This window comes from Haemaphysalis longicornis, unplaced genomic scaffold (genome assembly GCF_048455015.1).
Source record: "Haemaphysalis longicornis isolate Haplotype H1 unplaced genomic scaffold, Haemaphysalis longicornis Haplotype H1 scaffold_2, whole genome shotgun sequence".
Lineage (NCBI taxonomy): Eukaryota > Metazoa > Arthropoda > Arachnida > Ixodida > Ixodidae > Haemaphysalis > Haemaphysalis longicornis.
Genome location: NW_027526295.1, coordinates 254,474,501 through 254,618,679, shown reverse-complemented (window position 1 = coordinate 254,618,679; position 144,179 = coordinate 254,474,501). Strand labels below are relative to the sequence as shown.

At 47.3% G+C, this 144,179-nt stretch overlaps 1 protein-coding gene across 1 annotated transcript; it reads left to right on the top strand.

Moving 5' to 3' along the window:
- Positions 1 to 41,623: 41,623 nt before the first annotated feature.
- Positions 41,624 to 125,212, top strand: LOC144167748 (chitinase-3-like protein 1). The gene is made up of 8 exons (XM_077696931.1): positions 41,624 to 41,679; positions 91,969 to 92,269; positions 93,812 to 93,956; positions 101,791 to 101,918; positions 104,245 to 104,404; positions 105,988 to 106,161; positions 116,837 to 116,959; positions 125,002 to 125,212. The coding sequence occupies exons 1-8, from the start codon at positions 41,649 to 41,651 to the stop codon at positions 125,155 to 125,157; spliced, it is 1,218 nt and encodes a 405-aa protein (XP_077553057.1). The 5' UTR covers positions 41,624 to 41,648; the 3' UTR covers positions 125,158 to 125,212.
- Positions 125,213 to 144,179: the final 18,967 nt, after the last annotated feature.

Here is a 144,179-nt window from a genome sequence, read left to right as displayed (position 1 = left end):
GGTGTAAGAGTTCATGCCCTCTATGTACTTCTCCCAGCTCTCAGTTTTCGCTATCCGTCTCACTCTTCTCGATTGGAATTTGATGCCTTTGAAGTTTATGTAGTTTTCAGCCGTGGGAGAGTTCCGGAAAAGGCGCCGTGCTATATTTTGTTTCTTCCTAGCACTTTGGCAGTCCTCATTCCACCAAGGAATCGGCTTTCTTTTTGGGTTACCAGAACTTCGTGCGATACATTCACTAGCGGCTTCAATTATGTGATTTTTGATAAAGGAAAGTGCACTGTCGATGTCCAGCGAATCTAAATAGTCACGTGGAAGAGAGGTGAGCTGTCGAAACTTTTCCCATTCAGCATACCCGATCTTCCATTGTGGTACACTGTTCTGGCCATGTGTCGACACTACCTTTTCTTTTTTGCACGTTGGGAAAGTGGTCGCTTCCATAAGGGTCATCCAGGACGTGCCAGTCCAATAGTTGGAAGAGAGTAGCAGTGCAGAGAGCTAAGTCAACAGATGAGGATGTTTTGTACGTGGGACTGAAGTATGTGGGCTTCTTTTTGTTCATTATGCAAGCTCCAGTGCAGACTAGTAATTTTTCTATAATCGCCCTCTTGAATCGTAGTTTTCGCAGTCCCAGAGAGGATGATGGGTATTGTAGTCTCCTGCTATTATGTACGGCTCTGGGAGCTGTTCCATTAGATTTTCAAACTCAGATTTCTGTAGTCGCTTGTCTGGAGGAATGTAAATGGAGCATATTGTTATTAGTCGCTGCAACCATATAACTCTCACAGCTACAGCCTCTAGTTCAGTCCTGAGTTTAGCTTCCTTAACTGTGGTTGACCTTTAAAGGATAATAGCCACACCACCCGATGGTTGGTTGGTGTTTTGCCTGTCCTTTCTGTATGTGATGTACTGGGGTAAAACGTCTGTGTGTTTGCTGCTTAAGTGGGTTTCTTGGAGACACACTGCCAGAGGTGCATGCTCCCAGAGCAACTCCTTAAAGGGGCACTGACACAAAAATTTTGCATCTTGTTTTTTTTTTTTTTTGTTGCGATAAGTAGCTAGTGACCTACTTATAACCTGTAGAAACCTCATTTGCTTCAGCGTGCGACGGTGGTTTAATTAGAGGCATTTTCAATGCGGCCCTCGCAGTTTCGGTTTCAGTGAGTGCCGCGAAACGATGGATTTTGTGGATTTTGTGTGAACAAAGCTGACTACGTGACCGTCGGAGGGATATCACAGTCACAGAGCAGAGCCGCCGTAGCACTGTCGAATCCGCATCGACGGCAGTTTCTGCGAATGCCCCCACGTACTGATCTTGTGAGGCGCTTAATTAAAAAATTCCCCCGCATTTCCCCGAGGGGGAGAATGTGAAAGTGCGAATGCACGGTTGTCGGCCCGCTTGCGGCGCTTGCGCTCGGCCCCCGCAGCCCACCGCGCCGCCGCCTTCTCTTCCATCTCTTCCATCGGGTTTGTAGTATCACGTGTACACCACGCAGTTATCAAGCCGCTATAACGCCGCTGAGTCGCCAACGCACGCCGCTGACGACGTAGTTTGAATGCGTTAAAGATATAAGGCGCGTTACTAACACTGATATCAGCGTCGCGTCCGTGGCTTAGTTGGTAGAGCGTCGCGCTGCGGCCGCAAAGTCCTCGGATCGAAACCTGGCGCCGGATGCTGTTTTTTTTTTTATATATAGAGAGGAGGACTGCGGACGCCGCCGCCGCCGCCGCCGGCGGTGGAAGGTTTGGGGTCGCTTATAAAGTACATTCGCACTTAAAAGCGACCGTGGATGTGACGCAGGCGCTGCGAGTGCAAATGCTACCGCGGCTAAAGAACGACGCGCGACGTTCGAGACGGTGGTTGGCAAGACGCGCGCTAGGAGCAGCCGGCCGGTCTGCCTACAGGTCCGCCTACAGATGTGTTCGGCTTAGCACTGCGGCGGATATTCGAGTGCCGCTCTCGTAAGCGGTGCAGATGACAATTTTTAATGCAACCCGCCATCGCATCATTAACTCCTTTCTCATGTAAGCCACCATGGTCGGGACTTGGGGACAATTTCGTGCAGCGGTAACAAGCTATCGCTCGAGCTACCTGCGCCGGCCTGGGCCACTTCACGGCCGTGGCCGCCGCCTGCACAGCGACCATGCGGCTAGCTCAGTGGGCTTTTCGTGCCTCCGGCGCGTTTTCGCATCCAATGGTAATGAACAGTAATAGAAACAGAGTGCCTGGAATCGCTGTAGAACTTTGGTCGCGGCCAGCTGCCCGATGAGCTGACGAAATCACGGCGCCTCCGCCGCCAACGATCGGGTCGTTCGTTCTCGAGAGCAGAAGCTCCGCCCTCCGGCCCTCCGATTGGAGCGGTGAGCCGGGCGAGCCGGCGAAAAACGCCGACAGTCCGGAAGCGGCAGACACAAACTCGTGACGTGTTGGATGTTGTTTATTTACACAATAACCTCGGGATGTCGATTGCGCGTGGTCCCCTGCTGGCTGCTCGGTTGCGTTTCGCACACTTTAAAATCGATTTTAAATATGTTCTAGGCTGTATTCGCCGCTGATATTTTCAAGATGATGTATATGTGTACCCACCAATCTATCTCCGAAGTTATCTCGCCTTCAAAATTTTGTGTCAGTGCCCCTTTAACATTATCCAAGTTTTTTAGTTGCCCTCTGCAGTTCCACTGCACTAGAATACAAAAAGTCATTGCTAGTATTTAGACGTTTGCTACTAAAGACAGGCTCAGCTTGTAAGCTGCCAGAGCCTTTTCCAGCAGGAGACACCTTAAAGGAGCCATGTAGAGAAAACACAAGTTTGGTTCATTCAAAAGATTGTCTCGTTAGAACCATACTGACACCACTTTTAACGTAAACTTCGCTCAAATAAGCTACATAATTAGGAAAAACGGGATTGGTCATGCGACCCACCAGCTCATTTCCCGCAACAGAACCTATGTCGTCACATGAGCTAAGCTCTGCGATTGGCGGAGGCTGGCAGAAGCAGACACAAATTTGGTAGAGCTTACAAACTAGACGAACGAGCGATTTGCGCTTAAATTTAGGGCACATCCTTCACAAAGCAATAAGAATGATGGGACAAACAGTGGAAGTTACGAGAGCACATGTAAACATAGAAGTACTGATGCGTTCTGCTGTTCGTACTGCGCACAGCATGCTTGGTTAAGCTGCACAGCGCTACGGGGCTTGGGGTTGTCTCAGACGACACTGGCCGATTGACGCAAACAACGGTGTCTTGACGCAAGCAACGGTGTCTTACGTGACCCCATTTGTCGAGCGAGCACTGTTTCAGGGAACGAATATTTTCTCCCAGAACAAAAACAAACCAGGTTTAAATGCGAGCAAAAACAAACCAAACGCTTGCCAGGGTATGGTGGCGCCATCTAGGTTACGGAACGTAAAGAAACGCGGGAACAAACCAACACCGCTGCACAGGGTGGAGACAACCTTTGAACGGTCCCGTGCCGCCGCAATTGGGCCAACGAGCTCAACGTGTTAGTCTTTTCGTTTCCCACGAGACCGAGCAACGCGAAACAGACAATATGATTCAAACTTCTTCAGTAAACTGCGTTGCGGCGATAATTTTAGCGCGGTTTTGACACAATGACTTGCTTCGGCGGCGAGCGAGCAACCGAAAATAGCGGCGCCAGCGTATACGTGTCTCTACCCTGTACGGGGGATGCGTGAATGAAGGTATTCTAGGCTGCAGAGCGGTCGGTTCCAGTGATGTCACTTGGGACCACGAAAACGCACGATTGAGCGGGAAAATCAAAATTTTAACCGAAATTGTTTAATTTCTCAGTGAATAAAGCACCGTTTGTATCCGGACAAGCGCTGGGGGCACTATAAAACACGAAATCTTTCGAATAAAACCAACTTGCATTTTCTCTTCATGGCTCCTTTAAGGAGCTCTGCTTTTTTATCAGTTCCGGAGAGTTCGTACGCTGCACGGGTTTGTGGCTATCCTTCGGCGTGATTGACGCAGAGGATGGCTCACTTGTGTTCATTGCCTCCGCAGAAGGCTTCTTTGTCGACGGTTTGAGACTTGGGGCCTTGGCAGGCCTCTGGTTCTCCTGCGAGGTTACGACCGTCTCAGTGATGTTAGTCAGATGTGCAGGCCACGAGGCTGCAGCTGACACGTTGGCCGTTTTCAGGCCATCATTTCCTTGAGGTGCAGCAGGTGGCGCTGTTTGCACCTGGGGTGCTGAAGATGTCTCCTCAGGTCCTCTCAACGAGGTCCCTGATTGGACAGTTGCCACACGTGGCGCCGCCCCCTGACACGCCACATCGGCGTATGCTATCTTATGCGTGATAGCAAGACGCTTGCGTGCTTCGGGGTAAGAGATGTTTTTTTTTTACTTTCAGCGCAATGATTTCTTTTTCTTTTTCCATTGCTAGCATGAGCGTGAGTATGCAGCAGGGTCACCGCTGCAGTTGACGCAGTGTGGTGGGGCAGCGCAGCTTTCCGACGCATGGTTGGTTTTGCTGCATCTTGCACACGTCTGCTTACCCCTGCAGCTGTGTGATCCGTGGCCGACCTTCTAACATGTATATCACTGGCGCGGGTTGGGGATGTAAGGTCTGACTCAGATTTTCACGTAACCAGCTTCTACGACCTCCGGGAGAACGATTGTGCCAAGGGTGAGAACAATGTACGCGGTGGGGATTTCCTTGTTTTTCCGGAGGATGACTACCCGCTGAACTTTGATGACATTTTGCCCGTGGAAGCCTTCAAGGAGTTCATTTTCAGTGAGGTCTAGGAGGTCTGATTCACTGATAACACCACGCACGATGTTCACGGAGCGGTGAGGACTAACAGTAACAGCGTTGTCACTAATTTTGTCAACTTTGAGGAGCTTGTCACATTAGCCCCGTTTACATTGACCCGACAAGGGCACGTTGAGTTGAAATAAACAGGTTTTTTGGACTCGACGCGCTCATGTATAAGCGGACGCGGTGAGTCGAAAAGCCGTCGGGGCGAGTCCGGTCGACTCGCAGGCGGGGGGCGGGTTGACGCGCTCGTCGGGCTGAGTCGGCGGGCCGTGGGGAGCTGAAAACCGTATTTTCACGATTATAACGCGCCACCGATTGTGCCGCACGGGTAGGTTTGCGCAGGAAAATCTGAAAAAATAATTGGACGTTGGCTTTACCGCGCAGATGTAAAATACATGACACGACTTACCTAGAAGACGGATATTTTATTTTGCGCGTGCAACTGTGGCAGCTAAAAATAAATTGTGCTTCGTAAACATGCTTATCCAGCTTTCGCAGAGAATAAAACTCTTGTGTGAAACATTGAAGCTGTTTGCCATTTCAAGTGTCTTGACCTTCATAATTCTACGTGTGACGGGGTAATTGCAATAGTAGAAAAATGTGTAACAGCTGACCAAGGTATGTCATTTAGGAATGAGTGCCCGGAAATTCACTCGCATGATATTGACGGATTTTTTATTGAAATGAGTTGGAGTTTTGGAGGACCTCGTGCCTATGGCAATGTTGCTGGCCGATTTAAAACCTGTTTCAGTTTTGAGCCCCAATGTAAAGCGCACAAAAAATTTAAAGGCTAGCTTTTAGCAAGAGAAGGTGCGCGCTAGAATCGTGAAAATACGGGACCACCTCTGCAGAGCGAAATAAAAGGTTCTATACGTGGTGTGGCAGCGGCGATGGGAACGCCGTAACTCCGAAGAACAGCGAAAGCAAGCACACGAATCAGGCTCGTTTCCACGCCTTGGACGCTCCCGCTCACGTAGTGCTTCCCGTAGCGATCACGCAGCGCGTCGTGCTTTGTCTCACACCGCGCTTGCCGTCGTGCATTGCGCAGAGCATCCCGCGGCCGTGACTCATCTGACAGTCAGCTGGGCGGACACCGCAAAGGGTAAAGTTAAAAGCAGCAGCGTCAGCTCCAACAGCGCCACTAGTGGCCGAAGCACTCCGGACAGCTGGCAGGCGTGGATGAACAGCCCCTACTACGAGAACAACTCCGCGCAACCAACGCGACGCTGGTAAAACCCAATTCCAATTCCAATTCCATGCCCCCCCCCCTTCCCTATCTGAAGAAAAAAAGAAAAAAGAATGTGGGGAGCGAGACCTGCTCGAGCTAGGCTATGGCAGGTTTAAAGCCAATATAAAATAAACAAACAGGGCCAAAAGCCAACCAAACAGTTTTAAGAAAAGCCAAGTTGATGATTTTTGATCATTGAAAACCACGCGTCGGCTTCCCCAAGAACTAGCCGAGGTCAAGAAACAACTCCAAGCACAGCAAGCCCAGGCAACCACTGTCCCAGGTCAGTCACCCGAGACATCTATACCCGCCACTACCCCCGAGCAGAGTATTGACACGCCATCACACCAAGGCGCACAATCAATGGACACAGCCCAAGACACGCCCCAGGAAAAGAAGACCACTGATCCAACCCCGAAGAAACGAGCACGCACGTTATCACAAAACCACATGGAACTGACCCAATTGGAAAGTAAGCTCGAAGCGAAAATTGAAGCGCTCACCAACACATACGAAAGCACGGCTGCCATCACCGACCAACGTCTGGGGCGGCTGGAGGAGTTGATCACCACGTTCTTCAGCAACATGCAGAAGCGGTTCGAATTCATTGAACAGACCCTCGAGCCAATAGTCTGCAGCCCCATCTTTGCGGCGCGATTCACCAACCAGCCTTACCTGCCAGAACAGACGCAAGCCCCAACTCCGCTACAACCATGTCCCGGCCCCAAGCCACAATAGGGTCGCTGCCAGGCCTTACGGTCTAGCAGTGGAACTGCCACAGTTACAACAAGATAGAAGTTCTAGAACCTCAGGACCCAAAAAACCCGACATGATCCTGCTGCAAGACACGGCGATGGCGACCCCCACCCTCCCTGGGCACCGCGCTCACGTTAGTCCGGCGGAGGGACGAGGCGTCTACACGTTCGTCCGCAAAGGGCTCACGTTCGTCGAGCACCAAATCAAACACGGCCGCAGCAGGATGGAATACACCTTCACAGAAATCCTTTCAAGCAAACAACGGAAACGCAGCCTGTTCATCGCCAACATCTACAGTAACCCCGAGCACCACACACAGAAATTCAAGACTCTACTACACACAGCCAGCACCCAAGCCAAAGGCAACACTTTGCTTATCGGAGAGAACTTCAACGCCGCCCATTGAGAGTGGGGTTACGTGAATGACATGGCCAAGGGACGGGACCTGTTACAGGATGCTCTGGACCACAACTGTGCCCTGTGCTCTGGACCACAACTGTGCCTCTGGACCACAACTGTACCCCGCTCATCGCACCCGCATCAGCAACTCCGTAGCACGAGACACCACACCAGACCTTACATTTGTCAAGAACGACCATGCGGGAAACGTAAAATGGCACAACACCGGCGTCGACCTGGGCAGCGATCACTATATCCTCAAAACTACGGTATCCAACCTACTCCGGGGCAACATCATTGCTCACAAGTGGACGGACTGGGACGGTTTCTGTAAGGGACGTCCCACCACAGCACAAGACATCACAGACATCCAAACCTGGACGGCAGAGCTCCGCGATGTAGTGAAGTCAGCCACCAAGACCATTGAAACGGACGAGGACGTCGTTGACATGGACAGCCGCCTGGCCCATCTGGTCGATGCCAAACGTTTGATACAGACGCGTTGGAAGCGGCAACGGCTGAACCGCAAATTGAGAAAGACGGTGGCTAACTTAAACAGGGCCATTGAGCACCACTGCGAGGTCCTGTGTGATCACCAGTGGAACGAAATCTGCAGCCGAGCTGACGGGCAAATGCACCGCGATTGCACCTGGAATCTAATTCGACACCTCCTAGACGAAACCAAGACCAAGCCACACCAGCGGGACCGCCTGACCCGCCTCATGCACACCACCACACAATATCAAGGAAAATACGCCGTTCTCAAGAGCCTGGAAGCCACGTGTCGGCCGGACACGCCAACGGAAACCCACCCGCCGTACGGGGGGCTGCCCAACGCGTGGCTGGACCAAGACATTACCATCTCAGAGGTGCGGGTAGCGCTGCACGAGCTCAATACCCGCTCAGCAGCCGGCCCTGATCTCGTTACCAACAACATGCTACAGAACCTCGATGATGCATCGATCGAGTCCCTAACCCGTTACTTTAACGAATGCTGGCGTTCGGGTAAGCTCCCCATACAGTGGAAAACGGCCAGAACGATCCTGATCCCGAAACCGGGCAGACCACCGGATATTGGCAACCTGCGGCCCATCTCGCTCACGTCCTGCGTGGGCAGGTGCTGGAGCCCGTGGTAACCACCCAATGGCAGGAATACTTGGAGAAGGAAGGCCTCTATCCAGACACGATTCATAAATAAAGGTCTTGGGGCCTGCATATTTTGATATCAGACGACTTATATTGCTCTGAAAAATGACTTCCCAGGAAAGCAACATTGTTTAGTGGTGAAGCCGACTTTAAATGAATTGGTGTAAGCTCGGTGTTTGTAAGCTGGCTTTCCCACATTATGGCTTGCACAGTGAAGCATCGACATCTACAGAAGTAGCATGGTTAACGCCGCACTTGATAGGCCTCGAGCTTCGCGACCGCTGCGCCGCCTGGTGCTGCATTTCCGCGGCGACTACGGGGTGTGCGCTGCGGAACTGGTAGGGGCTGATGCAGTGTTTTGGTTCTCTTTCGCTTCTTTTAGGGGCGAAGCTCCTTAAGGCGTGGGTCTTTCCATCCTCGACGTATGTATGTAGCCACCTCTACTTTAGTTCTTGGATTGTTTACTAGATGGCGTGGCTACCTCTAGTTTAGTTCTTGGATTGTTTACTAGATGGCGGGGAGCGTTGTAATAAACTCCGTTCGCTGTTGGCGCGCGCTCGGAGTCGCCCGATGGATAAGGCTGCAGATGTGCGAGCCCGCGAGGCAGAAGCGCTCCGTGAAGCTGCGCGACGCCGCCGCCAAGATCCTGCCGTACGAGAGCGGGAGGCCGAAGCGTGTCGTCTGGCTGCGCGACGCCGCCGCCAAGATCCCAGCGTTCGAGAACGAGAGGCCCAAACGTCACGGGAACGGCGCGAGGACCCTGCCGTACGCGAAGCGGCACGGCTGGGGGCGAAGAGGATCTCCAAAACGTCAGAGAACGGGAAGCGGCGAGAAAGCGCGCGTATCGGCAGGCAGACCCCGATGCAGTGAGAGCTCGTGAGGCGTCTGCAAAACGCATCAGGCGAGCTCAGCCCCAAGGTGCCGACGCGTGGTTTAAGCGAGACTTTCTAAACGTTACGTTCGGACACAGATGTAGTGGGCGAACTTTCACTGAAGAGTCACGGTTTTACCGATGATTTCCCCTCAGGAGCTTCGCCCACTCATCATCATTCACCCCGTGGATATGCAGGGAATTTTTTCGCATCTCCCCGTATTAAAAAACTTGTTTTTCTCAGGTCTATAAGCAAATAGTACGTTTCGGCCATTTCAAAAGCAGATGAGGCTTGGTCGAGTGCTCAAACGCCAACAAAAACTGTCTGCGGATGCGGTTCTGCGCTGTTCCTGATCGCTGTTGCGGGCGTCAGCTACGGCAGCAACATATTACCAATATCCCCACTGTGACCACTGAATACTTCAGAAACAGGTGAATTTATATGCCGCCTCGTTTTGGGCGTGATATCGGCACATCGAGAGATTGGTTTCGCCTTGAAGCTTCGTTTCGAATATGTACGTCGCAGAAATATACGTTTCGGGAATGTGATTGCCCAATACCTGACAACCACTTGTGCCTTTCATGGGAATATCAGCGAAGCCAAAATGTTAAGCAGAGTGCGAGGCTCTGCGTCGTTAAATATGTGCACACCCACGCCTTATAGCAAGAACCAAGGGACGTTAACAAAACCACGGAATAATAAGTGGTCTGCACGTCTGGAAAAAACGTAAAACCTCGTACGACAATGAAAATACCCTGTGCAGCTTCGATACGCTAAAGACGTTCGTCGAAGCTTAAGCCAAGTAGGACTCGCAATAGATGCGAAATGCACTGCTATTTCGCAGGACATAGCGCCCTGGGGGTGGAGGGGTTCACTATTGTGTTCGAATTTGGAACGAAATCAAGGAATCATCGTTTTAGTAATCACACACACAGGCTGCGCGTTCACTTTTGTTTTTCCACTTCAACAGACAGCTGATGACTCGGCGGACGCATTTCTTGAAGGACAGGGTACACAGTTCACGAGCGATAAAAGGTGCCGTTGGAAGCGTGTAGTATCTGATAAAGACCTTCTTATTTTAGTTTGTGCTAGTTTCTGCAGGCCCCCTGTATCATATGGAGATGTTTGCAGGAAGCGTTTAGTCTCGGACGCTGCTTTCTCCATAAGGCCGTCGCCGCGCTGCTCGCGGAGGATATATTGTGGGTGCTCACCTCAGGACAAGATGACTCAGCCTTTAATTATTTGTCTTATGCTGATACCGAGTATAATTTTGTATTATACCCTATACCATCAGGTGTAGCAGTGCCAAAAAACACCGGACCTGCAACTAATCCACAACCCCTCCATACAACAGGGGACGGCGCAGTTGACCAGCAAGGACCCTACGCTCCAGCTTGACCTCGTGCAAAGGGCCCGCGCAGCCAGCCAGACTAGGGATCCCCTCCACCAGGCGGGCGCCCTAACAACTGCACTTGTTGTCGATAAAGATTTCATTCATTCGTTCATTCGTGCATTCATTCATCCCTCGTACTTCTTTTGTAGAATGTTCGTGGCATTTATGCCGCATGGGCTTTTCCAGTGTAGTCATCAATATTTGAGTTATGATATCGCCAAGCGTAGCTTGCGTTCAGTCAGGTATTAGTACTCCGTTAGTTCACGTAAGCGCACAAAACCAAATTCCAACATAGTGTATAGCAGTAGCATGACCATCTAAGGAAAGGCTGCTTACGGGGACACTGTTAGTAAATTTCAGGGCCGTGGAAATACAGCCAGTTACGTGCATATGCCGGCTTTGCGACTCCCGCCTGTGACACACGCCTGACGCTTATAGAGACAGAATGTACCACAGAGAGATCGCGTCAGAAACATTTACACTCGTACATACACCACACTTGCAAGCACAGTCACCTCCTCGAGATAAACATGTATTGCCAACGCATGCAAACGGTAAAACTCAGTCGTGAACGTACCGCAAAGGCAGCGGCGACAGTGGGGAGCCGACCTGAGCGACCCTAGGCCGCTTTCGAAACGGGCCGTAAGGGGATCTCAGTGGCGCCCCTACAAACCCCTAAATAAGGTACCTGTATTTTAGGGGTCTTACCCCTAAAGGCAGCGCTTATGCCGCATATTCCTCTCCACCACCACTGCGTATTTCATAAGTCGTCTGGTGGTTCTGTGCAGCCGCCGAATTTTTTAATAATATCGTGGGAGCGTCGACCGGGGGGTGGGTAAGCGATTGATCACGATAGAAAGCGGCCAAACGAGTAAGGGTAGTTCGTATGCGCGGAACGATCCCGCCATTGCAACCGTCGTCTGCGTGGCTGTTCCAGCAACCACGACACAACTTTTTTTTTTTTTTTGTAATCAGCTGTCTATCTTCAATACTGGGCGGTGACCGCAATTTCGCGTGCGCCTTGTTACTCTCCGAATCCGCTTAAAATAAACTTGGGTCTCTCCCGCTCTCACTCCCTTTTTCTCTCTCCCTCTCTCTATCTTCCTCCCTTCCGCCCCGATTTTGGTAACTCCATATGTAAAGCATTCGTCTGGCTGTTGACGAGTGAGCCTGTCAATCAATCATAGTTTATTTATGCTGCTATAAATATTTCTGCTATGTGACAATTAGGTGGTGACATTATAAACCAAAATAAGCAACGTCCAGGCGTTTGCACATGACGTAGACTTTGTCGTTTGGGAGTGCTTTCTTCCACGCTTAGAGGTTAACTTGGAGCGACCCCAACCTGTACAAACAACGCAGTGAATTCTTGCCATGTTGAACGCTGGTTTTCTTCGAGTTTACGTACACATGCTACTCTGGAGTTTCGTCCGTGTCGCATTCATTTACGCGATCCTGTTGGAGAAAGTAAAAAACGGTGATGTCAACATTTCGGGTAAGCCTGCACCTCGATCGAGATTTTTGCTTTAATTGCCATTTGGAGAAAATAACCGCCTTGGTCTTTCAAACAAATTTCTAGTGTTTGGGTGAGATGGGGTGCAAGATGCTAATTGCAAGTGCTTTAACCGGCAATGCCACACCCGATTACTTGATTTCTGTGATTCAGCTGTTAACAAACATTCGCAATAAGGATACAGGAGAATCTCCTCGACAAATCAATGGTAGTTCCCGCAGTTTGTTCAGGTATGTTCTTGCGCTATGTCTCACATGTTTATTCAATAAATTAGCTCTACAAGAGTGTTGTTGTTAATTACCCTTGCGAATTTGACCAGCACTTGATGCACCTCAACGTTTTCATAATCCAGTAGGTAAAAACTTCACGCTCTTTGCATACGATTCCTTCTCCATGTCCGGTAGTTTATTTATTTTTATTTAAGGATATACTGCAGGACATAGACCCAAGCAGAAGAGGCACAAAGAGCCGGGGCATAGTGCAAAGAACAATCAAATCGCACAAAACATAATGGTACAGGCGGCAGTATCATCCGTTGCAGGGGCATAGTGCTAAGGACTAGCAAAGGGCACAAAGCGTAATACTACATGCGGCACTATCCTCAGTTGCAGAGGCATAGTGCAAAGGACTAGCAAATGGCACAAAACGTAATACCACTTGCGGCAGTATCCTGAGTAAGCTTCAATGCAATTGTGATACTACCCGTTTCTCCTACATTGAACTATTCGCGTACACAGCCGGCGTACAGAGTGGAAACGCAAATCTTTCTGCTGCAATTTGTCTGAACGTTTTCCCGTTAGGTGCCATATCGACGCCGTCAAAGAGAAGATTTAGAATGTATTCACTTAACATTGCAGGCCACGTACAACGATGAAGGAGCCCAACAAACCTTGTTCAGTCAGGCTCTGGTATAAGATCGATGGCTTTTGCAGTCTACAGAGGAATAAGGCCGCTGCACGAGTTAACAGTCTTGCTTCGCCGGACTAGACAGGAAATACCGACGGAGCAACGAATGCTCAAATGGCAAAACTACGGTTAGACGGTGAAACAACGCCATTTGTGAAAACTGTCCGCCCTCTTGTTCGACTTCAGTCCCCCCGGGTGACCGAATGATGTGAGATGACTGAGCCCGCAACTGTCTAATTGCATCAATGACGTTCTTCGTGAATTTATCCGTGTTACCTGTTAAATAGGCTGGACGGCAAACTTTAATTATCAAAGGCCCCAATAGCTTGTGCCAGGGGCAGAAATAGAATATCAACCGCTTGTGCAATGACTGCAGCCTCACTTAAGGAACCAGGTACCAGGTGGTTACCTGGTACCTGGTACCTTAAGGGAGACTGTGGTAATCACACCCTGCTACCTGGTTCCTTAAGTGAGGCTGCAGTCATTGCACAAGCGGTTGATATTCTATTTCTGCCCCTGGCACAAGCTATTGGGGCCTTTGACAATTAAAGTCTGCCTTCCAGTTGGGCGAGTTGGTGTACCACATGGTGAGAATAGTGCGAGAAAACGGGCACTAGGAAAGCCGATACGAAATCAACGGTACAACCCAGGAATTTCGACTCCATGGAGTAGGAAAGCGCGTTACTCTAATAGCGAACATATAGGAACAAGCGCTAGTACCCGCGATGCCCCGGTCCCATGGGTACAACCCATTGAGTTATGCGTTACTTGCCCTAATTATTTCACCTTTGTGCACAATCAGGAAGTGCCGCCTTCTGCAAATATAAAGGGTTACAACCGGAGGCTTGTGGTTAAAAACACGACGACTGGAAACGGCCTTTCTATTAGAACTATACCGAAACAAATTGTACGACAGCCGTGTGCTGAAACCACTGCATACGCATTGGAAGTCTTATCCCAATAGGTGTTATTGATAACTACCCGTCCAAGTTTTATAACAAATAATATTGGCTCCTGCAAGAGGCGCGTGGTTACAGACAAGGCCACGCGCTGTCCCGAAAGATGGAATTAAAGAGGCCTGCAGTGTAATCATCATTTGAATGTCGAGAGCTGAGGGGCAGAGCGTAAGGAGTGGGAGATACAGGGGGGGGGAATAGAGGTAGTAACTGTTTCAAAACAGTGCTAAATCGTAGAACTATGGTGTTATGCTTCTAGAACACGTTTGGCGGGAGCGACGGGAGGAAAGAGAAGGGAGAAAGAAAATGGCCGCGTGTATGCTCCCTTCGCGGGAAATGTCGAAAGATGATTGTCTTTTCCGGACCCTACCACTTAAATGCCTTTCTTCTGTCCGCCACCCGACTCTCACGACCTCTCCCCCCCCCCCCCCCCCCCTTTTCCTCGCTCGTTTTACGATAAACATGGCTGAAGTTTGCACAAGTCAATTCAATTTTCTGGCGTTCCTCTGCTTGCGCGCCATCTATTGGAGCCTTTTGTTACTGCTGGACAGGGAACTCCGCCACGGGATAGGCTCTGGGAAGAGTCCCTTTTATATTTCAGGGTGAAACCGTGACTTTCAATGCGTATTTTTATTTGATATCGGAAACGCCAAGTACACATTAATTTTTATTAAAAGAACACTACCGGTGCAGTTATGTATTGATGTTATGCCTCAAATATGCGGTGTATTTTTTTTTCTTGCTCGACAATGTTGACATGTATGTAGTATATTTCCCAATTTAATGGTTCTGAAAGGTTTTGCCTACATATGCTTCTCGTTAAAGAATTCTGTGTCCGGGTCGGTAAATAGAGGGAGGAACGGAGGGAGAGACAGGCAGACGCAGACAGACAGACAGACAGACAGACAGACAGACAGACAGACAGACAGACAGACAGAAAGAGACAGACAGACAGACAGACAGACAGACAGACAGACAGACAGACAGACAGACAGACAGACAGACAGACCAAAATTTACGGGTTTAGGTAGCCTAAGAAACAGTATCGTCTTTAGAAAGCATTAAACCAAGATGACCATTGGCAGGGGGAGAGGAGAGCGGTAGTTATGTGGCAGGAACGGCTGAGGCCTCATCGTTGTGCGACATTTTCAGCGAAACGAACTGACACTTGAATAAAATGGACAGTTGGGTTTATTTGGTTTATTACAGCTAAAAAATTGGGTGCTTAAAACAGGACACAAATAGAAGGAACGACGACGCACAGTACTCTACTCAATTATTTATTTCGAAGAAAAGACGTTTGTTTAAATTGGGTTTCTTTTTGTTAGTTTATGGAAATAACTTTCTAAACCGCACTCTTTTCTTTGGGATAAAGCTGTGAATATGGCATCTGTGACGTACTTGTTTTTATTTGTGTCCAGTTTTCAACTTTTTTTCTTTTATAGGCAAACGGAAACGTGCCTAATTGTTTTCATTTCCCTAGAGGTATACAAAAAAAATAGAACTGAACTGACCTCCCCGACCGTAATAAAAATGTACACAGAATTTTCGAATATGGAGGTCCAGCATTTTGTGTTATGTGTTGATTTGACATCATAGCCAGTTTCTCTTCGTGAAGGTGCAATTTCAAAAATTCTGCCGATCTCTTTGCATTTAAGTTGGACAAATACTGAAATTGATTTTTGGGGGCATTGTGTCCATAACAATCGTAAGAAAAAAACCAATTGGGCAAAGCAAGCGGCTGGACACTTACTAAGAAATACTAAAGACGCGTAATTTACTCAAATCCAAAATTGTCGTATTAGGGCATGGTTAGGCAAAACACCATAAAGCAGTCTTTAGACTTTCGGATGGGTTACTTATACCAAGAAAAATATATTTCGATATCTCAGCGGGCTTGCGAGAGTTCATGAACAAATACTTTACCTTTTTTCCCCCTCTCATGGGGTAAGCTTTTAAAACCCGAGCTATACTGGTAATCTATAGCATGCTAGCAATGTTTTTCTGATATTTCAAGCCTCTAGAGCCAGCCATTTGGCTGGGTGTTGATGTTACCTGTTAGGCCTTTTCTTTCTGTAACCTTAAATATCTTTCTCACCCTTGAAGCAACTTCTTACAGCAAAATTCTTCAAATAGTTTTTGCGTATTCGTACGAGTAACATTTACCAAGAAAAATCAATTCTATCTATCAATCGATCAAACATATATTGGGAAATCTTTATGAACACTCAATATACTCCGAAATGCAGCATCAAATTTCAAGTGTTCGTTAGGGCGAAGGTCTAAAATTGCTTTCTAGACATTTTCATGGACGTGTATATATCGACAAAAACTACTCCCTCATCACAACAGAAGGGCGCGATTACCACAAATTCGCGAAAACAGAATTTTCCTCGTTTCCTTCAGTAGGGACGTAATTTTTAAAAATTCAGCCTTAGTACGCCCCGACGCCATGATAGAAACTGAAGTCTCTAGTCCCTAGATCTGGCTGGGCAATGGTGAGTGAGTGAGTGAGTGAGTGAGTGAGTGAGTGAGTGAGTGAGTGAGTGAGTGAGTGAGTGAGTGAGTGAGTGAGTGAGTGAGTGAGTGAGTGAGTGAGTGAGTGAGTGAGTGAGTGAGTGAGTGAGTGAGTGAGTGAGTGAGTGAGTGAGTGATGGTGAAGTAACGGAAAGAGTAAGGGAATTGTCGCAAAGAAAAGAACGATAATTTCATTCAGAAGACATATGCGCGCCACCGGACGCGAGCAACCTTAGGGGATACGTCATTGTCATAATAAAAGATCGCGCTGTCCTCCACGCGACCCTTGTTACAAAAATATAATCGCTGCCGTGCATACCGCGATGAACCATCTGAACCAGTAGCAAGCGTAACGCATGGCGGCGGCCGCAGTACGAAGATACCCGTTCAAAAATTCAACATTAATGCTTTCGCCCAATATGTTATCAGGAGTGATAAGGTGCCCTGGGTTTTTTTTTAATTCCTTAAAAGAAAAAACGCTATCAACAATAATTTTTTAACGTTCCAAGGGTTGCTATTACATTACCAGGTGATTTCCCGAGCACGGCCTGTAAACCACATGACGACCGCGCTTCAACACGGCTGTAAATTCGCTACTGGAATGTTTAGAGCGTTCTGAAACTTTTCCTGGCCTACATTAAACCATCATGTCTCAGTCTGTGGAGCTGGGAAGCCATACTTTAGTTCCTGGCTAAAGATGGTAGCACTGGACAAGCTGCTCTTTATTCACATTTGCCGTAAGAGATGCACGAAGCCAGTTGGAATCCAGCACGAAACCCTCAAGAACTTTCTACACACTCTGAGTGCAGGGGATGAGTTCAGCATACGTTTTTCCCTGGTTTTAGAGCTAGAACCGAACGGGTACTTTTCCAGGAACTGAACCTGAACAGTTATTTTCTAGCACGCTGAAAGCGAACTAGAAGGGAAATTACAAAACAAACAACGGGTACTGGTTAGCAGTTACCGATCCGCCTTTTTTTACGGCAAAGTATACACGGTTTTCTTTAAAGCGAAGCTTTCTATGTCCGGCTTGCGGAAATGTAGGAAAAACTGACTTCAGGAAAGCCAACTTTACAAAATGGGTTTCCACCAATGGTGACGATGATGATGACAAAACGCGATGTTCTCTCCGATAGGAATGCACTACAGGAAAGCCAACTTTACACAATGAGCTTCTACAAAGGTACGTGGGGATGGCGGTTATGATAATGATGATGATGATGATGGTGATGTTGCTGGCGATGGTGATGAGACACGAAGCTTTCCTTGATACAAATGCAAAGTCTTCAATACAATCAGCCTAAATCCAAATAAACGCAACTGTGACCTCACCGAATCCTCACATTCAAATGACCCAATCACAAACTAATAGGTAGGAAATTATCACATCGCATTCGGTTAGCTCATCGTTGTCGTAGGTTACTACTGTGGCTGATTAGATTGTGGACTTTGCATTTGTATCGTAGAAAGCTTCGTGCTTCAACCATCTTTCTTCCAAAAAGGGGTGTTAGATTTTCGTGTCCGTTCCTGTGAAAACTGCCCAGCACAAAACTTTCAAACCACGTCCCATTCATTAGCTCGACTTTTATCTAGGTTCACGGCGTAACGGTTCGGTTCGTCCATCCGTCGCCGTTAATGCGCGGTGAATGGCAATCACGGCTTTTCTTTTTGACCTTCCATCTTCGCGAAATTCCGTGGTCCGTGCTATTCCTTCTGATGCGTCTCTTACCACGCTAGACTTGTGACAATGATGACAAAATACAATATTGCGTTATTTGATAGAACTATCTTCTGGTAACTCGCTTAACTCCATTCTGGCCGGCAAATACGTTGTTGTAAAGACAAAAATATAAATGCCGGAAGACGTCCAAACTTTACGCTGCACAACGTCAGCGTGCGACGGAATAGGTGAACATTAAAATCCATGTTATCAATGTTTTAATTCCTTTTTCGCGTTTTGGCAATACAAACTATTCATGAGAATTCAACTGTTAGGATCGAACGAAAATAAAGGAACCACTAGGACACAGTCCCGTTTCCGTGCGTGGCATTGATCGCCGGCCGCCAGTTGTATGAGCCAGCCTCTATGACGAAATAACTGTTGAGCGAAAGTCACTTGTGTTTTTTTCCTAACGTCTAGCCAAATTGTTTAAAAGGTAATTTAAAGTTTCATCACTTTTAACAGCGGAGCTGTTGTAGCTAGCGGTAACGTATGGAGCGTGACACGTTAAAAACTGTGGTTGATTCCTCTGTCATAGGAATCGGGAAAACACGAAAATGAAATGAGCAGGAAATGCGCATGATTTGCGGGTCGGCGGCTGTCTTGTGGGTGTGCTTCGTGAGCAACGTTCTGCTGTCGGGTCGCTTCGGGAAAGGTGTACTGACGTCATTTCCGTGACGGATATGACTTAAGTGAAATCTTCTTGTATCCCTGCATTAAACACTTTCACTTTACAAATCAATACCCGAACACTTTAGCACAAAAGGTTGCTTCCCCGCAAGAAGACCCGGTGTGCAGGCGTTCACCCTCTACAGGCCGCTTGCTTCGTTGTACTGGCGTCATTTCCGTGACGGATATGACGTCAATAAAATCTTCGTATATCCAGGCATAAAACACTTTCATGTTAAAATGCCTAGAAACTGTCGAGCTCTCGCGAGCGCGTGCCTCGCGGCGACCGCAAAGCGTCCTCGGCGCGCGCAGTGGCCTTACCGAAAAATGGCGCAAATCCTGAGAAGCGAGAAAATGGCGAGCGCTTGTGACATCGTGCCTCGCGGTGACTACCGAGCGTCCCCGGCTCGCGCAGTGGCTTAAGCAAAAAAAAAAAAAAGAACAGGCGAGAACTTAGAGGAGCGCCTCGCGTTGCCTAGCTACCAAAAACCCCACAGCTGGCGCAACCCCTGCTTCATGGAACCTCGACGCTACTGCAGGAACGCCGCGCAGGTGTCGTCACGCATGCGCCGCCGCAACGCCCCAGCTGTCGTCAAGCGCTACCGCGCATGTAATGCTTGGCATTAGGAACCGGGCGATATCGATGCATATATCGATGACTGCCACTAGCACACTGCAAAGCGATGACGGAACATGTAAATAAACGATTTCAAGCTTGTAAAAACGCGTGGTGATGTGTCCGTCAGTGTTCACGTTGAAAGAAGCCCTGCAGCTTCGCTAAAGTTCAAGCATTGAGCGATTTAGTGCGAGCTTTCCGAGTTTAAGGGGCGAAGCCCCTTCGGGGCTGTGCTGTTCGCGTCTCCTGTCGTCGGTGTCGTTTATTTATTTATTCATGCTGTTAGCCCAGGGGCCGGTATAGGGTGGATGTACACCCTGTCGTAATAGTCGTTTGTCTGATGCAGTCGCGGTACTAAAACACCGGGAAACACGTGTACTACTCGCGCTGCGCGTAAGCGGAGCTCCGACAACGCGTACTAAAAAATTGGCCGCGTATCTGCTCCTTTCGTTGCAAATGTCATCGAAAGACGATAGTCTTTATCGACCTTTGCCAAGTTGATGCCTCCCATTGCTTTCCAGCTCACCTCTCATGTTGTTCCTCATGCGTCGCGCTCCTCCCAAGGTAAACACGCCAAAGCTTTGCTTAAATCATTTTAAATTTACCAGGCAGGGTGTCTCGATGCCAACGCTTCCGAACGGCGGAGACGCGCGTGAATCGAGGCGCCGCACTTCAGCGTTTCTAGAACCACGTTTCCCCCTTCCAGGTGCGTTCCAAGCACAACGTGGAACCTACCTAGTGGAACCTTTCGTAACTGTTCCCGGTTGATTTCTTAAAATGGCGCCAGAAGCAGACCGTTTCAATATGATCCCTAGAAAGTTTCAACGAGGGCGCCGCCATCTTGCGTGCGCAGCGCCGTCTGGTAGCTGGTTTAAGTGATCTGGCTTAAATTTGCGGATATTTGGGCCGCGGTGGAGCTGAAATTCGCTTCGAGGTAGCGTGATCCACGGTGGGTAAACGATGACATGTCGAACATATGTTTACAATACTTCGTCACAATTTTTTTTGTTTGCGTGTGTGTGTCCGGGATCGCGTATAGCTGGTATTTTGATCTCTTGATGATGTTTGTGAAAAATGATGTTTGTTAAAACGATCTAACCGTGATACGCTTGGCGCCCATGGGCAACAAGCAGAAGCGCGTGTCAGTGTAACAAACCTCTGGCTTCATAGCCCTGCAGGGGTTAATAGAGGTAGTTTAGGGTAAACTTCGTAAGTATTTGGCACATTACATAGTTTGTATTAAATCTTATCGATATATAAACACCTTAGCCGCAGCCACCACTGCCGCCAACTACAAACAAAACTTCCTCTCTCTAGAATTTCGAGCTGCTCTGCAGCACAATTTAGCCGTGCCACTAATGTACAACATAAATAAAATAATTAACACAGCTCCTGGAGAGCGCCATATACGGATTTATTAAGCGTCCGCCGTTGGGCAACCAGACAAGCATTCGCTTTTGCGTTGCTTATTTTGATGTTGCCGACAAAGAGACATCACATTTGGGTAAAAGACTGAACTGCTGGCTGCAGTGAGTGAGTGAAGGACTTTATTTTGCCCGAATCGGAGATGGTGAAAGAAGGGAGGTAGAATCCCCTTCAGTAGCCCCCCTTCCGCTCAGATTTGCTGTAGAAAGGGGCAACAGGGAGGTGGTAGTCACTGTGAAAATAATACTTGGAGCTGGGTTTGCCGCAGTGTGACCGCTGCAACGGTGGAGGTGGAACTAATACCATCTGCGACAGAGGCAAGTTTCAGTGACCTAGTTTAGTTTCGAAAGAAGGTAGAAGAATTTTCTGCAACTACTCCAAAGTAGTGTACAGAAAGAGCTCAGCAGAACAAAATTGCCAGAAATCTTGCGGGTTAAAGCACACAAGCAACTCAAAAGCCTAGTCTGGCTGATTTATTAACATTTCATTACAATATAGCGTAAATTAGTGGTAAACACGCACGCGCGATGCCTCCAGAACGTAGTCAAGGCAAAGAACCAGCCGCGCCATGCCCGCCGTGATCGGCGCGCACACTCCAGAAAGGGGGAAAGGCGGCCCGCGCTCCGTGACCGCTGCGTGCGAGAGTACATTTCCCCCTCGCCCGATGGAACGGTCAGGGGCGACAGCAGGCGACGGCAGAGTAAATTCTTTTTCTGCAGTTGATGAAGTATTTATATTCGCAAAAATCAAACATGTATGATTTTTTTTATAAGGGAACACTGCAAATATCACTTTTGTATTAACTTGTTGTCTTATATTTGCGTAATGTCTTGTTCTTCAACAATGTTGACGAGTGTGAACACTACAACGGACTTACACGGGTAGATTTAGCTGTGACTATATAAGACTATTGCGCAGGCCTTGTTTTACTTTGGCCGGGTGGCTGAATCGAGTCACAGACAGACAGACAGACAGACAGACAGACAGACAGACAGACAGACAGACATGGATATTGTGAGGCGAGTTAAAAGAACTTAAAATAATAAGTGCCTCAGCCTGCGCCACTAGGTATAGCAGGCAGACAAACAGAGAGACCAAAATTTCTGGGTTTAAGTAGCCCAAGAAAGACTATCGTCTTTAAAAAACGCGTTTACGCCTCGCGCTAGAGAGCTTCGTGCTTCAAAGAGAAGAGACTTACAGCAAAGCTGTGTACCTGTACCCCTAAACGGTTTCATCTCCGTTGGCAAAAAACGCAAAGGTGCCAAGAATACACTTGTACACTGCATGCTTTCCCTGAACGTTTCACGTTTCTGGAGATGGGCCGTGATTTTTTTATTCCGAAAGGGCTGTATTTTGGGCGAACCAAACCTGTATTTTGTCTTCATGATCGCTTTGAACAATTTGAACAACTAAATTTATGACTCTTTTTTTGAATGGGTAATAATTATTTTCAGTGAACCGGTTCGCGAACCAGTTCGTTACGTGTTTTAGCCGAACAGTAACTGAACCGGAATAAAATTAATTCAACCGAACCCGAACCGTAACAGCCCCGTATTTTCTTACTTTTTTTTTTCATCGACACGCGAGCATAGTTTTGCAGGTTTCTTCAAAGGAAATAAGATAAACCGCTGGACTAACTCTGACGCTGGTAAATTATTGACCTGGCTTCATTCGCTTTGCCGGAAGTGCTAATATCTTAACGTGGTTAGAAGAACTTTGGCGTTCCCAAAACCCGAGGTACCCGTTGTAACGAAAAAAAGTTGCTCACCATGTCGGAGATTGGTTCAGTCACACCATTTTCTTTTTAATTCCACTTTGAAAGGTGGCGTAAGGTTTATATTTTCCTTACGTTATGAATTAGGATACTAAAATTTGGCCGCGATGGGTGCCATGTTCGGCAGTATTAGATATTGTCCAATAACGCCGTTCTTGAATACCTCTCGAACATTGGACGAATTGACGGCCCTCATTTGAAAGCATAAGCAAGCGGTGCTGGCAGAAATAAGTCTCCAATCCTATTGAAATATAATTAGCGCCATGAAATCCCACGTACATTGTGTACGTAGGTTTCGATTATTTCGTCTCCTTCCGCCTATGTGAGCTTCCTGTCAGGTGCCCCAACGTAAAACAAAGTCACATGAGGCACATCTGGGTGGAAAGAGCACTTACCGTAATGATCAAGGTGAAGAGATGCCCTATAAATGGTTGCTGACGTACAACACCTACCAAAAAAGCTCTATGACGCGAAAGTTCGGAATGCTCGCATGACGAACTTAGTTGTGGGGGAATTGAAACATCAGCGAAAGATCAGCGAACTTCAAACGTCACCCCGATTATTAGTCAAGGCATTTCCGTGCTCCCTGTTTATGCATAGGTACCAGAATAACACAGAGATAGAGAGAGGGAGAGATGGAAAGGGAGAGGAAGAGGGACTCTTTAATGTGAACTGGTGAGGTCAGCATTGCTAGTAACAAGGCTTGCAACGCCAGACGGCGCCTGGATACAATGATGAGTAGTGAATATTAGACGTTAGGGATACGGCAGGAAAAAGACAAAGAAGGCCCTTAAAAAGAGATCAGGCAACCGAAAACAACATTAATCTTCTACGCCAATAATTTAATGAAATGCATGCAAGTGAGCCTGTGTTGACGTCGTATTTATGTGCAAAACATGGATATAAAAAAAAAAGAAGAGATTTCTACCAAGTTTCCTCAGGGGTTGCGACTCCTATAATTTATTTACCGCTTAAAGCAACTTACCTAGACAGTTTATTGGTTTCTTCCGGGGCTGGGTGCAAGCGAGCGTTTCTTCCGTCGAAAGGGTATGGCTAATAGTCAAATTTTTTTATGTTGTAATGACAATATGAACACTAATTGCTGGCGGTTTTTACTGAGAAAGGTATACAAACACTGCAGTTATTTTTAGTATTCAACCATTCATATATCATTCATATATATTCCAGTTCCTCCCCCATGTTCATCATTTCTGGTTAGTCAGTTTTAGAAAAAAAAAGGCCATCCGTAAACTCATTGTCTCGGAAGGCAAATGATAAATACGTCATGAAGGGAGTCATCTTTGAAATGAAATATTATGCAAGCGTCAGAAATGTGAAAACAGTGCCAGGAAACCAGTGTATGTGTTCACTTTTCACTCTGCAGCCACTTATGAAACAGCTACTCCCAAACGCTGCGTCAAACGTGTGTTCAATGAATATCGATAATATAACATGACAGGAGCAGGCTATGCTTGATATAAGGTCATTTCTGGTGAAGAAAAGGATAATAATGACAGGGTATAGACTGACATAAACACTACCCTACTAGCTCATGTTTCCACAATTACTTAAACATGAGTGGCAGCACTGAGTGATATGTACACCTAGAGTCTATTTCTGACTTTTATAGTATTAAGTTAAGGTTTACGGGGCATACGTCGATGATGATGAGCTTAAGCCAGCATGGGTATCAGTTTTGGTGAAACGTGTAAGCTTATCCGGACCTTCCCCTACTCGCTAATTATTGTTTTATACGTATAATACAGTTTTGTTATGAAGCGAGACTTTTGTACATAAGCGTCCCTAACATTGCCAAACTGCTTCTACTTGTGGTTTGCTCTTCACAAGTATAGGTTTTCTGTGCCCAACCACATGCCTGGTCTGCTCTGTATTTCCCAATTATAAGAAGGTATCTGAAAACTTTTTGCAGTAAAATGCATTTGTCTTTAAACTGGGTTTTTAATGCTCATTGGTGAAAATGATTGAATCAAATGAATCAAATTTTGTTATTAGCTATGCGTGTATCTCGTCTTACTTACGACGCCCTAACAGAGTATGCCATGTAAAAACCCAAAAGTAAAAGCATTTGCCAATTACTTGGATCCACGTAAAGGAAAAATTATGTCAGAGCGGTGAACAAACTCAGTTAACAAAAATGTTGCCGCAGTGGGTGTTAGCTCCCTAACAACTTCACACCTTTGATACCCACAGATAAACGCAGCGAAATAAAGCTTCTAAATAACCGTGTTAAGCTAGCAATGAAGAAAAATGTGTAATATTGAGTTTAGAGATTTTTACTACCCCCAGTCTTTACGCAACACAATTTAGGGGATACAAAACACATTGTGCTTACCCCAAGCATGGTGGTAACGTTTTTTCTTTTTCTTTTTCTTTCTTTTTTGCTGTCTTGACTGGTTGAAATTGTGGGATGGCCATTTTTTCACGAATAAACACCCCAAATTTCGCTCTTGTTCGCCTTAGCAATCTGGCAACCTTTTCGGGGTACAGCAGTTAGACACGCAGAGTGAGAAGACTGGCGTATTCTACAAAGCCGAACAACAGCTTCAAATTTTATCTTTAAATACGTACTTAACATTTATAGAAGCCGTCACTCCGCCTTCCGGAAACTTCCTGTTTGGGAAAGCGAGAAGTGCAAATGCCGAGTTTTGGAGATCACATCAATTACTCTAACGTCACTTGCCCAAACAGTCCGTATTTGTTGACAAAGCTCGCACCCAGGTCTGCCGCAGCGTGGCTTGTCTCATGACAGCATTGGTCTGGAGACGCGCATGCACCTTCGTGGCGTCAATTTTATGATGATTCGTTCCATGCAAAGGAGAACGGGGCACATCAATATCTCCCTGCATTACCAGCTGCGCAGAGATTCCAGATTGCATAGTACAGCGAGGCTATTAAAATTTATTTATGATACCCTCAAGGCCAAAGGCATTACAGAGGGGAGTGGGGGTAGAATACAGGTAAACAAACAAGGAAAAAATGAAGTACAATATAAGCTAATTATACAATATTAGCTAGATCAACGAGAAAAAAAAACAGCAACTCACAGTCATAACAAGAGAAGAGAAGTTACAGATTCATACTATTTTTACAGATTATACAGATCTATAGACTTTATACTATTTATACAATTCGAGCAATAAAATTTCGGAACTGTTAGTTATCAGTAATAGATACAGCACTAGAAGGAAGGTGATTCCATTCCCTACTAGTCTTGGGCAAGAAAGAGTGAAAGAAATGCTGGGTGTTGCAAATGCCAATTCCAACTTTGTGGCTGTGGTCGATACGATCAGATCGATAATGGGGTGCAGCGATAAACTGGTCATGCAGAACATGGTGGTGATACAGTTTGTGAAAAAGAGTTAGTCGGGAAATTTGACGGCGTGATGACAGAGACGGGAGGGCAAGGTTAGATTTCATGGCAGTAATAAAATGTTCCGAATTTCTTTGTGTGTCTTTCCACAGTAATGTTATCAGTGACGACCGTGCTGCACAGTTCAGTGAAACAGCTAGCAGTTGATAAAAAATAACTGATTTGGAACCTGATGATAACCAAATTCAAACGTTCTTGTGTTTGTGCTCCGAAGCGACACCTGTGCTGTTAGGTGCACCGTGGAGGAAGGCTACGGATTTATTTTCAAGGGGCATCTTTAACGGGCGGCGAAATATCATGACATGTATGCGCGTTATCGTATTGCACCTCCCTAAACGGGGACCGCAAACCCGCTTGCTTCAGTGCCCATTTTCTCAAATTTTCTCAATTTTCTGTGCTGTCCCTGCTACTTAACGCCAAACCCCTCTTTCAATAACTTACCATTGACGTTATCCCCTCTCTTCTGGTTGCTCCCATGATGACTTGTTCGCTTCAGTTCAATTCCCTTGCGTAACACTGCTTGCGTTCTACCTTCCGGCACCTCCTGTTTCTCCTTTGCGCGGGAGAAGCTCAAGCAGACACCTTTTGCTTTAGTGTTTGTTTAGTCGACACCGTTTTAGCGTGTTGTTTGTTTTTTATTTGCTCTGTCAAGATGTGTATTGGTAATTTAAAGCGCGCTCCTACTCTGGGTAATGCATCTAAATTTCCCTTAAAGCATGCCTGATGTTTCCTTTCCACTGAATAATGTACACGTGTATGAACAACGGCAGCAGTTTTAGTCCTTTGGGACAGCCTCGCCTGTATATACTTCATCGTCAAGCATTCGGTAACCAAAGTTTGGCCGAGTGGCTTAAGCGATTGGGCGGGACAGACAGAAGTGGACAGACAGACAAATATGCGGACGAACGGACAGGCAAAGGCGCGCAATAGACAGACAACAGACAGAGAAACGGACAGGCAAAATACAGGTGACAGGGGTGACAAAAAAATTACACCATCTTCCCCTAGGGGAACACTTAGTGGTATGCGTAGCAGCCATGGGGTCGATTCAAGTGCGCATTTGTTTTCAGTTCCTCGTTTCCGTGAGGTTGAGATACGTAGCTACCGTTACATTTACCATTTGGTTGCCATGGTAACTGCCACACTTTTCAGTTACCGGAACTACGAAATGGGAAATTGCGTTGAGCCCATGCCTGTTTCGCATACTACTCAGGGTTCCCCTACGGGAAGATGGTGTAATTTTATTGGAGAGGGGGGGGGGGGGTGTTAGATTGGAGAGGCATTAAAGAGAGAGAGAGAGAGACGTTGTACGTGGTATGACTTTGTCTTTATTTAGGCATTATCATCATCATGTTCAACGTAGGTGACGTCGAGCTGTGGTTGGCGTTTCGCTTTGATTATGACCCCCTTATGGTCTGTGAAATGTAAAGTCAAAGGCTGTTGTAGTGGATAAAACCATAAGGTTGCAGAAGATGAGGTCGATGCACGTTCCCCGGATGGTTGCGGGTTGCTTGTAATCATGGCCCGCCGAGACTCGCCGACGCACGCCGCCGCCGACGACGATGAAACGTCGAAGGCGCCTGAAGCGAGCTCGTCTCGAGCCGGCTCAGGAAGACACCGGCAACACTGTCGCTCCAGGAGCCCTTAAAGGGAAGCGTGCACGTCTCGTGCCGGCCCAGGAAGACACGGGCAACACTGTCGCTCCAGGAGCCCTTAAAGGGTAAGACACCACCGGGGGTTCAGCAAGCCGAGCATGCGCAGTGGGGGTGTGGACGCCGCACGGCGGAGGGAGGGACATAGCCCCGACCATGAGATGCTTCGCATCTAAAACGCTGTAGTCTGTTGTGTTATTTGCACCGAAGCAGCGGATACCTCGGGTGGGGGTAGGGTGGGGAAATGGCCTGGTCAGATATCAGGACATTGCGCTATATTGCGCTACATTGCGCTATAAAAAATACTACGATATATATACTATTAGACTCAGTATACTAATTTGCATGTTACATAAAACGCTACACAACTTGCCCCAGAAAACCAAACGCCCATGAATTTAAGATACACTAAGACAAAACCACAGTGAACTCCCGTTCAGACGAACTCGGTTAAGAAAAATTCTCGCTTATTCCAAACAACGTGGGGATGTTTGTTTCGTTTCGTTTTACATAGGCCCAATGCACAAAGAAGAATCCGCTTTAGATGAACAGCCTTGCACGTAATCTTCGGTTAAGACGAACAACTTTCGGGGTGACAACCACTGCTGGCGATTCTGGATAGCGAAAACAACAGTCTTGGTGGGATGCGGCGGGGAATTAACGTGGTCAGAGGGAAGAAAAGAAAAATAAAACCACAGCGCCAAGCGAATTTGCGCTACGAAGGAAGGGAGGAAGCGAGAAAAAAATACATGTGGGTAAAGCTACCACTTCTCCCACTATTCAACCCGCGGGGCCAGCGGCAAAGCAAGGAAAAAAAAGCAGTGAGGGCGAGTTTTGTGGCCGGTTGGTTCTGGGGGAGAGAGGCGCAAAACTAGGAGGATAAAAAAAGTAAAAAAAGCGGCGATGGAGACTTCCTGTTCGCGAACGTAGCAGCTCTCCGGACCATTGCCGTTTCTCAGCGGGAAATGTGAGTCCGCGTCGCGAGTCCCACCATGCGACCGCCGAGATAGCGAGGAGTTCTCTCTCTGTCTCTGCTGCGTTGTCGCTTGAGGTAGTGGGTGTACGCTCTCCGTCGGCGCTTGGACTGGATAAAACCATTAAAGAGCACTTGAAGACAGTCTTCTATCAAGTTTCGCACTCAAATAAATTATTTGTTGCCTTTTTTCTCCGTTGTATGTCTACTTCAATAACTATCTTGAACCAAGATATTTGCATGCACTTGGGCGTGTTGCAGATTCTATTTTTTTTGGGGGGGGGGGCCTTCTGATAAGACGAACAAATTATCATGGTCCCTTCGAGTTAGTCTTAACGGGAGCTCACTGTATGTTTCTGACATTTTTATCTTGCGAATAAAACCGCTTTTTGTCCTTCTCTCGCCAAGTTCTCTCGCGCTGTTCCATGAATGAATGCATACCAACTCGCGCAGTTCTCGAACTTGAAACTTAATTTAAGTCGCCAACATTTCTCGAATAACCAGTGGACGATTGAACGTACTATTGCCACTCAATGCGTGTTACGCGTAAATTGGAAACGTAAAAGTTGTAGAATAGTGTGAGTCGCGCGACACCTGAACGTGATGGCACGTGAGTAGAACCGGTGTACACCAGTTACGCATAACCATGATTCCGGTGAAGCTGTGGCGTGTGACAGTCTGCTTGCTGGCACAGTCATAGAAAGACGAATAAAACAACGGCAAATACAGACGCACACGCTGTGTAGCAGGAAAGAAGCCATTGGGAGTGATTCGCACCAAAAGACAAAGAAACAAAAGGACGAAGCACGTAGCGGAAAAGAAGTCGCAGTATGTAATACGAGGTTTTCACCTTCACAGAATATGATCAGACTTAAGTATCCCAAAAAACTTTTTTTTCACTTTCATTTTTATCATCACACGTATCAGCGTGTTGACTCCAAGAGGAAAGGCAGTCGTCGACGTTTGCGGTCGTCTGTGCCACCAAATGTCGCCGGGTCACGCAACGAATCGTCCCGCAGCAGGTGAGAGATCATGGTCTATTTGCGACGGTGGTTTTTTCGCGTCCCCAAGCATGCCTGGAGCAGTGAGGAACGAGTTGCGAACCCTTTGTCATTTTATTCACTGGAAAAGCACAACCTACTGCAGACAGCAGCACGGGCCCAGGACTGTGCAAAACGAGGCCGAACGGGATATCTCCAAAGGCTAACCCCCCCACACCCCTGCCCCCCACGAACCTAGGGACCACCCACCTTTTCACAGTCACATGCATCGCTACCTCTTCAGCAAACTGAACAATCCACCTCATCCTATCGCATCCCTTATCCCAGAATTCCACACCCATATGGGAGGTGCCCCTTATGTCTGTGCTACACGGAGACTTATTGTCAGTTGAACGCTTACTTACAAATACACCTAATAGATTATTCAACGCGCCACTCAATAGATTATTGGTTCCAAGGCCTTCGGAAGGCTTTTGAAACTTCCGGGTAGCACAGGTATCACTCACTTTACCCTCCACCCTGGTCCGCATCAATCCATTATGGGAGGGGAGACCTTGCCGCAGAAGCATCCACCGTTCCCGTGGCAGCGCACCGCAGAGACTAGCCACCAAGGCACACACGGCCGTTGAAATGAGCCGTTGGGATTAAGGCGCGCATACAATTCCACAACAAAAAAGTTTGACCTCTCTCTCTCTCTCTCTCTCTCTCTCTCTCTCTCTCTCTCTCTCTCTCTCTCTCTCTCTCTCTCTCTCTCTCTCTCTCTCTCTCTCTCTCTGCTGCCGTCAGGCTCGACTCGCCTCATCCGCACACTGAATGACTGGCTGAGTGTCTGGGTTCTTGCGAAGAAGGGAATTCTGTACAATAAGTAATTTATTACCGCCAGCAGTGATATTGTACAAAGTTACAAAGTTACAGTGACAAAGCTATGATATTGTAAATGACAAGTTGAACGAAATCTGCCACATCTGACTCCTTTCAATGCGATAAAAACTACATAAAAATGAAGGTTTAATCGGAGGTACATAGAACAACAAGTAAAGCAGTTGCAGGAGACAGATTGCAGCAGTCGTCAAATGCTCGAGCTCCGGACGTTACTCAGCTAGCCGCTAGTATTGCGCGGTTTGCCGGTTGCGCTTCAACTCAAGTTATTAACACTCTGAACAGACGCATTTGACTTTTCTAACGGACTTTGTCGAAAGCGAGCGATAAATGAAATTGCAGTGCCGTTTACTGATAAAAAAAAAAAAAGCAGCGGCCTTCGAAGCTCGCGCGTGCGTGTACGCGTCAGTTACACCGCACGGCTGGCGTGGACGAAATGCAAATCGGCAGTACTTTTTGGAAACGCCCTCTATCAGAATTCCCACATTTGGCCATCAACAGCCAAGCTTGGCGACGTACGGATTCGTTGAGGCGTGTCTCTGCGGCTATTTTTCGGCTGAATAGAGCTTCTGCGTCCATTTTCTCACACCGACCGTTGTCTACGAACGGATTTTCGACCCAATCGCTGCATGCATCCACATCCTTTGGATCTAAGGGGCGCAACTGCATTCTGTAACGCTTTTAAAATTTATACTCATATTGTATTTGTTGCAAAAGCTGGCCGAATAATTCAAAAACGGGTGTTAGCAAACAAAAAAAGAAAGCAGACTATTCGAGGGCTCGAAGCCGAAATTTGGTGCTACATTAAAAAACCATTGCTTGAAACTCCTGTTTCCCAAGGACTCTACCTTTATTTAGCGTGGTTGGGGATGCCAGTTGGGGGCTTTATGTATCACTTCAGTTATGCATTACTTCAAACTGCTGCACGTATCTCATTTTATGCAACAGTTACCTCTGTATACTATCTCCACCGCAGTAAAAAGAAGTCATTCGAGGGCCCAGGGCCTTCCTGAGGGGCCGGGCGCAATGGTGTGGAGTAATAGCCCTTGCCTAGGGAAACAGAAATCTGATAAATTTATTTTGTTTCTTTTTTAAGGGTATTATGAATGGTAATTACAGGCTACTTTTTACCGAGAAATACATGAGAATGACAGCAACTTTTTAAAGGGGCCCTGAAAGGCGTTTTGAGCACACTAAATGAAGTAGCGCAATCGTTAGATTGGGTCGTCAACGTCATCTGTACGAAGTATTACTCTTTTACGCGCAGCGGAAAGCTCACACTTTTGTTGGAAAGTTTGTCGCTTTTGTCTCACCCTTCCCTTCGTGTTTTTGGACGCCGCCATCTTCGCATGTCTACATCATCGATTCCCAGATGTTCGTCATGAGCTAGACATCCTGCTATTGGGCGGCTTTTTCACGCACTTCCGGCAAAGAGATGAGTCGTCTGCTCAGCGTCGGCTCGCCGGCTGATCTGCCAGCGGAGTGCCGGAGTGCTTGGACATTTTACGACAAACGAAACAAGTGTAAACAAACGCTTAACCATTTGTATTGAATGCAACACGGCCATAACACGACATGGATATTCTCCTACCTGAGTACGTTCCATAAAGAAAGCGTTGAAGCACCGTGGCACTTCTTTCGTGCAATCGCAGAGAACGCCCTGAGCCGAATGCCCGGGTTTGACGCATACATTTTATTCAACTTCAAAACAATCCAGAGATGCGTTTCGAACGAACACAACGTCACAACATGCGTTGCAAGTCTGAACCGCGATTTACAGACGATGGGTTTCCTCCTCCTGCCCGTCGTAAATTCGGCACTCCCCTCGCGCGAGGTTTGCGGGGACGAACAGCAAGTCACTTAACTCTGGCGCACAAGCCGAGATGGCTTTTAGCCACGCACACTGCACATACCCCATGCGAGGTTGAGTCGTACGTCGCCCGAGAAAGATAATCCAGACCATGGGAAGCACTATCCACCCGCAGAAGCACAACGTCGCATTTCATCGCGAAACAAAGGCGTCCACAACACACACACCATCGCCTCCTGTAATATCAAACGCATCTCGCACTTCCCAATGGGAGTGAGTGGTACGCCTGCAGTGCCCACATGTCGCGAGGTGGGGCCCCGAGCTGAACCGGGATCACGCAACCGTAACTGACTTTTGGAGCGGTTTGTGCCTTGTTGCCAAGGCAACCGATGTTGGAGATTGTCAAAGAAATGGCGCTCGCTCCACGCTAGAAAGCTCAGAGCCGCGCCGGAGCATGTTTTGCCAACGTTGCCGCTCTCCACCACGCGTCGCCCCAAGCTGAACTGGTCACATGATTGAAGCGTTTTGTGCACGCGGGCTCTGTATCGGTTTAAAATGCCTTTTTCACATGCCGCCGGCAGGAATTACCCCCGCCGCAAAATAAGACCTAGCACCAGTGGGGCCACATCTGATACGGTGCTTTTTGAATAAACAGTGCGCGGTGCATGAAAGGGACCGAGCGCACGATCCTCCCCGAGCGGCTACAACTTCGCCGCCGATAAAAAGTCGCGTGGCGCCGATAACAATTCCAGCAACGTACAGCGCGAAAGGGCATGGCCAGGCCGCCGCACAAATGCAGCCAGATTTTTCGTTCGCTTTTCCAGCCTTGAGCGGAGTGAGGGATTCATGGTGTCAACAAAGCTTGCCAGTAGCAGACGGCAGTCTAGGAGCGCCATCACGGAAGTACGTCATCGCTGAGGAGCGCAGCATCATGGGAGGGAAGGCTATCGCGCCGTCAACAGCGAAAGGAGGAGGAAACGCGGCGCGACGATAATGCGCGGTTTTTGATTTACGATTTCTCAGCTAATACTCATCGCTTTAACAAAATTCTTGCGGGAGGAGATTGTTAATACATTGCTTTATTTGGTTAAATGTACATCCATGCGTCGGCGGAAGGTATTTCAGGACCCCTTTAAATATTCAGCTAGATATTAAAGGGACACTGAAGTGAATTTGTCAAGCTCCCGTTTTTGCTTGCACTGCGTAGACTGGCTCAAATTAGCACACTTTTCATCGTTTATCCGGTTGACAAATCGGTAATTATTTTACAAAGCGCGAAAGAAGAAAAACTACCATGCGCGGTTTGCGGCGGCCGCACCAACTAAGGCTGTTACGTTGGGAGTGGGAGAAGGGGGCACCGTGATTGGACGATGCCCAAGGTTAGCAATCAAACAAGTTTCGGTTTCGGTTTCGGTTCTGTAAAACACAACCTATGACGTTGTTGGATGGGCATTCTCAATATCTCAGTAATCATCGTACCGCGCTTCTGCCATGTTGTCGGCTGTAAAATGCATAAGATAAGCCTCCCAGGACGTCTTGGAATCGTAGCATTCACTAGCCGAGGCCTACGCAGTGCATGAACGCCCTCCGCGTCCCCGCAGACGCTCAAATGCCATGCGTTTTTCCCCTATATTTGGAGCTTGCCTCACTCATGCCTGTATCGTAAAAAGCGTGTTCGCACCAGGCCAAGGGTCTGTTGATTCTGGCCTGTGCTCACTGCCCGCAAGAAGTCGGTGCTTATGGCAACAGTACGCCAACGAGAACTCGCTAGCGCGCCAGTGCCAGCCTGCGCGCGTTCTGTGAACTAGTTCGTGGAGCAATGAACGTTGTCGCACAAAAAACGGTGAACTCAGTATAGAAAACATCAGCGGAAAACGAAAAAGTTAACTTATAAAAAAAAAGCCTGTATCCGTGGGGATTCGAACTTATGACTTGCAAAATACTCGCGCTGGCATATCCGAGCGCTCCTAACCACTCGGCCACGGGGCGAGCGCTGCCGGCCTTGGAAATATAAGGTATATAATGTATAACCAGTTTACACTTTTATTTAGTTTTAGCATTCCAAGCAGCTTAGGTGACTATTTGTTGTTTTGCGCTCGTGCAGTAAGCATCCCCCAAGTTTCCACAATATCTCACATCTAGAAATTGCATTTCTTAGACGGAAAAGCGTTCGCAGATGCGTAGTCGTGCTGCTGGCCGCTGTGCTTGTTCGCCCAGCGCAAAAAAGTGCTTCCCGCACCCTAGTTTTACGCTGTACGGTAAAAATATCAGTTGATTTTATTTCCTTAGTACCTATATTGACTTCGCTGACTCTTCTCCCGCCTTCAAGAGGCCTTATATTTTCCTACTGGCGTAGCAGTCAGCGAAGAGTCGCATGTGCGCTTGTGCAGCGCTTGTGTGAAGCGACCTTGACTTGGAGCTAGATACAGTGTACGAACTAACCAAGTACAGAAAGGCACATTCTTCCATTCACAAACGTGTCCTGGCTTCGTTTCAACTGACCGAACGAATTGCGACGACCCGTCAGCGGCCGGGGGACGAAACGCTGGGCCGACTGACTCTGTCTGAAGGCCGGGGAGCCGTGCAGTAGCGCAGCCAATTGCGAGCTCGGCTCCTCCCGACGTCACACGAAAACGCCACAGAAAATGGGCGAGCGTAAAGAGAGGAGGACAGCATTTTCGAATTAATTTTTCTACTAAATAAAATCGCGTAAACGCGCCCAGAGTGGTCAAAACATGGCCTGGGGACTCCGGACTACAATTTGCGCTAGTAATCCCGCCATGTTTAAATATCACTTCAGTGGCCCTTTAAACCTTCCACAAACATATTCTGTTTCTCCCACGTGCTTCTCATTTTCGGTTCGTCCTCTTTCGGAAAGACACTCCGTGATATTATTCTTGTCCCTGCAAACTAATTAGCGCACGTATAGAAACGAACTTGCTCTGCGTGAATCGGCTGCAGCGCTGCTTGCCGTCAGTCTTCCCAGATGGCGCTACCATACTCATGCACGGACCATTGTCTGCCGCTACTTTGTTTTTTGTTTTTTTTTACCGTATTTGCACCTGGCTTGTTTTTGTTACTATAGAAAGTGACCGTTTCGTGAAACATGGAATATCCTCGACAAACAGGGTCATGTAAGACAACGTCGCTTACGCCAATCGGCCAGTGCGTATGGGACCGGGCGGCCGTTGTATGGCACCACCGTCGCTTCAGCCAACAGCGCCGCTCGTGGCGGACCACTCGTCAGTGGAATGCCAGGCGGTCAGCGCAGCGTTGTTGGGCATGGCTTTGTGTCGTTTTGCTGCGGGGCGGCTTGCAAAGCGTAGATAACCACAACGACTTTTTTCAGATCGGTAAACCTTGGGCGTGGAGGTGACCTTGGCGAGACATTCCATGTGCGTGATTTACGCCCATACTCAGTAATTACAAATAGCAGACGACGCTCAATGCGCCAAGCTGGAAGTCAAGCTGGAAGTGAAAGTACGTTCCTTCGTGCAATTCTTTCACACCTGCATGCATTTTGGCGCATGGAGGAATATACTGCAGGTAAATGCTCCTACAAAGCCGGTGTGTGCAGCCGATCCAGGAATGCTGCGGCGCTGGCCTATGGCAGTTGACGACGAAACGAAACGGCGTCGTGCACAAGCGAAAGACAAAGTTGGGGGGTGAGTCTTAAGATTTACCTCAAAACATAAATTGTGATGGATGACGCTTTCTTAACTTCATTAACTACGGTAGAAACGTGTTTAATTTCACATAAATGCGCTTACTACAGTAGTCGGGAATTGTTTACAGAATAAATAACGCATGATAGTGGAACGTGAACGCTTGTCGTGGAAAAGTATTGCTTTACAAGGATTGAAATGGCTGCTGGCTAGTTTGTTAATGGCTTTTCAAAAACCAATTCCTACATGGCTGAAAAACGAGAGACTGGAGTGGGCCGAAATCCTGTACTCAGTTTCACCACTGATTGCTGCGGTCGCTTTACTAGCTGCCTCCTACGCTTGAAAAATCATGCCCTCCTCTGTCTAACGACGACGATGGTTTATCGCAAAGCTTTCTCGTGTGGGTTTCCTTGGTTGCCTTCTGGATTTAAACTTTCACTAGTTAGGCTTCGAATTTGACCAGCGCGCAGTTTGGTCTTTTCAACACAGCGTCTTGGACTTTGACCATTTCGCATTCGATTACGCACAAAGGTAGCTTGCCGTTCAACCATCGGCATAGTTAAACGGAGGGCTGGATGACTTTGCTGTTTAATTTTGCATTCCATGCACCCCTCTCCACATTGTAATTGCTTCTATTGTGTCGGGAATGCGTCAGTGCTGGATGACTCGGGCTGATACACCCCTATTTGAGGCGACTAGTCGCGCGTATTTGGTTTCTTCACAAGGAACTACATGTTTGTTTTAGGTACTCGGAAAAGAATACTAAACCATTAAAAAAATGCAGGCTGACGTTAAGACTAACACACTTTTTTAACTATCGGTGACAGCATTTATTCCACGCAAGTAGTAAATGGGAAGAGGAGGGGGAGTGGTTTGCTTCGGCCATTGGGTGGTAATAACTTTGGCTCTCGATAAAATGACCACTACAAACGTAGTAGTGTTTCAGCTCCCAGGCTCCCATGCTGTCATTTAAGAAAACGAAGGAACAAAGCTCACGGCTACAGAAAGAAATTGTAAATTGATGCGACGTTTTCACGGCCACACTGTAATCGAACTCGTGTTTAAGTGCCTTTCACTTCAAAGCGCACGTATCGATGTATCCCACCATTAAAGCTGGTGTAGAAACTGTACTTATTGAAACCAGTGAAGATAATTTAAAGTGGTAGAAATGAATACGAATAATAGTAGTTTCGTTCGTACTCAGTAGTTTCGTATTCGTACACGGGTGGAGACAAGCGTAAATCGCTGCAAAGAGCGCTCATGTAATTGTAGCCAATACCCAACTTTAGAAGCGTCCGACAAGTTTACGTAGCCGTTACTGCATCTAAGAACCCAACACATCTGTCGAAACTTCATTTCACAGCACATATCCGCTCACAACACCACCTAAACGTTCAAAGCACCGCAGCAAACACGACAAAAACAACGGGAGGCTGCGTAGTCCAATGCACCGGCTCATTCCACTGACGAGGGGAGCGCCGAGTGGTGGCGCCACCCGTCCAGCTGCCCGGTCCCTATAAGACAACTCGAAAGCGGCGGACTGGTGTGCTGCTAAAAAAAGCATAGTGCAGCGCAGTACCAACAACAGTACGCATCGGTACTTCGATGCTTACGTGTGCTTTCGTAACTTCTACTGTTTATCCCCCCATTCTTACTGCTATAAAAAGAATGTGCCCTAAATGTAAGCTCAAATAGCTCCTTCGGCAAGCTTATGACCTCTGATTAATTTGCGTTTGCTTTCGCTGGCCTCCGCCAATCGCAGAGCTGGCTGGTATGACATCACAGGTTCTGTTGCGGGAAACGAGCTAGTTGGTCGCATGGCCATTGCGTTTTTCCTATTTATATAGCTTATTTCAGCAAAGTGGTTGTTAAACGTGGTTTCAGTAGTATTCTAATGAGGCAATCTTTCGAATGAACCAAACTTGTGCTTTGTCTTCATGACTCCTTTAAGGGAAATTTAGACGCATAACCCAGAGTAGGAGCGCCCTTTAAATCAGGAATACACGTCTTAACAGAGAATAAAAAACAAACAACACGTTAAAAGCGGTGTCGACTAGAGGCGATATAAAAACAAACACTAAAGCGAAATATTCCTGCTTGAGCTTCTCCCATGCAAAACAGAAACATAAGGTCCCGAAAGGTTGAACGCTAGCAGTGTGTTACGCAAGGATATTGAACTGAAGGGAGCAAGTCATCATGGGAGCAACCAGAGGAGAGGGGATAGCGTCAATGGTAAGTTATAGAAAGAGGGGTTTGGCGTTAAGTGGCAGGGACAGCACAGAAAATTGAGAAAATTTGAGAAAATGTGCACTGAAGCAAGCGGGTTTGCGGTCACCGCTTAGGGAGGCGCAATACGATAACGCGAATACATGTCATGATATTTCGCCGCCCGTTAAAGATGCCCCTTGAAAATAACTCCGTAGCCCTCCTCCACGGCGTATCTAATATCACAGGTGTCGCTTCGGAGCACAAACACAAGAACTCTTGAATTTGGATATCATAAGGTTCCAAATCACTTATTTTTTATCAACTGCTAGCTGTTTCACTGAACTGTGCAGCACGGTCGTCACTGATAACATTACTGTGGAAAGACACACAAAGAAAGTCGGAACATTTTATTTTAATAGCCTCGCTGTACTATGCAATCTGGAATCTCTGCGCAGCTGGTAATGCAGGGAGATATTGATGTGCCCCGTTCTCCTTTGCATGGAACGAATCATCATAAAATTGACGCCACGAAGGTGCATACGCGTCTCCAGACCAATGCTGTCATGAGACAAGCCACGCTGCGGCAGACCTGGGTGCGAGCTTTGTCAACAAACACGGACTGTTTGGGCAAGTGACGTTAGAGTAATTGATGTGATCTCCAAAACTCGGCATTTGCTCTTCTCGCTTTCCCAAACAGGAAGTTTCCGGAAGGCGAAGTGACGGCTTCTATAAATGTTAAGTACGCATTTAAACATAAAATTTGAAGCTGTTGTTCGGTTTTGTAGAATACGTCAGTCTTCTCACGCTGCGTGTCTAACTGCTGTACCCCGAAAAGGTTGCCAGGTTGCTAAGGCGAACAAGAGCGAAATTTGGGATTTTTATTCGTGAAAAAATGGCCATCCCACAATTTCGACCAGTCAAGACAGCAAAAAAAGAAAAAGAAAAAACGTTGCCACCATGCTTGGGGTAGCACAATGTGTTTTGCATCACCTAAATTGTGTTCCGTAAAGACTGGGGGTAGTAAAAATCTGTAAACTCAATATTACACATTTTTCTTCATTGCTAGCTTAACACGGTTATTTAGAAGCTTTATTTCGCTGCGTTTATCTGTGGGTATAAAAGGTGTGAAGTTGTTGGGGAGCTAACACCCACTGCGGCAACATTTTTGTTAACTGAGTTTGTTCACCGCTCTGACATACTTTTTCCTTTACGTGGATACAATTAATTGGGAAATGCTTTTACTTTTGGGTTTTTACATGGCATGCTCTGTTAGGGCGTCGTAAGTAAGGCGAGATACACGCATAGCTAATAACAAACATTAATTCAGTTGATTCAATCGTTGATTCAATTTCACCAATGAGCATTAAAAACCCACTTTAAAGATAAATGCATTTTACTCCAAAAAGTTTTCAGATACCTTCTTACAATTGGTAAATACAGAGCAGATCAAGCATGTGCTTGGGCACACAAAACCTATACTTGTGAAGAGCAAATCACAAGTAGAAGCAGTTTGGCAATGTTAGGGACGCTTACGTACAAAACTCTCGCTTCATAACAAAACTACATTATACGTATAAAACAATAATTAGCGAGTGGGGGAAGGCCCGGATAAGCTTACACGTTGCACCAAAACTGATACCTATGCTGGCTTAAGCTCATCATCATCGACTTATGCCTCGTAAACCTTAACTTAATACTATAAAAGTCAGAATAGACTCTAGGTGTACATATCACTCAGTGCTGCCACTTATGTTTAAGTAACGGTGGAAACATGAGCCAGTAGGGTAATGTTTATGTCAGCCTGTATAATGTGATTACTAGAAATAACCATATATCAAGCATAGCCTGCTCGTGTTATATTATCGATATTCATCGAACGCACGTTTGACGCAGCATTTGGGAGTAGCTGTGCCATAAGTGGTTGCAGAGTGAGAAATGAACAAATACACTGGTTTCCTGGCGCTGTTTTCACATTTCTGTCGCTTGCGTAATATTTCATTTCGAAGATGACTCCCTTCATGACGTAAATACCATTTGTTTGGCGAGACAGAATGAATTAACGGGTGGTCTTGTTTTTCCAAAACAGACAAACGAAAAATGATGAACACGGGGGAGCAATTGGAATATATATGAATGATTTAATGCATGGTTGAATACTACAAATAACTGCAGTGTTTGTATACCTTTCTCAGTAAAAACCACCAGCAATTATTGTTTATATTGTCATTACAATATAAACAAATAATGACTTTTAGCCAGGCCCTTTCGACGGAAGAAACGCTCGCTTTACCCCAGCCCCTCAAGAAACCAATGTGCCCTCAGTTTGGCAGAGAAGACACTCTGGTTTGAAAACACATGTGTGCATCAGTTTGAACTAACAATTAAATTTGATGGAATAAAGACCCACTGTTTTATTTTTTGCGCGCGCCAGTTTTTGAACCAGACTACCATCTCTTGTAGAGAATGCATGAACATGAATAGAGAACGCATGAAACTTAAACACCCACTGTTTTATTTTTTGCGCGCGCCAGTTTTTGAACCAGACTACGATCTCTTGTAGAGAATGCATGAACATGAATAGAGAACGCATGAAACTTTCATGATAGTTTCAGGATGCATTGCCTAACAACCATGCCAGATGCGTGCACTGACAACCGCGAACCAAACAAAACACCGGATTTATGCTCATGTTAAAGCCCTCGAAGACAAAGCGCATAACGAAATGCAAAGCAAAACATCCAGAAATGGAACTCATCTAGCCACATCTGCTCGAAGACAGTCCAAGACAATTAATGATTATTCACAGACATAACAGCCCCCCGAAAACAAACAGAGTATGCGACAGTATAATTGCAAGTCTCTCTGCAGGCAAATAGACATCGCTCCCTTTCTATGCAACGCGACGCCTCCCTGATAGCATAACATTCCAAGAAATGCGTCAGAGAACATATCAATTCTTTCTCACACTGCGTATGTTACCGATCTAACCTCCCGGTGGCAATACTGTTCCGAGCATTGCAACGGACGAAACAAATACGGCACAGAACACAATCGATTATACGCTTGCCGACATTATGCCGCGCTATAAAAAGCTACATGGCCTCTATATCTCTGAACATCTGCAGCCCTGACCAAACGCTTCTAAACAATAAACAATTGTTAGGGATCTTCGGCAAAAGAACCAAAGCTAACAAGGTGATGGGCGACATTACCCCAATCACACGACGTGAGGCTACCATCGCAACGACAAGGAGGCCACAGCACTCTTTGACGGCGTACAGCCAAATCAACTCCACCTGTGCAATGCCCCCCCCCCCCCCCCTAATTCTTTCAAAAACGGCAACGGCGCGTTCATAAGCACAACACCTGACCTCACCCTCACGTACAACATTGAGGATGCGAATTGGACTCGTCTCGATGAAACAAGGTAAGTGATCACTACGTCATTCAACTCCAAATCGCTTACCGGTGGCCGCACAAACAGAAAACAAAGTCGGTAGTGGCCACATGACCGGTTGACATAATTTTACCATAGTAGAGTTCAAGATCGCACCCTCAATTCAATTTTAAAATCCCAGAAACACACTTAAAAACTCAGACGGAAGGCGATCCCGCAGCCGAGGGTCACCTCGTATACTTCTGGCATTTCCGTTGAGGCATCATCAAAAGATTGAAACTAATTGGTTGAAACTAATGAGACAAAGCGGTTATTAGCTCGGACCTCCAGAACACAGCATCGTCCAGCTGGCCACCCGAGCGGCGGTGGCGGGTGGCGTCCTGAGCTAACGAGGATACCCACCTTTTATTTATTTATTTATTTATTTATTTATTTATTTATTTATTTATTTATTTATTTATTTATTTATTTATTTATTTATTTATTTATTTATTTATTTATTTATTTATTTATTTATACTCAATCAACGTTATTTCCACTGCTGTTCTTGTATTCTTCACCTTTGGAGAGTCTTCTCCCGGGGTGTTGTCGTTGTTTCCTTATTCTGCAGGCGATGTAGCCTAATCCGTGCCGGAAAAAGTGAATGTACACCCGGCGTCAAAATAAGCCGGGGCACGCGAGCGCGTGGCAAAATGCATCGCCGCGACATCTGACGTTGCACATTTGGTGTCGAGACACCGATGTGCGTGTGCGCGTCCAAGCACACTCGCTAGCCTGTCTTTTCATTCGCTTCAAACGGCAACTCTTGTCACATTCAGCGCTTGGTGCCAGGGGCCACTTTTTTTGGGCAACCCCTCTTGCTCGCACACGCTTCAGCGGCCGAGGGCGAGGGCGAAGATGCGTTGCTCGCTCTGCGCTGCTCTGACAAAGGATACATGGAAACGGGACTGCTATCTTAGTTTTAAATACTGCATTTTTTTTACAGGAAACCTGTCTATGGCTAGGATCGAGCAGATCGTCTCCGGTAATAGAGCAATGTAGACAAGAATGGGGGCAAGATGAAGACAAGAACTGCGTCTTAGGCCGGGTTCAGAGTGTTGTCGCAGTTGTCGTAATATCTTTAATGACGTCATTTGACGTCTCAGCCAACCGAACTGTGTAAAACGCCGTTTTTTTACGTCCATAGCGCACGATACGGCTGTTACGTATTTAGTCTGAACGTAGAATTAAGCGAACGCACATCATTGTCGCGTGAACGCCCTCCTCACGTTTTCTCCAAGCGTTGAGCGCCTCGTGCGGGCACAGCATACTGCCCCTTCCCTTCCCCCACCACACACTTTCGGAGAGCGCTGGCTCGCGCCACCACGGCGAACCTACTCACCTCCCAATTTCGCGACAGTCTCTCCCTTTGCTTTCCTTCACTCGTTGGTATTCCCATGGTTCGCTCGGTCACGACGGCGCCGACGCGGCTGAGCCCAGAGAAGGGCGCCAAAGGGCTGTTCCCTAAAATGTATTCCCAGCAATTCATTTGTGTTAGGAGGTGAAGCAGACATTAAGAGGATCGTTGTAAGCTTGATCTTTGTAAGATGGCTTTCCCACATCGACTGTTGAACAGTGAATCAAGTAAATCTTCGGAAGGAATACCATCACAGAACGTGGCTCTAGCGCTTCTTTCATTGAAACTATATCGAAACAAATTATATGACAATTAGCCGCTAAGACGAATCTAACTCAAAGCCGGGTTTTATATTTTTCAAAATTGCATGGTTCACAGTGAAATTGTAAATATTGTGTAATTCTCGTCCGCTGTCAGTACATATGGGATTCTGCGGGAGGTAAACGGACAGCCCCATGTTTGTTTACCGGAAGAAAACTCTAGTTAATCAAAAGTTTATTCAGTAAATTAACCAGGAACTATGCTGAATCGCAAATTACAAACAAACGTGTTTTGCTTCGTGCACCCCTTGAATCCAGTCAAAGCTCACGTTGAGGCTCGGCACCGCAGCTTTGATGGTCATCCTTCATCACAGAGTGGAAGGACAATTAATTTTTTTGTTAATTTTTGTCAAACCCAGGACCACGCCGAACTCTTATCCCGTTTTCCCTTTAATTGTTTCAGAACGTGTGCAAGGTGAAGTCTCACCACACCTTCATAAAATAGATTATTTCTCGCTTCAGTTCGTATTCTGTTTGTGTGCTCATTCTTAGTTAACAACCAATTGCATGTTTTACGAAAAAAATATTAAAACTCGTTCCACCGATTGTGATTGATATCTACTGAAACAGCGCGAAGCCGCAGTTACGACCGTTTTCTCCAATACATGGCAATCTCTCTCCGTAGATTTCGCTATGATGACAACAAACTAATTATCCAACGTTTACAACTTCACTACCTAATTACGACAAGTAAACGAAACTCTGCATAGCGGTATAATTCTCCTATCAGCATAGTTTCATAGAACTTGTTTTTGGATACATTTAATAACACATGAGTTAAAGCCGTTTTCTTTAATCATACTCCCTCCGTAGATTTCCAAGCCAAAGAGGCAGTGTCGGAAGGCCAGCTTACAAAGCCCAAGCTTCCTCCGATCTTCATAAAGTCGGCTTTACCTGTAAACACAAACGCTTTGCTGAGAACTCCGGAGGGAGCGTAAAACGATACAAGGACAGGCTGTAGTCAAGCCCAGCCCAAGAACAGCGTCGCTGTTAGAAATACCGAACTGGGAGAGCATATGTGGGACACAATTTTGTCACCGCGAGACGGGCAAGATTAGTTATCTGTCATAGCAGGGCAGGGCGGGCAACGCATCTTCACTCTCACCCTCGGCCGCTGAAGCGTGTACGAGCAAGACATGCTGAGCAAAGATAGTGACCCCTGGCGCCAAGCTCTGAATGTGATGAGCGCTAACATTTGAAGCGAAGTAAAAGACAGGCTAGCGAGCGTGGTTGGACGCGCACGCGCACATCGATGTCTCGACACCAGAAGTGCAACGTCAGATGTCGCGGCAATGCATTTTGCCACGCGCTCGCGTGCCCCGGCTTATTTTGACGCCGGGTGTACCTGCCGACTCCAAACCGCAGCTCCGAACCAGAATGTTTCGCAGGAACAAAGGGCACAGAAACCAGCCTTTCGAACACATCACAGGGTCCTTGAGTGGCTCAGCACCTGCCTTTAGGCAAGGGGGGGGGGGGGGCATCAAAGAACTCAGGCATAGCTAATCCGGGGATGGACAAGGTAAATCCGAAAATGCCAGAGCCAGAATTTGCTCGGTTATGTCTTCCAGGCGTGGCTAGCTTACATCATTGTTTATGGTATCTTATTGTGTTCCGGCTGAAGAAAACCAAAACAACCGCCTATGCACCCCCTTCCCCCATTCTTTTGACGTAGGAGCCGCAATGAACATTCCGGAAAGTTTCTGAACACCAATGGCAGTGGACAAATAGGCACCCTGCACAAGACAGAGGCCGCTGCAAGCGCAACACTTTGCCTAATAAACTTGCTTGTAGCACGCGCTAGGGCATCGACAAAGGAGTGGCGATTTCTCGACCAGTTATCGCCCGCGGCCGGCAGCGCGCCGTGCCAACGGTCTACGGGGCTGATCCTGAGACAAGGCGTAAAAAAAGACAGCAGTGAAGAATGCATCGATTCCTCTGTGACTTTTTCATAGCTACAATCCGGTCGTTCTGCTACAACCTGATCGGTCAGCGACAGGCATCTTGTCACTTGCGCCGCTTGAACAGTTTGATCGCCTTGACTTTTGTTATGACATTGCCAATAGCCTTCTGTGTGTGGGCGCCTTTGATTCACTGGTGATAATCATGACTGTTGGTATCGCGGTCAGAGCGGCGACGCTTACGTAAATTGAATGTTACGAACAGAGGTCGGGATGAGCATGACATCTTTCACAAAAGAAAGGACTCCCTGAACCACCGGGATATGGAAAATGCCGCTGCTGCTTGTACGGCAAACATCAGCCCAACATGGCTATATGCAAGCACGAATCGTGCAGCGTGGCTGATAAAGGGGGAAGAGGGGGGAGGAAGTGCTGGTTCCGAAGTGCTGAAGTGCGAGGAAGTGCCGATTCAAAGTGCCTTTTAAATGCAGAGCGTTTCTTTAACTCACGATGTCACCCGTTCTAGTTGTCCATCGTCGTCCGCACCCCTCCCCCTACACTATATATAAAAAAAATAATACTTACCGGCGCCTGGTTTCGATCCCACGACCCTGCGGGCGGAACGCAAGGTACATGGTGCTCTACCCACTGCGCCACAAGGCCGACACAGAACGGAGGGCTACGAACGCGCCTTAAATCCTTGACTCATTCAAACTACGTCAAGAAGCTGCTGAAACAACGCATTCACTACATGTGGGCGGAACGCGAGGTACATGGTGCTCTTCCCACTGCGCCACAATAATCATACCCACCTGCTAGTAAATGATGTCATACCCACCTGCTAATAAATGATGTCACGTGACCGCGCAATTACGTCTCCTCATTTAATTACAATACAACAACCAACAGCAACAAGTGCAACAACATTAACGTAACGCAAACTACTTAACGTCGTGCGCCCCCGGAAATGCTCTGCATTTGATCGTGCCCCTCGCGAGGGGGATGTTTAGTTTCCTGCCGCAGCAAAAACCAGGCGGCCTCCTGCGCAGTTTGTGGCGCATACCCACTTGGGGGATTGGCCAGGATCGTTTCACTTACTACATGCCGGTTACGGCAGGGTTTGACGTACGGCTGAATCGAGGGAACAAACAGACCAAAAATGTCGCGTTTAGGTAGCCCAAGAAAGATAATAGACTTTTTTTGCACCCCCTCCCGACGCCCTGGCAACCCATGGTGCTGAACTGAACACAACGCCCACCTCTACAACCTGAATAGGCCCTGCTGTTCAACCCGACCGTGGATGCCCAGCTCTGGTCAACATCAGGTCGGCGCGGGCAGCTGGCGACCACTATAGTTCCTGTATTTAGCTTCCCTATGAGAGCAGACTTGGGCGCATATCCGCCAGCTTAAGCTACAAAGTCGTGCGTGAAAGCCACATGTCACGCATATAGGAGCAGCCGCGCCGGCTGCAGCGCCAGGGCGAAATCAGGGATTAGGTGCGCTGCCGGAAGCGGCGAGCACTGCGCGGGGCAGCCGCAGCCTCTGAACTGCGAATAACTGAAAAAGTTCGGAGCGCAGCACTGAAAGAGGGCTTTCCTGCCCGGGTGGAACCGGCGGCATGGCGGCATGTGGAAATGAGACCAGCAAATATGAGAAGCATATGCAGGAACTGTAATGACAGCGGCTTCTTGGGTTGAGAATCCGACTAGGGCTGAAATAACCGTTTAAATGTTTATTAAATTACTCAATTATCAGTCTCGAAAGGTAAGTGATAAGTGCCAAACGATCACTCATGTTCAGTTTTCGGATTGTCACTCCCATGCGTCCGTCTACAACAACATTGGCTCCGTTTTCACGATGGATAATCATGCAGCTGGTATGGAGACAACACAAGAACCCAGTGACGAAGAAAACGGATGATGAACTGAAAAGATACGGAACAACCCTATTGAAAACTCAACAAAATTGCCTTCCAGGACGTAACGGCGCAGCTATCAAACTCGATCAGCCCCGTTGCAGCAGTATGCACGAGGCTAGGCAAAACATTCCGTCGAAGTGATTTCATGTCGTCGCTATTCAATCTATGTACGCACCATTCGTTTCTGTTTCCAACTAATATCTTGAATTGTTTGGATTTATTCAGTAATTCCTTTAGATGTAGTAAAGCTGTTTCTAGTGCCTATGCGTTTATGTTACACTATTGTCTTTTTTTGTTTTTCGCTGCAGGTACGCTGACCTAATTAATCTATTGTGCTACAACTACCACCTGTTCCAAACGTACAGAAATTACACCAAGCACAACAGTCCATTGTTCATAAATGAAGAAGAGCTGAACAGTTCGCTTAAAATTAACAAGACAAGGAATTATTTCTGACGTCTTACGTGGTAAATTCTCTTTGTTTACGTGCAGATTGCTGGGCACCGTTGGCTAAAAGCTGGATGTCGAACCGAAAAAAACACCATTTCGGTTACAGTCCGGGTTCGGGTGAATTCATTTCGTTCCCATTTAGTTCCGGTTTGACTACATCATGTACTGAACCCATTCGTGAGCCGGTTCAGAAGCCTGAATCGGCTCGCGAGCCGGTTCGATTAGTCGTATTATTAGCGATTAGTAATGAAATGTTCAGTACATTAAAGCGACAACGAAAACAAAATACGCACAAACATTAAAAATACAGCTTTCCCACTGTACCAATTGCGCAGTTTGAAAGACAACTTTAGGCAATATTGCCAGATATTAGGGAAAACACATCAAGCAGTGGCTGTTCACCAGCCATTTTCTCGCCTCGCACTCACGTCGTCCCAGGCACTGTTTGCGTCTTTTCACTAGAGATGGTAGAGGTTTGTTTGGTAGATATTTCAATTTGGGCGAAAAACTTGTGTAAAGCTCATTTTTTGCGCGTAGTTGGATATGGACTTTGTCGGCTGGAAAAAGCTTTCCCTTTTTAAAAGAAACCAAAACGGGATCCGGCCACAGCCTCGTTGGACTAATTGCACGAAATTTGAAGTTTATACCGTTACAAAAGAAAAACTATCCCCCCACATTCCTTTTACTGCCGAGACTTTTAATACATTTAAATTATATAAGGTATATTTTGGCGCTTGAAGAGGAATGTTTTTCTAATAAAAACTACTAACATGACATTTTTTAATACTGCCGAAATGTCGTGTCGCGATTTTTGCTTCTAAACAAGCTAGGAAGTTCGCTTTTTTTTTTTAGTAACATTCATCCATCAATTTCTATTACAGTACAATAGCGATAGTTCAAACTCTTAGGGACCCAAGGATTTCGTTTGAATTATCAGACGTTCTCAATAATGCGGCCCGGGGCATCATACTTTTGTTGTAATGAAACATACACATATATTTAGTAATACAGTATTCGCACACAATACTGCAGCGCTATTCATACCATGAAAAAAATCACAAATGGGTGACTGACAAAGTTTTCGTTTTCTTTCTGAATCCATGCACACGCGGTTGTTGGCGCGCGCGGTTTATCTTTGAATCGTGTTCACAGCTAATCGGCTTTCTTTGGGAGTGTTAGTGATATTCGGATGCAAATGTGCAGCTAGACGTGACGAATGCCGCAGATATTTTCCGGGAAAGACAAGCGAAAAGTACAAATTAACCGTATTTACGCCAGGGAGCAGTTAGAATTAAGCGGCTATGAAATACACTGAAAACGTAGCGGGCCAACCAAAATTTTGAAATTTGTTTGAATTAATCGAAAGTTTTAATTATTAGAGTTTTAGTTAACGCGAGACTGCTGTATTTGTGCCAGTTTTAGTTGATGTAGAAAAAATATGGCTGAATTTCAAAATGCGCTGCATTACAGATAAGCCGCGCATTTCGCTCTAAATAGAAAACCAATAGAGAAAAATTTCATTTTTTTTTCAAACTTTCACAAGTCAAACCCGATAGTTGTTTATTACAGGCCCCAAAAGCACGCTGCATAATTTGTGCAGTTTAGTAGCTGCGAATAACAAAATATGACCTTGTTCGCTGTGTTGAGGAGGCTGTATTGAGGTGTGCTAGAACCTTCTGACGTCAACGTAAGACGAGAAATTCCCGGTACAAACTTCGCCGCCCTACGCACCCGAAGATACTACTATTTTAGGCACCTTAGGCAATTGGTTTCTTAGAGTCGGAAATGATGTTCATTCTTCGGTTATTATTTTCTCATAGCCTGATTTCCAGGAGAATGGCTCCGGTTCCCGCCTCTGCGATTCTCATGTTTTTCATATTGAGGCCGTACTGCACGTTGCCTTGGTAGTCCACTACGACACCTGCAGAGTTGGAGTGAACTCCCAGACTTGCATCTGTGTATACGGTGCTGGTAATTAGAATTTCCTTCTAAGATATTTAGCTCTCGCCTCTCTTCTGTCGTTGTGGAGCTTAGGGTCCATATTCTTGGGCAGCGAGAGCATTTTGATTTGCTGCGTTGCTCTGGGAGGAGGTCGGCCATTGCCTCAAGGATCTTTCTCTGAGGAGGAAGGGGGGGGGGGGGGGCGGCTGTCGATTCTACAAGATGAACACTCCGGTCGTAGTGCGGACAATTCGTTCTTTTTGTCACGAGAGTAGCGAGTCCCTTATCGCCTGGAAGGTGTTGAATATGCCCAATTTATAGAGTTTTTCGTTTGCGGTATATATGGGCAGACCTAGAGCGGTTTTGTATGCCGGCCTGATAGATAATAGTGTTCATTCTTTCTTCTTGTTTCTTTCATATCGTATGATATGACAAACTGTATCAGATTCTGCTCATGATGAGTGCGATTTACTTGCGCTTTACTAGGCTTATTCAGCAAGTCTTTTTTAAGCGGGAGTAAAACATCCTGTGGGCATACGCGCGCTATAATCCCGACCATCTCATGAGGTAACAAATTGTTTTTCTCCAGGTGCTTGACCAGGCGCTTAAGTATAATTCTTTCCATTACTTTTCAGAGGCATGCTGTCAGTGATATTGGTCTGAGCTTTTCTATTTCTTCGGGATTTCCGGGTTTTGGACAAAGATTACTGTTGCGTAAACTTGTGCGAATATTTGGGGGCTTCGAATATTCGAACGAATATTACAGTATTCGAATTCGCTTCCACTCGAATTTAAAATTTCGGATATTTGGAAATATTCGGGGTGAACGAATATCAAAACTGCGTTTAAGTTTCGGTTTCTTTAGGCAAGCCGCAGTGCCATTGACATCAGGCCTACATTTTGACTACATGTGGAGCCAAGACAAACTAAGCCACATTCAGAACGTTGTCATAGCCTGAACCGAATGGCGCGTTTTTGCACGCGATTCGGGCACGTAGGCGTTGCGCGTGCGAATTTTTGAGCATTCAGAACGTTGTCGTAGCCTGAACCGAATGGCGCGTTTTTGCACGCGATTCGGGTGCTCCTGGGTGCACGCGGGTGCACGCGATTCGGGTGCACGCGATTCGGGATGATGCTCCTTTCTGCCACCAGAGCGGCGGGCAAGAAGGAGCAGCCGCCGGGCACCAGCGTCGCATTCGGCCAGGAGAGCATAGCAACAGCCCCCAAAAAAGCTTCGAGAGCGGCAAATAAAGCTTGGCCTTTAAAAACCTGCGAATTCGCTTACAATTAAGTTTTGTCTCTCTCTCTCTCTCTCTCTCTCTCTCTCTCTCTCTCTCTCTCTCTCTCTCTCTCGCTCGCTCTCTCTCTCGCTCTCCGAATTTAGTAACTACATATGGGGAGGATACGCCTCGTTGTTGACAAGTGAGCCTGTCAATCAACCACAGTCTATTTACGCTCCTATAAATAGTTCCTCTGCATGACCATTCGGTGGTGAAAGTAGAAACTAAAATAAACAAATCTCAAGTGTTTACACATGACGTGCGCTTTGACGTTCGAGATTGTTTTATTCCGGGCTTAGAAAATTTGCATGCACCGACACCAACCTGCACAAACAACGCGGTTAATTCCTAACTTGTTGAATGCCGGGTTTCCTCGAAATACGTACACATGCTACTCTGGAGTTTCGCCCGCGCCGCATTCATTTACGCGATCCTGTTGGAGAAAGTAACAAACAATGAACTCAATATTTCGGGTAAGCGGTAAGCCTGCACCTCGATCCATATTTTTGCATTGATTACAATTGGAAAAATAACAGCCTTTTTCTTTCGAACAAATCTGCGTATTTGCCGTGTTGTGGTGAGATGTGATGTGAATTCAATGTGCTTTGACCGGTGGTCTTACCCACGAGTACTTAATTTGTGCAATTCATCTGTTTACGAAAATTTTCTATAAGAAAACCAGTTGAATCTCCGAAAAATTAACGGTATTTCCCTTAGTTTGTGCTGGTATGTTCTTTCCTTATGACTCGCGGATTTATTCGTTAAACCAGCTCTAAGAGTTTGGTCTGGTTAAATTAACCTTCCCAATTTACGCCGCACTCGATCCACGGTCCACCTCACCGTTTTGATAATGCAGTAGGTAACAACTTAACGCTGTTTGCATACCAGTAATTCCTTCTCCATGTCTGGAAGTTAGTTTTTATCTAAGGTCATACTGCAGGCCAGAGGCCCAGGCAAAGAGGCACAAATGGCCGGGGCATAGTACAAAGGACAAGCAAAGGGCACAACACATAATACTACATGCGGCAGTATCCTCAGTAAGCTTCAATGCAATTGTGACACTATCCGTTTATCCTGCATTGAGCTACTCTTGTACCCAGCAGTCGTACAGAGTGGAAAACAAAAATCTTTCTAACGCACTTTGTACTCAACTTTTTCCCGCTAGATGCTATAGGGGGTATTCGTGTGACGTCAGCAACAGCTAGTCGCCATTTTGAAGTTCTCCCCAGTGGCATCGCCATCGCCGCGACGGTCGTGTTTTGGCCGCTTCGGTGGAGGCAGTGTCTCGTTGGTGATTCGTTTTCCACAGTTCATTTTCGCGGCCGTCGTTCTTGCGATGGCAGCGAAATCTGTGTCTTACAGTGACACGTCAGAGTACGTTGCTAGCCTCTCCAGGGATGATAGGGCCCGCTACGCAACGAAAATTGGCGTGTGCGGCATCGACCCCTTCCTACTCGACGCGCGTGATTGTGTCTTCAACGCCGAACTTTGGCCCCACATCACGGTGATGGACATCCATGATTTTATCGTGTTAAGGACAAGTTTTATCACGAGCAAGCAGCTCAAGAACTACAAAGCGCTCGAGGCTTACAACTATGTTACAAGCGGCTGGGTGAAAGAGCCGTGGGTGAAGCAAGTCGGCCAGGACGCAGTGATTGTTGCGACTGAGGTGAGTGTTTTGATCTTCGTGATTTCGTGGTTATTTTTATATGCACCATTTAACTCTTGCTTCTTTACCTTTACTGTTCAGGTCAATCATTCACAAAGCCTGACGAGCCCCCCCTTGAAGGCGTGGATTTGCGCGAAACGTGACGGCGAGGTGGTTGCGGCGCACTGTCTGTGCATTGCGGGCAACGGAGAAGCCTGTTCTCACATCGCGGTGTTGATGATTTATATCGAGTGCGGCATGCGCATACGTGCTGAGCATTCATGCACGGACGGAGAGAACAGCTGGCTACCGGAGCACATAAAGAAGCTCCAAGTGCGGCCTGTCGCCGAGATGGACTTTGCGTCGGAAGCCATGAAAAAACGTCGACTGGACGACCTCGGCCCTTCATGTTCGCCCCAAGTACTACCCAGGGCTCCAGCGCCAGCGAGGGCACCAGCACCCCCCGTGTCTAAGCAAGAAAAGGATGAGTTTCTGGGAAAGTTGATTTGGTCGGGTCTACGACCTGCAGCAGCCAGCACAAACTCACAAAGTTCAGTGAACTGTACATCCCCGCGATTAGGGCGTGTACTGGTGGCGACCTCCGCCTTCTCTACGACAGAAAAACTGTCGACATGAGTCTTCCTGTACTTGCCGACCACTGCGCCAAGATCTTTGCCAGGCTGGAGATAAGTGAGAAGGCCTGCCAAGCCATCGAAAAAAGGACTAGAAAGCAGGCATTGAGTGTCAACTGGTTTGCGTACAGGGCTGGCCGGATTACGGCATCCACCTTGTACGACGTCTGCCACACGAGTGTGAGTGCTCCATCACTGAGTCTAGTTAAGCGCATTTGTGCCCCGCAGGGCATTAGTGTTTCGGCTCCTCCTGTAAGGTACGGCCGAGAACACGAAGCAGAGGCACTGGAAAAGTACAAAAAGGTTGCTGGTGATGTGCACTGCAATGCGCAGTTCAAAGAAGCTGGGCTCTTTGTGTCTAAAGAGAACGTGTTTCTAGCTGCAACACCAGATATGCTGGTTGAGTGTGACTGCTGCGGCGCGGGTGTGGTGGAAGTTAAATGCCCCTGGAACGCCAGAGATGGTCAACTGACCGATTTGCCAGCCGACCAGAACAGCTGCGTCACTGCAAATGAGGGGTCGCTGGAACTGAAGGTGACCCACCGGTACTTTTATCAGGTCCAAACTCAGATGTATGTGTGTGGAGTGAAGTACGCAGATTTCGTGCTCTGGAATGAGCGGGAGATCAACATCCAGAGAATTGAACAAGACTGCAATTTTATTTTGCAACTTGTGGACATAGCAAGAACATTTTTTCAGAACGTTTTGTTGCCAGAGCTGGTAGCTCGACGGCTCACTGAAAATCCCCAAAACACTGCGATTTCAAAACAAGCTGCTGCACAAGTTGCCGAAGAGCCTTCAACTGCAAGTGGAGAGGCTAAAGCAAGCAAGCAGGTGTTTGGAGTCGATTCGCCAGTACAAGCTGCGGTGCATGGCACGTCTGACACTTTCTGTGTATGTAAAGGGCCCGAAGAGGGAAAGATGATCGCCTGTGATGGTGCCGACTGCGAGATCAAGTGGTTCCACTTCACGTGCATTGGACTGAAAAGGGCTGCCAAAAACCGGCAGTGGTTTTGCCAGTTTTGTTCCGAACGAAGCAGTAGGAAATGAAGTGGTAGTTCGCCTTGTCTGAACTAAGCCAGCAGCCGTTTGGAAACAATTCACCAGTACGAGCAGTGATGCACAACACTTGTGATACTTTGTGTATGTAAAGTGCCCGAAGAGAAAAGATGATTGTCTGTGATGGTGCCAACTTTGAGATCAAGGTCTCCCCAAAAAGCAGCAGTGATTTCGCGAAGGGCTGTTTGGTACATTTTCAAAGACAGCAGAAACAAGATGATGTGGGATACTGCACATTATCCTGATGTCCTTCCTTGTCCCGTCCATTCCGCTGTTTCTGCTGCCTTTGAAAATGGTTTTGAAAGTTTTGTTCCAAACAAAGAACTTGGAAAATGAACAGTGCAACAAAGAGAAATTTTTATTCATTGGCGAATCAAAAACATAGCCTTACACATGGTGACAAACGAAACACAGTTCATGTTAATATAATACAATTTTGTGACACGGAGCTAAACAAGGCAGTATGACGGGCAGCAAAAAATAATGCACCCCTCCGTCTAAAAGCGACGATGGCTGAATGCGAAGCTTTCTTGTGATGGATTCTTTGGTCAGCCAATCCCACACTGCAGGTATGTGCTACTCTGGAGGTACGCACCACTTGTCTAGAATACCCACAGCAACTCTCGAGTGTGCACTCCGTTGGCCTAATGTTTGGGTTTGGGGCGTACAGTGTGAATTGGTGCCTGCTGCTTGGCATCCGGTTCAACCATGTCGAAAAGGAGCAATTGGATAGACTCCCGCTTCATAACGCGAGGGACCCAAGTTCAATTCCAGCCACAGGAAGAATTTTAGGGGTGAAGCACCCCAACAGCACTCGTTTTCCAACTCCTCGCTTTAGAACACCAGGGCACTCATTTTCAGACACGTCGCAGTACATTTCAGCATGCTGCGGCATGACACGAAGACAATTTACGGCCAGTCGGTATCGTTCAATTGATTAGATCCGGTTCAACGCAAGACAGGATGCCACCGCCTCAGCAAGAGCGCAATTGCTTCTCCAGCGCCCAATCAGCACGTGTCACGTGGCAAGAGAGACTTGCAGTCTTTGAATACACTGCATGCTTCGCCCCTCCCCAGGTTTCAAGTTAGTGGAGATGGCCCGGAATTTTTTTTCTTTCACTTCACCCATGATCATTCACCATCATCTGCAGAGGAAATTGGCTTTCCTGCAGGGCATATTGGCACACAATGGCATCACTGAGGACACTAAAGCTTCACTTTAAAAAGCTCATACAGTGAAATGTTCCAAGTTCAACCAGAAAACACTGTGCATGTGCAGTATTGTCATGCTGCACATTCTCACGACATTGATACAATGCTAACTTTCGGCCAGTTTTTTACTCTAAAGTACGAAGGCAAAGCAGTGGGCAGTGTTGGATGAGTTAAGTTGCACATGTGCTCCCATAATTTCGACTTCATGTTGCATAGGTGCAGACATGATCGAGAAAAGACCTGCCACGGTGGCTCAGTGGCTAAGGCGCGCTGTTGAGCACACGAATGTGGGCTCGATTCCTGGTCGCGGCAGACGCTTTTCTGGTGGAGGCAGAAAGCGAAGAACCATGTGTTCGAGATTTCAGGACGCATTAAGGATCCCCAGGTGGTCAAAATTAATCTAAAGCCCTCCACTGTGATGCACCTCATAGCCTGTGTAGTGTTGGCACATTAAATTTCATAATCAATCAATGATCGAGCAAAGGGTTTACGAAATCTAGCCCATAAAAAAAGTCTTTCAGCCGAGACTCAGCCACCAAAAAGACTACTCCAGTGGCACAACTGAATTACAGATGTTGGTCAGTCCACAGCACACCCTGACAATTTTGTCGATTTGGCACTCCTTGCTGCCATTTGTCCTCAGTACCTCTACAGGCAAGCTTCCTTTTAGTAGGGTGTACTTATTTCTAACCATTTCAATGACCCTCTCGACATGAATACGCACATTCGCTATCTCTCTCGTTCGCTCCACCTCCGAGCTGTACAGTTGCCTCTTGCCTCTGGTAAAATTAGGCATTGCCAGTGTGGCACAACACGTGCCAACACTCTCCTCTATCAAAAAACCCCTGTCGGCAAGTACAATGTCACCCTTGTCTAAGAGCCTAAGGACACCACACTTATCCGTGATGAATTTGTTACTTGCACCCCACCAAAAGCCTGCGAAATGAACGTGACAGCTCCCTGGGGACAAATTGCCACGAGGAATTTCACGGTATTGTGATGCTTATAGTGGGACCATGTTTCTGCACGTGGCTGCATTGAACTGGGCCGATCAATAAAAATTTCAAAGCAGTCAAGGATGACGCGCACTTTTAGCCCAAAGTTTTCTACAAATGCAATTGGCATGGTTCTCATTACGTCCTCCTTCTCCGGCCAATCCACGAAAGAACTCAGGCGGTCGAAGCACACGTCAAGCCACTTTTCCAAAATTCTCGAGGCTGTGGGCTGTGATACGCTAAAACGGTACGCAAGATCTTGGAGTGTGCTCCCAAGCCTCAACCTGACTAAGAACAGCATCATTTCCTCAAACTGCGTGAGGGCATTCCTGTGCGAATGTGGGACGTAGTCCTTCAAGAGCGTGAACAGGGACAACACTGAGAGAAAAGAAGGCAGCCCTGTGTAAAACGCCACTTTTTCGTTGTCTTCTCTCAGGCCGTCTTCTGTGAACCGTGTGGCGGCGAGGTTTTTTTTTCAGATGTGGCGAGTTCGTTCCGGATGTTCACCACCTCCGTTTGCAGAGCCAGTAATGTCTGTCTGGCACGAGACTTCTGTGAATAAATAAAACAATAAAAACATTGTAAGTACATAGCTGCAGTGTGCAAGGTTCTTTTTACTGTGGTGCTGAGCAGAACCATGTTTCCATGCAGAACTTATAAATGAGAACAAGCGTTCCAAGCACAAGTGCCCGGCCCATAGCTAAAATTTTTGTTCACAAAAGAAAAACTTACCACGCAGGTCTGACTCTGCTGGGCTTGCTGAGGCATCAGACCCCATAGCATCGTCTTCGGGAGCTGCAACATTCAAATGTAAAAGTTTTGGTGTGCATTAGAACCAATCTCTGCTTAAGGGCTGAAAGTAGTCTCACCATTTGTTGACTCCTGTAGGCATCTTGCCTGCCGCTCCTTCATTCTCCTGAACCTATCGCCTTCCCTCTCGCTGGTAGCGTACCCAAGGTTGAGGGTCGGAGACCAGTCAGGGTTGCACCGGTCAAAAAGAGCAGATGGTGAGCCTGTGGTCAAACGAGTTAGAACACAATTAAGAACAGAGCAGGTGGAAACAAAACAGGTTTTGGATTGCATGGTGTGTAGTAGTTATCGTAAATTTATGAACGCTGACTATAAGCAAAAAAAATCACGCCATATCCACGGAATGAATGATGATAAGTGGGGCGAAGCTCGAGAGGGGGAGATCATGGGTAACCGTAACTTTCCCGTGAAAGTTCGCCCATTACATCATTAAGAAAGACGTAAGACTGTGTGCGTACATTGTACAAATCAACTTTTATTTTGTTCTTTTATTTTGTTCTTGTTCGTTTGTTGTTGTTGTTGTAGGGTTCGTGAGGCTGCAAGCAAGCGCTCGTATCGGCAGGCAAACCCCAATGCAGTGAGAGCTCGCGAGGCGGCTGCAAAACGCAACAAGCGAGCTCAGCCCGAAGCTGCCGACGGGCGGTTTAAGCGCGACTTTCTAGACGAGATATTTAGGGCGAACTTGTGCCCGAACAAGACGAGAGGAAACGAGCAAAGGTCCTTGCGTCTCGTTCGATCTCCGAGAACGACTGCCTGCGTTCGTGGCGTGATCTCTTGCGCGATCTCCCCCTCGCAGTGCACGTGCGCTCGCTCCTCCGTTGGCGAACACAGACAAGCTCGCGCTCCCGGTGCCGAGTTTGCGCTGCCGGTTGCAGCCGGTTCTTGCGCGTGCAACGCGGCCCACTTTGCGACATCTCCGAAAGCATGCGGCGGTCACGTACCACGAGACACAAGGGATGGACAGACCCATGGCTTTATGAGCTTCGCCCCTAAAATTGGTTGCGTGTATGTACACGCACATGTTGCGGTGTTATCCCCAACATGTGTCGTTTAGAAAAAAAAAAATTCTGCGCCTGCAAAACGACAGTTGTCAAGCGCCGCGACGCAGGCCCGGCGTTGGCCTAGGGTTTTCCGTTTACTATGCGCAGCGCCAATGATTGCAGCTGCCGGGTCGCCTGGTCTGTGCTTTTCAAGCGCACCCCGGACTTTCATTCTTTATTTTTTTGCGAAGAACGCGGACAGCGATCCGGCAGCTACATTTTTCACCATCGCGAAGCTCTACATTGCGACGCTCTTTTTTTTCTTTTCATACCTAGCAATTACCCCTTAGGTCAGTCTGAGTGGTGTACATACCTGACAGAAAATGCCGGGAACAGACGCGGTACTTGTCAGGGTCTGCGGCGATACCGGTCCGGTTGATGCGAGCAATCCACTCGCGGCGCCGCTCTTCTGACAGCGTCTGCGTCTTCTGGCATTCGTTTCTGCGCACTTTCGGGACTTTAAAGAAACCTGGGTTTTCTTTCGAGCTTTTCTGCTTTTGCGCCTTTGTTTGCGTACGGCTATTGCAGCGGACGATCGCGCAATGCACCATCACTATTTCGGACAGCCAACTCACAGAACGGGGGAGGCTTGCCAACTGAGCGGCGTCGGCACAACGAACGACAACCGGACGAACTTCAAAATGGCGGATGGCCCCACAATGTAATGCGCGCCGCGGCTCATGAATACCCCCTATTGGCGGTGAGCGCGAACACAGGCGGCGCTGCGAAGCGCGCCTCCGTGACGTCAGCTTAGGGATTTCTCGCATTTGTCGTCTGCTTCACTCAGGATCGCTCTCCCTGCTGTTTTTTTGCGCTCGGTCAACGTCTGATGCTTGTCCGCACCAGAATTGGCGTGTGGGTAACTTTTTATCATAATAATAGGCTTAAAATCGCATACACTAGCTCATGGTGTCAATTAAAGTATAGTTTTCGATACCGCTACGGGAGAAACATTGCCGGCGCCACCCCATTCCTTGCGAAGCCGGTCCTGTGCGGAGCGCGAGGAGTCAGAGGTAGGCGTCAGCTTCTCATGTAAGCATTCGAACAAAAGGAACAGTCAGCTACTAATAACCGACAACATTGAAAATGGAAGACCAAAGCAAATTCTAGGCCTTCAGGGCTGTCGGCTTTGGCAGAAGGCATCACGATTCCCCGTAATCATATGTAAGGTAAAACAGTTTTTGCAACCTTGCCAAACGCTCGAACGCGTTTTGTCACATCACTTTACGTTGTCAAGGCATGAAAGTTTGCCGACGTGCACTATAGACTGCAAAAACTGTAGGTTGAGTTACAAATAACCCAGTGTGTATATACGCGCGTGCTGATTCTATACCAGGCATCTAACCAGTACGGGGGTTTATTGAGCAAAACGAGTCACGTCTTCGTTAAATTTATAGTAACACATATATGTTTGTTAAGACCTGGAGGGATATTTCGGAACATTTTGCACAGCCATATCTTCCCGATATTCGGATATGCGTTATAGGAAAACTGCACTCAAGAGGAGGAGGAGGAGTAAGGAGAGGAGGGGAAAACTTTGTTTAACAATAAAATCGATCTGGTTAGTGGGCCGGGTCCTCAGTCCAGGACAAGAGAGTAAAAGTAATTTTCTTCAAATCATAGAACGCCATCCCGAGTAGAATAGGATTTGTTCTTCGCGCCTGGAAGGGTTGAAAAGCAATAAAGAGCTACTTGGAATTCTTCTTCGGTTTCGAGTCTTGTAATATATGCAGGTATACTATTTATTACGTTAGTTAGCGAGTATATCATGCCTTCAACACCGTAATCTTGTCATCATTGTTCGAGTTGAGAGTCATATAATTACAAAAGCCTCCTTCGAGTACTGTGGACCACGTTGTTTAGGGCGCGATCGCGGTGGCGTAGCACAAACCTTCTCATTGTATTTGCATGTGAATAAACAAAGCACGCTGCGGATATGCACCTTCTTGCACGCAGCCGTAATGAAAGCCAATTTGTGAAGAAGGGAATGTATGCCATACAAAATGAAGGAAATATCCACACTACGGTTGTGAGGCTCCCAAACATCCCGAAACCTCCTAATAAGAAGTTGGTGACGGCGCAGAAAAATTGATGCGTTGGGCAGAAAAAAAAGCAAGAAACATTAATCCGATACAAGACAACAACGAAAGAAACAGAAGAAAGCCGCTTTATTTCCTGCTGTGCGATGAGCGTGTAGAGGCCGCTGCTTGGTACGTAGTATTAGACTGTTGAGTCTTCATAGGAGCATCTCAAAAATACTGCAGGAAGGCCTACGCATTTTGAATACTTATCGAGAAGCTCTGATCACTGATCCTCGCGAATAAGCAAGAAAGGACGAGTTACACACGATCTTCTGACCGATACTCTGAAGAAAGTTGTTCTCTATCCCTTCGTGTGTTGCAAACTTGTGGGGGATACAGCTTCAAATTATTCAGATGCGTCAGAAGCTGGCAAAATAACTGAGTCGCTAGAAATACGCTTTTTAACGCACTACAGCAACGAAGCGGATGATTTCTAGCCCAGGCACTGTTGCCCCTCACAAGCAAGTGTAGCAGACGACAGCGGCGCGAATCCCTAAGCCGACGTCAGAGCCAGGGGGCGCCACTCAAAGATCTCACCGCCAATACCGCACGCTGTCAAAGAGAAGGTTGGATATGTATTCCCTTAAAGGAGCCATGAAGAGAAAACACAAGTTTGGTTCATTCAAAAAATTGCCTCGTTAGAATCACACTGACACCACTTTTAACGTAAACTTCGCTCAAATAAGCTGCATAATTAGGAAAAAAAAGGGAATGGCCATGCGACCCACTAGCTCATTTCCCGCAACAGAATCTATGATGTCACATGTGGCAGCTCTGAGACTGGCAGAGGGCGGCGAAAGCAAACGAAAATAGGCAGAGCTTATAAGCTTGCCGAACGAGCCATTTGCGCTTAAATTTAGCGCACATTCTTTTCAAGGCCGTAAGAATGGTGGGACAAACAGTGGAAGTTACGAAAGCACACGTAAACAGAAGTACCGATGCGTACTGCTGTTGGTACTGCGCGCACTATGCTTGGTTTAGCTGCACAGGACTGCAGGGCTTTGGAGTTGTCTCAGACTACACCTGCCGATTGACGCAAGGAACGGTGTTTTACGTGACCATATTTGTTAAGCGAGCACTATGTTTCATGAAACGATTATTTTCTCCGTGAACAAAAACAAGCCAGGTTTAAATACAGTCAAAAACAAACCAAAGGCCACGGAGAAAGAAATTCTTGCTCTCTGTCTCTGCAAAGGCCGGAAAACGGCTTGCTATGGTATGGTGGCACCATCTAGGTTCACTAACGTCAAACAAGGCCTCCCAATCGGCTGCAAAGCTAGAGAGAGCGAGAGAGAAAGAAAGAACGGAAAGGCCGGGAGGTTAAGCAGTTGTAGAGCCCGGTTTGCTACCCTGCACTGGGGGAATGGGGTTCAGGGGATAACAGAGAGGGCGGGAGAAGAGGAAGGAATAGGAGTGGGAAGACGCACTCTCTAGTCCCGTTTTGGGCACTACAGTCGTTCCTGCAAATTCATTTCACTCAGAAAACGTAGAAGGGCGTTCGCCGCCTTCTGTGAACTCGATGGTGGAGACCGATGACCTAGGATAGTGTCTACTGTAAGTGGTCGACTGTTTAATCTTCTGAGCGCGGTGGAAAGCACGCTCCTCTCCGAAGAGTATTCGGAGCAGCGACACAGCACATGCTCTATCGTCTCTTCCGTCCCACAGGAGTCACATTGGGCGCTGGTGGCCATCCCGATGAGGAAGGAGTAGGCTTTCGTGAAGGCCACTCCCAACCACAGTCTACAAAGTAAAGCCGACTGGGGTCGAGACAACCCATACGGAAGATGGCCCTGAACCAGGGGGTCTTGAATATAGAGACGGTCATTCGAAAAGTCCGGTGTGTTCCATTGCTTCATGGTGATTCTGCCAGCAAAGGAGCGAAGCGACCTCGCGGCATCGGTCCTTGAAAGCGGAAGCAGGATGGGGGGTTCGCTGTCGTCGCCTGTTCGAGCAGCTTAATCCGCCAAGACGTTGCTGATGATTCTGCAGTGACCTAGAAGCCACTGTAATAATATGTCATGGCCATTTGTGATGGCTTGATGGTATTTTTCTCTAATCTCTGTCACCAATTGGTGGAGGGGGCCGTAGTTATGGTCCCTATGAAAATATTTCTAGGGACCCTAGCAGAGCAGTCAGTTCCTGTGATGTCATTGCAGACAACGAAAACGCACGATTTAGCGGGAAAATCAAAATTTTAACTTAAAGTAATTAATTTCTTTGTGCATAAAGCATCGTTTGCATTCGGACAAGCGCCGTGGGAACTATAAAAGAAGAAATCTTTCGAATAACACAAACTTGCATTTTGTCTTCATGGCTGCTTTAACATTACAGGCCACGTACAAAGATGGAGCCCAACAAACCATGTGCAGCCAGGTAGAGGTATCAGGCGATGCCTTTCGCAGTTTACAGGGGAATAAGGCCGCTACACGTGATAAGTCTTGCTTCGTTGAACTAAACAGAAAATACCGACGGACCAGCGAATGGTCCTATGGCAACACCACACTTAGAAGGCAAAACAACGCCAATTGTGCAAACCATCCGCCGTCTTGTACGACTTCATTAACGCAGGTGACCGAATCCACAGAAGCATTAGGTTAAATGACAGAGCCCGCAACTGTCTGATTACATCAATGGCGTTGTTCGTGAATTTATCCCTGTAATAGCCCTGTAGATGGGGCTGGAAGGCAAATTTTGATTCTCAGAGACCACAATAGCATGTGCTAGGGCCCACGAGATCCTATTAAACACTGGTGCGATGAGTGAAGTCTCACCCAAGGAGGTCTCACCTAACGAACCAGTTAAAAGGTGGTTAGTTGGGCGAGTTGGTATACCACATGGTGAGAAGAGTTCAAGAAAACTAACACTGGAAAAGGCGAAACAAAACCAACGGCACAAATGCGGAATTTCAACTCCAGGCAGTAGGAAAGCGCGTTCGTCTAAAAGCGTGCATGTAGGAACAAGCGGTAGTACCCGTGATTCCCCGGTGAGCCAATGTATACCTATTGTTGCGACCAGGAAGGCCGACTGCAGCCGAGAAGAGGTCCAGAGCTGATAGGCCAACGTAAACGTTTACTACATAGCAAGAGGTGAGCCGAAGCCAAAGAACAATGCCCCGACAGGCGAGGTTACAATACAGGACTCGAGCAGAGCGACAGCAACGATTCGCTGCTCAAACAGGAATGGTTTACAACGCTTGCGGGGGTCTATTTATACCCAAAAGCGGTAACGGTCAAAACGCAACAAGCGGCAACACGCCGCGAACGTCACAGACACACACAACGCTCTTTCCAGAGTTCGTAAGCCGTTCATAGCCTCGGCGCACGTTGAGTCCGGAAGAGGGGAGAGAGGAGGACTCCGTTGCGATCGACGGGGCCTCTGTGTCCTTGAAGAGCGTGGAGACGAGCCTCGCCGGCAACCACCGAAATGCACCGAAAAGAAAGCGTCTGACGCGGCTTGTCGCAACTTGTCACCGACATGGTGGCGCCTGACGGCAGAAAGGCGCACGACGTGGCTTCGCCGCACAGCCGTGGAGTGCTGCGGGAAAGTACGGCGGCGCTGGCCGATTCGTAACAGCTTCTCCGCCGGGGGTCCGAGATCCCGATGGACAAGGGTCTTCAACCGTTGTCCGGAGGGATGCTGTCGAAGTGAAGTATTCGGCAGACGCTGGACTCCAGGCCTGGGCTGTACGACACCGTGCTGGAGCTACACCGGCCGGGTCACTGGACGAGTAGTGGCTCCCCAAGAACGTCTCTGGCTTGATCAGGCAAGCAACAGAACAACACAGGAAGACACAACCGCATCGCCCGCAAGTGCGAAGACAAATCAACACTGAAGATCTACCAGGCTTTTAGTTGCGAAAAAGTACGCGAATAACTAACTACTCTAGTTATATTTTTACCAAGCAGTACTTTAGACAAGTGACAAACTTGAAAGGTGACATTTCGCGTGATGGGAAATGTCCCACACAAAAAGAAATGTAATCGTAAAGGGCGAAACCTGCTTCAGGAAAAACAATGAACTTGAGAAAGTCAGGCGTCTACAGGCCACTTCTCGCGCTGAGAGCCGCGATTTGAACTCTCGTCATTGCTCCGAGCTTTCCCCAATTTGTACCGCACTTTAGGTGCGCCTGCTTCCTGAAAGCGACTGCTGCGACCGCGTGAAAGGACACCGGCCGTTGTTTTCGACAAAGGCCGAGCGCGCGGAGGAGCGAGTGACATTTTCCAGCGTTCAAACGAGAGGCGCGCACTCCTTCTTGGAGGTGGCGTTCCCTTGGCGCGATGCGAGCTCACGGCTTTGCCCCTTGGCGTGCCTGCACTGAAACACGCGCCACAAGTACGTGCGGAAATTTTCCCTCTATCCTTCTTGCTCGCCTTTTCACCAACGCGTTCGGCAAGCGAACATCGGAACGTGTTTACGTTCTCTCCTCTAGGCTGGTCGGTTCCCGACTTCGGCTCAGCCGCAGTCGACACCACAACCTCAACTAGCTCAGCCGATGTTGGCCTATTATGGGGAGCATCAGCTGGGAGTGACAAGGCCACGAGGAGCTCTTTAGACACCTCGTAACTTCCAACAGACCCTATCTTGTAATCCCTCGCGTTTTCAGCAACAGCCCCGGCACGCGAAGGCCGAAGTGTGTTGCCGTTCGCCTTTCTCACTGTCAGAACCACACTACAACCAGGCTGCTCTGTTTCAAAAGACGGCTCAGCCGCCCCAGACACCTGAATCTCTACGAGCTCGGCTGGCCATTGCTTGAGGTCAGCTACCTGAGCTGGTGTCATAACGGAATCGGCTTGCTCAGTGGCGAGATCGTCATTTCTCCCAACTGAACCGTGCAAACCGTTCGCTGCCTCGGCTGCAGGCTTCCCCACCACGTCGCTCGTTTCCGCACTACCGTCCGAAGGAACAACCTCCGTTTCAGCGGACTCGTGCGGCCTTTCGGTAACCTCATCGTTTACGCATTCCTGCGAAACGTCGCTATCTCGCGAAATGTTTACGTTCAAGTCGGTAGCCGTTCCCAAGGCCTCCCGCGAATTTGAACCGTCCGAACACTCCGCCGAGATCTCCAAAACAAACGCCGACACATTATCGCACTCAGTGGACACGCACTGCCCTCTGCCGCCTCTGCCGACAGTCTGAGCTAATGCGCCGTCGTTATCTCTCTCAGCAACCTTGCCGCGCTGCTGGGCCTGAACCGTCGCCTCCGACTCGCGCTCCCGAGCGTCTGCTACTACTGGCAGCGCTGGCACGGTGCTTTCCTCGACAACGAGGTCTTTTAAGTGCGAATGCACTTTATAAGCGACCCCAAACCATCCACCGCCGGCGGCGGCGGCGGCGGCGTCCGCAGTGCTCCTCTATATTTAAAAAAGAAACAGCATCCGGCGCCAGGTTTCGATCCGAGGACTTTGCGGCCGCAGCGCGACGCTCTACCGACCAAGCCACGGACGCGACGCTGATCTCAGTGTTAGTGACGCGCCTTATATCTTTAACGCATTCAAACTACGTCGTCAGCGGCGTGCGTTGGCGACTCAGCGGCGTTATAGCGGCTTGATAACTGCGTGGTGTACACGTGATACTACAAACCCGATGGAAGAGATGGAAGAGAAGGCGGCGAGGCGGTGGGCTGCGGGGGCCGAGCGCAAGCGCCGCAAGCGGGCCGACAACCGTGAATTCGCACTTTCACATTCTCCCCCTCGGGGAAATGCGGGGGAATTTTTTAGAGCAACAATTCTAACTCGGGCTTCACTTCTTCCTGCTCGAGTTGAATTTCGTGCTCTCGGTTCTTCTTCTCCCGTTGGAGTCTCTCTCGCTCAAGCCTCTTTCTTTCCTGTTCGAGGCGCTCGAGTTCGAGGTCGTACCATCGCATCTTTGCCTCGTGTCTGAGTTTCTGCTCTCGCATTCTTTCCTCGTGTTCCTGTTCTTGTTTCTGCCTCTCGAGCTCCTTACGCTGGCGCTCTGCCTCTGCCTCGGCGGCCTGACGTTTCGCGGTCTCCCTGCCATTGATCAGCTCAATGCACTCAGACAGTTCCTCATCGTCAGCCCCGACAGCGAGTATAGCCTGTATCAGCTCTGGCTTTCTCAGCGCGTCCGTGACATCCAAACGTAACTCTTTTGCAAGCTCCAACAACTGCGATTTTTTCAACGCTTTCAAACTCATGGCCGGTCTAGAGTACTGCTTTCCCACTGCTCCAAAAAATGTTTTGCGCGAATAACCCACGCGACAACAACACACGCCCTACCAGCTATCCTCAGAAGCCTGGTAAAAAATTCCCCCGCATTTCCCCGAGGGGGAGAATGTGAAAGTGCGAATGCACGGTTGTCAGCCCGCTTGCGGCGCTTGCGCTCGGCCCCCGCAGCCCACCGCCTCGCCGCCTTCTCTTCCATCTCTTCCATCGGGTTTGTAGTATCACCCGCCGCGGTGGCTCAGTGGCTAAGGCGTTGCGCTGCTGAGCACGAGGTCGCGGGTTCGATTCCCGGCCGCGGCGGCCGCTTTTCTGATGGAGGTGAAAAGCAAAAACGCCCGTGTGTACGAGGTTTCGGCGCACGTTAAAGATCCCCAGGTGGTCAAAATTAATCCGGAGCCCTCCACTACGGCGCGCCTCATCGCCTGCGTTGCGTCGGCGCGTTAAACCCCACGATCAATCAAGTATCACGTGTACACCACGCAGTTATCAAGCCGCTATAACGCCGCTGAGTCCCCAACGCACGCCGCTGACGACGTAGTTTGAATGCGTTAAAGATATAAGGCGCGTTACTCACACTGATATCAGCGTGGCGTCCGTGGCTTAGTCGGTAGAGCGTCGCGCTGCGGCCGCAAAGTCCTCGGATCAAAACCTGGCGACGGATGCTGTTTCTTTTTTAAATATAGAGGAGCACTGCGGACGCCAACGCCGCCGCCGCCGCCGCCGCCGCCGGCGGTGGATGGTTTGGGGTCGCTTATAAAGTGCATTCGCACTTAAAATCAGTGAAGAAAAGTCCCGCACTCACCGTTGACCGCCATGAATTCTGCGAAGTCCGAAGCCGCCTTGACGTCCGTTGTGTTGGGTCTCGCACCGCTGGCTTCAAGTGTTACGAAGTTGCCATCCGACCGCTTCCAACCAGTTGTTGCGACCAGGAAAGCCGACTGCAGCCGGGAAGATGTCCAGAGCTGATAGGCCAACGTAACTGTTTACTTCATAGCAAGACCGAAGCCAAAGAACAATGCCCCGACGGGCGAGGTTACAATACAGGACTCGAGCAGAGCGACAGCAACGATTCATCTTAAAAATCCAACTGCGCGCAAATTAACGAGGACGTGAACACACTGAAGACACCACAAGCGCAGACTCACAACTGGTTTATTGTTACAAAAATCAGAACATTTTTATTCAGGCATAAGAATCAGCAGACAAGAGAAATTGTCGAAGCCAGACACATTTTAAAAGCTGGTTCAGACTGTATTAGTCACCCATCTATTGCCTTGCTTAGTCGGGAAGTCGCCTAATAGATGGGCACTTAACATGAATTTCAAGCCTCTTCAGGGCATGCGTGGTGAAGAGGGGGAGGATATTTTATGCGTGATGGTGTTATCGTCGCGGAATTATCTGTCATTCATGTGCTTCTGAGTTTTTATTTATTTTTATTTTTATTTTTTTGTGTGTGCAGCCGATAGCGCTGAGAATGTGACGTATGTGGGGCGCCTGGGTATTTAATGTTCTGATTTTTGTAACAATAAACCAGTTGTGAGTCTGCGCTTGTGGTGTCTTCAGTGTGTTCACGTCCTCGTTAATTTGCGCGCAGTTGGATTTTTAAGATGCGTCAATACCAACTTGCCCAACTTTCGACCCTTTTACAGCAACGATTCGCTGCTCAAACAGGAATGGTTTACAACGCTTGCGGGGGTCTATTTTTACCCAAAAGCGGTAACGGTCAAAACGCAACAAGCGGCAACACGCCGCGAACGTCACAGACACACACAACGCTCTTCCCAGAGTTCGTAAGCCGTTCATAGCCTCGGCGCACGTTGAGTCCGGGAGAGGGGAGAGAGGATGACTCCGTTGCGATCGACGGGGCCTCTGTGTCCTTGAAGAGCGTGGAGACGAGCCTCGCCGGCAACCGCCGAAGTTTTGAAATGCACCGAAAACGAAGCGTCTGACGCGGCTTGTCGCAACTTGTCACCGACATGGTGGCGCCTGACGGCAGAAAGGCGCACGAGGTGGCTTCGCCGCACAGCCGTGGAGTGCTGCGGGAAAGTACGGCGGCGCTGGCCTATTCGTAACACTATGGGTATAACACAATGATTTATCCCTTACTTGTTATAATTGGTTCGACGTGGAGTTGAACACAATTAGGAATTGCCGCCCGCTGCAAACACAAAGGGTTACTACCGGAGTCTTCTGTCTAAAGAAAACCTCTGGAAATGGCATTTTAATTAGAACTCTCCAGAAACAAATTATACGACGTGATGTGCTCAAACGACTACACAGTGATTTTCTGAGCAAAGAATTTTCCCTTTTTCGGGAAATTATCGGCTGTAATTTCGGCAAAAGAAACAAAGAGAATCTTTAATAGATGTAGAGAATTTTAGGAGTCGTAGAGTAAAAACTAAAAATAGTCCGTAAAACGGACCTCGCATCGTTTATTACTTTTTTCTTTTAAAACGTTCCTGAATTGCTTCATTGGATTTATGTTCAGTTATCCGCAGTCGTGTCCCGCAAGCCACAGGCATCCGAGACCGCTTCTATGAGGAGGGAGCATAGATACAGTGTACTAGACATAGAGGAAATAATACTCCTGGAGAAAAGCTAGTAAAGCGAGAGGCGGCGGCGGCTGAATGGCTGAAGCCTCTTCGCTTGTATTCCTGTGCACTTTCAAAAAAATGAGTGCCCTTCTACTTTATGAAGAAGGATGGCGCTAAGCTGGACGCCGCCACGGAATGCACGAAAAAAAAAAACGTTTGCTTGTAATTTGCGAGTGAGAATGCTTCCTAGCCAATTATCTGTATGAAACTTGGAAGGACCAGACATACCTCGGCAAAGTTGGCGCGGCTCACTCAAACTCACAATTTTTTTTTTTTCAATAGCCACGCACTCAAACTCAGACTCAATCTATGCAGCAGACCTGCGCTCACTCAAACTCAAACTCACAGTGTGCGCCAAACTCGGAACTCACTCGGACTCAAAACTCAGAACTCACTCGAACTCAAAATTCAAAATGTACTCAGAACTCAAAATGTACCTAAACTCAAAATGTACTCATACTCAAACTGTACTCAGCACTCAAAATGTACTCAATCTCAAAATGTACACAAACTCAAACACAAACTCAAAATGTACTCAGTACTCAAAAGTACTCAAAACTCAAAATGTACTCAGAACTCAAAATGTACTCGAACTCAAAATGTACTCAGTACTCAAATTGTACTCAAACTCAAAATGTACTCAGTACTCAAAATGTACTCAAAACTCAAAATGGACTCAGAACTCACCCGGTCTCAGGCATACTCAAATTCAGTCGGGCTCAAACTCACTCAAGCTCAAACTCACCATGCTACACTAGCATCGCCCTCACTCACACTCAAACTCACGTGTAAGTTTGAGTCCAAATGAGTCTGAGTGAGTGGACTCATGAGTGAGTGCGCCGACCTCTGGGACATGAGCCTTATTCTAGCAGACAAACACGAAGCTGTCTGTTTCACTTCCGCGTCATAGGCATCTACTGTTTGAGTAACGCACCGACCCAATCCGCTAGGTTACCCCGCCAGCACAACGGACATGTCAAGAGTAATGGCATGAAGCCCCCCCTCCACTCCCAATCGTGCGCGCATAAACCGGAAGCTGGTTATGTGCGCGTGTGTAAAAGTGAATGATACCGCCGAAAATGTCACTCTGAAAGCCCTTTAAGCTGAAATAGTAATATTGGCTCACATCGGCGTTTTTAGCGGGCGAGTGGAATTCAGGGGGCAACGGCGGCAGCTACCGTTGTTTTCGTGCCCATTCTCGCTTTTGTTTAGGCCCACGCTGCTTCAGTTTCCTTTCTTCTTCCTCCACGCGAACGACATGCGTCCGTCCCATACCGAGTTAAAATCTTCAACGCCTCAAGCTTTAATCTAGCGGATAAACATGTTACTGCACGTTTTCCTCCTCCGTCGTAAACATCTTACTGTCTATGTAACAACGCAGACCCAAACCGCTCGATTACGGAGGACCGCTGACAGGGCGCATTGAGCCATGAGACTTCCACGTTTAAATCTCCCACCAGTACAACTGGCATGTCATCGGTAGCCGCATGATGCCCAGCTGTGCGCGCACACCTCCCTCCTTCCGTCCCCAACCAGTGCACGCATAAGCCGGCAACGGGTGATGGGCGCGTGAAAGACACCGGAAAAAATGTCGCTCGGGGAGTCTTTCAAGCTGAAGAAGAATTATGGGCTCATGCCCGCATTCCAACGGGGCAAGCTGCTTTTCAGACGAGAAGAATTCGCGGCTACTCGGCGAAATAAATTTGAGGTGGCAGCTTCGCTGTAGTTTCAGTCGTTTTTACGCACATTTGCGCTTCTGTTGATTCTCCGCAATAATATGGTAACACCGCTACTGCCGCTTTCGGCCGATTTCGTAACTTGTGAAAGAGTCATCGGTTGTGGCGAGGCGTTAGACACATACCGCTTCGCAGTAAAAACCCCACTGTAAAAGATAACAGTGAGGTTGTAGTCGTCCCTTACATTCACCACCTGTCCCGCCGCTTAAAAAGAGTGGACGCCTGACGAGTGTCAACCTGGTGTTTTCTGCTCCCAACAAATTGTATACCCTGTGGAAGCTGCTCAATGAAGGCACGAAGAAGAAACCCGCTTGTTCTAAGAAACACAAAAACCGCTTCATTAATTAATTCAGTAATTTCCAGACTCAATTCATTACACCAAAGGTGTTGTCTACTCAATACCCTTAACTCATCCCGATAATTAATACGTCGGCCAAACAGGCAGATGCTGTAACCATAAGCTTCGCGAGCACCATAACACCGTACACGACACAGGGAGTCGACACCTCGGTATTTATTGCATAAACTGTGGGTTGCACCCCTAGAGTACGCGCACCAAGACCCTGGCTAGACACCACAATAAGATAGAGGCGGAAGAGATTGCCAGGCCGCAAGATCGCTGCGTAAGTTCCCATTCCTTGGCCCTATCGGAAAAAGAAAGTTATTACGGCAATCTTTCACGCGTGCATGATTATCTCCGCAACTGTCCATAGCTGATTCAGAATGCGCCACGGGTTGTTTTCCGTGATTCCCCGCATATAGGCTCGGTGTTTTGCCCTCCAAGAAATGTTGTCGAAAGTCAGCGCTCGTGGTGTGCCCTTCTTCTTTCGTCCTTCGTGCCTCTGCGCTGTTTGTTGTTGACATGAAGTAACAAGCCCAAGAAATTCTTAAAAACAGTTTTAAGGGCGAAGCCTGTCGGCGTCTCCTGTTGTCGTTGTCGTTTCATGTAGTCGCGGTACTAAAACATCGGGACACTCGTTTTCGAACGCCTTGCTGTGGAACGTTACGCGCACTAAAAGAACACACCGGGAAACTAGTTTGCCAATTCCTCGCTCTAGAACGTTTCATCTTCGTGGGAAAAAACGCGTACTAAAGGAGCACACCGGGACACTCATTTTCCACGCCCTGCACTAGAAAGCTTCGTGCTTCAAAGCCTCCAGACTTTTACAGCAAAGCTTCATTCCTCTACATCCCAACGGTTTCATCTCTGTGGGCAAAAATGGCGAGGCGCCAAAAATACACTTATACACTGCATGCTTCGCCCCTCTAATGAACCCATACTGTTAGCGAACTTTCAACCTTCCCCAGGTTTCACTTTAGTGGAGATGGCCCGGGATTTTGTTTTCTTCCTTTTTGTTGGTGCTGACCGTTCTGTCAAATCATATTTATTTCACGTCTTAGCTTGCAACGATGTTCCTAATTCCCTCGGCTCGTCATTTAATCTATAGAGTGTTTTCCTGTCTTTGCATAAGATAATACGATATACAGCTTGACTAACTCGGGCGCTGGTAAATAATTGATATGAATTTTCATTTTCTTTGCCAAACGGTTGGTATTTACCCATTGTTAGAAGAAATTTCCCGTTCTTAGAAACAGAGGTCTCGTTATAAAGAAAAAGGTTATAATTACCATGTCACTGTTATGGGCTGGAAATGGGCTGGAATTCATAGCATTTTCATTTTAATACCACCTTAAAAACTAGCGTAAGGTTTAAATTGTTTACGAGCGGTGGCATAACGCCTCCAAAACTTTCTAAGCGCTGCTTCCCTCCTTGTGTTCTCTTCGGCCATATTTATACACCGCATAGATATCAATTAAAACGTCAAAACAAAACAAAAAACAGAACAGTGTTATTTTGTTGAGAAAAATGGCTTTTCTGGGCACCATATGTACACGCATTTTTGTGCAGACATTACAGTCAACGAAAGAACTAACCCATTATAAAGCAGGAAATTGAGCATACTTTCGGCGCACAATCTTACTTTTTTACCGGGGAAGAATAATAAATACCCCCGAAAAACATTTCTGGCTACGTAAAAAATGCTGCTCCTAAATTGTGAAAAAGGTTATTAAAATTTCGCGCGATTAGTGCCATGTTCGACAATTTGAGATATTGTCCAACCACGAGTAACTTGAATATCTCTCGAACATTTGAGGAATTGACGACGCTATCCTAAAAGTGCATGCAAGTGGTCGTAACAAAAATCAGACTCCATTCCTCTTGAAAGACAATACGCGCCGTGAAATCCCAGGCACAATTTGGGCGTATACGTTTTCATGATTTCCACTCCTCGCGCCGATAAGAGCTTGCTGTCAGGTGCTCCGATGTGAAACAATCGTATGAAATGCATCTGGGCGTGAAGAGCATAAACCGTTTTCATCAAGGGCAAGAGATGTCCTTTACAATAATTGCTGACGTACAACACCTTCCAAAAAATCTCTTTGACGTGATAATTTCGAATGCTTGCATGATAAACTTTGTTTTGGGGGACTTCGAACTTCAACGAACGTTCAGTGAACTTCGAACGGCCCCCCCGACTAATAATGTACGCGTTTGTTTAAAGTTTATGCATCTTCCACGGCAATAATTTAATGGACTACAAGTGAGCCTGTGTAGATGTCGGCTTCATGTGCAAAACATGGATAAAATATTGACGAGATACCTCTCAGGGTTATTCGTGGGCTGCGACTCCTATAACTTATATATCGCTTAAAGACCCCTACTTAGAGGGATGATTACTTTTGTTTGGCAAAATAGCATCATTAGTATGAGCAGACATCCACGATATACTTCTAAGGTCGAGGCTACAATCGACTAAACAAAAATGATGACTAGAGGCCGGATTTTTTGGCTTTCAGAGTCTATCAGTGTAGAGACAGCACAGGCTACAGAAACGTGTGCAGTGGTACCATTGCCTGTCATTATCATCGCCATTATTCGGTTTCAATCACGCCGTTTTCTTTTTTTTACTATGACTGAAAGGCTTCGCAATCGCATTGTTAGCAACACAAGCCGGTGATGATCGTACACGTGCTTTGAAATTCTTCCGTAGCAGAGGCAGTGAGCAGGAACGCAGCATACCCAAATTTTTCACGTAGGCCTTTAGTAAGGATTGCGTCCTCCTATTATCATTCTTACGATCATTTTCCCAGTGCGCGTTTCCGTCTCCTCTCTGTTACTATGACTCTAAGGGCTGGTCAGTAACCCCGGTTAGACCTACATCTAAGATCTTAGCGTAAACCCGCTTTGCTGCTTTTTTATTTGGCACTGCAAGCATACGGAAGTATTTAATCCTGTATGCCTGCAGTGATGCAACTGTGTCTTCGCATTACCATAATCACGATCCTTTTCCACTGTGTCGTTTTCTTTTATTTGGTTTTTTCTTCTGTAGCGCATTCGCACGCATCCACGAGGCAATTTGTTTTCGTCTTGTCTTTTGATTGCTTCTTCTTGGCCATTGAAAACCCTACATTTCATTCCCTATTACCGTAAACGTGCTACCTCTTGACCTGAATACATGTCCGTTACGCATGTTTCCAAGCCGACGGCCACAAAGCATTCACCAGGTCTACCTTATATTTGATGAGGCAGTGAATTCCTGATGCTGCACTGGACGCGTGTTGAAGTCGCCTTCTGTGGAGCCAGGGTTCTAATCACAGAACTTCTTAAGTTTTTCGGCGCGAAGCACCTTAGGGGCTAAGGCTGTCGGCGTCTCCTGTCATCGCCTCCTGTATTCACGGTTCTAAAATACCGGGACGCTCATTTTCCAACGCCTCGCGCTAGAACGTAACGCGTACTAAAAGAAAAATGTATAATCGATAAAACCGGTTCAAAATAAACTAACATGTTTTAAAGATGTGAGGAACGCTCACTGTCCCCTTCAGCAATCGTGAAGCACAAGCAGAGCTGTTTTAGATTCAAAGCACCTCTTGCTCGGGGCTATGTCCGGCGTCCGTCCGCTGTCCGCACCTCTCCCCCTACACTATAAAAAAAAAGAAATAGTTAGCGGCGCCCGGTTTCGATCCCACGACTCTCTGGCCGCAACGGGAGGTACGCGGTGCTCTTCCCACTACGCTACAAAACCGGGACAGGAGCATGTGCTACGAACGCGACTTATGTCTTTGACTCATTCAAACTACGTCAAGAAGCTACTGATACAACGAAGGCACGCGAAACTGAACGTCACCGAAAACGACGAACTGAAAACTTTAGAGGAGGAGGTTGAATTTCCCGTGGGAAAGCTGTGGCGGGAAGCGCCACGCGCCTTGCAGCTCAACCAGCCCCGTCCGCAGAGCCTCTGATGCTGGTTGTGGCAGGATGCCCCTAGAGATTGGCCAACCAAAGAATCCATCACGAGATATTTTCGCGTTCAACCACCGTCGTCATCTTCCCGTAAGGCATGGTTTCTCAAAGTGGGTTCCGCGGAACCTAGGGGTTCCGCAGGCCCCTCCTCAGGGTTCCGCCCGCGAGCCACTGATAAATTTTCCCTGATTCCGCAGTCGCAAAGTATTATATGGTGAACTTGAGGTGCGATCGATCTAAGGAACCTCCATTACTCACGCCCGAGTGTCAGTAAGCACATCTCGGCGCATAACAGAAACGCGCGAGCTGCGCAATAAATCTTGCCAGCAGCTTGTAGCCAGCCAGACTCCGAAAACGGGCCACGTGGTTAAACTATTGCACTTGAATCTCGGCCTTATATTACCCCCATGCGCATTTCTCCTGTTTGGAGATGGTGCCGCTAGCGTACGCATTCGCGTAAAGTCGACGGGGGAAAAAAACGATACCCTTGCTTGCTTTTGAATTTATAACGTTAATGTAGCATGAACGGAATGAAAAATGGCGGGAGGGGGGGTCCTTGGCACTTAACGGAACTTAGCAGGGTTCCCTGGGACCAACATGCTTGAGAACCCCTGCCGTAAGGGAACCGCCGAAGAAGAAGAAGGAGGAGAAGACAAAGCTGCGAAGAGGAGGGCGTGTACATTGCTCTCAGCTGGTGCACCAATGTCAACAACTTTTACCTCACCAACGCTGACGGAGACTACCGATTCTACCACAGAGACGACAACATCGACAAGAACATGATGGACGAGTTTCGGCGCCTCGAGAACCACCGCCTACTCACCGTAACACAACAGTACTCGCGTGTCTTTGCCACCGGTGTGGACCCGGACGCGGAATTCCCTCTGGCGCTAGTAAACACCAGATCACTCAACATAACGGCAACACAATGGAACCACACGGAACCACCACGATGCTTCGCATCCTCATCAGGGTTCCCCGCGGGAGGATGGTGTAATTTTTTTTTAGACAGGTTATAATTTTTGTTACACTCAAGTACCCCTCGGCGCTTCACGCTAGGCCTGAGTGGGACTGCTGGTCGGTCGAAGCAAGAAAAGACATCGCTGGTGCCGGAGCCTCGTTGATCACCGCGGACGAGTCCCCAGGACGAGACGTGGGCATTGCACTGCGCTCACGCTGACCCTTGCCACTACCCCAAACTGTGGCAGATGACATGCAAATTGCTTAAATCCGGTTCAACGCAAGACAGGGCTCCACCACCTCAGCAAGCGCGCGATTGCTCCTCGCACCGGCGCATCTCCGGCTCCCAATCAGCGCGCGCCGGCGGCAAGGGAGAGACTTACAATCTTTGAATACACCTATATACTGCATGCTCCGCCCCTCCTTAGGTTTCACGTTAGTGGAGATGGCCCGTTTTAAAGACGATAGACTTTCTTGGGCTACTTAAACACAGAACTTTTGGTCAGTCTGTCTTTTTTATATTTATTGCCTGTCTTTGACAATTTACAACAGAGTACATCTCAACATTGTAAATATGTACACATACAAGAGGTGGAGCTGCCAGCCACTACAGGGCTGACTTTGTCAATTTAAAATGCCCTCATATCGATTAGTTGCAGCCAATCAGGTATTCCTGGTGGAACGTAATAACTTAAACAAATCGACCAATCCTCTCTTTGATATACTCCCTTGCACATCGCCCATCAACATCATTGTTCAACCTTGCTGTACGTGAGCGCCATATACTAGGAGACCCAGTGCCATGACTAAATCGTAAGACACTCCATCCTCATTGTCTATTGCAAGGAAACGTATACCGTGAGGATCTAGAGGAAAATCTTTGTGTCTGTCTGTCTGTCTGTCTGTCTTGACTCGACTTGATTCAGCCAACCGGCCAAAGTATAATAAATATTGCGCAATAGTCTTATATAATCACTGCCAAACGTAACCGTCTAAGCCCGGTTTAAATGTTCATACTTGTCAACTTTGTTGAACAATAACAAGATATAACGCAAATATAAGACAGGAAATTAGTACACAAGGGATATTTACAGTGTTCCTTTATTAAAAAATTCTTGGATGCTCGGTTTTTCGATAGCAAATGATATTCTACATCTACTGCAGAAAACCGCCGCCTGCTGTTGCCCGCGCCACCTCCTGGCAGCATATAAAAAATCACGCGGCAATAGCAACGAAAGGTTCCACTAGCTAGGTTCCACGTTCTGCTTGGAACTCACGTGCAGCACGGCCATGCGGTTCTATAAACATTGTAGTCGGTCGCCTCTATTCACGCGCGTCTCCGCCGTACTGCAGCGCTGGCATCGAAGAACCCGGCATGTAGCAGTGGAACGCGGTAAATTCAGATCGCCTTGAGCAAAGATTTAGTGTGTTTACCTTGGCATGGGTGCGACGGTACAGAAACAGCATGAGATGTGAGCGGGAAAGCAAAGGGGGCATTTCCTTGGCAAATATTTACAAAGACTATCAGTCTTTTGACGACATTTGCAACGAAAGGAGCACATACGCGGCCAATTTTTTTCCTTTAGTTTTAATTTTGTTTGCATTGTCATTCACATTTCTGGAAATCCTTAGTTTACGCCGGACGCCGGATTTTCGCATAATAAGGCTTTCTCATTAAATACTAAAGCCAGGGTCACGTTAGGGAGGCAATACGGGCTTATTATCTTGTATATCCTTTCCAACGGGCCCCTGTGTTTCCAGTGTGCACTGCTCGTGTGTAGTTCACCCAGTTTTAAGCTATCGCATATTTAAAGATACCATGACGACAATACCCAACTTTGCTTCATTCAAGAAGTCGGGTCCCCCGCACCTCGCTGCATCATCGTTCAACGAGAAGCGTTGCTGGAATCACTCATGAAGTGGTTTCTATAAGTCCCTGTGACGTACTTTGGAGAGCAGTTAAAAACTAGCAGTAAGTATAGGCTGAACCGCGTCATCGGTAGGGAGGTGGCAGCTTATAATGGTCGACAAAACCTAGTAAAAATAATGGGGAGTTTTAGTGCTAGGTACTTCATGCCACTTATCGCAACCGTCGAATACGTTTTTGCTACGGGCGAAGCGGGTTAATGCAGTCGGACCATTTGAGCTCACATGAACCCTAGGTGCGTCGTGATAAAACGGAGAACGTGATTTGATAGCGATACTTTCCTTTTGAAAAGCTGTTGCTGGAGCCACTCAGGAGATGGCGCAATGTCACCGAATTTCCTTAAGTCGCGATGGGCACTTATATTCGGAACACATTGAAATTGTCCTCAGTGCAGAGAAGTATCCACTTTAGTTCACGCAACGTGGGCTTGTCCTCGGAAATGGCCCGGAGACCACCCAAAAAAACTAGGAGCCCCCCACCCTGTCACATGCATTGCTGCCGTCTCAGCAAACTGAACAATCCCCCTTAACTGTCCTTGCCGCATCGCGTTTCCCAGAATTTCCCACGCAGCTGCCTGTTATTCCTGTGCGACGCAGAAACTTCCATTTGGCGGTTGACCGCTTACTTACAAATGCACCTGATAGATATTGAACACCCCACTCAGTAGATTATTGGACCGAAGGCCTTCGGAAGGCCTTTGAAATTCCTGTGTAGCATAGGTATTACTCAGCCTGCCTTCCATCCTGGTCCGTATAAATCCATGAGGGGAGGGGAGACCTTGCCGCAGAGGCAGTCACCGCCTTTGCGGAAGCTTCACCGCAGACCCTAGCATCTAGGCACACACGCCTGCTGAAAGGAGCCGTCGGGATTAAGGCGAATTCAATTTGACAACAAAAAAGTACTCTCTCTCTCTCTCTCTCTCTCTCTCTCTCTCTCTCTCTCTCTCTCTCTCTCTCTCTCTCTCTCTCTCTCTCTCTCTCTCTCTCTCTCTCTCTCTATCTCTCTCTCTCTCTCTCTCTCTCTCTCTCTCTCTCTATGTGTGTGCGCGAGGGCGTGCGCGTGTGTGTGTGTGCGTGCGTGCGTGTGTGCGTGCGTGTATGCGTGTGTGCGTGTGTGTGCGTGTGTGCGTTGTGTGTGTGTGTGCGTGTGTGTTCGTGAGCGGGCGTGTGCGTGTGCGTGTGTATGCATGTGTGTGTGCGTTTGTGTGCGTGTGTGCGCGTGCACGCGTGCGTGTGTGCGTGCGTGTGTGTGCACGTGTGCGGTGTGCGTGTGCGTGTGTGTGCGTGCGTGTGTTTGTGTTCGTCCGTGCGCGTGCCTGTGTGTGCGTACGCGTGCGCATGTGTGCGTGCGTACGTGCGTGCGCTGCCATCAGGCTTGACTCGCCTTATCCGCGCTGTGAATGACTGGCTGAGCATCTGGGTTCTTGCAAAGTAGGGAAATTTAGTATAATATGTGATATATTACACCCCGCCCCGTAACAACAAAGCTATTATGTTGTAACTAACAAGTTGAACGATATCTGCACAATGTGGCTCCTTTCAACGTGACAAAAAATACGCAAAAATGAAAGTTTAATGTTGAGGTATATTGAGCATCCATTGTGAGTAAAGCCGCAGCAGGAGACAGATTGCAGCAGATGCTAAATTCGCGAGCTCCAAACATTACTCGGCATGACCCTAGTATTGCGCATTCCTCCTGTTACGTTTCAGCTCAAGTTATTAGCCCTCAGAACAAAGTCAGTTGAACTTTTTAACAATGTACCGAAATCGAGCGATAAGTGAAGTTACAGTGCCATTTTCTGAAAGCAATCTGCAGAAATTCAGATAATTGTCTATTAATGCGTAGCGTTCTTAGACCGCTTGAAGGTGAGTTCTTCACAGTCCAATATGGCTATGAGAAGCGAAAGACGCTTAAATATTTTATTCTTTTTTGAAATTTCTTTTGTTTCTTTTCGCCAATGATCTAAATATATACCATATAATGACGAAGTGCCTTTACTTCGCTAACTTTTATGTTTTTCGAGGAAGCAAGGGGTACTGCAGAGTTGGCACGTTGCGTCATTTTTGTACGTATCTCCAACGTTCTTTTGTGGACGTCTTTTTGTTTATTCTTGGGTTTTGGGAGAGATGCATAAGATGCATGTTTTTGATTTTGTCTGATCAGTTTCACTTTTCTTTTCTTTTTTGAAGTTTTCTTGCACCGATTATTTCCATTTACGCCATACAACGATTACAAAAATTTTATTCGGCAAATCTGCATTTTTGGGGAAATGCAGGGTGATGCACGGTTTGTCGCCATTTTCGCTATTTTTTCGCATTTTTAACATTTTCTTGGTGAATTTTTATTAAGCTTCGGTTTTGGGGGGAGATGTATAAGGTGCCTAGTTTTGATTTTGTCAGGTCATTTTTCTGAAATTTTTATTTTTCCCAAGACCTCAGTGAGGAAAGCTGCATGCACGGCGAACGACCTACACCTTCGATGAAAACAGCGGGCACACCATGGCGACCAACGAGCCGTGGCGCGAGACTCTCCACAAGCGCAAAGCTTGCAAGCAAGGACCTAGTGGTGCTGAAATACCCGCTAGCAAAACAACCACAAGTAAAATATAGGCTTTACTTTCCCAAAAACGCGCATGATCTGCCATTTAAGATTTATGAGGGAGCATTTGATAATGATTTGCATTAAAAGATAGCAAATAATGCACTTGCTTTTACGGTCTGTGTATAATGCTCAACAACTCCAAGGGACTCTGCAACACTACCGATAAACGCTTTCACCCTTTATTCGCGTCTGGAAGCATTGTCAATCAACAGCACGGAGCGGCACTGCGTGATTCGCTCGTCGCAGCAGAACTATCCGCCTTCAGTTTCTGCGTCGCTTTGTGGCTTTTTTTCTAAAGTGGGTATAGAATTGTTTTATTGCTACAACAGGTAACATGCGGCCAATAGCCGCTACATTGCTGTAATTGTGGGATCTCTTTGAAAGAACTGTAGTAAAATTGGTGACCTGGCAAAAAATGTTTGTTTGTTTTTATCTAAGTGTCCACTTCGCCTACTCCGCACGTCATGATAAAGACTCAAAGTAGAAGTATTTGTCAATTACCTTGATCCATGTAAAACGAAAAAAATGAAAGAGCACTGCAAAAATATTGCCTCTTGCGCTGCTGAGCACAAGGACGCAGGTTCTTTTCCCGGCCGTGGCCGCCGCTTTTCAGAAGGAGGCGAAGCAAAAACGCCCGTGTGTTGGAGATTTCGGCCCGCGTTAAAGATCCCCAGGTACTCAAAATTAATTTGGAGCCCTCCACTACGGGGCGCCTCATCGCCTGTGTAGGGTCGGCGCGTTAAAACTCATAATCAATCAATCAATCAATCAACCCTTGGCCGGAAGGCTGAATCGAGGGACAAGCGGGTATCTTTTCGAAGCCTCTGTTTGGGTCCCTGACGCCGTGTGACTGCGGTGGCTAGATAGCGTGACCGTGGATGAGCTACAACGACGAGCTGGAGCCCCAAAGGGCTCTGCACTTAAGAGGAAATAGCTTCATTTAATTTTTTATACACAACATTTCAATTTTAATTTCAATTCTTTCGTACACAACATACGTCACTGATCAATCCTCCAAACAGCAATGATGTCCCGAGATATTATAACAGATGAAGCAGGAACATAGATAAGACGCAACAGCACCCAATCGATTAAATAATTGCGAGCATATGCCCCGATATAAAAAGTAACCTTCAGCCTCAATGTTCTGAATGTCTGCAGCTGTTCTGACCAAACGCTTTTAAACAATAACCAATTGTTAAGGATCATCTGCACGAGAACCAAAGGTAACAAGGTCACGGGTGACATTACACCCATCACACGACCCGATGCTAAATTCGCAACAATAAGAAGGCCACAGCACTCTCTGACGGCGTGCAACAAAATCAACACCTGTGCAATGCCCTCCAAATCCCCGCGAGAAACGGCAACAGCGTGTTCATAGACACGCCTGAATCCACCCTCACGTATAGCGTTTATAATGCGAATTAGACACGTCTTGACGAAACAAAGTAAGTGATCGCCATGTCATTCAATTCCAAATTATTTACCGGATTCCACACAGGCAAGAAGATCGGTAGTGCCCGCATCACCAATTGACAGATTTTACAAACTCCTCTATATTTGAAGCTTGCAACCTAAATTCGATTGAAAAGGCCCGGCAACACACTTAAAAACTCAGACGGAAGACAATTCCACAGCTGAGGATCGTCTTGTGCACTTTACAGATGCCTGCAGAGGCATCGCGGAAAGATTTAAAAATGAGGCTAATAGGTTACTGCCTCGGACTTGTAGGAGCGGCGCAGCCTCATCCTGCGGGCCGCCCGAGCAGCGGCGGCGCGCAGTATTCTGAACTGATGGGGCTGGCCACCTTTCATCTTTTATTGATTTCTTATTTTTTTATTTATTTCTCATTTCAGCTCACTAAGCGTTGTTATACTGTAACTGACGCCTTAAAATCGGAATCGCAAAGCACACAGATAGGCTGCAACGTACTGTCTTCGCCAAAATTTTCTAGGCCACGCCAATGGTTTCTGTGCCAGAAAAAATTAAAGGCAAAAGCTTGGCATTTAACTGTGGCCAACTCATTTTATGACAGCAAGAAAGGTATTTTCTTCAGCTTTTCGGCATAAAACGTTTCAGCCTCGCTCCTGAGGTAAGCTGGTACACCGAATTTTTCGGCTTATTCCCATTTAGCATGGCCTAGAAGATTTTGGCAAAGACTTTACGTTCAGCAACTAAGCCGGCAAATTTTCGCTTGCTTCTGCAATGAATTACAAGGTACGCTAGGAACCCGGTGCACGTTATAGAAAGTTTTAGCATAGCGGCTACCGGAGGCTCAGGCTACGGCAGCGGGTTTCCGGGACCCGACTGCGCATGCGCGCGCGGGGAGGGCAAGGAGGTCGCCCCTCAGCGGAACTAATGCGCGGGCATGGCAAGGGCCGGCCCGCGGAACTAATCCACCCTACGCGAACAAATCTGCAAGTGCCCAGTCGAATCCCGGTACCCGCCGCCGTAGCGTTAGCGGACGCTACCCGCTATGCTAAAACTCTCGAATATTTGTTACGGTGCCTCATGGGAAACAGGAACCAAAGCAAGTCAATGAAAGTCAAAGCAAGTCAATGGATCCGTATCAATGCATTTTTCTTATAAAAATGATAAACACATTGTAGTATCTAAGATTCGCAGAGGGGCATTTTATGCGTCTTGGGTTTTAATTGCGTTACATGTAAAGAAACTTTCTGAAATGGGCGTTCGGCATGTGTATGGGAAAACCATGTGCTGTAGATGCTACCCGACACCTGACACCGCTGAAAACATTTCAGAGTAACGTTAAAACAAATGTTTAGCCACTTAAAAACTGTGAATAAATTTCCCAGGAATGACGTGATTCTTTTTACAGCCAAATAGCTTGTGGAGAAAAAACTCCATATTTTGCGGAACCGCCAGTGGCTGTTAACGAGTGTAGCAGTAAATCATAAGGAAACTTTATTTACAGACTTAAAAGACACTGCTCCTTTATGACCATTAGCCCCAGTGACGGTAAAAGCAATACAAGCAACCCTGATTTGTTGGAAAATGGCGTGCACTCTATAGTCTAATACTGCATTTTACCAGCTAAACAATAATTGACGTGCACCGACCAAAATCAGTATTCTACAAAAAGGCCATGTTTTGCTTGCTAAACACTGGAGTTCCCAGAAACTATATGCACATGTTACTCTGGAGTGCCGTACGCATTGATTTTATTTGTGGTATCCTGTTCGCGAGAGCAAGAAAATGCTACCAGGATATTTTGGGTAAGCATATACCTCGAATACGTTTTGCAGTCATCATAATTATCAAAAAGTAACAGCCTTTGTTTTTCAAGCATGTGTTTGGACAACGCCGCCTGTATAAACACTGCCTAACGCGTGAGCGAAAAATGGCCAAACAGCCACTCTCCTGTTGCTCTCTCCTACCCTTCCCCGCTCCGTAGCCTTCCAGCGTGCTTTCGTGTCCGCCAGCCAGCGCCGCTTCTCGGAAACTATGCAAAATAGTGGAAAGTTTGTTTAGCGTTCCCGAGGCGGCGCTCCTACGCCTTCTTGTTTTTCACCATGCCTGTCTGTCTTGGTCTGTCACTGATAAAACTTCCTTTGTCACGAAGCAAAATCCCTTGCGCTGCCGCAGGCTGATGCCGGCTTTGCGCGCTTATCTACTTGGATCACAGGCCCTGAAATTTTCTGAGTGGGGCATCCCCCCTCTATCCCCTCCGCATTTAGGTATTGTTTTGACCCCCCTGTTCGCACTCCGCATCGGTACGCACTTCTAAAATTGAGGACTGTACTGTAGAAGCGCCCGGACAGCGTGGCAGGATCGCAGCTGCTTATCCTTTTGTTTCCTATAATTTTCTGAAGTTTAAAAGCACGTTATATTATTGGAAAGTAATCGTAGAAGTGAGCGCCTGAACAAAAAACGTGCACGCAATTTTTTCTTCTCCAAATACTACAGAAAGAAAAATATCAGTAAAATAATGGCTGCCCCATCCGAAAATATCGTTTTCTGTTAGCTATATGTCTACCCGACAATCAGTATGTTCTTAGACTATTTCAGTCCGCCTCCGTCTTTATCTTTGGAAAAATGCAGCAAGTATGAAGCGAGCGACACGTTGAACGAGATCCCCAGTATGCCACAGAACTAGCGCCCCGTCACGGCTAAGATGTAAGCGAAACGGCCCTTGAAGCCCAACAGGCAAGCTGACGGACACACGTCGTAGAAGTGGGTGCAGCGTTCGCGACTCGCGAGCAGTGACGTAAGGCGATATGTCCGCCGGCACGCGCCACATAGCGGATCAGTGCCTGAACTAAGCGTCCCTACCCTTCCCATTGAAAAGCGCGCGACGCGTCAGGCAATGTTAATACAGGCGGCGTTGGTTTGGAGGTTTACCAAGTGTCTCAGGGAGATAAGACAATAATATCTAGCTCATTGAACGGCAGTCTTACGCACGATTTATCTGCCGCACCTAGAGTTAACACCGTAACCTAGCTATAAAATACTAATCTTCAAAGTTTTAAGCTCGCCGCCTCTGCCAGCAATTAACCCTCCCCCCCCCCCCCCCACACACACACACAAAGAACTTATGCAGATATCTACTAATGAATCTTCATAGTTATCCTCCGTCTAAACTTCCGCGCGCAGATTTCAGGAACAAACCGGGAAGACAATGGCTGACGATCACGACACTCCCTAATGCGAAATTTGTGCGCAGCGCAAACTGCAGTCTTCCCAGTGACGGCGCATTCCTGCTGCGTCTCAGGAAGTGATCGCCGCATCAGAGAACGCACAAGGAGACCTTGCCTCTCGGAATCCTCGGAATCCTACTCTCCCCTTCACGCTTTCGCCATTCTTCCGTCCTCAGCTTTCCTGCGCACTGTATCTTCAGTGGCTTCTTCGTTCTCTCGATTATATCGTTACGGGTCGCCGCCGGGAAGTCTCGCACCGCCTTGGCATACCGCCATCCACCTCACACTTTTGCTACACGTCCCTTCTTCGTTTTCCTGTTCGTTGTATGTCGTCTGTCTTAGGTCTCCCCTTCGTGCGCTCGGTTATAACAAGGGACGATGGCGCCGCGTGAAACCGCAGGAGCGGGCCCTTAATTGCTGCATATTAAAATGAGCACGTAGCGCTGCGTGAGAGACAGAGAAAGAGAGGGAAAATACACTTCATTATTCCAATTCGTTGTGATTGGGCTCACTCAGGACCACCTAAAGGTGTCCTCAGTCCAGGGCTACCTTTATGTAGCCGGCCGGTCATGCCCTATATACCAGCCAAAGCTGGGAGCAGGGGTCAGAACTGGTCAACATCGCCGCCCACTTTGAAGAGCTATGGTTAGGGTTGGGTAGGAGGCCTGGGGTATTGGGGCATGCCCACACTATGTGGTATATGCTTCTAACGTAGGGCGTCGGATGCATTGAGGTGAGTATTGGGTGGGGAATATTTTGCGTCTGAGCGTGTTGTGCAGTAAGGTGAGAAGTTATTTTTGACCGCAGGTAACCAATCCCTTCCATTCGAATCTTATCTGTTACGCGGTCTTAGTGACTTGCCAAGTATAAATTTACCATCGTAGCACTGCCTGCTTCCATCAACCACCATCAGGAGTTCGTATGTACCGCCGCTCCATTGACTTGACGCCGTTCACTTTTGTTTTGGGTGTCTCTTTCCTGTGCTTGAAAGGGAACACAATTCTGCTGTGATATCAGCATTCGCCGATCACGTCGTCTGCGTAACGATGTTTTCGGAGGGTAATATAAAGGTGTCCTACCGCGACAATTGGAGAGAATTATCCCAGAAACTTGAAACGCCCACGAAGGAGACTGCGGCTCATTTTCTCCGTGCACCAACCCGCTCGGGCTGGAAGCTTGACCATGTGCCTATGTATCCGTGTTTTTAGATGCGACGCATCTCTTGCTCTCAGGTATGTCCCTCTGTTGTCGTTGTCGCGGCGTCCGCACACCACCTGCGCATGCGCAAACTCTCCTCCGTTCTTCTCGCCAACAGCTGTGTGCAACGCGCTCTCTCTGTCTCATTATCATAACAGCTGCGCGCGCTTCGCTGACGCTTCTCTCTCGCATTTGCTCTCGCTGCACATGCGCAACTCTCCTCCGTTCGTCTCCTCTCCTTCAAGTGCTGAATATAAAGCGGTGAGCGCGCTGCGCCGGTTCAGTCAAGTGCGTTCGCTTGACTGCGCTTGACTTTGCTTGTGCTTCGCTTGACGACGACGACTCCGTTGCTTCTTCCGATGTAGTGCGATGGAAGCAACAGTCCCGTCAGCGAGTGGTTTGACACAATCGAGTACCAGCGTCAATCCAAACGTTGATGGCAACGTTACTTCAACTGAAGACAAGGCTGCGAAGCGAAGGGCACGTGACGCTGAACGTTTCACGTGATTTAGAGAATCAACCGAACGGAAACGCCAATTGAACCCCCGATGCGTCGCATCACATCAGGGTTCCCTCGCGGGAAGATGGGCGTAATTTTTCTTCTCTTTTGCCCTTTTCGCACACTAAAGGCTATCCACACGCGCCAAAAAAAGTATTTCTTTCTCCATGCTTGGATCGCCGAATCACATCGCCCGAGTCCGACGCCATACTTTGATGACACCTTCGTCCAATGTATAATTAAACGACTTTCTGAGTAGCCTAGTATTTTACACCGCAGGTGTTTACATGATTGGTCACAGGACCCATTCTATGTCGGGTATTCTATTCGTCGCTACACGCCTCGCTATTGTTTTTTCTTTCAGGTCACAGCGTACATTTTCATTTCTGGGCAAACTGTATTTTTGCAGCATGATTTGGGGTAAAATAATACCGGAGACATCATGCTTATTGTTCTTAATATTGCCTGTATTATGCAAGTGGGCTCACCAGTGTTCATAAAATTGTATGAGAAAACAAATCTTTTTTCTATGACTGTGTACGCGCCCGTTGGTGTGTAATAATCAAAACGTATATAGGACAGCAGTTATAGATAAGGGAGGTACACTTTTAGCTGTGAAACACTACCTCTAGCAGCTTAAAGCAGTCATGGGCACGTTATCAGTAAAAAGTAACAGCATTACGGTAACAGTTACTTAAGCCAAGAAAGTAATTCTGTTACAGTTAGTTTTCAAAAGTTACAGTTACAAACTTGTTACAGTTAGAGTGAAAAAGTAACGTCGTCACGTTTCCGCTGCTGTATAAAACCTAAGTAATACATAAAAACCAAATGATAGAATTCATTTAGTGTAAACTTAGGAAGGCATGCTGGTAGTCAAATTACACCTAGTAAAGCCCTAGACCAAGAAACCCTTAAAGGGGGCACACTCAGGTCCAACACCAACAATCGTTGAGTACGCCTCATTTTACTGCATAAACATTTTTTGTTGATGCACCCTTGGTGTAATTATGGGTTCCCTGTTCTCCGTGGGCCTCTCTGCTGTGGTCTTTCGAACAAGGGAGGGCCAGCTTCTCCCCAGGCGGAGGTTTAATTGCCGGTTTCTTTTTTGTTGTTGTTTCCGCTCCACTCAGGAAGAAGGAAAAGTTTCAAGGAAAGACAGACCTATGCCCTCGGTCTTCTGCAGGGAAGCTAATACTTCTAGCAAGCTGCTCTCCCAAAGTATGAGTGGAGCCGTGTTGTGGAAAGCCGAAAGGTGGAGAGAATATACGAAAAAAACTCCGAAAAAGTAGAACGCTCGAACCATACGTTGGCCTATAACCAGCATTGCTGTCGGATATTTTTTTATAAAAATCGAAGTAACTGTAACGCACCTCCCGTTACAGTTACTGTGCAAAAGTAAAAAAAGTTTCAGTTACAAGCCACTAAAAAAGTAACTAGCTAACAATAACGCATTACTAGTAACTAGTTACTCCCCAAGACTGGTTTAAACAGCAAAGCCTGAAAATGTCGTGTTTCGCCTTCCACCTTCTCAGTTCACCATAAGTTGCTGTTGCGGGACTTCGGTGCAGCAGTGACTTAAATTATAGGCAACACTATTTGTCGATTTATACCAGTTTATTACAATCCTATATGGTTAATACAAAACTGCAGAAGCCGGCAGCCTCGAATTAAAACTCCATTTAAACTGCGAAATTGTACAGCTAAAACTCTGCACAGAGGTCGCATTTGAGCCCTACCGACGTCGCCACGTTCACAATAGTTATTATTGTTTCGCATATTAAATAAATTAACGCCATCTTTGGAAACCCATACCCACACTTTCGATTACTAAAACACTTGCCTTGCATGTAGAACCGGTTATTTTCTAGTGAATGCATTACATTAGAGCAGCCACCGGAAGACGTCACAGAATGGCAACAAAGCGACACGTCGAGAAAGTGCACGAAGATCAATTATCTGTGCGCCGCCGTTTGAATCTGCTACTTTCATCATCAGTGGCATTCAAGCTTGCGCGCAAGTGCTGTATGCATAAGCGCTTCCTGGTCTTGCTAAAACATTCTGACTGCGTATACGTCCCGCACTAAACCGAAAGCACTTTTGTTACCTCACCCGAAATTGATTACGCTATGCTGTGGACGACGACGACACAAGATAAGGCAGGTTGCGCTGATGTTTACCTCGCAAGCAGCAGCGCCGTTTTCTATACCCTGGGGGTTCAGGGGGTCATTTTTGTTGTGAAAGATGCCACGCATATCACGGGCTCGGTTCGTAGCATTCGTATTACGTAAGTGTCGACGCCCTGTCCTAGACAGCAACAGCCGGAATTATAACGAGTCACGCACGGGCGCCCACACAAAGAAGACATCTAAGGTTACGTCATGATAACAAGGCCGAGAAGGATGACCAGTTTGCAGACGAAAATACGTTAGTAGTTGATATTGTAGCCGACCAGACTGCAGATAATACAAATGGCAGGGAGGAACCGATGCATTCATTACGGCCGTCTTCCTTTACACGGTGTCTCAGTGTCAACCCCATAGATTATTGGCACGGCGATACAGGCAGTGGTTGATAGCTGCTCGAGAAACCACCACTCCTTTATCGATGCCCTAGCAGGCGCTGCAGACAACTTTAGTAGGAAAAGTGCTGCGCTTACAGCGGCCTCTGTCCAGTACAACGTGCCTATACGCAGCGGGCAGCCCGTCTTACCATATGCCCCCACATGCTTTGCTAGCCGTATGCGAAAACGCGACAGCAGCGCGTTGCCATATAAAGGCCCATTTTAGTCGTTTTCAGTTAACAGAGAGGCAGCGGACAAGCTTCACATAGAGCATCATGTCAGCCACCCCGTGTAGCACGGTTCCGATTCATTAGCCCAGTACCGCGCTTTTTCTCCTTGTCCAGTAGCACTTAGGCCGCAGCTGACCGAATTCTTTTAGATGCCGTTCCGTTAAAATGGCGTACAGCGAGGACATTCTGAGAGCAAATGCCCGATGGACGCTGGAATGCCGCATCTGTCGCAGCCGAGGCTGCCTGCAGGTCTCTTGAGTAGCTTGCAGACAGAGTTGGAGAGCGCAAGCCATGCGCTTTGCTTATTTTACGAATACCTCAAGGCATCCGGACGGTGCATGCACCAGTGTTCGGTAAATGTTGACAGGGTTGTTGAGTAAAGGAAAGAGCGACTTATGATGTTTCATGTGGACGCGGAATTCCCGTACTTCCACGTCAGCAGGCGGTTGTTCTGTTTACAGTCTGTTACGTAGATGCTCGCGGTGCATCCCACGCACACGGGGTCGGCGGGTGACGTTTCAGGCACTGCAGTCGAGCACGCACTTCCTGGTGTTTCCACAAAACAAAACGCTAGAGCGAAACAGGCAAAACACAGAACAGACGGACGGAAGGGCGCTACTATAACTTATTTAAGGTCGGAGCCTTGTCTTCGCGTAATAGCAAGGGCCGAGCATGCAGCACTCTTCGTGACACCTGCAATTCACCCCAAATTATGTTCTTAGTCATCCTGAACAAAAATTCAAACTCTGACGTCCAACTGATACAACCTACATCACGTTTCTCTATGTAATACGCTTGCAATGATTCTCCTGCTTTTGAGGCTTCTAGCGAAATCGACTTGAAATTTCAGCTTGAACAAAAACCACAGGACTTAGGAAGGAAGGAAACACGGACACAATGCTGACTATCAACTGAGTTTACTAACAAAAAAGGGGAACATATACGTATACATGAAGCATTGCACAGCATTGACACAGCGCGACACTATTTTTTCCGAGATTAGTTAACAGGATAATCGCTAAGCATAAACAACGAAGCAAAAGGTGAGACATACACCACCAACCATCGGACAACATACGCCGAATGCCAGACTGATGTCGTACACAGCATCCCATTATCATGCGTAAAAGTCTACGTAGGACAAACGGGAAGGTGCATTAGTGACAGGGCACGAGAGCATGCCGCCTCACTCAAGACAACATCATCCGGCCACCTATCCTTCCATTGCCGCACTTGCCCCAAATACACCGCACGCATCGACGAGATCGACGTGCTTCGGAAGAAACGCAATCGCCTCGCACGTGAGGTCATCGAGGCAGTGGCCATCAGCAAGAAAGGTGACACGTGCGTCAGCACAGCTTCCGTAGCGCTGACAGAGAAAGAACTGGACCTGCTTAGCGATTATCCTGTTAACTAATATCGGGAAAAAGAGTGTCGCGCTGTGCCAATGCTGTGCAATGTTTCATGTATACGTATATGTTCCCCTTTTTTGTTAGTAAACTCAGTTGATAGTCAGCATTGTGTCCGTGTTTCCTTCCTAAGTCCTGTAGTTTTTGTTCAAGCTGAAATTTCAAAGTCGATATGAACCAACTCGCCCAAACCCAAGCAATTTTAGCGAAAATACCAGTCTCTCTTAGCTGGGCGTCACAATTGCGAGACCCGCAGTGTACAGGCAAGTGCTCAGCTCCTCCATTTCTTAATGCCAATGCATGACTCCGTGCTCGATTGTTTATACAGCGTCCCTTCTGACCAGCGTATGTCCTTCCCCATGAGAACGGCAACTCGTACACAACCCCTGTGCAGCATTTCACAAAGGGCCTTGCGTGTCCCTTTCGCAAGCACGCTTCTGCGCAGCAGAAACTCATGGGAAACTTTATGCGCATTAGGCACCACTTCACTCCTTTCTGTCGCTTTCAACTAATTCACTCTTTCATTCCTCGCCGTCCTCCACATTATTGAACAGGGTCTGCGATAGCGCTGAAACTTCTGAGCACGGAAAACCAGCTAACCTCAGCCTCTCCACGTACTTTTGAAAAGCGTCCATCATCAAAACAATGCAAGCTCATCTCCGCCAGGCAATCTCGCACTGAAGTATATAGAAACATTTCTTTGTGATTGCATTGATGTTAAATCTATCTAGCCGTGACGTTGTTTGCTGACTCCTAAAACAGTTGTATTTCGTGTTGCAGGGTTCAACCGAACGACCAATGTGCGCCGTGTGTGCTATTTTAAACTACCTTATTACTTCGCGCTCGACAATTACACAGCTTACTTGTGCACGCATCTCATAGCCGGATTCGTGAAGACTCTTGATAATGGTACCCTGACAATGGTGCGTCCTTCGGACCCTGACCAATACAATGCTCTTCTTGAACTCAAGAGTTGCAACCAAGATCTGAAGATAATTGTAACGACGGGAATCAACAACTACAACAACAGCGGTTCGAGAAACTTCAGCGTTCTGGTCAACACGACGGAAGGCCGGCGCCAGTAAGCTTCTTAATGTTGTTCACTTGTCATTCAACAATCAACCTCGAGACTAAGAAAAAGTTACGGGGCACGAATATTTTTCAGGCACTTAATAAAGGCCCCACACTCATTTCAGATAATCTGAACGCAATGTTGACTACAGAAAATGATAAGTAATCTGCAAGACACTGCCCGGCTGTGATGTATCAATAGATAAAGACCTTTTGAATATTCCTTGTTTTCCGGTCCTATTTGGGCTCATCAAGCGGCACCGATGACAGCTGCAGGTTTGCATATGCCGGCAAAAAATGTGAAAACTCGTTTTATTAAAACAACGCAAGTGTGGAGGCATGTAAGGGGCGGAAGATTCATTATTTACTTGACACATGGTATTAGAGTATTTGTGAACATTTGCATGCACGTGATACTGGCGTATAATGATCAATTATGAGCAAGAAGACAGCTCATTTCAAAGAACGTCCCTATTATTCCCCAAGGAGTCGGCCTGTCTTTACTGCTGGTAACTTTGTTACGACAATGGAAATTGCCTTTCTGCAGCTACGACTTCAAATGTGTCATAAAAGAACAGCTGTTCCCGCTCTTTCCACAACTTTGCGTTTCATCTTGTTTTCCACTGAATTATGCATTATTAAAGTACGTCGCATCAGTAGAAGGTTTTTTTTCGTTGTTGTTGTGAACAAGAACGGAGAGAAAAAAATTCCCCGCATTTCCCCGAGGGGAAGAATGTGAAAGTGCGAATGCACGAGTTGAATTTGCGCGGTTCGGTAATGTTCGCGAAAGAGAGATCACACACACACACACAACTACAAAGAAAGAAAGATGCATTTATTCACAGACACCTATTTGTGTTGTCGTTGTACTTGATTGCTAGAGCGGATCTCAGCTTTGAAATTTCGTGTCAGTACTCCTTTAAGCGGGTGCATTAGCCCTTCTCACGCCCGATTCCTGGCCAATCCCCCACGTGGGTATGTGTCATGTCAGCAAGAACAACAACAAGAATGAGCCATGGGGATGCGGCCAGGCAGCGCGCGCCCATCTCCCCCCGTTGCTAGGGAAGACGAGGAGCGCGCGCACCCGCAGCTGTTGCTATGCGGACTACGGCGGCGGACGATTCAGGCTCGCTTAAGAAGTGCATTCGCACTTAAAACCTCATCGGACTGATATCAGATAGAAAGTGTCTCCCGTAGTTCGGGCATTCAATTTATTTCCGGCAGCGTAATTATTCCCCTTTCTTAGCATTTGCGGTCTGCGCCGGTGTCTTGACCCGCCAAAATTCGTATAGCACCCACACCTGTACAATTTGCTTGCTAATAATGTCCTCAAAGCCCTTTCGACAACGCAGTATTAAGTATATACCCGACTCAGCTATGCTGCTCCGACGGTACCTGTGGCGGATTGAAAATCTTACTACAGGTCAACGAAAAATTCATTACACACTGCACGAAATTAAAATACCGATGTAAAGCGACCCAAACAATGATTAATGTTTGTTGTAATGCATACAGTTTCCTCCACAGGAATCATGAAGTTCTGTTTTAACAGGTTCGTAGACGGAGCTTTGACATTCGTTCGCAAAAATGGATTTGATGGCTTGGACCTTGACTGGGAATACCCTGGACACCCTAAAAATACCAATGATACAAATGATGCTACCGGAGACAAGAAAAACTTCTGCCTTCTTCTTGAGGTGATTCCAATTTGGTGTCTTCTTTATTGAGCGGCTTTAGAAACCAAGAGTCAACTTTGTGTTTTGAAGCAGACTGCATGTTAGTAGTCCATACAAATAAGTGGTGATTGGGGTGACCCTTTAGAACTAGTATTTAAAACGAACGTTTATTTTATTGATATTGCCATGTGCGGGATATGTACCAGAGCCCAGTGTAACCGCCGACGCGGATTTGCATGGTAGGCAGTAGTCATCGATCATCTTTGGCGCATCATTCATAGTCGCTTTCCAAGGGGGACAGGGCGTCTCAGACCAGTGTCAGGGAGCGGAAGATTTGATCACCACACAGCTTACATTCAGGAAAAACGGCATTTCATCCCTTACCTCACGTAACTGGGTAGTGCAATGCAAGATCAATAGCTCGGCAATCATCTTGGAGGCAGACCACACGCTAACGCGTACTCAAATTATTCGAAGGGTAATTGCTTCCGGTATTAAAAACGCGAGATGCAGCGAACCGGCAACAGGGGCACCACCAAAAATACAGAATGCTACCGAGAATGGAGACTAAGCACTCCAAAAACTCGGAGGGGGTTTTGAAGCTGACAATTGTGGGTTATATAATAGATTAATTATACGATGTATGTCAAAGTTGGAAACCAAACGGAAAGAAACGTTTGGCCTGCACTGGATCAACAGGCTGACGATATTTCCGATACTACCTCTGCTCCTGGTGCTGCTGATGATGAGGATTGCAAGGCACAAAGATTCACCTTCCTGCTCCCACTACGCTTGCATTTGTCGCAAGCTTGAACAGAAACATTAAAATCTCGCCTTATGGAACTATTTGTTACACTGTTCGTAATATTCGCGTGTAAAAAGCAATAAAATATTTTCAGCACTTTCGGACGTGAGTGTCCGTGTTTCGAACCTAGTAGGAGCCATTAATAAAGGCAGCATTAAGCATGCAGCGGTATTTTAACTCGAGTACTGGCGCTGCCGAAAGGCTTAAGAGAATTCTCAATAACCATTGTGAGATTCACAGTTAAAGGCTTGGGTCTACATTACTACATTACTCCTTTTGGCTTTCATATTACTAGAAACTCGAAAACCTGTTCTACACGTCATATTTCCCACAAAGCAAGCTATTACCCTGGCTACACTTTTAGGCAAAAAGGACCAAAAGTTCGTCTTCTGGCGGACTACTGACTTTGCCACAATAATTCACCCAGGCAGCACATAAAGTGCGCCCAAAGACCGGCCCGTCTATGGCCACTCTCTGGCATGTCCGGCCAGCGTCCAGGTTCTGGCAGCCCCTGGTAATACACTGAGCAGCCAACATTCGGCCGCCAGCACTCCGATATTTCTCCGGCTGCCCGTGTTCAGACACACAACGGCAGGTAGCCGGCTGCCAGAAATTCAATTTACTTTCGACGACCGATGTTTAGAAAAAGAACGGCTTTAGAACGGCCCCAGGGCATTCGTTTTTCCGTCGGGAAAGGGTGTTCAGCCGAAGCACGGTAAGCGACCAGCCACAGAGTATTCGTTTTCTTGTGGCAGTTGGTGTTCGGAAAAAGGCTGCCTGAAGTGCGGTCTCCATGAATTCGCTTTTCCTACGGTTAGCGGTGTTTATCGATAGAACAGCAAGCATGTGGCCGCAGAATATTCGTGTTCTTCGGGCAACTGGTGTTGTGCCGGAGGCCGGCCGACATACGGCCCAAGAGCGTACGTTTGTTATTCGTTGAGCGGTCTTCAGCAGAATCATGGCCAGCTACCGGCCACAGAGTTATTGTTTTCATTTAGCCACCGGTATTCAGAAGGAGGTCCCGGGTTGTCCATCTTTCCTTCGCTGAGCGGCGTTCAACAGAAGATCGGCAACCATCCGGGCGCCGAGAACCCATGCACCCGGCGTCTGGACGCCGAGAGTTCATTCTGTCAACTGGTGTTTGGGAGGAGGCCGGCCGATGTACGCCCGGTTTTTCCTTTGGTGAGAAAAAGGCCATTAGGAATCCGAGCGATGCAGACGCATTTTATATTGCCTCGGTGTTTCTATGCTTTAAATGAACTGACTTCGTTTGTTAAGGAGTAATAAGTGGTACCAGCTAAACCGGTGAAGTGCGAGGACTCACTCGACGTCACCAGTGGTCCTTTTGGGCCACCGGAAGTCCATTTATCGCCACAAGTCTGTGCCGCGTCGACGGCTGAGCTAAGCCTCATCAGGCATACCTCTACCACGCCTCACCCCGCCGGCCTCGTCGACGCACCTGATCGAAGCTATTCCCCCCTCGAGCGATGGAGATAATTCTAGAAGAAGAGGATATCGACCCCGCAGAGATGTCCGACCCGACATGGGCCATGGTTCGATGAACATAAGTGGCCTACAAAGGATTCGAGCAAGCGGCCATGACTCAGGAGCTCACCCGGCGCATCGTCAAGGAATCCCCACCAAAGCAAGGCAATGGCGCGCAAAAGCGCAAGGATCCGGCAATTCCAATATCAATTATACTGCGAAAAACAATGTCGCATTATTTTGTTTGTACTGAACGCCGAAGAGTCTAAGCTCGTGCGTTTGTAGACGCAACTTCGTGTCCTATACTATGTTTATTCATCTGCTTTCATGACTGCATGTTTATAAACAAGTGTTATTTCAAATTTGCGTTAACAGCGCTTGTCAAGGACAAAGCCAAGATTACAATTTATTTTCAGTGTTTTAAGGTTAGCTCAGCTACACTTGTGGCCAAGACCCAGTGAAAGTGCCACTTTTTGGGGATACCTTTAGCTAATGAGAATAGCACCATAAAATATTTTCGTTGCGTGTCGATTGCCATAAAAAAAGGACACTGGGCCATTCCTGCTGCTGAAAGTGAGAAGGCGTGGCCACTGGGCTGGTTAGAGCGTGAAGCATGGGGGCCGCTGTTTTCGAAGGGTGTGCGAGAAATGTTATGTTATAATCTAAAGCTGGAGGGAGGTGTGTATATAGCGCCGAGCCTCAAGATCGCATAGCAGGGGCTGAGAGATTGACGCATTCAAACTCCACCAGTGGAATATTCGTTATTTTTTATTCGTTGGAGAATGCAAGGTTTGATGTATGCATAATACTGCTGCTATGTTTTTGGTTTGAAACAAATTATTAAACACCACTCTTACGCCCTTCCTTGTGTCAGCACAAAGTTCGATAGAACTTCATCCACCTGAAACAGGGAGTCATTCGCAACACGTCTAGAATTTTTTTTTCCCGAAGCACGACATTACGGGCACATGGAATTCTTTTGGGCTATTAACTGGTGTGCACATAACTAATAAAAAACATCAAAAATAAATTGAGCCTGAACGCGCTTGTTCGATCTCCCCTATAATTAGCCCTGTGAAAGCTCACCAGAAAAGCCGATGGAGCGTAAAATTTATTTTAAGAAACATGGTCAAACACTGTACGAGCTTTTTGTGTTAAGGAAATTATGTAAAATGTTCCTGGGTGTTGACTGGAGTGCCAAAATGCTTGCCATTTTTATATATAACTCAACCGCTCAGGTAACAGTTGTAATAATAGTTGGTTTCGTGAGAGCATGCAAGTCTTCAGGAAGATTGTCCTAACAGAAATTGGTTCAAAGCGGTACTCTTATCTGGGTGACATTCAACCCACTAATTGTACCACCCCCCCCCCCCCCCCCCCGTTTTTACAGCTGGGCCGCACACAAGATATCGGGACCCTGAAAATTCCAGCTATAGAAAACAGATATGTTCTGAATCCGACCGCAAACCAGGCTCAGCCAATGTAGAACGACAAATTTTAAGCGGTGTTTAATCAATGGATCTTGCTGTCAACTGAGGCTGCTCAATATGGGTGGGGATGCGGCGAATGCTGGACGGCTGCTGGTGTCGTGCGGGTTCGCTTTGGTGTGCATTTAGTGGACCCAAAGCCGTGGGATTTGTGCGGCTGCACAGTGGGGCAGAGTCATCTGGATGCGCCGCAGGGGCCGTCCATAGGCCTCACTACAATGACCGTAGTGTGCCCAACGCCCGTAGCATGGCCGAACTCTGGCTGCTTTTGTCAGCCGCCGTCCGGTAGCTGTAGTCCGACTGGAGTCCGACCACCGTATCTCGGCTGACCTTCGGTGGCAGTATTTTGGCCGCACACTGGTGGCTGTCGAATGGCCGGAGACCTACGGCTGGAGTCTGGCCGTATGAACATAAGCCGGTAGAGTGGTCGACAGAGACTGGCTGTTTTATGGCCGCGGGAGTACGACTGGACACGACTAAAAGGCCCACATGTGGACACGGGCCTAACACTTTTGCCGGAAAAATGTCGCATAGAAATTCACTGCCCAAAGTACTTTTGCTCGAGTTAGGCAGTACAGTCCTGTGATGCCAGGGCAACTCTTTGGGGACTAAATGTGAGTGGACGAACGGTTAGTCCGCACCCGGTCGGTCCGTTTCTATACTCCCCAAGGACGACTTGCTGGAAGGTAGTCTCAGAAAAAAAAAACCAGCCAGAATCGAACCACAGACAACCGAAACACAAACCCATGACGCCACCAGCAGGCTACGGGGCCAGACAGGAAGTTCGCTGGAAGCTATGTATTCATGTGTAAAGGGTGCAGTGCTTTGCACAACACGACGTTTCATTTTCGCTTGTGTTGGAATTTCTAGCAGTGCTAGGGATTGGGACCACTAATTGCATTTTGCGCTTGCTTATGCTATGAATTATTGCTCAGTTCGATTATATCAAGACCGTAACAACCATGCTTTTTTCTCGTAAAGAACAAGCAACTCTTCGCCAAGTTGCGAAAGGAGGTTGGGTGATCGGTCCACTCATTTGTTAGTTTCCCAGGGAGCACAGGACTGTTCGGCACAATTCAAGCCGAAGGACTTTGGCGAGGGAATTTGTATCTGACCATTTTTCGGCAAACGTTTTAAAACGGTGTCCTAATGTGGGCCTTTTGGCCGTGTCCGGCCGTTTTTTCATGGTCATCCAACAGCCAGTCTCTGTAAGCCAGTGTACCGGCTAATGAAAATATGGTCATACTCCAGCCATAGAGCTGCGGCTAATCGACAGCCACCAGTGTGCGGCAGCACTACGGCCATCGGATGACAGGCGAGATATGGTGGTCGGACTACAGCCGGAATACAGCTACCGGAATGCGGCTGACAAAAGCCGCCTGAGTTTGGCCAGGCTACGGGCATTGTAGTTCAGCCACAGTACGGCCACTGTAGTGAGGCTGGCGGACGACCCCTGCAGCGCAGCCAGATGACACAGCCCCATTGTGCAGCCGCACGAAGCCCACCGCAATGGGGCCACTGAACCCGCACCAAAGCCCACACGACACTGCCAGCCGCCCAGCCTTCACCGCAGTCCTGCTTATTGATCAGCCTTAGTTGACAGCAAGATTCATTTATTAAACACTGCTTACCATTTGTCCTCCCTACATTGTCTGTGCCTGCTTTGCTGTGGGATGCAGAACATATTCATTTCTGTGCCATAGCTGGAACAGGTACATCGTTTAGATCCCAATACCTTGTCTGCTGCCCAGCTGTAAAAAATAGGGGGGGGGGAAGGGGGGGGGGGGGCATTAAAATTAGTGGGTTGAATTTCAGATAGAAAAAAGTGCTGCTTTTAACCCATTTCTTTCAGGACAATCTTCCTGAACACCTGCGTTCTCTGACAAAACAAACAATTTTTTACAGCAGTTGCCTGACCAGTTAAGTTGTATATTAAACCGGCACGAGTGCCTTTATTCAAGCGCTTTGGCACTCCACACAAGACTCAGAAACATTTTACAGAATTTCTTTCACACAAGAAGTACCATTTTTTCACCGTTTCCTTGAAACAAATTTTACACTCGATCAACTTTCCTGACGCGCTTTTACATGGCTGATTCTGGGAAAGATCGAAGGAGTACGTTCATTGTTATTTGATATTCTTTTCATGAGGTATGTGCACGCCAGTTAATAGCCCGAAAGAACTGGATTAGCCCCTAATGTCGTACTTCGTGAAAAAAAATTCCAGACGTGTTGCAAATGATGCCCTGTTTCTGGAAACCGCAGTTCTATACAACTTTGTGTTCACGCAAGGAAAGGCGTAAGAGTAGTATTTAATCATTTGTTTCATACGAAAAATATAGCAGCGGTATTATGCATACAGCAAACCTTGCATTTTGTAACTATTAAAAAATAGTGAATATACTCCTGGTCGATGTTTGCCTTTCAACGCCTGCCATGCGAACGTGAGGCTTGGAACCTATGTATACACGCACCTTCTTCCAGCTTCCAGTGCCTATGGGGGCCCGCTTCGCCTGCCCCCATAGCCACTGGAAGCCTTCCTCTCGAACTTGGCCGGACCTGCAACATGCCTCCTTGTTGCCCTTGACGACAAAAGCAACATGAGACAACACAGGTTTTGTTAGCTATACTTGTGCGATATTAAGATAACTTTAACTAGTCTTTTAAGAACCATTATTACTGTTTATGCAGCCACAGGCAAATCTCGGACTTGCAGAGAGCCGTGCCGGTTAAAGATAGAATATTTCTCCGCAGCACCTGATGGCACGCTCGTTGAAGCACGACTCCTGTAGACACTAGACTCTGATTTCCCTCTAGTGTATACTAGTATGTAAAACTGTACGGTCCAGACGGCCGGTGAAACCGGGCGACCTCTGCTTGGCTAGCTTCTCCCAGGCAGGGCGCGTGCCTTTCAGGGATCGCACGGAAGCTTTCTCAGAAAAGACGGCGAGCAGGGTGCTGGCTCGCCGGTTGGAACGTCCCTTCCGCGTGGCCGTAATGGCCCTGCCTCTCTCAACTTCTGTTTTAAAATGGTCAATTTTTGCTGGTCCTACACCCCCCCCCGTTCCTATGCCCATGCTCATATTTAAGGCGTCATGTTTTGTACATCCCAGTCTTTACATCCCACTAATCCCAGTCGATACGCAAATAGCGGAAATATAACTCTAAAGGCCGAACCGCATGGAGCGTTTTTTCACGCGATTCGCGAGCGTCGGCGTTGCGCGCGCGTTTTTTCGACGCCCGCGTCAACGATTCCGCGCCCGCGGCCTCATCTGCCTTGGCTAGATTTTGACCCGCGTCGCACGCGCCAGTGGGAGGAGCCTGGCGACTTGCGCCAATGGGGAGGCGCGCGCCTCATGGCGGCTGTTTCGAAGCGCGGGGGGCAGCCGGCTGGCTCCGCCGGGGTCGTTTAGGCTTACCACACCAGCAGATATTGAATGGGCGCTTTCACTAGCGACGCGGATGGTGTTTTATAGTACCGTTTTCATCCACATTATAAGCTTCTTTAACGCACAAGCAACTTCGTGCGTGCCAACTTCTTGAACATCATCGCCATCATCTTCATCACGTCATCAACTGGCGTAGCAAGTTAGGCATTTTAGCCCAGCTAACATCGCCAGACTTCATTAAAGTTTGCTCTCTCTCTCTCTCTCTCTCTCTCGTGCGTGCCTTGAGCGGCATTTTAGAGAGCGCTTAGAAGCGGTCGCTCGAGCTCCCGACACCACTTCGCTGCCGAAGCCGCCACCATGTTGCCGCCGCCGGCCGCGGCGCGCGCAGCGTGCCGGTGGCGTGGGCGGCGCGTTTTCGCGAGCAGAAAACGCTCCATGCGGTTCACGCTTAACGTCGAACTTTTGGCTGCAGTTGTCCTTTCATGGCGGCCATGGGATAGCTTAGCGATAAAGCTTTAAAACTAATAATAATATGACGTTAACCAGAGGAAAGCTATACTTCGGCAAACTGTATTCGCTGTGTGGCTTATGCTGTATGTATTCATTCTTTGCCCTTCTGAAGTGCCGCTGCCGATCAAAAGTAAGAAAAACAGGTCACTCCTCTTTAAAAGGGGCTTTCTTCCACACAGGAACTACACAATGCTTTTACGAACAAGTCCGATCCGCAACATCGTGGAGTCGACCTCATATTGTCCGTTGCTCTCTCAGCCTCGAGGGACAACATAGACAGGGGCTACAACATAAGTTGCATCTCAGAGTAAGTTTGAGTAATGTTGATGTTTTTCTGAGTTCCTTTTCTTCCTGTCCGACATAATCCCTGTACAATCAAAAGGCACAAACTGCACTACCGTTGGGACTTGCCAGTCAGGCGCAGATTTCATTTTGCTTACTAGAACGTTTTTTTTTATTTAGCAGCACAAAAAAAAATCTATTTCAAATTTCATGGCAAACATCGTTATTTCGGCTAAGAAACTGTGTTGGCCAAGAACGAGTGCGCTTGCAGCGTCACACGTTTTTGCGGGACTTAAACTCCTAACGGGAGCTCGTCAATTGCACATTGTAAGCCGCCATGTACTATACAATCCCGAAGTGCATTATATTTTTTTTAGTCTTTACGACAGCAGGCTCACCAAAAATGTTTGCTCCGAAAAACCTACTTGCCTCGCAGTTTTGTTGCCCCTTTCGAAGAGTTTCATCAAAGATTAAACATAGCGGTTCTGCGACAAACCGAGTTTTATTCATAAGATCAAAGTCGCGCTTCTGCATTCATTACTTCGACTAATTGCATGACCATCTCTGGCAGTTGGAAATGGCAAGGTGGACGGCCAGGGCCCGTGGTGTCCCTGGTTAGGGATGCCACCCACCCAGGGAGGTATACAAGTCGTCTACTCTCGCAATAAAGTTTTTAAAGACGATAGGCTTTCGTAGGCTACTTAAACGCAGAAATATTGGTATGTCTGCATGTCTATCTGTCTGTGACTCGATTCAGCCACCCGGCCAAAGTGAAACGGAATCTGCGCAATGGTCTTATATATCCACAGCCAAACCTAAACGCCTAATTCCGGTTGCAATCTTCATACTTGCCAACACTGTAGAACACGAACAAGAGATTAAGCAAATACAAGGCAGAAAATCAATACATAAGTGATATTTTCAGTGTTCTTTTATTAAAAAGTTCACGGATGCTTGATTTTTGCTATAGTAAACAAAATACATCAACTGCAGAAAACTGTCGCCTGCTGCTGCCCGCGCTTCTGGCGGCATTTAAGAAATGGAACGGCAACAGCAACGAAAGGTTCCACTAGATAGGTTCCACGTTCCGCTTGCAATGCTTGTGGAGTAGGGCATAGATAGGTTCCACGTTCCGCTTGCAATGCTTGTGGAGTAGGGCAACGTGGTTCTATAAACGTTGTGGTAGGGAGGGTGCCTCGATTCACGCGCGTCTCCGCCGTACGGCAGCGCCGGCATCGAGTAACCCGATTTGGTGCAGCTGAACGCGGTAAATTTAAATTTACTTGAACAAACCTCTAGCGTGTTACCTTGGGAGGAACGAGACGGAAGAGGGACAGCATGAGAGGTGAGCGGGAAATAAAAGGGAGGCACTTACTTGTCAGGGGCGCCAGTCGACTATCGTCTTCCATCGCCATTTGCAACCAAAGAAATAGATACGCGGCCATTTATTTATTTATAGCGTAGTCATGCACGCTAAATTTCATACGCTAGCACATTAGCCGCATATTTTTCAGACTACAGAGTGTAAGCTACATCTGAGGTAAGATTAATATTGACATACCTAAATAGGTCCACACTGCTAAGTTCACACTTTTCTTGTGCGAAGGACTCAGAATCATACTCTGCTTTTTCGAATGTCATAATTTTGTTACAGCGGAGCTGCTATGAGATAACTCCCCGATTTTTTCGTCCATACGGATAAAAAAGACAATCGCCCTCTGAAACCAAGGGCGTGGTGTTATCCGCCCGTGCCGTGGCTGACCGCTTGTGTTTTCCTTTCGGGCTGTATGCTCACGCTCTCCCTACGGCTGCCTGTTCGCCTCAGGAGCTTTATATATCGTTATCACATGGCATATATTACCCCCTAGAAAACACATCTTACCAGCAATGCATTTATGTTGAGAGAGAGAGAGAGAAAGAGAGACCGACATTAAAAAGATCGGCATATCTTTGTAAGCTGGCTTTCCCTATTGATGCAGCCGGAATGAAGGCAATGCATAGACCGTATGGTGAAGAACGCGTATAATGAGCTGAAGTGTATACAGAATACACCCATCTGGAGCGCACTTAATGAAATATAACTAAGAGGCACTTAACAAAGCATAAATTAGTAGGGAGAAGACTCTGTAAACAAAATTACCTCCCAGGAAGCAACAGCGGCGCTCTCTAACTTGGGTAGCCACGCTGCAGCAGCATCCATCGGGAACTAGGCAAAAGATTCGATGACACTGATCTCATGACGCAGCCATTCATTCTATGTATGCATAACTCGTTTCTGTTTCCAACGAAACTCTTTCACGTGCTCATGTGTTTATGTTGCTCTTCTGTCTTTTTTGTGTTTTTCGGCTCAGGTACGCTGACCTAATTAATCTCATGTGCTACAACTACCATTTGTACCAACCGAACAGAAATTATACGAGGCACAACAGCCCATTGTTCATAAACGAAGAAGAATTGAGCAGTCCTCGAATAAAAGAAAAAGACAAGGAATTATTTAACACGTCCTACGTGGTAAGTTCACTTTTCTCGCGTCTAGATTGCTGCATGATATAGGTTAATAATGGAGGAGCAATTTTTGACCAAAGTGGCTTGTACCTAAAGATACTTTAAAGCTGAAAATTGACAATGGTGTGAGCGTATGCAGCGACAATAAAGGTAAATCAAAAATTGACATTATATGTTGTCAGGGCTTGCAATGCCATATAAACGAAATATTAAAAGATGCTCTCGTGTTAACCTTTGGGATTTCGTCACTCTAAGTAATCACAGCAAAAAAAGAACGATATATTTGATAAAAGGGCAAAACAAAACAGTTTCAGTAGCGATATAGCCATTTATATGATGATTGTTTATTCGGTAGTTGCAATTAAATGCTCAGATATGTTGATCACTGGATATAGTGTACTCGTACTTGTATGGTCTTTTCTGTACACAACAACGTGTACAAAAGAACAAGTACTCAAAGAAACAAGCTGACACAGCGAAATTGCCCCAAGGCTTGCCCATCTGAAACGAAACGCCCAGGTCAACTGCAACTGTTGCCTATTATACTGGCAGCTCATACGAAGAGGCATATGCATCTAAACATGTGCGCTCATGTGCAACGTTTGCTGGCTGGTGCGTGTTATATGATCCCAACATCTTTTGCATTGTCACTGAGAGTTCTGCCGATAGTACGAACATCCTAAGTTCCGTTAGCAGTTTTCGTTTCCAGGGTTGTCATTTAATTGAAATTAATCCTGGAGGCAGGTATATACACCAATAGGTGTCCTTGACAGCTCACCCGAGGCTTCCCCTATTGGCACCCGTCTTTTTACAAAAAAGGACAGCAAGAAAGCTGCGAAGTTGGCAGCTTCCTCCGCTGTAGCTTTTCGGGCGCAGGGTGGCAACACTTCACAGCCCCATCAAACTCCCCATCCTTTATTCGTCCTCCTGCGGCATCTTTCGTACTCCGCAAACTGTAAGGTGGTACCTACAAAAATAAAACTATTGAGGCTGAAGATAATAGCGGTGGCCGAAGTGTTTTCTTCCTGGTACATCTTTACATTACAGATGCTTGCCGTGGAAGGCATGGCTCCGCATAGAAGCGACAGAGGGAAAATCTTTGCGATGCTTTCACAAGTTTGACGCTATAAAAAGGCAAGGGGAAGACTTCTTCATACAGTTTTTACGTTATTAGAGCATTTAAAAATTCTAAAGTGAGTTAGATGGACCAAGAAGGTAGAAAGAGGGAAACCGCCAAGTTTCGGACTCGGAAAGGTGGTTGAAAAGACGAACACTTAACCATATGGGGATTACAATGCCTACAACCTGGAACTCAGCACGGTCGTCTTGAGGGCAAACGACTAGCGACAAGTGCAGCTAATTTTAGGCCCAGACATTTTGCTGAACCCCCGCGAAAGGCTGAGTGAATAGAGACAGCAAGATACGGTAGCGTTACATTCGCACAGCAAGATCTTATTTTTTTATTATGGTGCCATAGTGACGCAATGCTGACGCCACCAGGGCCTACAGTCAAGTCTCCGTTTAAGTGAAGCGTCACCTCTGTCATTGTTTCTCTGTCTCGAAACCTGCCTCCTTTTTTCTCTGCGCAGAACTGGACCGTCCCCTACTTGATGAGCCTGAATCTAAACGCAAGCAAGTTGAATGTCGGAATACCAGTGTTTGGGAGGACGTTTAATCTAACGAACTCGTCAGATCATGATTTCTTGGCGCCAGCCAGTGGGCCCGGTCCAGGGCCGAGTAAAGGCTTGATGGAGTACTTTTGGGTAAGGGCCATTTTTGGTAGTCATGATAGCCGCAGCTTCTACTGTAGTCTCACCCTGCAGTGAAAGCAAATATCTGTTGCATGCAGTTTGTGTTCTTTACTTCAGGTGTGATACCTAAATAATAAATTACGCAAGGAATGATTAATGATCTGAAATAGAACCACGAGGAAACACGACGGACCATTCGCAGAAAATAAACCAATGCAATCAACTTTTAGGCGAAGTTGATATGGCTAGGGTTCCGTGTATTTTTTCATGTGTGCCACCGAAAAACTCGTTGTCTTTTAAGCGCGAGGCATTCCAAAGCATTGGAAAACGAACGTCTCAATGTGTGACTCCTACTTGCACACGGTCACCATCAAAGTCGGACTCCGTTTAGAGCATTGCTTTGTACCTCAAGACATGGGGAACACCACTGAAGTCGATGTTACAGCTCTACAACGTGCTGTTCTTGGGCTATCTGCGATACAGTGCCCCTGTCCTTTCTGGAGCGTGCCGCACAACTACTCGGGCACTTCAGGGTATTCAAGCTCAGGCCCTGCGAACCTGTCTTGGACTACCACGATGTACGTCCACAGCAGCGACCATTGCCCTGGCTCGAAATCACCCTTTGGCAACCTTTGTGGACGTCGAAATACTCGGGACACATATCAGGCACCTCGCCCGTCTACCTGATCATCACCTCGCGGGAATACCAGCGACCCGTCCCCGGGCGTCGTTTGCAAGGGTGGTAGCTGCCCACAACACCAGTGTTCCATCGAACTACACGCCGGCGATGAGACCGCTCGTTCCGCTGTGGTGTGTGATGCAGCCCCGAGTGTGCCTAGATATCCCAGGAGTGACAAAAAAACGTGATCTTCCAAATCCGGCCCTGCAACAGCTCGCTTTGACGTACATGCACGAGACATACAGTGACCGAACCCATGTATACACTGATGGCTCGGTAACATCGTCGGGTTCTGCCGGAGCTGTTGTTATACCACGACTGTCACTGTGCAACAAATTCAAGATAGCCAATCTTACGACATCCACGGCTACAGAACTTACGGCCATCCGTAGCGCTCTTCACACCATTGAGCAAAGTTCGTGCCGCAGATGGGCTATCTTCTGTGATTCGAAGCCTGCACTTCAGTCACTCCAGTCAGCGCTGTGCCGGGGACCTCACGAACAGCTCCTGACAGAAATAAGAATGGTATACGACCGTGCTGCTCAGGCGGGTCATGATGTCACCCTACAGTGGCTTCCTAGCCACTGCGGCATTGTCGGCAACGAAAGTGCGGAGAGAGAGAGAGAGAGAGAAAGAAACTTTAATCACAGTTGAAGTGAGGATATTTGTGGTCGGGGTCTTCAGTCCAAGACTCCGTTGGTACGACCGGCTGTCTTCGCCCTTTCCGCTAGCAAAAGCTGCGTTTCAGGAGAAGAGCTGGCCAGCGTACTCTCCCACTGCTCGCGTGAGGGGTTGTGGATGGGGGGAAGGTCTGGGTTCCGTTGACATTCCCAGACAATATGGTACAGCGTGCCTGGTGCTTGGCAGTGAGTACATAGGGGGTCGTAAAGAGTAGGGTGGATGGCATGTAGTCGTGTTGGGTGGGGGTAGGTATTAGTCTGTAGTTGTCTCAGGATGACTTCCTGTTCTTTCGTGGCCTGATCGGTGACTGGGGGATAGAGTTGTCTCGCTAGTCGATAGTGTTGGGTGATGTCGGCGTATGTGAGGAGCGGTTGCCAGGTTCTCTCCGACTCTTCTTGCGGTGCCCGGTGGGCGAGTTCTCGGGCCAGGACGTGTGCCGTCTGGTTGCCGCGAAGAGCAGAGTGGGCCGGGGTCCAAATGATTGTGACCTGCTTCTGCGGTGGCCGTTGAAGCAGAACCCGAAGCGCTTGTCTTGAAACCCTACCTGCTTGGTATGCTCGGCAGGCGGCTTGGCTATCCGTAATAATTACGCTAGCCTTTGTCTGGGAGAGGGCAAGGGCGATAGCCGTCTCTTCAGCCTGCTGGGTGTTTGACAACCGAAGCGTCAGACTGGAAAGGAGGTCGGTTGTGGAGGTAACGGCCGCCGATCTTACCCCGTACCTCGCGTATTCCGCCGCGTCTGTATATACGACGTAGTCTTGTCCTCCGTACTGTTTTTCTAGCGCAGTTGCTCTTGCTAGGCGTCTTCCCTCATGATGTTGAGGGGCCATGTTCCGGGGTATTGGACGGACAAGAATTCTGGTCCTTAGTTCAGGCGGGATGTCCACTGCGTTTTCCGTGATGTGCGGCGCCGTGTAACCAAGCGTAGCTAGCGTTTCCCTACCCGTTGGGCTTGCTCCGAGTCTTACTTTCTGCGCCGTTAGGTGGGCCTCCATGAGCTCTTCGATGGTGTTGTGCAGTCCCAAAGCCGTGAGTCGTACCGTAGAGGTGCTTGGAGGAAGTGCCAGGGCTTGTTTATATGCCTTTCTAAGAAGGACGTCTAGCTTTTCGCGCTCCGATGTCCCCAAAACCGCATAAGGAGCCACGTAAACGATTCTGGATACGACGAAGGCCTGCACAAGACGGACCATGTCGTTTTCTTTTAGTCCATGGCTCCTGTTCGCCACCCTACGCAGCATCCGAATAATTTGAGCCGTGGTTTCTTGGAGCCTGTTGAGAAGCAGGGTGTTTTTGCAGTTTTCCTGGTATGTCATCCCTAATATCTTGATTGAGGGTTTCGGTTTGATGAGTATGCCATCGAGCCAAATTTTGATGTCTGAAACGTCCCTGCGACATTTTTGTACTATTATAAGTTCCGACTTCTGCGGGGCACAAGTTAAACCACATCGGCTGGCGTAGGTGCGGACGACGTCCGCTGCCATTTGTAGGCGGTCTTGCATAACGCCTGGAGAGCCTTTGGCAATCCAGATCGTTATATCGTCCGCATACAGGGCATGCTTAATGTTGGGGATTTTCTCTAATTGTCGGGGAAGGCCTATCATGGCTATGTTGAAAAGTAGAGGCGATAGCACTGCCCCTTGTGGTGTACCACGACTGCCACACTTTATGGGAGACGACTGGATGTCGCCAATCTTAATGATCGCAGTCCTATCAGACAGAAAATTCTTGATAAATGAGTACGTCTTTTCCCCGCAACCCAGGTTGCCAAGATTTGTGAGGATTGCTTCGTGCGTTACATTGTCGAACGCACCCTTCAAGTCTAAAGCCAGGATCGCTTTGGGTGTGGTGCGACTGGCTGCCTCAAATATGTCCTTCTTCAGCTGCAGCAGTACGTCCTGAGCTGAGAGGTGCGGGCGGAAACCGAACATCGAGTGAGGCATTTGGTCCGTCGTTTCAAGAAACCTTTGTACACGGTTAAGAACGACGTGTTCCATAAGCTTTCCGATGCACGAAGTGAGGGAGATGGGGCGAAGATTATCCGTGCAAGGTGTTTTGCCTGGTTTTGGAAGGAGACGAATCTCTGCTTCTTTCCAGGCCGGTGGCACCACCCCCTTCTCCCAACACTCGTTCATGTAGGTAGTCAAAGCCTCCACGGAGCCGTCATCCAGGTTTCTTAGGGCCTTGTTCGACACGCGGTCCATGCCAGGGGACGTGTTCCGTCGGATCTTCAGCAAAGCCGCCCTCACTTCAGCTGATGTTATTGGGCTATCGAGATCTGAATTGGGGCATCCCCCGTACTCTGGCAACTGCACCCTGGGTGTAGGCGGAAAATATCTTGCCTGTAGCTCCCGTAAGAGGTCTTCTTGCGTGCCAGGAAATTGGTGAATGATGGCTTGCATCGTCTTACTTGTGTCACTCCGACTTTTAGTACGGTCAATTAGGTAGCGGAGGATGTTCCACGTCTTGGATGTACTTAGTCTTCCTTGAAGAGCATCGCACATCTGAAGCCAGTTCTGCCTACAGAGCTCGGCCGCGTACGCTGACGCCTCTTTGTTGAGCAAAGATATTCGTTTGCGGAGTCTCTTGTTGTGCCTTTGCACCTTCCATCTGCGAAGAAGGCTGCGCCTTGCCTCCCATAAATGAAGCAGGTGTGGGTCGACCGCTGGAATGTCATCGGAGAGGCTGAGTTTCTTCGTGTAGTGCGTGATTTCTTCCACGAGCGTCTTCGCCCAGTGACTTATGTCTTCTATCTTTTCTTCTGTTTTACCTCTTCTATGGGAGCGTAGTGCTTGCCAATCAGTAAGTTTTGCTACCCCGATGACCCTACAGAACTGAGGCCCTGGGATTTTCGTCTGTAGTATCATATGATCACTCCCGAGGTTGTCCTCCGTATTGCTCCAGGTGGCATTTGGGGCGTGTGCAACGAGCGTAAGGTCAGGGCTAGTATCCCGGGCTGTGCTCGTGCCTATACGAGTTGGGGCACTTGGCTCCGTGAGGAGAGTGAGGTTCTCCTCATCTATTATTTTCAACAGTTCTTTGCCCCGTTTGTTGACGTACGTGTATCCCCATTCAGAGTGAGCAGCGTTAAAGTCACCCACAACGATGAATGGGTTGGAACCCGCCAGGCACTTTGCTTGTCGGATCATGTCTGCCAATCCCGGCGCTTTGTTTTTGGGGCGACAATAAATGTTAAGGATGAACAGACTGCTCGTACATTTGAGTTTCTGCGAAACCAGCTCTGTAAGGACGCAATCATGGGGGTTACTAGAGAGCTGGTGGTGGATGGCAGTAATGTTTTTCTTAATTAAAGTGCACACGTCTCTGCCTTCTTTCGTTGTCTGTGTAATATAGCCCGGGAGCGTGGCAACCACCGTTGATTCTTGAATCGCTATTACGTCGGGGGGTTCTTGTTGATGAGCAATATGCTGTTGAAGGTCACCTTTCTTATTTTTGAATCCCCTGCAATTCCACTGCCAAACGACAGTGGGACAGCACGCATTATATTTTGCACTAGTGGTCATTATGGTTGATGGGGAGGTCAGTAGCCGTGTCATTTAATACCGGGCGATGATATGGCTTCTCTCTGTGCGCAAGACGGCCAGGGAGGGTTGTAGTCTGGGTTTCGAGACTCTCCACTCTATGTTGAGTATTCTGAACCTGCGCCGAAAGCTGATTAAGTTGGGAGGCGATGGCTTGGAGTTGGGTTAGTATCGGGGCTGTAACATCACCAAGGCTGGCATTTAATGTTTCTTTGGTGACATACTGGGGGTTTGTCTCCATGGTGTCTTCTTCTTGGTTCTTTATTTTGCGTTTCTTTTCGATTATTAGCTGTTGGTCTGGCGGGGGAATGCTTGGAGGTGGGGGTGTTTTTTCTTCAGAAGTTGCCTCTCTGACTGCAGAAATGGATTGTGTAAGAGTGTTAATGGTCTTAGTCTGTTCTGCCATGAACTTTTTGAGCGTTTGTATTTCTGTCCTTAGTGTTTGAATTTCTGCCTGGAGCTTGTTACACTCGATACATTGCTGAGAAGGGGATGGGGGGCGAGCAGCGGGAGAGATAACTGAAGCCCAGCTCACCTGGTTGTGCTTCTCTCCTTTCGCTTGCTGCTTGGCCGGTGGCTTGGATTTGGAGCGGGATCGGGACTCTGACCGAGATCGAGACCTCAACTGGGAGCTGCAGCTGGATGAGTTCTTGAAATGAACCGTTGACCGGCGGGAATGGGACCTCGATCGGCCTTCACTTGGAGTTCTGCCGCGGGAGGGCGTCCGCTTCCTCAATGACGTCTTCATCACGGATCCGGAACGACGCTTCGAGATGCTCCTTCTCTGACTGGCATTGCGCCTTGTTGATGAGCGAGATTGGCGGAAGCGCGAACCACCACCACGGAGTTCAGGGGACGGAGAGCGGGCCTGTCGGGAGGACTGCTGCTGATGCAGCGGAGGCTTTCTACGATTGACAGGCGGCAGGTAGCGTTTGGCGCAAGACTTGTCCGCCGTCGGGTGGGTGCCGCCGCACAAGATGCACTGGGGGTGGCAGTCATGCAGGTCCGTTGTTAAAGAGAGCCCACATTTTCCGCACCTCGGCGTTTTAGGGGGTTGTGGGCAAACATCCTCCCTGTGACCAGTCTCGTTGCATTTGCGGCAGTAAGGAACCGTTCTTTTGTAGAGGTAGCAGCGAACCGGGATACCACTGTAGTTGACATAATAGGGAACGCGTTTGCCGCAGAATGTGATAACCATCGTTTCCGTGTTCCCAAGCCTTCTACATGTTAGAACTTCATAACTTGCATCCTCGATGCATTTAAGGACTGTGTCGGGGGTTGTGTCAAGGTCGATGTTATGAATGACCCCTTTGCAGGAATTGTCTGGAGATGGCGCGTATGACGCAACCTCATAGGAGTTCCCATCAATTGTTAGTTTCTTGATCTCGCTTAGCTTCATGGCTGTAGTTTCACAAGGGGTACTCGCGACAAGGACGTTTTGGTCCCCGTCTACGCGCATCTTGATGTTGACTGCTCCAACTGGCAGCTTTACTTCAGTGGCTATAGCCATTAGAAATTTTTCTGGGCTCACCCTGGCAAGGCGGAGACCAAGGCGGAGACCAAGGCGGAGTACAGCGACAACTGTACTCATCCCATTGTCTAGGACGGACGCAGCTAGGGTCCTCCGCATTCTTGCCCGGGAAACAGCTATCTCCCAATGGTCTCCAGAAGATTTCACATGCGCACGCATCGGTGCCTTTGACCCGCACCTGCAACGTCCCCTTCCACTAGGCCTCCCACGGTCTGACGCAACTCTTCTTTGCCGTCTCTGGCTGGGGGTGGCATTCACAAATGCTTACTCGTACTTAATAGGAATGGCAGCAAGGGCGGAGTGCGAAACGTGCGGCACATCGGAGACGATACGCCACGTTTTATGCGAGTGCCCACGCTACTCGGCTGAAAGAAAAAAGCTGTCGTCAGCTTTGAGGAACCTGGACTCTCGGCGGCCATTTTCGGAGGGAAAGATTCTGTGCCACTGGCCTTCTCAGTCATCCGCTCAGAAGGCGACTAAGGAACTATTACGTTTTCTACGGGCGACGAACTTGAACACTAGGCTATAGACTGAGAGCTTCCAGTGTCAATCGCTGTCAGTGCCTCAGTGCTGGGCATACGTGCCTGGTCCAACTTTTCCTCTTTTTTTTCCTCTCTCTTTTTTGCCCATTTCCCCTTTCCCACGTGCAGGATAGCAAACTAGACTCTAGCCAGGTTAACTTTCCTGCCTTTCTTCTACATTCTTCCTTCCTTGTGCATTTCATCGCTTGGGTGTGTATTTCGAGTATTTAGTTAATAATGGGCACCAACATCTCAAGATCGAAAAATGATTTAGATCTCGAGATTATTTGGCTTATCACTTGAATATGCTTGTTGAGGAGAGAAGTTATAAATACAGGCACCGTTTTAGGATCAGTACATTATCGGGTAGATAATAAAGGCTTCTGGAAGGTTTACTGCTGTGCGACCCACGTCCGCCTCATCTACCTTCACACCGCCCTGTCTGTGTCGGCGTTCAAGCACTTGCGGTGTCTCCTCCGGCTCCTCGGGGCAGCGGTCCCGTCGTCAAGACCAGTGGCCGTTATCCATTTTGTATTTCGCTTCTCTTCCGTCGCAAAAATTTGGACGCCGCGTAAAGTCCGGGCTCAAGCTTCGCTGCTTATCCAACTTCACAGAGCGGAACGGCTCATATTTTTTTTTTTCTATGGCTTGCTACCCATCGGCATCAGCCACTATCTTACGCCATCCTATCAGCAGGTGTATTGCTGAATGTGAGGCAGTGCCGGCGCATTTCGAGCGTTGTCGTGTATGAGGAAGGCCATTTATGAAGCTAACACTACCATAAAAACCGGGCCATCTCCACTATAGAAACCTGGGGAGGGGCGAAGCATGCAGTGCGTAAGTGTATGGTGCGGTTTCGATGCTGTGCGCTCGGCGTCTTAGGCCTTGACGCCTTTTTGTTTTTGCCCACGGAGATGAAACCGTTGGCGGGTATAGGTATACAGCTTTGCTGTAAAAGTCTCGTGTCTGTGGAGCACGAAGCGTTCTTGCGCGAGACGTTGGAAAACGAGTGTCCCGGTGTTTTAGTACCGTGATTACATGATAAGCCGACAGCCCGAGCCCCTAAGGTGCTTCCCCCTAATACAAATCGAACTTCAAGCACAACCGTAATAACTTCCTCAGAATGTCCCATCTAAATTTCTCCTGCATCAAAATTTACTTCCCTGCTGCTTTCTCACACACAGCTTGTATTTCGCTTCTTAAAAAACTGTTCAAAAAGAAACGTTCTCTCTAAAATTTTAATAAATGTCGAACACAAATCTTCAGGTGAGATTCCTTACTACAGGAGTGCTTAACTTACGCAACCTTTCAAGTTTTATCTTTCCTGAAACTATAAACATTCGGCAAACGTAACAACAAATAAAAAATGAGTTCTTCAGTCAAGTTCTTCCCTTCTCTTCTTTACGTTCGCCTTGCTGGTTGAGCGGCACATGGATGCCGTTGACATGGGGAATGAAGACGAACTCGTTATCTGCTGCCACCTTAAGGATCAGACAACCACGACATCTGAGAGAAGAGAGTGTTTAATGCGTCTTCTGCTCTATTTACAGTGTATATTTTTAAGAGGTTATATAGGCTTTCTAAACACAAAGGATTCCCTGCAGCCCAATCAAAGAACAGCAATTTCCCTTTCGTGAACTTCCCATTGGCTGCAGACGAAATGTCCGGCCCGTGTTCTTTCCGGCCAATTATCCGATGCACAACCGCCTCTCTCAAGGCGATCATTCGTCACTTGCGGTCTTGCGGTCTTGCGCGGTCCTTGCCTCATTCTTCGTAATTCACAGGGTCACCTCGAGTTCAATGGATCCTCCGCAAAGTGCTGCGCTTTCCCATTGTGGTGCAAACATCGTGCCACCTGCGAAGGCGTCATAACACACACGCGCGTGCGCTGGCATTGTCAGCCACGTAGCTTCGCGCGATCCGTTAGGATATCGTATGTCCACGGCACGAGTTCCTCGCAGAGCGAAAACACTTCATGTGATGCCAGGTTCAGCGTGGTTCGGCTCTGAGCGGCCTCTCCGCCTCGTGGTCGTCGCTCCTTGGTCGAACAGGGTGCAATGTAGAGGCAATGATGAAACCGCACATTCTTCAAGTGGTTGCGGATGTTTTCGAACGATACTTCTTCTACTAGTGCGAAGATGAAAACCCAGCGAAGCTGTATTGATGGATAACTACATTGAGTATAGGGTGACTTACGATTTATCGATTAAAGAGACGTACAAACCACTTCCTAAGAAGTATTTATAAATTAATCCACATAACTTGTTTCAGGATAGTTTCGATGAAACGTGAGTTGTAGCCGTTTTCTGTAACCATACTTCCTCAGGAGGAAACCATGTATTGACAGCAGACGGACATTTTGTAACGTTTTCAACTTCATTGTGAGCTTACAAGTTAAAACAAGTAAGCAAAACTCCACCTATTCCACGCTCGTCTAGCGGACAATTTAAATTGTATTTTTTTTTTTCAAACTACCTCAGTAGATTGAGAGCTAAGGAACATTTTGCACGAGCGTGTGCGATGCGCAAGGCAGCTTCGCTGTAGGCACTATGTGGAGGACTGATAACATGGCCTGTAAAAATCGCGTATGACGTTTGAAACACGCTTAAAGGCCAACTGCACTCAAAATTTGGACTTCTTGAAAACCCTATTTCCGTATAGTCTGCTTTAAAAGAAAGCAACATGCAAAATACAACAGCTGAAATGCGCACGTGGACGCCGCAAGCGGCCAGCAAAAATCGGCGATTTTGAAACCGAAACCGAGGAGAGCGCGGCCATTGCAGTGACGTTGCAGCCGTCCAGCGAGCGGCCGGACGGTCACCAGTTCGGGAGAATGTCTGCGCGCAAGCTCTACGCGCGCACGGGGCAGCAGAGCTCGACCGGTTCTCCCGCTGCGTGGCTGGCCAGAGGAAAAAGCCACCGTCGGCTGGAACGTCACAGGCGCGTCATGGCTGTTTACGCGATCCGCCGGCAGGTGCAGAGTGGTCTGCGGCGGAGCCTTTTTAAACGCTTCTGACTGATTAACGAGGCGTTTCACGGGGCTACCACTTGTGTCTCAGCTTATTTGGGGGTACTTACTACGCATTAAAAACAAATTTGGCGGAGGTGAAATTTGAGTGCAGTTGGCCTTTAACGACATAGCGCAAAAGTGCTTAAGACATTATTTGGTCCACCTTATCTATTAAACGTATCTACAATCAATCGATGCCTCGACCCTGGTCGAGGCATGGATGGGGGAAGGGGGTTATCACGCCGTTTGTTTCAAATAAAACGCCACTGCATCAACACCCAATGCGGTTTGCGTAAACAACGCTAAAACGCCTGATTTTGTTTTAAAATAAGTTATTTAAGACGCGCTTGTTAGCAATCATAAAAGGCAGCAGCCTTGTTGTAAGCTTGCGGTTTATATTCCACGCCTTATTCTTCAACATACAAGCTAAACTTTAGCTGACAAAATCCACCCATTTTTTTGTTGGTGTTGGCGGACACCCTCGTACATGTGAATATTGTTACAAATAAGCTATTTCATTGCTTTTCCATGCCGATGTTGACCCCTTGAGCCCCCGAAAAAAGAATCGATACTGCCGTTGCATTACCAGCGGCATAAAAACTAAATGAGCTTATCGATCAAGTGCAAATTGTGTTTGTGAAGAAAAGAAGCATGTGCAGTTACTTTAAACGTTGTTCTTGGCACCCAGCAGTGATTAATTCCATGTGGGGGGGAATTTTCGAGCAGGTGTGCCAGTTTGTGAACGATTCCAACACGACAACCAAGTATGACAACAAAAGCGTGGCTCCGTACGCCTACAACGAGACCGTATGGGTTGCCTACAACGAGGAAAAAGCAATCAGGGCAAAGGTACGTGATGCTGCACCAGCGACATTTTAGATAATACATTTTACCAGTAAGTTCTCACGCTATGCATACATTTTCAGAACGATGCTGTTTGTGGCAAGGGTTCAGTCCACTTTTGTCCTGCGTCAATAAAAACACAGTGCACCCTCCATTTCTCCGAGCTCCAACTCCAACCCGCCCAACCACGCGCGCTTCAAGTTTCATCCGGCTCCCACAGGTGGCGGTAGCCGGCCACGCTGGTACACAATTCCGAGGATCCACGTGTCTTTGAAATAAGAAGGGTTCCATCACGTTCCATAGCGCGAGGGTCTCGTCTGTGCGCGTTTGTCCGCCTGTATGTCTGTTTATCTTTGTGCGTGTTCGTTAGTTTTTCGTTTCTTTTTGCTTGCTTGCTTGTTTGTTAGTTTTTTTTTTTTTTTGAAAAAATGAATATCTGTACATTCTCTAACCGTGAGCGTGCGATGTGTACTTCATACAGCTTCGCCGGTCATTCACATTCACAGAATGGAATCGCTGCTAACTAACTGTTCATTGGAAATACACATAAGGGCACCGAAAAAAGTCATGATATGGAGGGGGTAATCCCTTAGCATGAGTGATCGTCCTCCTCGTTTGATCACATCAGTGTGCATCAATGACTTTTGAATGTTTATTTTCACTAAGTCCAACGTACGTCGAGGCTTTTCGGACCAAATGAATAGGACGCGCGGGAGAATAGAAAACAACCTACTAGGCAGAACGAACTAGGGCTTTGAGCACGAAACCGCTGAACACGGCAAGCATAGAACGCAGTCACTGGCAGCGTTGCTCTGTGGCACATCGCAAGAGTATTCAGCGGCGCCGCTCCTGTACTAAACGGCTGCTAGGGAAAGCCCCTTTTAAAGACAGTAGTCTTCCTTGGACTACTGAAGCCCAAAACATTTTGGTCTGCCTGCCTGCCAGCCTGCCAACCTGCCAGCCTACCTGTCTGTCTGTCTGTCTGTTTGTCTGTCGATTCAGCCATGCGGCCAAAAGCTGAAAGAATTCTGAAAGGGGGAGTTTATGTTTATATAGGCGAAATCTTTTCAAACCACTAAATCTGGTACCATCCTTCATACTCGTCAACATTTTGGGGCAAGAAGAAAACATTAGGCATATTTGGGGTGAAACATCCATGCATAACTGGCATTCGCACTGTTCATATATTTGAAGATAAACGTGTAGTTGATTTTAGCGATACCAAATAAAACATCCGTGGTGAAAACAATATTTCGACCAAAACATATAAAAAGTGCTCGCGTCCGAGCCTAGATCTCGTAGCTGCATTCCAAGTAACGAAAGATTTCAATAGATGTCGTGAGGGCAGTAGAAGGGGGGGTATTTTAATTGAAGTGATCAAATCTCCACCGTGTCTATCGTGGGAGGTGCGAGACGGGAAAGAGTAAGAGGGGTATTGGGGGGGGGGGGGGAGGAAAGAGAGGCATTTGCGAGGCAACGACGGCAGAAGGATCGTCTTTCGACGACTTTTGCAGCGAAGTGAGCAGATATGCGAACGATGTTTTCCTTTCCTTTATGTTTTATTAAGCAAAGCTTTACTACTTTCGTCCGGCGTTTTCGCCGAGGATGCGCAAAGTAACCTTTTGACCGGATACACACCCCCGGTGAAACACCCCTCGAAGCGCATCGCGTGATTCGCCGGGCCCGCTGTTGGCGCTGCGCACGAGGCCTCGTTTTCAGTTCTGCTCATATGTGCGGCGGCCGCCGCCGCGGTAGCGGCCGGTCAGCTGATCGGCAGCCGACCACCCCGGCAGCCTCCAATGCATGCGATGCTGGGTCGTCTTGGGCTACGTGACTCGTCTCGCCCCCGGCGAAGAACGGCGCGTTCGCCGGGCCTCCTTCTGTGAGCGTAGCGCGGGACCGAAGGGCTTTGAGCCGTGGTCAGCAACAGAGCTACATCAAAGGTTAACCACGCGAAACCAAGACTCAACCAGACTAAGCCAAGCTTTCGCTTTGCATATACCAGGTTAGCTGAGCTAAGCCGCAGCCATATTTTTGTACTGCCCGTGGACCGTCCAGGACTGGTAAATCGAGAATACCCAATGTGCGTTTCTCATCTAAACGAAAACACGTCAGCGCCGCCACTCCAGGAACGGCTCCACGGACGCTACCGATATTCGCCGCGAGCTCGACATGTAGGTGGCGGTAGCGTCGCGCTGCTAGTGTGGATGTTCAACTGAGCGGCCCGTAAGAATGCACACTGTGGGCGCGCTTCGTGCCTTTTTCTCGCCGTATGTGCGCACGAAAGGTGCAAACAAGAGTGGTATGCTGTAGTTCGGTTCCTCAACGTTCGCACTTCGTGCCTTTTTCTCGCCGTATGTGCGCACGAAAGGTGCAAACAAGAGTGGTATGCTGTAGTTCGGTTCCTCAACGTTCAATGTATAGCATGGAAGCGGCACGAAATTTTCATTACTACGCCAAAAAAGCGACGACCCATCGGGAATCTCAGAATGTCCATAATAGTGACAATGAACTTGTACGCCGTGGCTCGTAGCAAGCTCTATCTTTCCACACTATGGCTTTGAGCCTTCTATAAAAGCATAAGCAGAAACAAATCATGAAGCCTCGATCTCTGAAATTCAGTTTACAAAGGCAATCTCAATTGCTTTCACTGGTAGCATGACGCATTCTTGCATTTGTGGGATGCCCTGAAATGGTAACACCACCTACCTGCCCCGACATTCTTTCTAAGAGCTTACAATATTTTTTGTGTGTTCGAAAGGCAACATAAAATTACTGAATTTTGATCAGCGCAGAGATATAAATGTAACCGCTCTAACGGGTCTTTTAAATGAAATTTTAACGACTCTGAAGGAAGGTTTGATTAATAACGGTTTCGGATCACTTATTTACGGCTTTCGTCGCAAGTGAACTTGCGAATTGAATTGTCAACGCACGCAGTACAATCAACATCTCATGTTTAGCTAGGTTTTCGCAAAGTGACAAGCAGGTTTACAGTGTGCAAACCAAGCTTCTGGGACCTCACAGTGAGCACAAATTTTTTTTAACGGCTGCTCTGTTGACCATTTGCGTTCCTTTTAAAATCTAACAGGTACCTGGAACAGCGAGATGTGTTTGCATTCTTGCGTATAAGGTCGCTTACGAACCCTAAAGATGGCAAATGCGCTGTTGCAGATGTAGTAAAACGTTTCCTTTTTATTTCTCGTTGCGAATAAGCGCAACGGGTTCCCGGTAACTACTTTGTTTTGTAAACTGAACATCGCCTGGAGAACGCATGTAACGCGAAAAGCCAAACGTTGGTTATCTCTATTACTTACAATCGAAAGTACGCTAGGCGTCGTGTTCTGTAGCGGTGAAAAAGCATTACTTCAACACGTATTTCCAAAACTGATTAACCCCGTTTGGTCCGAGATTGTCCACGAATTGTTGCTCGCCTTTTTCAAAATTGTATTGAAAGCAAGCATTGTGGGAAAAAATTAAAAATAAAACAGCGAGCCATGCCACACACCCTTCACACATGTGGGCAACAACGTGCATTATATTACGCGATTTTTCCTCTTTCTGACCATATTAGGCATTTGATTCTGCTGAGTGAAACACATTTCTGGACAAGGAGATTCATGTCGGGATTTGGAAATGCTATATATGGAAATGACACACGAAATGCCACATGGCAGACGCAAACTCACAACTGCTTACTTTTACCGAGAAATCCCCCCTAAATACTCTTGCGCATCTATAGAAACGTATTTTAAATAATACGTAAAATTAGCAACTCAGTATAAACAACGACTGCCCAAAAATGGTATCTATTTTGGAAAAGGTACGGGGAGAACACGATCACACAAGCGCTTGCGGGTGTAAAATACGTCCCCGGTAATGTACGGGCGATAGCGCACGGGTCGTGGGCAGTGTAATTGTTTTTGTTTGTTTCTTCTTTTTATAAGGAAACAGCGTAATATTAGAAGGGTGTGGCAAATGCACGGGTATGCACAGGTCTTGTCGCTTCTTACCCGTTTCGCGTACTAAACTTTTATCCTTTAAATAATCACCACGCCACCTCCAAAAAGCACACTCCGACGTTCCCGAAACGGCAGACAGCTGCTCTCAAAAATGAAAACAGTGCAATGTGTGGAAGCAGTGTTTATAACACGTTTCACACTCAGGCTGTTACCACGGCGAAGATGTTTCGTGGAGTTAAACCAGCGCATTAACCCGCAACAGCCGCTCATTATTGCGTTTCTAGAGGAAATGCGCAAGCAGAGCTAACTATATATGTCATCGCTTACTGTCAAACGAGTACACATATCGGTTGTTTTGTCGTGTGCAGCACGCGTCTTGCGCCGCGCAACGTGAACAAGCAGACGACCCGAGAGTGCCATCCACACTAGGAGCGGTTCGTCCCGCCGCCGCCAGGGGCCAACTGTATTCGAGCTCGGGGCGAATAGTCACGCGGACCACGGTGCCGCAGCGGTTCGGGCGGCGTGTATTCGTGGAAGCCTGCTAGATTGATGGTTAAGTGTACACGCAAAAAATAATGAATGAACATGTGCTTATCGAAAGAAAAAACCAGCTTGACATGGTTGCTGGCCTCGGTCAAGGGTCGTGAGTGAAATAGAAAGTAAGGAGTTGGGGAGATCAGGGAAAGCAAGGAAGCTAAAAGCAGTATTCCGTGCCTGTTTCCCTGGTGAAGAACAGCACAGTCTCAAGCAGGGGCTTCCTGTGAGGTGGAGCTTCAAGTGAATTGACCCAAAGCTCGTAGTCTGACGTAGTCTGCGCAGGGCCCCGGTACCGGATTTCTGGCAGTTGGGAGTGCTGTACGGGTTGCCCCGTCCGAAGAAGTAATGAGCCGCACTAGGCGTATTGGTCACGACCGTTTTTATACGCCTTAGCCGCACTGTTGCCCATCGGCTTACCGCGCGGACAACGGGGACAACGGGAATATATTGGGGGGCATTCGGCACTTTGGAGGCCGTTACGTCCTGCCTCTCACACGGGTAATTGTGTCCCATGTTCCTAGCGTTAGCCGACATTGGGCGCAAACCTCTGGTCAGGCGTACCTTATATTCTGTTACTACTTGCCGGTGCATTACCATTCGCTGGGCCCAATGTCGTCTGTGCGAAAGTTTTGCTCTCACATCATACCGGCTCTTTTGATCAACCAAAACTAACTACGCCGAGTATCCTTACTCGATTGACTCGAATGACTCACATCGCCCTCACTCTTTCACATAGTCTGTGAAGCCCTCGATAGGGCCACTTAATTTTAAGGTGAAAGCTACAGGTCTCTATGTTTCATGGGACGTGTCAGGGATAAAAAGTTCGGAGTATACAGAGAATCACGCAGAAAACTGGAACTCTAAGCTCCAGCCGGCGATCGCGAGCAAGGAAAAGAAGAGCGATGCGGGAGGAGGGTCGAAAAGGGCTTGAAAAAGAGCGACACAGCGCGCGCCGGGAAAGGGAAATAGCCACGGTGGAGGAGTGTAGGCCACTGCCGCACGTGTAATACGGGTCGGCTTAAGAGGTGACGGGGGCGAACAAGAGGCTCCTGACGATGGCGAGCGAGAGGAACGATATTCGGTAGGGGCTGTCCGGGGCGTAGCCAAATGGTGACAGGCATGGCCGAAAAGTTCAACAGAAAGTTCGACAGCAGATCAGCCGAGGGTCCAGTTAAGCTTTGGCCTTCACATTCTATAGGCAGTTCTAAGTATACCTTCTAATTTTTGTTCACCGCCTGTTCGTTGTCTTCAGAGCGTTCGCCTAAAAAGTTCATCCGTCATTTTAACTATTAAGGCATTGCCGGATGTGTGTACTCTGAGGTATTGATTGATTATGGGTGTTTTACGCATCGGCGCTACACAGGCGATGAGGCGCGCCGTAGTCGAGGGCTCCTGATTACTTTTGACCACCTAGAGATCTTTAAAGGAGCCATGAAGAGAAAACACAAGTTTGGTTCATTCAAAAGATTGTCTCGTTAGAATCATACTGACACCACTTTTAACGTAAACTTCGCTCAAATAAGCTACATAATTAGGGAAAACGGGAATGGTCATGCGACCCACCAGCTCATTTCCCGCAACAGAACCTATGATGTCACATGAGCTAAGCTCTGCGATTGGCGGAGGCTGGCAGAAGCAGACGCAAATTAGGTAGAGCGTACAAACTAGACGAACGAGCGATTTGCGCTTAAATTTAGGACACATTCTTTACAAAGCAATAAGAATGATGGGACAAACAGTGGAAGTTACGAAAGCACATGTAAACATAGAAGTACTGATGCGTTCTGCTGTTCGTACTGCGCACAGCATGCTTGGTTTAGCTGCACAGCACTACGGGGCTTGGGGTTGTCTCAGACGACACTGGCCGATTGACGCAAGCAACGGTGTCTTACGTGACCCCATTTGTCGAGCGAGCACTGTTTCAGGGAACGAATATTTTCTCCCAGAACAAAAACAAGCCAGGTTTAAATGCGGGCAAAAACAAACCAAACGCTTGCCACGGTATGGTGGCGCCATTTAGGTTACGGAACGTAAAGAAACGCGGGAACAAACCAACACCGCTGTACAGGGTGGAGACAACCTTTGAACGGTCCCGTGCCGCCGCAATTGGGCCAACGGGCTCAACGCGTTATTCTTTTCGTTTCCCACGAGACCTAGCAACGCGAAACAGACAATATGATTCAAACTTCTTCAGTAAACCGCGTTGCGGCGATAATTTTAGCGCGGTTTTGACACAATGACTTGCTTCGGCGGCGAGCGAGCAACCGAGGTACACCACGAGCAACCGAAGTACACCACGCTATGCTGCAGTACTGCAACGGAGATGATACTAATGCCTTGTATATCATGTTTTTTAACTTTGTCGAGAGAATTCGTCGCATCCGTGGGAGGACACCAATGGCAGATGACAACTTTGGGTGCAGGTTATTAACTTGCTCATTTCATGTAGGGTTATTCGAGAAATGTACGCCAAGGGTAATAACTCAATCCTCTATCTCCAACAGCTGAGAAGCCTGAAATAAATCTTCTTCCTTCAGTCATGTACAAAATATTTTGCGTTTTCGAAGGGTTCATTTTTAACGAATCTACCGAGCCCCAGGCATCTAGGTCAGACTGCGTTTTGTTGGCCATTTCTTCTGTTTCATGATTAAAACAGCGGAAGGGACAGGACGAGAAAAGCTCACAAGGACAAGGGTCATAAGTGCCCGTCCTTGTCAGCTTTTCTCGTCGTGTCCCTTGCGCTGTTTTAATCATGGATCCTTACCGACTGGCCCAGCTTCGCACTCTTGTTCTTATATTTCTATTTCCAAATTTCTAGTTATACAAATGTCGTGTCATCAGCGTACGAAACAAATGCTGCGTTGTTTATGCAATGTACAATGTCTATGTATATCAAATATAAAAGTGGCCCTAGAATGCTTCCTGTAGCACACCTAGAACGACCGGCTTCCTTGCAGAGTTTACATTGTTGCTACCTACGGATTGTGTTGTGTTTGAAAGGTATAATTTCAAAAACGCATGCGCTGTTCCACTCACACCATAGTTTTCTAATTTGCTAAAAAGGATGGAAAGATCGATTAAGTCAAATGCTTTGGAGAAATCAACGTATATACCTAAAGCCATTTGTTAGTGACTGAATGCATATAAATTCTTTTTGAGTCAAGAAAGCTGTTTCAGTAGGGTGATGCTTCCTAAATCCATGTTGAAAGTCTTGTAAGAAATTGTGGCGATTAAAAAATGATAGCAATCTACGTGCATTAATTTCTCGAAACCTTTCGATAACACTGGAAGGATCCAAATAGGTCGATAATTGTTCAGGGCCTCCCAATCACCGTGCCTGAAGGCAGGAACAACACCTGAAATCGGCATTTGTTTGGGAAATATGCCTGTGGATAATAATAGGTTATAAATATGGGTAAGAACAGGGCATTTATATAATATCAAGCACATAGTTTGCGGGGCCTAAAACCATCACAACTGCTGTCGCGTTATCGCGATTTCCCTAGTTTGTTGACAGACTCTTGCATTTTAATTTTTTTAACGTTACAGGTGAACTGGACCGTTTCCAACGGTTACGGTGGCGTGATGACTTACGCACTCACTTTTGACGACGTTAACGACACCTGCAAAGGCGGACGCTACCCCGTTCATTCACTGATCCGCGATTTGCTCCTGAATGCGAGCATCGATTCTGTATATTTATGAACAATCATTCTGAATGTGTATCATGACATGCCGTACAGGTGGATAATAAAGAACAGGCGTGTGATTAAATGTGTTCAATAAAAAACAGATCAAACGTGTCACAAAGTGTGTGACATGTAAACTAAAGTTTTCTTTCGTGTGCCTGAATTTTGGCAATGCTTATTGACAATTTCCACCTATGTCTTGTTGGGAGCTCTCACGGAAGGCCTAAAGGCCAACTGCGCTCAAATTTTTCTTTGCCCAAATTTGATCCAAATAAGTTGTTTGAGCTCTTACAATGGCGGAGTTGCAAGCCCGACACCCTCACAGCACAATAACTGTAAGCGATCAAAGTACCTGAAGCAGGCGACGTTTGCACCTGGCGGAGAGTCGCCAAAAATGTTCGGATCGAGTGTCTTGTGACGGTGAAGAGGAACCTGTCCCCTGGAGCTCGCGCTTCTCCAGTGACTGGCAGTGCTGGCACGCTGCACTGCCGTGCGCAGGGATGCATTCGTGTGGTGTTTCTCTGCTACACCGCCGCCGGCATCACATGTTCTAAAACAAACCGCATATGTAACAACATCCGCAATTTTTCAATGCAATAAACGAGATTAGAAGCCTACCAACAATACGCGCACTTGTGATGCTTCTGTGGTTTGCAGAATATTTTTTGAAAACAATTTTGAAGAAATTCAGAGAATTATCTACTAATGCGTAGCAGTCTTAAGCCCCTTGTCTTAAGTGTGAGTTTTTACGGCCAACTTTCTTGGTTTTTCTAAATCCTGACCGACCAATTGTCTCCATTTATGCTGCTGTAATGATTAGAAGGGGAACATTCGCGAAATCTCCATTATTGTGGAAATGCAAGGCGTTATACGATTTGCCTTTTACCGTAATTGCTTAATATTTTTCTTATTTTATTAGTTTTTCAAAATTTCGTTCGACCGATCATCTGCATTTACGCTGTTATAATGATAACTCGTGGAACTTCGCGAAATCTGCATTATTATGGATATCCAGGCCGTTATACGGTACGCCATTTTCCGTGATTTTTTTTGTTTTTTTTCATTTGTTTCTGTTTCAAAATTTCTTTCTGCCAATTATCTCATTAACGCTAATATAACCATTCTAGGTGGAACTTCTGCAAAATATGCATTATTGTGGAAGTGTAGGTCGTCATACGGTTTGCCATTTTCCATATTTTTTTCATATTATCGTTATTTCATTGTTATTTATTATATTATCACAATTTCGTTCGACGATCATCTCCATCTACGCTATTATAATGACTACGGGTGGAATTTTCGTGAAAGCTGAATTCTTGTGAAAATGGAGGGTGTTACACGGTTCGCAATTTTCCATAATTGTTTTAAACTTTTCCGTTTCTTTAGTTTTTCAAAATTTCGTTTCACCAATTATCTCCATTTACGGTATTATAACGATTACAGGTGAAACTGTCGCCAAATCTGCAATATTGTGGAAATGCCATGCGTTATACGTTTTGCAATTTTGTGTAGTTTTAAATATCTTTAGCATTTTTGTTGCTTTTCGTAATTTAGTCCGGCCAATTATCTCCATTTACGTTATTATAACGATTACAGGTGGAACATTCACGAAATCTGCATTATTGTGCAATTGCAGAGCGTTACACGTTTCGCAATTTTAAAGCAAAGCTTCCTATCTCAAGCAGCCAACAGTTCCTTCGCAGCGTGCGGGACAATAAACTCCCAAAGCGCAAGAGGCGGCGGCGGGAGGAAAAAAAAAAAGGGGGGGGGGGGTCGGAGGGTTTCACTCAAGGAGCGAGGGCACTATTGATGTCGCGGCAAATTTACCCAGCGTTCCCCGCGTGGAGGTTCCTGCTCGCCGGCGGGCGCATCGGCGGTGCGGCTTTGTCGTCTGCTTTAGCGACGGTTGTTTTGGGCCTGTTTTGGCGCAGCTTCGCATCCATTGCGCGCTTCCTTCGCACGTCTTGGTTAACTTGTTCGACAGCACCTCCTGGGTAACCCGGACCCGATGGAATTAAGTGGTCGTACTGCAAAGATACGTTAAGAATTGGTTTGAAGGGCGGGAAAATAAAATGTAGAGACCACATACAGACATCTGGCCGCTAGAGAAATGCTACCTTTTGCGTACTGCTTGCCACGAATGGAACTTCGTTTTTTAAATTGATGAATGCCAATACGGTTGTGTTTTAAGAACTATTACAAATGTCGGAAGGAGCAACTGGTCCGATAAAAATCGATTATAAAAGTTTCCTCAGCTTTCTCGCAATTCTCGAACTTAGTAAACCAACTGGTTTTAATCTAATCTAACCGGTTTTAATTTAATCTAGCTGGTTTTGTGGTTTTAACCATAAGTACCAATTTATTTAGCTAGTAAAATATTTTTTCTCTCTCTCTCCCTCTCTCTTCCTCTTCCACTGCACTCTGGTGTGTGCTTAACCACGGCCGATCTGGATGCGCGTGCTCGGTCGGTCCAGGCCAGCCTTGGCTAAACTAGGGTAGCTGCGTAGATCCCACGTTAGGCTGTGGTGACCTCGCTAGCTCGGCGATCTCAACTACCGATAGTTTACACAAGAGCAAACGATTATCGGTCAAATTCGGCACATCACTATCGCCACTGTGACCCCTCGCGCCTGGATGAGAGGTTAACAATAGGGTCACTTAAGTACCACGTGCACAGCCTCCGAATGGAACAAATTTGGTGTTACAAGCAAGCTGTTATCCCTGAAAAATCTTCAACGGTAGCGTGACCACGCCACCTACGTCAGATCAGCATGTGAGGACTCAATAGTACACACGGAGCCACCTTATAACCCCGTGGAAACTCAGAGAAGGGTCAGAAGGCACTGAACAAAAACTATAAACCGTCGAGTAAGCAAAACTATCAGCAGATGCACACGAATAGGCGTGCATACGGGCGAACCAGAACTGGTGGCAGCAAGGCGACGTTTTAAACCCCGAAATACACATGAAGGGCGTGATACCTCTCCCGAGGTATTATCCAATTTAGACCCCGCATAAACCACCTAACCGAAATTCAACTTAAAATTAACGCTGCTTTTGAACGACTCAGAACTAAATTCCGCCAATATATTTTCTATCAAGCACACAGCCTTCAGCCAGCAGCTGCAATACGTCGCAGCGGTGATATAAGATTCGAATGTGCACCGTCAAAAAACTCGAAGGCCCACTGGAAATGATAAACCGCAACTCAATCCCAGCACAATCCCGGATTACTATGTGCAGCAACCCAATGGCACCTGGTAACCCGACCCAGTACTCTCCCCTGCGTAAGTCCTCAAGCGAACCTGGTGCCGGCTATCCCATGGTGAGGGAATGTAAAAGGAATTCAATATAGACCAAGCACTGCGACAGTCTTGTGTGCAACGGGAGAGCACGCCGTTCACTTCCGATCACCGGCTTCAGCTTATCAAAAAAGCCGCCAGCAATAGCTAGGGGGCTCTGAAATGAGGACCCCCCCCCCCCACCACCCCCCCCCCCCACCCCTACCCCACCCCCTTGCTAATTTTCCGCCCTGTAAAGAAGTTTGGTCTCTCTATTTGCACACCTCAAACAGTGGTGTTGAGGTGTGCAAATTGAGGTGTGCATATTGAGAAATATTTCCCGGGGGGGGGGTTAGACTCTGCCGGAAAAAACGAAAAAGAAAAAGAACCCACGCCAAAGCGATACTTTCATCACTTTTCGGCTTTAATAAATTTTAGGGGTGTTCTAACACCGAAACAACCCCCCCCCCCCCCCCTGGCCACTCCCCTGACCACAACTAACCAGATAACCAATCACCTACTTTGTCCACCACCACAACTCGCCGAACAGCCCGTTCGGAATAACCAACGACCTTAACGACCACCCTAGTTAAACGCAACTGAGAGACGTCAATTCAGGCCATTCTTTTTTTTGGGGGGGGGGGAGAGGGAGGGGAGAGGGGGGGGAAGGGGGGGCAGGAGGTCTGACCGAAAGGCACTAATTCTTATTGCAAGGTTTTTATTCCTGCGCTGTCTCGGTGTATCTTTATTTGGCTTCTGCACTCTTCCTACAAACAGAAGTGAACCGTCCGCATTATCAACAAAGTTTTTGGACAGACAGTATGCAAAGGGAGACTGAGGCATATCGCTTTAGGATATGTCTCAAAATAGCGTGAGGGTAAGAACGTATATGGTGACGAGGAGATAATAAGCAAATAACCTGTTTCAAGATTCAACAGAAGCTTTCTAGAGTCCCATACGAATTCTTGATTCGAGAAAAGTTAGCTTCCGTTAAAAATCTTTGTTGTAACGGCGTAGTGTTTACAGCTTGCATGCGAGTGAATACGTTTAGAGTTCCTGTATATAGATCCCGCAGGGAGCTAAGAGTTGCGCGACCCATTCCCACGCGCCGCCGTGATTGCGACACTCCGGTTATCCACGCCGCGCAGAGAAGCCCCCACTACGGCTGCGCCGCAGCCGCCGACGCGGGCGGCACCACGCCCCGCCCAGGAACAGCCATAGCAGAAGCGTCAGGAATCCAGCGTAGCCGCCCTAAGGCGCCGCCGACCGAAGCGCCCCCACCACGCGTCGGCCGCCGTCGGAAGCGTGGCGGCGAGGCTCCTACACTCGCGACGGGCGGCTTTCCCGCAGCAATCCGGATAACAAAGATGGCGGTCGGTCGCGCAACTCTTAGCTCCCTGCGGGAGCTATATACAGGAACTCTAAATACGTTCTGCAAGCTCATTTGCTCAGTGTGCGTGAGAAGTACGTGCACTGTGCTGTTCACAGAAACTCTGAGGCGCAGGACCGGTGCGCAGGGTAATTATCTAGGAAGGCTCGCAGTGTTTTAATTTGGCATCCCTTTTAACAGCGGAGCTGTTGTACAAGCCGTAAGTTCGCCGCTGCAGGAAAAAATACCAGGAAGAAGCCGAGCGCTCGTGAGCGTGTGCCTCGCGGCGACCGCCGAGTCCCCGGCTCGCGCAGTGGCTTTAGCCATTATGAATAATTGGAGACATAGCTACGAGTGTGCCAGTTGTTCCCGAGGCGAGTTGCAGATCTCGCAACCGCTGCCTCGAGTCGATGACGAAGAGCTGGTGGATGTATATACTGCTCAGGTTGAATTTGCATCCACCACTCACCGCGAAAATGACGACGACCTCTTCGATGCATATGACGACGATTATTAGCACCTATGCAAATAAACAATGACACTCAAACTTAAAGGACCCATGAAGAGAAAACATAAGTTAGGTTCATTCTAAAGATTGCCTCGTTAGAACCATACTGACACTACTTTTAACGCAACATCGCTCAAATAAGCTACATAATTAGGAAAAAAGGGAATGACCATGCGACTCACTAGCTCATTTCCCGCAACAGAACCTATGATGTCATACTAGAATGCTCTGCGATTGGCGGAGGCCGGCAAAAGCAAACGCAAGTTAGGCAGGACTTACCAGTTTGCATAGTGAGCTATATGCCTGTGAAACATACCGCACATTACTTTATGACACTAAGAACGGTGGAGTAAAGGGTTGAAGTTTCGAACGAACACGCAAACATACGCCAATGCGTACGAAACTACCGCCGGCCGAGCAGTTCATCTCGCCGTCGCGCAGACGAATTTTCGGGTTCAAGGCTCTTCGGGGCCAACGAACCGTTCTAGCACGCACAGCCGCGACCTTGCTTGGTATCTTAATCCTTTGACAGGAACTTGGCGTCATATCGTCAACCAGCAAAGGTAAAAATAGAAACGAGGGGAGTAAGGAGCAGCAAGCAGCGACGAGATAGTGCCGCTCGTCGCAGGAGGTTCGGAATGGTGGTCGTGTTGGCTTGCTGCTGTCGCTACAAGCTCGTTTTCAGTTTACAACCACCGAACACTTCAGTTTGTTCGAGTACTTTACAATGAAATTTCGTCGCTGCATCCTGAAATGCCCATGCAAATCGTCGAGGGAGTGCGACAGCCCTGCCCAACGACGAACCTCGGCGAAGCAAGTGGCTACGTTTTGTGAACTTTGCAAATGGAGTAGAAATGGAGCTTAAGTAAGTACGAGTGTGCTCGCTTCGTTTCCGACGAAGTTATTACGGCAAGGACCCTTACGTTAGCTCACTCCTGGGACATGCCACCGCTCGTCGCCGACTTCGTCAAATCGCCGTCAAAGCGCTCTGACCTTGTAAAAAAAAAATATCATACACACCGCGCATTGACGCTCGTATCTTTCTGGTCGGAGCAGAGAGCTGGCGCGAACGGCTTTCCGTACACGACACCGGCCAACTGGCATAAGCGATACTGCTACTGAAGCTGAACCGTAATAAAAATACGGCACACACGTACCAGTCTGTATTCGTCTGTCGCGACGGGGCTGACGAGGCAGCGGTGCGGACGGCTGGGCATTCGTCTGTTGTGGGTATCGCGGAACGGTCGCTTTCCGGTACATACGTGTATCCCCAAACTCCTGCTGCTCGTGCACTTAGAAGCTGTGAGCGTTGACGTGGTGTGAGGTTGTTAAATGCAAGTCCGAGCTCCTCGGCGAGAGCTTTGTTGTCCGGATCAGGCGATTCCATGACCAGGGCTGCGTGTGTACTAGGTTTTACTAGTATTTTCAAAATGGCCGCCGTCTCGGTTTCGGCACGAGTTCCGGTTTCTGTTTGATTCCCGCGTGTGGGTGCTATATGGAGTCGACATACTAAATATCTGTTTCATGTACCGGCTCATATGACGCCATCGTTCACGTCACGAAATGTACAATTTAGCGGGAGCTTTAAAAGCTTTAAAATTGCCTTATTTCTCAAGGAATAAAGCATCGTTTGCCTCCGGGAAAGCGCTTGGGGTAATATGAAATACCTAACCTTTCGAATAAAACAAACTTTTGTTTTGTCTTCATGGCCCCTTTAACTGTGTGTCCTGCAATGCTCACCTACAACAGCTTAGCCATTCAAGTCTTGCGCGTGAGTTCAAGCTTCCCTGATTTTTTTAGTGGGTGTGTCCGTACCGTTTCATGTGCTTCGCTTTATGTTCAGACACGTGCATGTTGTACCAGTGGCAGTTTCTACTCCCCCCTGTCAATGTTCCCACACCTAATTAACGAGCGAACTATAAGATAACAGCTACTCTGCCAAACCTTATGAGACATTTTGCAACCTCGTGTTATGACCCCGTTCCCAATACCTTATTACGGAGATAACCAAAGACGATGGCTCCCGTCCTTATGAATGAGACGAACCACACGTGAGGACCGCCAATATTTAAAATTGGACACACCCGAAAACTCAAGCCCCCGTTCCTCCGCTCTTTTTTACGCAACTTACCTGGTAACCCCATTGATCCCCACACTCAAATCGCATAAAAAGTAACAAAGAATACCATAGTACAAATTAATTCCTCTCAGCAGCCCCCCTCCTTTTCAGTTTCCTCCCTTCTACTGCTATCTCCACCATACTTTCACTGAAAGATAAGCAGGGGGGGGGGTTAAATTTCGGTCGCGGACAAAGGAGGCAAGTATAATTCTCTCTCTCTCTCTCTCTCTCTCTCTCTCTCTCTCTCTCTCTCTCTCTCTCTCTCTCTCTCTCTCTCTCTCTCTCTCTCTCCCTTCTTTTTGTCTATCTATCTATCTATAGGCACCGGTCACTGCTCAGAGGGCGCGACGAATAAAGTACACCCAGCGCCGCCCCGCGGAAGCGTGAGCTAACTCCGGGTCGGTGAGAGCCAGACGGCCGGTGCGCGTTCATAGATTCGGCACCTCTGGGTTGTTTGTTTGTGCGATTCTGCGATTGTTTTTGAAAGGTGTCTCGTGCCTGAAAACTGTTCTGGCAAATAGTTTCCCCCATGTCTCAAGTGCTTCTGTGCGATTTCCGGACAATTACGGGGCTGAGCTACTACTGTCGGCCTCGCGTGCGCGAGAAGTTAGAGATTGTACGTTTCCGCGCGCGTGTGCGCTGTGAAAGAAATTGATGGAACAGACATCGTTGCGAAGTACCATTCTCAGCACGAAGCACTCGAAACCACCACCGCCGCAGCGACCACGGCCGGATGTTTACACCACCGAGCGTGTATGGTGCGAGCTTTGGACTCTCGCGTGGTGCGTGTGTGTGCTGTTCGCCCAAGGGAGTCGTCCCACGCCCGAGCAGCGCGTCAGACGTCTTCTTTGAGTGCTCCTCCGTCTATATATGTAATCCCAGTTTTTTCAGTTAATTAAACATCTTTTTAAATTCTCAAACCCCAGTGTTTTCCCACTCAATATGAGCCACGATCAAGCTGACACAAGGGAAGGTTATTTACAGCGCCAATTCAGGTCAGTAGCCAGCGTATACCACGGCGCTCCACGACAGAAGCGTGTCTGTGTTATTGTTTCCTCTGTTCGCCCAACCACACTACAGTTACTTTTTCGGTTGCCCTTCTTCAGCTCGGTTGGTGTTGTCACTGATTAAAAACGGATTCCAAACGTTATTAGCTTATTACAAAGTAACCCAAGTAGCACCAAAACATTAGAAGAACGTATTTTTTTTGTTTGGTGCTAACATTAGAGCAATGTTCTTAATGTCATTTTTTTGAAATGTTTAACTAATGTTATGAAAAACGTTACAGTAATGTTTTGTCAAACATTATTTAAACGTCCACAAAACATTTTTACAACATATTATTAATGTTAGTGTTACATTTCCCTAACGTTGCAGCGAACAAGCTAATAACGTTCAAAAAACGTTTAAAAACAATGTAAAACGTTACATCACATTTCGCCAAACGTTATGCGAACAGTAAGAAAGCATTTCTACAACACATAAATACTTTTGGAGTTACGTTTACCTAACGTTGCAGAAGCACCCTACAAAAACATTTTAAGAACAACTAAAAAACGTTACAGTAACGTTTCGTCAAACATTATTGGAACTGTGAGGAAGCATTTCGACAACATAGTAATTATGTTGGATTTACATTTACTTAACGTTGCAGAAAACACGCTTGAAACAATCTTTTAACGTTGCAAAACCTTTTCAGAATGTGGACCAGGAACGTTACAGTGACGTTTTGCCAAACGTGTGGAATGTGTATCGTGGAGCATTGTTTCTGTTATCCACGTTTGCCGGTTACGATATATTTTAAAGCATTTTCAAAATAACAAAGAAAAGTGAAATTTCAAATAAAATTTTATTTTATTTTTGCATGGTTACAACATTTTTTTTTATTTACACTCCATTGCTGCTGCTGTGCAGGAGAGGAGGCTCCATCCAGGGGCTGGCTGCGTCTGTGTGGAAAAAGCAAAAAATTCCTACTTCAGTACGCTGCGGCAGTAGGGGGTTTTTGCGCGAAAAAGTAGTCGCCGCCTAAGGATTTGTTTAGTTAACGAGCGCACACACGCACACACACGCACATGCACACACGCACGCACTAAAAGGAGAGTAACTGAACAAGCAGCTACGCAGCAATTCGTGCTAACCATATGACCAGAAGAAAGCAAGCGCACAAAATTTTGGGTCACCTGACTCCCAACTTGAATCTCCCGAGTCACTAACCTATACAGGTTAGTGACTGTTCGTCAAAGTCGCTCGCTAGCGGAGTGTTATGTCTTCTGCATGGTTCATGTATTTTTATTAGGCAGAGATTAGGATGAAAATTATTTAAATATAAATGCACTATTAAATTTTGAGAATATTAGTTTATTGCTTACCTTGTGGGTTCCTGTAAGCCCAATATTCGCAAAGTGGATCCAGTCACCAATGATGTGGCCCGCTATCGACTGTGACCGGTGTCACACCAGCAGCAGCTGGAAAGCATAGGGCGCGACTAGTTATGGGCTGCATAGCAGTTCATAAATTGAACTACTAAAAAAATCAAAATACGCTCTCAGAAATTTTCTACACTCACCAAATACTACTCGGGAACGGATACTAACCTCTCGGACCTTTTTCTTCTTTTCTTCCTGTCCAACTGTATATAGATGACCGCTACCTCAATCGAAACAACCCATCTGAAAATTCGCTTTGTTGTAGAAGTGACGTTTGCTCCTCCAGTCCGGCAGATCTTTCACCTAAAAAAGAACACAAAGTGCTACAGAGGTATTACAGATGGTTCACACAAAAGAACACACCCATTTTACACGAATGTGTATAATGGTCCAAGTTTACTTACGTAATAAAGGGAACCAAAGTGGGAACTCATAAACGCACAACTTCGATCCTAGTCTTTCTCAGCACTGAAAAGAGTTGTGTGATATGTTTAATACATGCTTGGAACAGGCTAGGGGAAGAAAGGAGGAAGAATTTGAGCATTTTACAACAACCCGGGCATTCTTCTTTTTTTTTTTTTTGCACGAATGCAGGAAGGTTCCGTTTTTCAGTCAAAGCCATGCGTATCATTGCAGCCACTAAATTTGTTAGCGTTCACTTTAACCATGGTTTTTGTTTTTTCACGCTCGGCGTTGTTACCTCGTCATATGAAACGCACCCTGTTATTCATCACTGCTGAGCATTTACAGGATTTTTCAAAAGTTGGGAAGAGCGCCTGGAACCACGGCTGTAAAAGCCTTTGATTCAAGCTGTTCGAAACCGCACCACCGATGAACAGTACTAGAACTAGCCTTTTTGCTCGAAGCATGTCGGTTTTATTTCGGCGAACGACGGCTGTGCATGATCAATGCGGCCCCAATGAAAGCGTGTTGGTTCCAAACTTCTGATAAAGTACGCGCAGTAGGCAAAATTCTGTATCCAGAGTGACCTCTTTTGGACGGAACGGCTCCCTTTAGAGGGAGTGGGTGATCGCTAGCATGACCAAGTACCTCCAACACCTCTTAACCCCAATTCCCCCCTTCGGATCTTTATCGGCTTAGTTTAAAGTGGCACCTGCCCTGGTCATTCCAGCTCCTGTCGTGCTGTGCGTTATCGATTGAATTCGCTTTTCCATTTTGATTCGCTAAACCCGCTAGCCATTTACACAATTGAGCAATATTTACTTACCAGTTTCTATGGTCTCGGGATTGGCACTCATCGTCGATGAACTCCGCGGATTTCCCGGTTTGAGGGTATCTTGAAAACCATAGCCTGCAATGAAAGTGACTTCGACTCTTTACCAGGTGCTATTTACCAGCCTTTTGGGGTGCATTTCTCACAACTCAAGAACGCGCTATGCTGCTTAATGCATTTCAAAAATGTAAGTCGCAAACGAACGCATGTACTCGAACAGCGCACTTTTTCCCACCCTCTGTGACACCTTCAGCCCTCAAAGTTCCCCTTTCTAACAAAGTTGGCTATATAGTCACGCAGGTTGTCTGGTTGCTTACTCGCCAGCGAAGAAAGCTACGACAAAAGGCTCAGGTTTGCAGCTTTTAGCAATATATCCCAGAAGTCTGACGAACTTTTTGCGATAGGTACACCGTCATACCGTCTAAGTTAACCAGCGGCAAAATGGGCTACCAAGGGGTGCATTCTGACCTGTTCGTTTGCATTTGTATCGACTACATTCCGAAGTAGCTGCACTGGCTGCACCCCCCCCCCCCTTTTTTTTTTTTTTTTCACGTTAAGGAACCCCGGCGTTCCCAACATAATTATCGCATCGCCAGGCAATTAGGGGCAACCGTAATGCTTTTTTTTTTCAAAATTTCGCACAGCGAACTAACGTGACACGCACATTATTTTGTTTCGCGTGCCCAAGCCGCTACCTCACTTGCCCGGCTGAAGTGAAGATCATTCGAATGTGGGCGAGGTTAGTTATCCGAATTCACTTTGCTTTGCACAAAGCGCGCAAAAATCGTTTCCATGCAACGAACAAAAATCGTTTCCATGCAACGTACCCGTAACATCGATTCTTCCATCAATACTGCCTACTATATAGTTCACCAAACATATAAGGCCCGTTCACACTTGCGACGATGAGACGCGATTTCGGAAGCTTTTGCCGTCCGGCGATCCGTTTTGTCGTTCGGTCTCGGCCAATTTGTCGCCGCGACAGAAATCGCGTTGTTCGTCGCAAGTGTGCACGGGCCTATAAGCAAGAAAATACTCACGAGTTGCTCCTGCACACCTTCCTTGTATGTCGCTTACATTGCCCAAACGCCGCCTCTGGCGCTTCGTTTTGAATAGCCAGCGATAAACGGGTCTCGGTTGGACAGACCACGGAGAAAGATATAACACCATCGAACAGGCTACGACTGAACAAGCATGCGCTTGCGCATATACTTACGTCTACAACTGCAGTGTTCCAGGTGAACGATCCGGTGTAACGACTGGAGCTGGGTGCGCACGGGGTCCACTCGGCAGTGGCGAGAAAAGACCCCTTGAGCCCTTGCCCTTTTTTTTTCCCTCTCATATGGGGCGAGAAGGCAGTGGATCTCCAAGAAACTTTCCGCAGCCGCTGTCTGTGGCTGAAACTTGTCTGAATGAACAAAAAGCCGTGGGGGGATGCTACACAAAGGAACGTAGCACAATGCGACGGGACACTTCTCCACCGCCCTTGGGGACAGCGCCGCGAAGTTCGCCTTTTACATCGCAAAGTGAAGACAGCCTTACCTGCTCGTCTCAACGAACAGAATGAAGAGGACTCGCGAACAAGATTGACTTTGAACGAGACTGATCGTGATGCCCGGATCAAGGAACGCTCCATAACCAAACATGAAATACGAGTGGTGTAGGGAAAAAATTTGTAAAAAACACCAGTGGCATTTTTTTTGTAAACTAGAACTTAAACGTTTTGATTCACTAGTCAGAAATATCATGCTTCGATGAAAAAAGAATTGTGGGCAACATAACCAGTCCGGCTGGTGCGTACGGAATAACTGTGTGGTCACATAACTACAAAAAAGGTTTTTTTTTTTTTCGTACGTGTATGCTTTAAACAAGCGAGTTACCCCTGCAGCCTTGAGCACTATTAGCGAACACGATTACGTAATTTCTCGCCTGATCGCCGATAAAGCATGCCTTCGCCAGGAATGCCTTCGCACATGGAGTCCATCTCCCCCCCCCCCCTCCTTCCTCCTCTCCCGATAAACGGCTCCGAAAATTACATAGTCTCACGACTAGAAATAATAGGATATCATTTCACAGTAAATCACGGAATATTACGCAAATTACGGGATATTACGGCTAGAAACTGCTCTTTCTAATGTTTTGTAAAATGTTTTCTGAGTGAATCTAGAGCAATCTCTCCTCTGCCCAAAGAACCACAACTTAATAGGAAATAAGCCGCAACGAGTAAAATAAATCTGCTTTATAATAGGTGTTGCTTGAAGTGTGTTAAAGAAAAACCAAACAATGGACACAAATCGTAAGATAAACTTTTGAAACGCGGCATTAATATAATAAAAAAATTCAGTAAGTGCAGTAAATAGTCATTCACGACATATGATTTACCAAAATCAAAATACAACAATACGTTCAAAGCAAATAAGGCATACAAGAACCAGACCGAAGTAGGTGGCTAGTACCAACAAATATATTTTACATGACCTGCTTGAGACAGCTAGCGCACCGCTGGCGTTGTCTTATTACCGCTGTTTCCAGAAAACTGCACGTGCACTGCTTGCGTACTCAAACGCTTCGTCGTCGTTTTCTACCGTCGTTGTCTTCTTCCATCGTGGCACGTTAGGAGCACACTATGAGTAACCATATATGTTCTTCAAAATGTTTTCGCATCGAAATGCCTTTGAACCGAGAAGTCCGTGCATCGGAAAGCCCGTGCGCCGAAACGTGCTTCACCGAAATGTCCCAGACCCCGTCATATCAGTAACAGGGAGACACTGTGATCGGATGATTCGTTTCAAATAGAGCCACTATTTAGTGGCTCTAGTTTCAAATTAGCTCGATGGCATAGGCGCCAACAAAGTGGGCGCTGAAAGGCTCGATCCCCCCCCCCCCCCTCTTGCCTCCCCCTCCCATTTTTCGAGGGCTTCGTGTCCTTACGCCGCACACGATGATGGGAAAAATATGGGTACGCAGCTTTTCAACCACAAACGCAACTCAAGGTGTTAAACGAAGTTCGCGTAATTGGAGGCTAAATATTGCGCTTCGGCTGATTATAAGGACTCGAATACTTCCTAATCGTCTTGCCCTTGCCTGTGAGAAGAATTCGGGCTTTGAGTTAGCACAATGTTTGCAAGGCACAAAATGGGAAAAAAGGAGTCATTTCAATTACATTTGAACCAGGATGTAACTAACTTCCATGTGACGAATTCCTGGATTTAACAAAGTTTTTCAAATCCCCATTGCCAGCCTCATTGAAAACGATGCGTTATCGACCTGACGTCTATATAACGAAGGCATGGCAACAGTTACACCTTCATGTAACGAAGTCGATACGCTAATGAGCCATCGTTTTTTGCACTTTTTCTGAAAAATTGGCTGGAGATATGCACTAATTTAGCGAACATTGCCCGTGCTGCAAACTACCGTGTGTTTCCAATGTGAGTGTGGTGTCGCTTAGGTGCTAGGCCCAACTGTCGGTGAGTATATTCGCGCGTCTCCACTGATTTCTGAGATGTAGGTTCGTTGGTGATGAGTTCTGCTACTAGAAAACGAAAAGATTTGTCTTTTCAAGACAAGCTCGCAATTTCAGGTGCCGTCTCCGCAGGCAAGTAGGATCAACGTTGTCGTTCGGTACAGCATCCCAGCTAGCACCTTCTCAAAAAGTTTGAGTGCACAATTAAATAACATCAAGTTCGCGAAAAGGCGCCCTTTCAGCGCACGTTTGCTCCTTGAAACTGGTTGAAGCAGCGAAGAGTGTCAAAAGGCAAAATTGATAGTTACGTTACGCTTGCGAATACAGGGGTATAAGTGACCTTGATGCTTTGGACTGCCGTGTACTGAAAAACTTCGTGGAAAAGCAGAAGCCACAAATAGAGCATTTTTTCACTCCGAAATAAATTCTTGAAGGGAGAGTTCACTATCCCTGATGTCAAGTATTCTGATTTAGTTTCTGCTTCATTTACGGGTGCCTTAAATCGAAACTTGCATATAATGAAAACCTGCATGTAACGAAAATTTTGAATTTTTATCAACTTCTTTACATACAGGTTTAACTGTACGCGTAACTCTATATTTCGACGTGGTGCGTGCTTTTACACGGCGGATAAACCTAGGCTTGCATCAAAATTGACGAATTGATTACGTCTGCCGCAAAGAGAAGTTTTCAAAGTTTCAATTTCGTCGCCTAAATATTTTTATGAAGTTTCATCAAAGGTAATACAGTTGTCAAACATTATAGCTTTTGCAGTGAATTAACAACACCGCAGCAGCAGCCATCAAAATATTTAGGCAGCAATCGTGCCGCCAGCGCAGCGCTATGGGGAGGAATTAGAGCGACAGCGGAGTGCAGTTTATATATGTAGATGTTAAAAGTTGAAATCCACTCTAGAAATACAGTTATGCGGCTACAAAGGAAGGCTGTACAGCTTGGTTAGATACTTCGCAAGGGTCCCGGTGCTTGATTTCACCTTGGGTCCACCGCCCATCGACATCATGAAGTCGATTTCCCGACTAAACTTATAACCAGGAGGCTAGCCGTTTGTAGCGCGAGCGTGAGCGTAGGGTATCATCGATTGTGAGCACTTACGCGCTCGTATAGGCTCAAGGCAGGAGCATGGATATATGGTTAGCAACCGCCACCAAAATGTTACAGAGAGGAAGACGTGAAACGAAGATGTATTTACAAGGCGTATTTACACCCGCCTTGGTGGCTCAGTGGCTAAGGCATTGTGCTGCTGGGCACGAGGACGCTGGTTCGATTCCCGGCCGCTGCGGCCGCTTTTCCGATGGAGGCGAAAAGCAAAAACGCCCGTCCGTACGAGATTTTGGCGCACGTTACAGATCCCCAAGTGGTCAAAATTAATCCGGAGCCCTCCACTACGGCGCGCCTCATCGCCTGCGTTGCATCGGCGCGTTAAACCCTACAACCCATGAACCAACAAGGCGTATTTACATAACAGAAGGCTCCGCGCAGACCAAGAACGCCAGAGCTTCGGCTTCTTCCTTTTCAATACATGTACACCTCAGAGTCAATCTGAGCGCGCCGAGCGTCTTGTTTTGGCTACAATTTAGCACACGTGCGAGCAGGCTAGGCACTGGCGTTCGTGTCTTCTTCTTCTGTGGCTGATGCACCATAACAATGCTGTTGTACTTTATATGGCTAATGCGAAACAAAATAACGCGAAACTGCGGTGTCGCAGTCTCGCGTTGCATGCGCAGGGCAACTCTGGCTTTCACTGTAGGTGTGGGTTCGTTACAGATCTACCAAATCATCCAATGGGTGTTAATTCGATCGCCGCATTGATAAGAAGCAGCTCTCGCATTTTTGTTTTCTGCTTCAATGACGCAGAATTTGCGGTGCAAACGTGACAGGAATGTAAAAATTACACATAACACTGTCAATTCCTATTCATTTTTTTCTATTCCTATACATTCCTAGTCATTCATTCATTATTTCATTCATTAATTAATTCATCCTAGTCATTCATTCCTAATCATTCCTAGTCAATTCCTAAAATAAATTTAACTTCATGATGCTTACTGAAAATAGTTAAAAGCGTGCTTTCGTGTATATTTGAAGTAACCTGCATTTGACTTGCAAATCGTTGTTTCCCGGCAACAAGGGTATTTCTCGATGACGCAAAGCACCTTCTGCTGCTCTGTGCTGTCGCTCTTTCTTGCGCTCGGTGCAGATGACCGAAAAGAAAAATACCAGGCAGCCTCACGCCGGAATACAAGGCACAAGAACAGGCTTTTGACACACTTCCCCTGCAGGTCTTGAGAGGGGGAGCAAGCCCCCACCCGCCGCGCGCACCCGCATGATACACGCCTTGCAAAACGAGGGGAGCGGCGGTGGGCAACAATAGGACTGGTCATAAATGGGACCGGTTGTTGACGGAGCTATTCCTCTGAGGGAACAAAAGGCAACTGAGGGGAAAGTCGCCTTGCCTGAGAAATGTTTCGCGCAGACTCGCAGCGGCCAAAACCACAACTGATGACACGATTGGCGCTGTAATTTATCCTCCTCAACACGTTGGCCTGCCCATGTCCTGGGCTGGGCTGGGCTCATAACACAAAATAAACACGCACGCATACACACTTACAACATTTGTCTCAGCACATCTCCGGCGGCGTCAAAATGCAGTCAAGCACTGAAATATAATGTGGCTGCGATTTTTAAAAGAATTGGCGTAGCCAGGATTTTATATCTGGGGGGGGGGGGGGGGGGGTGTTTGTTAGCCTCCCTTTCCGCCCCCACCCGTAAAGCTGACCCCCTAAACTGCCTTTCTGTCTCTTCGTCAAGATGCCTGCTAAGAACAGACAGTTGCTTTCATTCGCCTAGATCGTCCTTTTTCTTTATTTCAAGCCTAATTCGAGATAGTTAGGTGATCGTGCATACTCTTTCAACCAATTTAACAATGTAACCAGCGGGGACCTTCTTTCAGGTCATAACATATGTCACGCCAGGGCTCGCGAGTTGAAGAGGTGGAAGGGGACGGGGTTCGAACACAAGAAGCGCGGCACATTTACGCATTCGGAACAATTTCAAACAGCTGCCTACCCCTGCACATTGACTAGAGCTTTGATCTTTCTAATGTCAGGGGCCCAAACAGACATCTGTCCTCCTTAATTGCCTCTCCAGTCATCGACTAAGACTTGTGATACTTTATCGAACCTAGTTTCCATGGCACAACGCATGCTTTAGGAGCTGTGACGGGAGGTAACAGAGGTTGCGTGAAGGCTGCGGAAAAGATTAAAACGAAAAGCTGAGAGAGGCACGCGTCGATCGCGGAAAAGAAGATAAAAAGGTGGCCTCTTAGGTGTGCCGATCCTTGGTACAAAAAATATATACGTGACTGATTGAACGAGCATGCGGCTTCCACCGGATTGTCTGCTTAAGACTGGTTATTTTACTATTAGGAACTGTTGGCCCGAGCCGCCAGAGCTGCTCAAACGAGCTGGAAGTTGGGCGCGGAAGACACGCCAAAGATAGCAGAATCGGTGGCGACACGCCGACGGCACGAGATGCAAAGTTCTATATATGTGAAATAAGGAAATAACCCGAAATATCCTCCCCCCCCCCCTTTTAATATGTCAAAATGGTGAAGAGGGAGCCAGAAGAACCGACCGGTACGTGCTGGAGCCTGGAAGCGTTATCTGGCGCGTGCGATTCACGTTCGCGCGAATCACCCGTCCTAGATGACCCCCCTCCCCACTTCCCTCACGAGAAATTTCGGGGGGAGGACTTGTTTTGACCCCCTGTACTCCTGAAGACTTTGGTAAAAGCCAGTTGTATTGTGCAATTAGTTTGAACATAACATCACCCTGCCGTTGTAACTTAAATGTTATGCTTATGTTCAGATTTATTATGTTACCTGACAGTATTACCTCGAGCATTTTAATAACGTTAAATTTCTAAAGTTACTTCAACGTTATGCCTTGAACATTGTAATAATGTTGCAATAAAGATGTTACCTAGAACATTGCTTTGCGGTTACTTCTTAACATTATAATAATGTTTACATTTTTACATCCCACTAATGTTCTGCCGTGAACATGCCCTGAACGTTATTATAATGTTTCAATTTGTACATTATTTTAATGTTGAGTCCTGAGCATTTTAATAACGTTACCATTTATAACATTGGTTATAAGTTGTTTCCTGAACATGTCCTGAACGTTATTATAATGTTTGTATATTTACATTACTTTAATGTTGAGTATGAGCATTGTAATAACGTTACCATTTCTAACATTGGTCATAAGTTGTTTCCTGAACATGCCCTGAACGTTGTTATAATGTTTGTATATTTACATTACTTTAATATTGAGTCATGAGCATTGCAATAACATTAGTATTTCTAACATTGGTTTTAAGTTGTTTCCTAAACGTTAAATAAATGTTGGGAACAAAACGTTAACATACATGTTTGTTTTCAACGTAAAAAGAACGTTTCTAACATAACATAAACATTGAATGTTTTTTTTTAAACGTTACATAAACATTGCCTCGTAACATTTAACGTTATTTAAACTTTCGCAACTTCCAGATAACGTTATTCTAATGTTCTGTGCTACTTGGGAAGCGCAGTTCACACAGTTGTAAATC

Excerpts from the sequence above, each read along its gene's own strand:
- LOC144167748 (XM_077696931.1), top strand. The coding sequence starts at position 41,649 with ATGCGAATTGGACTCGTCTCGATGAAACAAG. Across the intron at positions 101,919-104,244 it reads AACATAAGTTGCATCTCAGA|GTACGCTGACCTAATTAATC; the intron begins GTAAGTTTGAGT and ends TTTTCGGCTCAG. Across the intron at positions 104,405-105,987 it reads TATTTAACACGTCCTACGTG|AACTGGACCGTCCCCTACTT; the intron begins GTAAGTTCACTT and ends TTCTCTGCGCAG.